General features: G+C 33.8%; 3 protein-coding genes and 1 pseudogene across 7 annotated transcripts; 1 reads left to right on the top strand and 3 right to left on the bottom strand.

The window, feature by feature from the left end:
* Positions 1-52,721: 52,721 nt before the first annotated feature.
* LOC128230759 (methylthioribulose-1-phosphate dehydratase-like) lies at positions 52,722-60,130 on the bottom strand (annotated as a pseudogene).
* A 3,256-nt stretch (positions 60,131-63,386) lies between these two features.
* On the bottom strand, positions 63,387-73,587 carry LOC128232211 (methylthioribulose-1-phosphate dehydratase-like). Its single transcript, XM_052945629.1, has 7 exons — positions 73,464-73,587; positions 71,280-71,374; positions 70,599-70,647; positions 68,278-68,395; positions 67,355-67,477; positions 66,406-66,586; positions 63,387-65,287 (listed from the first exon to the last, which is right to left on the bottom strand). Exons 1-7 carry the CDS (start codon positions 73,485-73,487, stop codon positions 65,179-65,181), a joined length of 699 nt encoding a protein of 232 aa, XP_052801589.1. The 5' UTR covers positions 73,488-73,587; the 3' UTR covers positions 63,387-65,178.
* Positions 73,586-88,161, top strand: LOC128232210 (pyruvate dehydrogenase protein X component, mitochondrial-like). Its single transcript, XM_052945628.1, has 11 exons — positions 73,586-73,732; positions 75,440-75,517; positions 75,909-76,009; positions 76,626-76,840; positions 77,377-77,469; positions 79,216-79,376; positions 80,218-80,291; positions 80,960-81,097; positions 82,562-82,720; positions 83,778-83,842; positions 85,883-88,161. Exons 1-11 carry the CDS (start codon positions 73,609-73,611, stop codon positions 86,151-86,153), a joined length of 1,479 nt encoding a protein of 492 aa, XP_052801588.1. The 5' UTR covers positions 73,586-73,608; the 3' UTR covers positions 86,154-88,161.
* A 12,879-nt stretch (positions 88,162-101,040) lies between these two features.
* LOC128232255 (uncharacterized) lies at positions 101,041-128,115 on the bottom strand. Of its 5 annotated transcripts, none has more exons than XM_052945709.1 (11): positions 128,098-128,115; positions 117,914-117,970; positions 112,594-112,671; positions 111,508-111,615; positions 111,168-111,275; positions 109,647-109,724; positions 108,940-109,098; positions 108,179-108,241; positions 106,343-106,456; positions 104,091-104,220; positions 101,041-102,991 (listed from the first exon to the last, which is right to left on the bottom strand). In XM_052945709.1, exons 3-11 carry the CDS (start codon positions 112,664-112,666, stop codon positions 102,082-102,084), a joined length of 1,743 nt encoding a protein of 580 aa, XP_052801669.1. In that variant the 5' UTR covers positions 112,667-112,671; positions 117,914-117,970; positions 128,098-128,115; the 3' UTR covers positions 101,041-102,081. The 5 variants fall into 5 exon arrangements, with proteins under 5 accessions (XP_052801669.1, XP_052801668.1, XP_052801667.1 ...); XM_052945708.1 differs by lacking the exon at positions 128,098-128,115 and adding an exon at positions 127,929-128,083; XM_052945707.1 differs by lacking the exon at positions 128,098-128,115 and adding an exon at positions 126,912-127,054.
* Positions 128,116-144,179: the final 16,064 nt, after the last annotated feature.

The raw sequence follows: 144,179 nt of genomic DNA, 5'->3' as shown, positions 1-144,179 counted from the left end.
CACCCTACGCTCGGGTCGGAATGAACCTATCTTACACTCTCGGCCATGGAAGATACTTATAGTCTTTTTGGATAATGTACTCTTGCATATGTTTGCTGTGGTAAAAGAGTAATAAAAACCACATCTAATTTTAAAGGGAAGCATCTCATAATAACATAGTGTTTGTTATGAAAGTATACGCAGTTTCAAACGTAGAACCTAAATACTTTTCAAATGTGGTATCGTTTTTTTATACGGAAAACATTTCCATTTTCAAATGACATTTTCTCAAAATAACACTTTTGTGGGATAATTATCTTTAGAATCAGGAAATAATTCGTTGGTCGTAAATAAAAAAGCCATTACACCTGATACGTAAGGTACTTTAAAATGGTCGTTCTAAAACTGGCGAAATTAATGCGAAATCGAAGGCCTACACCAGTCACATATTGTGGATGTCAAATTAAGTAGCTTGTCTTGATCTCATATACTATGTACCAAGTAATAAAACAAACACACATAATGAATGCATGAGGAGAAAATACATCAGTTTAACGTATCTAAATGGTCGTAAAAGCTCTTGTTTAAAATAGCGCATAAAGAGATTTTAAGGATAAATTAGTGGCATCCTATCTCGCGCTTTGGTAGAAAATTGTCTTGTATTAAAATAGTTTACGGACTTTCATAAACCTCATTTGTTGTATGTTCACAACCATGGTACTATTAGCAAGGTCAACGAGGCTATTAATCTATTGTCATCGTCCATTCTGGGTTTGCATGCAATATTATAACAATTCCATTTCGAATGCTAGGTTCAAAAGGGACATAACTCCATGTCAAAATAAATGGAAGTCTTGGGCTACAGACGCAACCTGTCTTGTAGTAATGTGGTAAAAAACAGACTTTCCCCTAGAGGAACTAAAGCATTTAATCTTTCATTTCCAGACGTAATTTGTTCTGTGGACCGGTGGCTTTATTGGAATTCATATTTCCCAACATCAATACAAATTTGTTGTTTCATTGACAAAATGATGGTAAAGTAAAATCCACTTCCGGAAAGGGTATGGAACTTGATTTTTAATGTTATTAGGTTGGCTAAGCAAATGTGAATATCTTTCCAGATGATTGTATATCAAAAGAATAAAGATCAGCAATAATCGTTCAAGATTCAAGAAAACATTTGATTTTACAAATGGCATCAGATGACACAGATTATAAGAGTACAATTATCACAGATTTTAAGAGTACAATGATCAAACAGAATTGCAACACGATTGTCTTGTAGTATGAAATGCTAGAATATGGTTTGTCGTTTTTATTACATTTATACATTGCAATGGTCCTTTAGACTGATAAACTGTCGTTCTATAATGCTGAAAGAAAATGTGAATGGTTATCAGATATCTATTCATATTAGCATGTTTCCATCTCTTCATTAAAAATGGCGTGTGAAATACGATCCCATCTTAGAAATTTTATGCTGGTGTCCTATATATTAATGTGATATAAATCAATATGAAATTAACTCAACAAAATAATTAAAGGTCATTTATTAAAATAATTGTTTTACCACATGTTATTGGAGTTAACCATGAATTTATTGCAGCTGATATATTTTTTTTAATTATAAAGTGTGTCTTAAAATGTGTGTTATTGATCTTCCATACAGTATTTGATAGAAGTCGAAAGCTCAACAAATTTATAGTTGACCGTTAAAATATCATTTTAGGAGTGTACATTAAAAAAAAATGATTTTTAAAGAGAAGGTCACGTTTAGATATGTGTTAAATAACACACAAGCCGCTACTTCAGGACATTGTTTGATTCCCCGATGGAATAAAATCTGAAAGAAAACCTTTACCAACGCCAAAACTGGCATCACAAACAGCCCTTCTGAATTATCTGATACCATTATGGTCTCAGTTGTTATCCACATATTTCAGATTAGTGTTGTGCCGATGATCGATTTAAATCGACAATTGATCGGAAAGGCCTACGTCGGCGACAATCGATAGTAAAATCTGAACAATCGATAATAGAAACTAGGGACGTAACACCTACCGACTAATTTACTTATTTTTGGTTTATGCTAGTTTATGTTGAAATGTTAAGGTGTTACTATGTTAAGTTATGCACTCATATTCTTATCAAGCAATAAGTCACTAAAGTACCTTATTACAAATTTTCTTTGTAACTGCTTAATGATTGGTTCTCAACTTCTCAAGTTTGTGGTTTAAAGGTGATTTTTTAAACATGTTACCGTTTACTACTAACAATGTAAGAATTAAGTTTTCTCAGTTTTCTGAAAGAAACTGTTCCTGTAAAACAGAAACTGTTCTTGTAAAACATATAAAATATTCAACTGTTTGTTGTACTTGTTACTGACTGATTATTAAAAAGAAATTTATTTGTGTTTATTTTACACATGTATACAATAATTATTAATGTAAGACAATAATTAGAGCCTGTGATCTCAAGTTCTGTAATAGTAACTTGTAAACACTGAAAGACTACACGCTTTCTAAAATAAAAAATGTAATTTATATAAAGAAATCTACAACAATATTGTAAGGGAACATTGGTGCTTAAAACTGGTGCATGTACTGTATTTGTTTGCCTTAAATATGATTAGCAAAGATAATTAAATGAAAAATAAATCGATTAATAATCGATCATTGATCGGTTTCATCAACCGATTATGGATAGTATTTTTTCTGTCTGAGTACCAACACTATTTCAGATAATACATGATATGAAAATAAATAAGTCCTAAATTCCCCCCAAAACCTAAGGATGTTTTTCTCAAATTCCATACATATCCTGTTTAATCTTCAACTTCTAGAATTAATAAAAAATCTCGAGCATTCTAAACATATCTTGACAAATACATGCGAAGATATCATAGGGGAACACATTTTACTTAATGAATTTTGGTCACATTGCCAAGCCAATTGAAACCATAGGTCATATATGGTATGTATGTAATTGTGTGTAATTGTGTGTAATTGTGCGACAATGCTCTGGATATCTTTGTAGGTTTGAGATAATGAAAGGTTGGACGTGTTTTTCCATGAAAGCTGAATGTTAATGCGTTGTAATCACGTACATAATGATGTGAATAATGTCAATTCATATATATATATATATATATATATATATATATATATATATATATATATATATATATATATATATATATCTTTAAATACCATTTTAACCTTTATAGATGTAGGCTTTACAATACGTTATAACATTTGACAGAATCCAGGCGGACTCACGAGTTTTTGAATGTCAGTTACAGGGTGTCGGCTTTTGGACCATTCTTTCTTCATTTTTGACATTTATGCCAAGCTGGTATTTTCACGCGCTGTATTTGTACCACTAAATTGCCATTTACACCTCTGACTAAAATTGTTATAAATGGTAATAGCCTACATAGATCATGCATAAATTATACTAGATTCTTTGTACATTAAAAGATTTGGACTTTACGATGGGTCGTTAATGAATGTTTATATTTTGAGAAGTTAAACCATTATCATGGAAATGCGTGTATTCTCTGTGGTTACCCTTGAAACATTCACATATAAGTAAATATGCGAAATCATTATAAGTAAACATAAACTTAAATATACTCTGCTGCGAGATAATTAAATAACACTCTGGCAGTCTCCATTTTCGTCTACAGCCGGCAAAATGTCTAATGCAACGTCTTAACTTTTACTGCTCAGTTTCATTTAATAATATTTAACAAATAGGAACTTTTATAGATAGCGAACCTTTATCTTGGCATACGGAATTGCAACATAAAGTTATCAAAACTTAATTTAAACGAATGATCGATTATTTATGAAAAAATAAGTTATCGGTGACTTGCAACAATGATTGATTTGTCTAATTGTGAACTTTTACTTCAGAAATACAAAAACAGTTAATATTATTCTGGATATTTTTTGGAAATATGAATTTGCCAGTGAAATAAGTGCATTACTTTTTTCCCTTTTTCATTTATTTAATGGAGGCTATGATATTTTAGTAATATTTCTAAAATCTATTTCAGGACCACATTCAAAGTGTCATATAGCTATATAACAAATAAACTAGATACAATACATTTGAGAATCATTATTGTCTCTATTACTTAATAGAACCCTTCCAGTTGTTTTCGCTTCGAATGGGAAAATACAACTCGAGGGCAGGCACGGAAACTCAGGATTTATGCATGTTCTTGCATACCATTGTATTAATTTTACATTAACACAATTTTGTACATTACACCAAAACGCACGTGCATCGTTATAATTGTGAATACCAGTCCTGGTCATATCACTTGAAAAACTTGTTCGGTAAGGAAGATACATCATAGTCTTCTGTACAAGCACTTAATATATAGAATGGTGATCCTTTGTTTTCTGTGCATTTCATTATTGCCAAAACCTTGCGAAAGTTTTATTTTAAAACTGACATTATCGAATTGAGCTAATAACTTGATTGAATGAAAAACTATGAAGCCTTCAGAAATTGTCATTATTGTGTGATTATCTTACATATACGCTTATGACAGTAATGCGTCAACATCCTAAAATATACCACAAACTTTTCTCTAAAACAACGTACCGGGTGTATATATGTTTTACTCATTTTGTTTGGAATAAATTATCCTTTCACATGTTAGCTAGATCGTGTTTCGTATGACTGTCTTTGTTCAATGCCAATATAATTTATTGAATTTTATATTACTAGCATGAAATGGAATTATTGTCCATCGAAATAGAATGCATTGTAATTTTATAGTTGAAAGTTGTTCAGAATTAGTATTTCAATTTGATAGAGCATTTTGTCAAACTCAGTATGAACACAGTTAGCTAACCATTTCGAATATCTACAAACTTCGTGCAAGTCTGAAGTGTCCGTGCGTTCAATATCAAGTATAGGCTGTTCTTGTGTTTGGTGCCAGAAAATTATGCCTCCATCGTATAAGAAATGAATCTCTTTATTTGCCATCTTAATACATATGTCAACAGGTTGACAGCTATCAGACGGAAATGCTAATATAAAATCTATATAGTCTTCTTAATGCTAATTTGTTGAAGGATTTCCAGGATAAATTCTCACATATTGTTTATAGCATGTACAAAGAGTACATAAGCTCTCGAGTGAATTACGAAACATGACGTATTGTGTCTAAACGTGAAAAATAATGCCATGTTTTAATCTCATTGGATTTCAGGCATGTCTTTTCCCCTAGAAACTGTTTTGGTGAAACTATCTTCTTGAGCTCAATGTCATGTTTTTACATTCAAACATGATAAAAATGTCATTAGATCATGCTTAATGTTACTTTCGCTTAGAACGTTTAGCAAAAGTGGACATTATTGACAGTCAACAAATAAGATCGACCCCAATTATAAACAGATATTTTGTTCAGCGAAATCGACTGTTTTCGAACAGAAGGTTAGCATTTGCTAGACTCCCCTCATGATTTCATTTGCTTGTTACTTTAAGAAGAAACATTAAATGCTTTGAATTTATAGATGTCCGTATATATTGTTCTTCTTCAAGAATGTAAAGGAGATTAACACTCTTTTATCTCATAGGGATGTAAAACGTGGTTACCGTGGGCGTTTTGTAAATATTTTAACAGGCGTAAGGGTGCTAAATTGTATTACATTCTTGGAGATATTTAAACAAAAACATGGAACCAGTTTGTAAATGTAAGAATAAATGTCTCTAACAATCTCATGATATACTCATTACCCCAAATAAGTCACGACCACACGACCAGACTACAACCTTAAATGCTTTGTGCCTTGCATCAACATTACACTTATTAGTATATTGAGTTTTGTTTATTATTGTTTTCACATATTGTATATATATTATAGTTATAATGTTGCAGTGATAGATTTGTGCTTATAAATGCTAAACAATGGAAAACATAGTCAGCTTTCACTGGTTTTTCCTACATATTAGTAAGTTGTTTGAAGGACGGAATATGTACAAACCAATGCTGGTTAAGGATGAACAAGTCGATAACACAAATATATTACAAATTGCTATGCAAGAAAATTATCAAGACGGATAAATTTGATATATGACATTAATCCATCATCATTTATCTGTATAAAAAAAGATTTTACCCAGCAGAATGCTACTTTTTAAAATTTAAATTAATTTAAAGATTTTTTGTTTACTTTAAATACGATTACTTGGAAACAATGTTTACCATGATTGCAATAAAATTTAGAATACATGATACATTCACTTTATCCAAATGCTTTTTGCAAGGTTTCACAAATGCTTCCATATTTACAATCACAAACCTGTAAGTATTAACTGAATTTTTACGTCAGGATACCTTTGACAGATGTTACTCATACAAATAAACAGTTTATATATCATATAACATAGCTTGTTCAAATAAGCACAGGACACGGTCATTAATATTTGGATCAAATTGACTTGTTATCCTCTACCAAGTTTGCTTAAATCAAGTCTTCTTTACCAGAAACGGTATTGAGTTGGTTTGCGTAACTCCAGAGTCATCTGGGCTATTTTGTTAGGTTTAAGGACGCTTCGCTATTTTAATAAGAGTATAAATTGTATTTTCGATTGGCCAGGAAACCTTAGATAATGTTGTTGATCTTCACAAGTGGAAGACATGCTAAATAACTCTAAATGATATGAACTGCATTTTTATTTTAGATGACGGGTCACATTTCAAAATAGCTATACCTGACTTGATGATTTGTCGACAAGTTGACAAGATTTCGGACTGTTTGTAGTTGTTCAGAAATGTGATTGCTTCTTACATTTTAGTTGTGTACAAACACAAATAGGAGTTTTATTATGTACGTCATATGCATAATGTAAGTTTATTAAAACCTTACATATCGGAGTTCATAAATTAGCAGAACATATGAAACTTTGCAGGCAATATAACAAACAATCGTTGTTTGTACCAGTATATTTTAAGTAGATCATCATGTGAATAACGTATATATAAAGCATACACATACTGCGGAACTAGATCTTGACAAACAAACCCAAACTTTACAAAGCTAACGTTTACATACTATATTAATAAACACTTTCAAAATGAAACAGACAATGAGGTTTGCAGTAAATATTTAAGCAATATATTGTTTATTTCGTTATTTTAATTCTGCGTATTGACTCTTTGGCAAAAACCAATGAACACACAAACACGTAATGAACCGTCTTTGGTTGCAAATAGACCAGCCGTCAATGAAGCTCATAATTCTAACGCTTCAAAACTAGTTGAACATATGAGAATGTGCATGAAATAGTATAGTTATCCTATTTAGTTCACTGGAAGCAATTTGTGTCGTAGTATTATAGCAGACATACATAAACCATTTTTTTGCAATAAGACAAGCTGTATCTTCAGGAGTTACCAAAGTCATAGGTTATATTTGATCGATTGGTCTGATTTTTGAGTTTACGTACCTACAAAAATGGTAAATTTTGAGTTATCTGCTCTTTGCTACTCCTCAAACCGTCTTTCATTTTCGTTAATGGTATGCCTTAAAGAAGAGTGAACTTCTCTTGTTAAGTACTTTTATTGATCTGATGTTTTCTTTCGCAATAATTAAGTAACCTTTAATGGGTTGAATATTTTGTTTGTATATATATATATATATATATAGTATGTATGCAATGTGTTATTTGTGGAGTTTTGTGCTGTTCTTCCATGTTTCTTGTTTGTGAGTTTTTGTTTTTGTGTTCTATGTCTTTGGAGTTTACCCAATGCCATTAAACCGGGTTTATGTTTAAACTATTTGCTACTGAGCTTGTTTCTGTAGTTTTTCACATAAGTATTTAACTATATTCGTTTGGGATCAATACTTCAGCAAATGTCAGATATGTTAAATGTAAAGAGTTGGATAAAAAATGTTTAAGTGAACCAACCCACACTGGGAAAATACCACCTTTAAATGTCATTTTCTCAAAATAACACAGATCAGGATCCGATGGCCTGATTAATATAGTCATATTATGTCTAAGTCGAATTAGTAACTTGCCCTGAGATATTATGTACCAAGTAATAAAAATGACACACATACCGTATGAATATAAAATCCATTAGTTTTACGTTGTTCAAACGTCGTAGAAGCTCTAATTATGAATGAGGTAGCATAGATTTGCAATTTTTGATAAACATCCCGCGTTTTTCTGAGTTTGTCATAAAAATATTTTAGTAAAAGAGTGTATTCTTTACCTCGAAAGTGTAAATACATAAACATTGACCTTTCAACAACGTCACCGATGCTTTTGAATGTGTTGACGTTTTCCATACTTACAGAACATATGGTCGCTATATTAGCATATATATTTCCAAACATCAATGCAGTTAATTTTATTGGTGTCTCATTGACAAAATATGAGGTAAGAACATCTTTAGATGACGTAAGTAGTGTGATACATGGAGGTATAAGGTTAGTTCAGCAAACTTGAATGTATTTTCAGATGCCTGTATATAAAACGAATAATGTTTATCAATAGTTGTTTTCGCTTTTCCCAAGAAAATGAGAGTTTGTGTAAAATCAAATTCAAAACTACTGATCTCTGTGTCTGCATTCCAGCGGAAATCAAAGGGATATGTTTATTATCAGTATCTTTGGCACTAACTGATATTGACAGGTTGCGTAACCTTTAACATCAATTAACTTCGGAAACATGTTCAATTTAAGACGCACTCAAACATATGAGGATGTTGGAGGTTGCAATGATCAGCTCTGTTCGACCACACGTTGTTGGACATATTATCACGATATTTAAGTTTGTGAATGTTTGCATTCTTATTGAAGCAAAAATGTTGGGATGTTGTCCTATATTGTCCACCGACATTTGTTATGTATACCATATTGAAGTTACTAATTACTTGGACGTTTTATTTTCCTTTTATAAAATCTATTAGCATTACTGTAGCAGTTTTAATCATGGAGAATAGTTTTGCTTGTTATTCCAATACTGTGGTCAATCAATATACCTTTAATATTTAGTTTAGTAAAGGTATTTCTTACATTGACTAATAATTAGTAATAGCTATTTGACTAAGTATTACCGTCATACAATGTGTTATGTATATACTCACATCGATATTTTATTTCTACCACTTTTTAGATTTATTTGCTTGAATACATATTATTCATCTTACTAAATCTACCCGTGCTACCTAATACGTGTTTTCCAATTGAAATACCTTCCCTTTCGTTTTGTTAACGTGTTTCAGCATACGGACACAATAGCTATTTAAGATAGATAATCTATTATCCTTACCTTAGTTCTAAAAAGCTCAAACTAGATATTCATTCGTTAAGATAAGCATTATGACTGGAGTGCTAATACTAAAATCTTAAGATTTTGATTGTTAACTACTGCAAAATACGCATATGGTTTGAAATTAAATCACTTATACAACTAATACATTTTACATTTCGTTAAGATAAGCATTATGACTGGAGTGCTAATACTAAAATCTTAAGATTTTGATTGTTAACTACTGCAAAATACGCATATGGTTTGAAATTAAATCACTTATACAACTAATATATTTTACATTTTGACCAAACTATGTATTACCTGTTCTTATACAATGTATGCAATATATGTTCATTTCTTAATCATGGTCCAATGAAGAAACTACTCACCTACGTTAAATAGCTTCGATAAACTTAGTTGTGCTATAAATTTTCTTAGATGAACAAATAATTACATGTTTAAAATATCTTTCTTGGTATAGCTACTGCATTAACAATTATACAGTCATTTTCAAAGAGACTCTTATGTGTCCAATAGTACTGTCATCATCAGTTAAATAATATTATTTTTGTTTTGACTTAAACCAATAAGTATTTCCTTAATGGTACAACGCATAATATATCTTATTTCCTCCTAAAACTATCAACATATGGTTACATTTACCAATCTTTTTTGCCCTCTTTTCAAGTTCTTTCTTTCTGTCTATGGTGGTTGGTATCTGGATAATTCACATCCTCGTGTCACTGTTTGGCCTAAACATAGAAGTAGCTGTACGACACTGATTATGTTATTGTATATTTTATTGGTTGGTTAATCTCATGAAAGCCCACATGAACGTGTACGCGCTTCAAAAATATAAGTACATCGGCCATTTCAAATGTTTTGTTTATTTGGTGTTTTTACTTGGCTTAGTAATCGATACAGGTGGCATTTATGCTTTGTGCCTTAATTTTAAGGTCACATCAAATTAAGGCTTGCTAGCACGTCAGCACCACGATATAAAACTGAATCATTGTTCGGCATTACGTCACGCAGCACGTGTAGCTGTCAAATCTAATTCTGAATTTACAAGTCACTGCTTAAGTGTATTGTTTTCCACTGTACTATTCACTTGGTTATCTATATTTCTTTTATTGTCTGGTGATGTTCACCCAAACCCAGGTCCTACTTCGAGTCAAGACTCATCTGTCAGTAGTTCTCATTTTGACTTTTCAAATAACTTGTCTAACTTCTTGTCTTGTCCTAATTACCTTTCGCTTGTTCATTATAATGTCCAGAGTTTACTACCAAAATTAGATATATTGACATCTGAACTTCGCTCTTTCGATATTCTTACTTTTTCCGAAACTTGGTTAGGGGATGCAACTTTAGATGGTCAAATTCTTATTCCTGGATTTTCTAATCCAATTCGTCGTGATCGCAGCGATAATGGTTATGGTGGAGTTGCTGCTTACGTTAAAGTAACTCTTCATAACCTACTTTATGGTGATGAAACTCTTTCAGAAGATCAAAATAAGATAGTGTTTGATGCAGTTCATCTGTTTATTCAATTGTCCAAACGATTTGACTAGTTATCGAACATTCGTATCGAATTCAGACTAAATTTGTAATGTCATTCATAGTTCTAAGCTAAGTAGATTGATTGACACTTGAAGTGTATTACCTAAACCAACCACCTAACCTTCCCTTCTTCAACTCTATATTTCTCCGTTTGAATTCAATTAACGATATTGCGTGATACTAGTAATTAAGTAACCGTGTTATCATATGTCCCAGATATAGTTCAACATTCTATTATTTTATATTCATCGTTATGATTTTCATTTTGTCATCTGTATAGAGTTTATATAATGTCCGTCACTTAAAAAAGCACTCTAAAAATTGTTTGGAGAAGAACATTATAAGATTTATTTATCTTTCGTTCTCGTCCGTTTCATAACATTTGTACTTGTGTTTGATTTACATTGTATTTGACATGTATTGATGAATAATATAAGTTCAAACTAAGTCAATTTGGCACTATAAATTATCATCAGATTCATGTCTTAAAAATATACGAGCTGGTCCCTTTGGGGTTACGTACGTGGCTATCCGACACTATGAAGTTTATAGACCTTTCGCATGGGTCTGGTGAACACTTGTTTAGTATAAAAATGGAAACTACAAGGACAATTTCATCAAACTTAATTTTACAAGGAAGAGACACATAACGCCTCAAAAGTATTGTTTGAACGCGGTAACTATTGCCCAAACTCACACTGGCACAAACATTAATCAAAAATACAAATTTAAAGATATACTATAAACGGCATCGGATCCAACATCAACTTAAAGGCAATGGAGTACGTACCATTACCTGGAATTTATAATTGCATCAAATAATAATTTCGGTAACAACCATAGTTGTTGCACTTGTACTTCCGGTGCTGTTTCGAATTTGTATGAATTGTCTTTTATGTGTGTACGTGTTTGTTTATGTGTTTCTTATATTTGCATATTTCTAAGCTCAATTATAAAAATATTTTGGCAGGTTTAGTTCATTGACCTCAAAACTTAACAAAGGCTATATGTTGATAGTTATGTTGCATGTGTTGTCTTAAAGCGCTGAGTCTGCTGTTAAAGTTAAAATACTGATAATGATAAGTGCCTTGACTAGGTTTTATTGAAGTCTTACTGATTACAAACAGTTACAATGGGAATGGTGTTCCATTGTTCACTTTGGGTTTTACTTTTGTCCATAAATACATTGAAAACTACAGGGACACGCCCAGTAGTCGAAAATTCATTAATAAACCTGTTTAGCGACACAAAACCAGGTCCCACACGACAATGAACAAGGGGCATACACGAATAAACACCACATATACCGATACAATCACGACAAACAGACCACACACGCATTGAAATTAGCTAAACCGATAAACGATTAGATTACCGCCTTGGAACGGTCGGTGAAACACGAATTCTCCAGGACATGAGTCTTCTTGGGGCTTAAACTAGTTTGTATGGTTATGACTTGACACGTAGGCAATTTTATCGTCTTTCTACTGACCTTTTCAAAAACGTTTAGTAAATTACTTGATGTATTTGCAACAATAATGCCTTTATAAATGCCCATCATTATTTGATTTTACCCTTGACATATTATTTGGTCAAAATACTATAATACCACAAGTCTTCGAAAAGCATTATACTTTGAAAAAAAACATGTGTTATTTTAATGATTCTAATGCTAGGAACTCAAAATGAAAAACATGGTTGTTGCATTAGGAGTTTTGCTGAATGTATACGTGATTTTCTCATTTTTCCTTTGGAAAAACGTTTTCCCTAAAAAAATGGATAATGTTTAGTGTCAAGATTTTTAACATTACATGCCCAATGTAATGTATTTATTGCATTTGGCATGTATTGGATGTTACGCTCTCAGAAAAAATAATGCATTACTACTTGCATTTCAAAATTGTTGGAGAATTTATAAAAAAAATCAGTATAAACACAACATTGTTAAGCCATTAATCAAAACTTACTACATTTTTGATGCAGCATGATGTTTTCTTCATGCACCAGTCAATTGTTACCACGCCCCCCCCCGCAGGTCCGAAGAATAGCCGGGACTTTGACTTTTGGTCCAGCCAACCCCGGGTAAAATCCCGGCCTGCGGGGCCAAATGCCCCCGCACCCCACAGATTCTATATGGGTGCTTTTCAAAATAATGAGGCAAAAGTGTGACGTAGGGGTTGAAAATTCAAACCCAGTTTTCATGATTGTCACCTATTTTAAATGAAAGTAAATACTTAAAATTAGAGGGAAATAACTTTGGGAAAGTATCAGGAAATACAAATAAAAAAATATTTTGACCCTAAATCAAAATATTGCGAACATTTCTAACAATATGGGTGATTTATAAAAGTGTCTTATGACAAGAACCTAGCATAAATCAGATGATTTTTTTGAATTTTAAAATCAGTAATTGGTACCTGTGTGTAGTCATGTGCATAATAACTCAGTTGTTAAAGAAAAATAAAAAAATCAACACATTTTGTCTAAATTTGAAACCAAAAATAAATTGTTACCTCACAAAGTTTTTGCTGTAATTAAAACAAGAATCAAATAAGAGGAAAATCTACATATACCTCACCTTATGCATCTTTATAGACCACATACCAAATTTCAAGAATGTATTGTAACTTACAATTGCCAAATTTTACATTTTAAAATTGAGCTATTTTTCGGTGCACAGGGGACACATATTGGGAGCCAATATAATATGCATTAATATTCTCTTTTATGTTAATAAAAATTATTTGTGATCAACTTAAGACATTTCTGTGTATATGATAGAGTGTATTCCTCAAAAAAAATTCAGTATGACATTTTTCACAACAATTTCCTCAAAACTCAACAGCATGTAATGATACAAATGGTAAATAATGGCTAAGAGAACAACTTACAGCAAACAGTCACATATATAACATTTATTACTTCATATTAAGTCCAAATATATGAAAATATCATCAATGGTAATATAAAGTACTAGAATTCATACATGTTTAGTACTTTGTTATGTAATGGAAAGGGTGCACAGAGGACAAATCATAATGCAAGTAATATTTTTAATTATGTAATTATTTTTATAACTTAACTTTCTTGGTAAACATTTTTACAATAAGAGGAACTGTACTTTCAGTAAAGCTTGAAACAATACTGTAAATGTTTGAAAGATTATATTAGAGTCTACAAAACTAAATTTCTAAACAATGGAATAAAATATGTCCACAGAGTGGAATAAAGATTTTGGTCTCAATGCACCTGTTACCATTAAACACTTTTGTGAACATATGATGTCTAAATTAAAAGATGTCTCTTTGCCTTTGGCATCCTACTCAATAGAATAGTATCTGTTTTATAAGGCATTATTCAAGAAATAAATTCAAGACACTTTTGGTTTCCACAAGGATTTAATTTCACCTGGCTTTGACATGGTTTTACTCTTGTCCATTTTTAGGCGCTCAAATTTCCAAAGACTTTTCTTGCAACTCCACATATTCTTAACAATGCTTGTGTTTACTAGCTGCCTTTTTATTTTTTTCCTGATTTAGTTGGTGTGCCTACTTTTTTTATGACTATGACTGACAGACATCACCAATTGTGTAATTTTCTACAACATGACTTATTTTAAGACCTTCACTTCGGTATGGCATTCTTTACCAGACGGTTAATTGTGGAGGCCCATGCCATGGAATCCCCCTGAGGTGGTTGTTTTGCATGTTGTGCCTTTTCTGAACTGATGCTGCTTAAACTGTGTGTGTTCTACCTTTTTATTTTAACCTTTCTTCTTTTATTCTGTCTGTCTTTTCTGGACTTTTATTGTTTCTTCATTTCGCTTCATTTTATTTCTTCTCTGCCTCTGCTTTCCTTTTCTTTTATTTGTAAATCATATAGGATCTATTTGTCCTCTTTCTTAGGGTTTGAGCAATACCTGAAAAATCCTGCTCTTTTTCTCTGAGTATCTTGATCTCTGTCATACATTTTCTGCAACTTTTGATCTTTCCTAAGTCATTCTCTGCGCTTCCTAGACTTCATTTTGTTAATGTTTTCAACAGTCTTTTCTTCATTTGTTTTCATATTTTCTATGTGATCTCTTTGGAAAAGGAAGCTTAACTACAAGCTTTTCCACTAGGGTACTTATTTCCTATACAGAATTATAATCTGTTATATGTGCTATCCATAGAAAAATGTCCCCTGTGCACTGAATTGAAGCATATAGTAACTTGCACATATAAAAGCAATTCATGAATAATTTCAATTTGATTCATTTTTTTCTAATTTTAATGATAAAATCAAAATAGATTATTTAAACAAAATATGTTATCTTATGCCTCAATATTGAAACAAACATTGTATTTGACATGTATTGATGAATAAAATATGTTTAAACTAATATTGAAACTGAATTTGAATGAATTATACCCCCACAAACAGGAGTGAGCTTGTCGGTCGGTCGCTCTGTCTGTCGGTCGGTCGGTCTGTCGGTTTTCATGGTTTCCGGACGATAACTCATGAAAGGCTAGACAGATTTGAAAAAAATTTGGTACACAGGTGTAACATCAGAAGATACAGGTCAAGTTCGATATTGGGGCTGGTGGGGTCAAGGTCACTGTTACAAAAAATAGAAAAATGGTTTCCGGACGATAACTCATGAAAGGCTTGACAGATTTGAACATTTTTTGGTACACAGGTGTAACATCATAAGATACAGGTCAAGTTCGATAGATCCTTCAAAAACTAAATGAGCAAATATTTACCTTAAAAGTAATTGACACCTGGAAAGATGAACAAACAAAACAAATCCAGCATGCTTCATTTGAACCAGAAACCAATGGAATACCAGCAGAACTTAAGTATGGCATATTTGCCACAGTAGTGCTTACTACAAATATTGACCTGTCAGGTGGACTTGTTAATTCGGCTACAGGAACAGTCCCGGGATTTATTCCCAGGTGGATAAGGATGCATTCAAGCCCAAATATGTACTTGTAAAATTTGATGATGATCGTGTTGGAAGAAAAGCTCGTGAATGCTCTAGATATCTTATTCCAGAAGAGATCAGCTAGAGCATCAGCTAGTTTTTCTTGTCAGCAGTGTAACTTCTAAATTACTCAACAGATTTAAATAAAACAATACATGCATGATAAAAGAAGATGCAGTGTGCAATAACCTTGGAGTTATGGCCTCTTTTTTAAATGAGAAAATCACATATACATTCAGCAAAACTCCTAATGCAACAACCATGTTTTTCATTTTGAGTTCCTAGCATTAGAATCATTATAATAACACATGGGTTTTTTCAAAGTCTAATGCTTTTCGAAGACTTGTGGTATTATAGTATTTTGACCAAATAATATATCAAGGGTAAAATCAAATAATGATGGGCATTTATACAGGCATTATTGTTGCAAATACATCAAGTAATTTGCTAAACGTTTTTGAAAAGAAGACTTATGTCCTGGAGAACTCGTGTTTCACCGACCGTTCCAAGGCGGTAATCTAATCGTTTATCGGTTTAGCTAATTTCAATGCGTGTGTGGTCTGTTTGTCGTGATTGTATCGGTAAATTTGTATTTTTGATTAATGTTTGGGCCAGTGTGAGTTTGGGCAATAGTCACCGCGTTCAAACAATACTTTTGAGGCGTTATGTGTCTCTTCCTTGTAAAATTCAGTTTGATGAAATTGTCCTTGTAGTTTCCATTTTTATACTAAACAAGTGTTCACCAGACCCATGCGAAAGGTCTATAAACTTCTCAGTGTCGGATAGCCACGTACGTAACCCCAAAGGGACCAGCTCGTATATTTTTAAGACATGAATCTGATGATAATTTATAGTGCCAAATTGACTTCAATATGGTATACATAACAAAGTCGGTGGACAATATAGGATAACATCCCAACATTTTTGCTTCAATAAGAATGCAAACATTCACAAACTTAAATATCGTGATAATATGTCCAACAACGTGTGGTCGAACAGAGCTGATCATTGCAACCTCCAACATCCTCATATGTTTGAGTGCGTCTTAAATTGAACATGTTTCCGAAGTTAATTGATGTTAAAGGTTACGCAATCTGTCAATATCAGTTAGTGCCAAAGATACTGATAATAAACATATCCCTTTGATTTCCGCTGGAATGCAGACACAGAGATCAGTAGTTTTGAATTTGATTTTACACAAACTCTCATTTTCTTGGGAAAATCGAAAACAACTATTGATAAACATTATTCGTTTTATATACAGGCATCTGAAAATACATTCAAGTTTGCTGAACTAACCTTATACCTCCATGTATCACACTACTTACGTTATCTAAAGATGTTCTTACCTCATATTTTGTCAATGAGACACCAATAAAATTAACTGCATTGATGTTTGGAAATATATATGCTAATATAGCGACCATATGTTCTGTAAGTATGGAAAACGTCAACACATTCAAAAGCATCGGTGACGTTGTTGAAAGGTCGATGTTTATGTATTTACACTTTCGAGGTAAAGAATACACTCTTTTACTAAAATATTTTTATGACAAACTCAGAAAAACGCGGGATGTTTATCAAATATTGCAAATCTATGCCACTTCATTCATAATTAGAGCTTCTACGACGTTTGAACAACGTAAAAATAATGGATTTTATATTCATACGGTATGTGTGTCATTTTTATTACTTGGTACATAATATCTCAGGGCAAGTTATTTAATTCGACTTAGACATAATATGACTATATTAATCAGGCCATCGAATCCTGATATCTGTTATTTTGAGAAAATGACATTTAAAGGTGGTATTTTCCCAGTGAATGTATGAAAAGAAAAATACAATCATTTCTAATTAATAGTCAGTGTGGGTTGGTTCACTTAAACATTTTTATCCAACTCTTTACATTTAACATATCTGACATTTGCTGAAGTATTGATCCCAAACGAATATAGTTAAATACTTAAGTGAAAAACTACAGAAACAAGCTCAGTAGCAAATAGTTTAAATATAAACCCGGTTTAATGGCATTGGGTAAACGCCAAAGACATAGAACACAAAAACAAAAACTCACAAACAAGAAACATGGAAGAACAGCACAAAACTCCACAAATAACACATTGCATACATACTATATATATATATATATACAAACAAAATATTCAACCCATTAAAGGTTACTTAATTATTGCAAAAGAAAACATCAGATCAATAAAAGTACTAAACAAGAGAAGTTCACTCTTCTTTAAGGCATACCATTAACGAAAATGAAAGACGGTTTGAGAAGTAGCAAAGAGCAGATAACTCAAAATTTACCATTTTTGTAGGTACGTAAACTCAAAAATCAGACCAATCGATCAAATATAACCTAAGACTTTGGTAACTCCTGAAGATACAGCTTGTCTTATTGCAAACAAAATGGTTTATGTATGTCTGCTATAATACTACGACACAAATTGCTTCCAGTGAACTAAATAACTATACTATTTCATGCACATTCTCATATGTTCAACTAGTTTTGAAGCGTTAGAATTATGAGCTTCATTGACGGCTGGTCTATTTGCAACCAAAGACGGTTCATTACGTGTTTGTGTGTTCATTGGTTTTTGCCAAAGAGTCAATACGCAGAATTAAAATAACGAAATAAACAATATATTGCTTAAATATTTACTGCAAACCTCATTGTCTGTTTCATTTTGAAAGTGTTTATTAATATAGTATGTAAACGTTACCTTTTAAAGTTTGGGTTTGTTTGTCAAGATCTAGTTCCGCAGTATGTATATGCTTTATATATACGTTATTCACATGATGATCTACTTAAAATATACTGGTACAAACAACGATTGTTTGTTATATTGCCTGCAAAGTTTCATATGTTCTGCTAATTTATGAACTCCGATATGTAAGGTTTTAATGAACTTACATTATGCATATGACGTACATAATAAAACTCCTATTTGTGTTTGTACACAACTAAAATGTAAGAAGCAATCACATTTCTGAACAACTACAAACAGTCCGAAATCTTGTCAACTTGTCGACAAATCATCAAGTCAGGTATAGCTATTTTGAATATGTGACCCGTCATCTAAAATAAAAATGCATTTCATATCATTTAGAGTTATTTAGCATGTCTTCCACTTGTGAAGATCAACAACATTATCTAAGGTTTCCTGGCCAATCGAAAATGCAATTTATACTCTTATTAAAATAGCGAAGCGTCCTTAAACCTAGCAAAATAGCCCAGATGACTCTGGAGTTACCCAAACCAACTCAATACCGTTTCTGGTAAAGAAGACTTGATTTAAGCAAACTTGGTAGAGGATAACAAGTCAATTTGATCCAAATATTAATGACCGTGTCCTGTGCTTATTTGAACAAGCTATGATATATGATATATAAACTGTTTTTTTGTATGAGTAACATCTGTCAAAGGTATCCTGATGTAAAAATTAAGTTAATACTTACAGGTTTGTGATTGTATATATGGAAGCATTTGTGAAACCTTGCAAAAAGCATTTGGATAAAGTGAATGTATCATGTATTTTAAATTTTATTGCAATCATGATAAACATTATTTCCAAGTAATCGTATTTAAAGTAAACAAAAAATCTTTAAATTAATTTAAATTTTAAAAAGTAGCATTCTGCTGGGTAGAATCTTTTTTTATACAGATAAATGATGATGGATTAATGTCATATATCAAATTTATCCGTCTTGATAATTTTCTTGCATAGCAATTTGTAATATAACCTAGCCTAGCAATGTTATCGACTTGTTCATCCTTAACCAGCATTGGTTTGTACATATTCCGTCCTTCAAACAACTAACTAATATGTAGGAAAAACAGTGAAAGCTGACTATGTTTTCCATTGTTTAGCATTTATAAGCACAAATCTATCCCTGCAACATTATAACTATAATATATATACAATATGTGAAAACAATAATAAACAAAACTCAATATACTAATAAGTGTAATGTTGATGCAAGGCACAAAGCATTTAAGGTTGTAGTCTGGTCCTGTGGTCGTGACTTATTTGGGGTAATGAGTATGTCATGAGATTGTTAGAGACATTTATTCTTACATTTACAAACTGGTTCCATGTTTTTGTATAAATATCTCCATGAATGTAATACAATTTAGCACCCTTACGCCTGTTAAAAATTTACAAAACGCCCATGGTGACCACGTTTTACATCCCTATGAGATAAAAGAGTGTTAATATCCACTCTCCTTTACACTCATGAAGAAGAACAATATATACGGACATCTATAAATTCAAAGCATTTAATGTTTTTTCTTAAAGTAACAAGCAAATGAAATCATGAGGGGAGTCTAGCAAATGCTAACCTTCTGTTCGAAAACAGTCGATTTCGCTGAACAAAATATCTGTTTATAATTGGGGTCGATCTTATTTGTTGACTGTCAATATTGTCCACTTTTGCTAAACGTTCTAAGCGAAAGTAACATTAAGCATGATCTAATGACATTTTTATCATGTTGGAATGTAAAAACATGACATTGAGCTCAAGAAGATAGTTTCACCAAAACAGTTTCTAGGGGAAAAGACATGCCTGAAATCCAATGAGATTAAAACATAGCATTATTTTTCACGTTTAGACACAATACGTCATGTTTCGTAATTCAATCGAGAGCTTATGTACTCTTTGTACATGCTATAAACAATATGTGAGAATTTATCCTGGAAATCCTTCAACAAATTAGCATTAAGAAGACTATATAGATTTTATATTAGCATTTCCGTCTGATAGCTGTCAACCTGTTGACATATGTATTAAGATGGCAAATAAAGAGATTCATTTCTTATACGATGGAGGCATAATTTTCTTGCACCAAACACAAGAACAGCCTATAATTGATATTGAACGCACGGACACTTCAGACTTGCACGAAGTTTGTAGATATTCGAAATGGTTAACTAACTGTGTTCATACTGAGTTTGACAAAATGCTCTATCAAATTGAAATACTAATTCTGAACAACTTTCAACTATAAAATTACAATGCATTCTATTTTGATGGACAATAATTCCAATTCATGCTAGTAATATAAAATTCAATAAATTGTATTGGCATTGAACAAAGACAGTCATACGAAACACGATCTAGCTAACATGCGAAAGGATAATTTATTCCAAACAAAATGAGTAGAACATATATACACCCGGTACGTTGTTTTGGAGAAAAGTTTGTGGTATATTTTAGGATGTTGACGCATTACTGTCATAAGCGTATATGTAAGATAATCACACAATAATGACAATTTCTGAAGGCTTCATAGTTTTTCATTCAATCAAGTTATTAGCTCAATTCGATAATGTTAGTTTTAAAATAAAACTTTCGTATGGTTTTGGCAATAATGAAATGCACAGCAATCAAAGGATCATCATTCTATATATTAAGTGCTTGTACAGAAGACTATGATGTATCTTCCTTACCGAACAAGTTTTTCAAGTAATATGACCAGGACTGGTATTCACGATTATAACGATGCACGTGCGTTTTGGTGTAATGTACAAAATTGTGTTAATGTAAAATTAATACAATGGTATGCAAGAACATGCATAAATCCTGAGTTTCCGTGCCTGCCCTCGAGTTGTATTTTCCCATTCGAAGCGAAAACAACTGGAAGGATTCTATTAAGTAATAGAGACAATAATGATTCTCAAATGTATTGTATCTAGTTTATTTGTTATATAGCTATATGACACTTTGAATGTGGTCCTGAAATAGATTTTAGAAATATTACTAAAATATCATAGCCTCCATTAAATAAATGAAAAAAGGAAAAAAGTAATGCACTTATTTCACTGGCAAATTCATATTTCCAAAAAATATCCAGAATAATATTAACTTTTTTGTATTTCTGAAGTAAAAGTTCACAATTAGACAAATCAATCATTGTTGCAAGTCACCGATAACTTATTTTTTTCATAAATAATCGATCATTCGTTTAAATTTAGTTTTGATAACTTTATGTAGTAATTCCGTATGTCAAGATAAAGGTTCGCTATCTATAAAAGTTCCTATTTGTTAAATATTATTAAATGAAACTGAGCAGTAAAAGTTAAGACGTTGCATTAGACATTTTGCCGGCTGTAGACGAAAATGGAGACTGCCAGAGTGTTATTTAATTATCTCGCAGCAGAGTATATTTAAGTTTATGTTTACTTATAATGATTTCGCATATGTACTTATATGTGCATGTTTCAAGGGTAACCACAGAGAATACACGCATTTCCATTATAATGGTTTAACTTCTCAAAATATAAACATTCATTAACGACCCATCGTAAAGTCCAAATCTTTTAATGTACAAAGAATCTAGTATAATTTGTGCATGATCTATGTAGTCTATTACCATTTATAACAATTTTAGTCAGAGGTGTAAATGGCAATTTAGTGTTACAAATACAGTGCGTGAAAATACCAGCTTGGCATAAATGTCAAAAATGAAGAAAGAATGGTCCAAAAGCCGACACCCTGTAACTGACATTCAAAAACTCGTGTGTCCGCCTGGATTCTGTCAAATGTTATAACGTATTGTAAAGCCTACAACTATAAAGGTTAAAATGGTTTTTAAAGATATGTTCAATTAACTAAAACAGTATATATATAATTGACATTATTCACATCATTATGTACGTGATTCCAACGCATTAACATTCAGCTTTCATGGAAAAACACGTCCAACCTTTCATTATCTCAAACCTACAAAGCTATCCAGAGCATTGTAGCACAATTACACACAATTACTCACAATTACACGCAATTACACACAATTACATACTTACCATATATGACCTATGTTTTCAATTGGCATGGCACGGTGACCAAAATTCATTTAAGTAAAATGTGTTCCCCTATGCTATATTCGCATGTATTTGCCAAGATATGTTTAGAATGCTCGAGATTTTTTATTAATTCTAGAAGTTGAAGAATAAACAGGATATGTATGGAATTTGAGAGAAACATCCTTAGGTTTTGGGGGGAATTTAGGACTTATTTATTTTCATATCATGTATTATCTGAAATAGTGTTGGTAAGATGAAACCGATCAATGATCGATTATTAATCGATTTATTTTTATTTAATTATCTTTGCTCATCATATTTAAGGCAAACAAATACAGTACATGCACCAGTTTTAAGCACCAATGTTCCCTTACAATATTGTTGTAGATTTCTTTATATAAATTACATTTTTTTTATTTTAGAAAGCGTGTGGTCTTTCAGTGTTTACAAGTTACTATTACAGAACTTGAGATCACAGGCTCTAATTTTTATCTTATATTTAGTATTGTATACATGTGTAAAATAAACACAAAGAAATTTCTTTTTAATAATCAGTCAGTAACAAGTACAACAAACAGTTGAATGTTCTATATGTTTTACAAGAACAGTTTCTTTCAGAAAACTGAGAAAACTTAATTCTTACATTGTTAGTAGTAAACGGTAACATTTTTTAAAAATCACTTTTAAACCACAAATATGAGAAGTTGAGAACCAATCATTTAGCAGTTACAAAGAACATTTGTAATAAGGTATTTTAGTGACTTATTGACTTGATAAGAATATGAGTGCATAACTTAACATAGTAACACCTTAACATTTCAATGTAAACTAGCTTAAACCAAAAATAAGTAAATTAGTCGGTAGCGGTTACGTCCCTAGTTTCTATTATCGATTGTTCAGATTTTACTATCGATTGTCGCCGACGTAGGCCTTTCCGATCAATTGTCGATTTAAATCGATCATCGGCACAACACTAATCTGAAATATGTGGATAATAACTGAGACCATAATGGTATCAGATAATTCAGAAGGGCTGTTTGTGATGCCAGTTTTGGCGTTGGTAAAGGTTTTCTTTCAGATTTTATTCCATCGGGGAATCAAACAATGTCCTGAAGTAGCGGCTTGTGTGTTATTTAACACATATCTAAACGTGACCTTCTCTTTAAAAATCATTTTTTAATGTACACTCCTAAAATGATATTTTAACGGTCAACTATAAATTTGTTGAGCTTTCGACTTCTATCAAATACTGTATGGAAGATCAATAACACACATTTTAAGAAACACTTTATAATTAAAAAAAAATATATCAGCTACAATAAATTCATGGTAAACTCCAATAACATGTGGTAAAACAACTATTTTAATAAAAGACCTTTAATTATTTTGTTGAGTTCATTTCATATTGATTTATATCACATTAATATATAGGACAGCAGCATAAAATTTCTAAGATGGGATCGTATTTCACACGCCATTTTTAATGAAGAGATGGAAACATGCTAATATGAATAGATATCTGCTTACCATTCACATTTTCTTTCAGCATTATAGAACGGCAGTTTATCAGTCTAAGGGACCATTGCAATATATAAATGTAATAAAAACGACAAACCATATTCTAGCATTTCATACGACAAGACAATCGTGTTGCAATTCTGTTTGATCATTGTACTCTTAAAATCTGTGATAATTGTACTCTTATAATCTGTGTCATCTGATGCCATTTGTAAAATCAAATGTTTTCTTGAATCTTGAACGAATATTGCTGATCTTTATTCTTTTGATATACAATCATCTGGAAAGATATTCACATTTGCTTAGCCAACCTAATAACATTAGATATCAAGTTCCATACCCTTTCCGGAAGTGGATTTTACTTTACCATCATTTTGTCAATGAAACAACATATTTGTATTGATGTTGGGAAATATGAATACCAATAAAGCCACCGGTCCACAGAACAAATTACTTCTGGAAATGAAAGATTAAACGCTTCAGTTCCTCTAGGGGGAAAGTCTGTTTTTTACCACATTACTACAAGACAGGTTGCTTCTGTAGCCCAAGACATCTACTTATTTTGACATGGAGTTATGTCCCTTTTGAACCTAGCATTCGAAATGGAATTGTTATTATATTGCATGCAAACCCAGAATGGACGATGACAATAGATTAATAGCCTCGTTGACCTTGCTAATAGTACCATGGTTGTGAACACACAACAAATGAGGTTTATGAAAGTCCGTAAACTATTTTAATACAAGACAATTTTCTACCAAAGCGCGAGATAGGATGCCACTAATTTATCCTTAAAATCTCTTTATGCGCTATTTTAAACAAGAGCTTTTATGACCATTTAGATACGTTAAACTGATGTATTTTCTCCTCATGCATTCATTATGTGTGTTTGTTTTCTTACTTGGTACATAGTATATGAGATCAAGACAAGCTACTTAATTTGACATCCACAATATGTGACTGGTGTAGGCCTTCGATTTCGCATTAATTTCGACAGTTTTAGAACGACCATTTTAAAGTACCTTACGTATCAGGTGTATTGGCTTTTTTATTTACGACCAACGAATTATTTCCTGATTCTAAAGATAATTATCCCACGAAAGTGTTATTTTGAGGAAATGTCATTTGAAAAAGGAAATGTTTTCCGTATAAAACAACGATACCACATTTGAAAAGTATTTAGGTTCTACGTTTGAAACTTCGCCTATACTTTCATAACAAACACTATGTTATTATGAGATGCTTCACTTTAACATTAGATATGGTTTTTATTACTCTTTTACCACATGCAAGAGTACATTATCCAAAAAGACTATAAGTATCTTCCATGGCCGAGAGTGTAAGATAGGTTCATTCCGACCCGAGCGTAGGGTGTTTTGCGGAAACGAGGTTTACCGAGTTTCCGCAAAACACCCGGCGCGAGGGTCGGGATGAACTATCTTACACGAGCGGCTATGGTAGATGCTTTTTCTCCCACCTCAGTTAAACAAAAATAAGTAAAATGTATTTTTTTTGCCGGAACTCATTTGTGCTTAGTGAAAATAATTGCGTACGGATATGCGATAATTCGTGGTTGTCATGGATATTCGCGCAGTGATTCAGAGTATGTAAATGGTCTGATCGGTCTTTAAATAGTTCTAAGTAGAGTGAAACATTATTTCTTGAAAGGTGCGTGAAAACTGTTTTCTGGTGACATTTGAAGCGAGAAATAATTAACTAGCGTTCTAAATATTGCCACAAGACAAGGTTTCCATGATGCGCTACAGACGACAGTCTTCAACAAGGGAGGTAATTACAATGTGGTGACCATTAAAAGAAGTTCCATACGGGCATTTTATCTTCGCCCGTGGGCAAGATAAGAATTTCTAGCATGGTTAAATTAATGGATCTACTTATCTGAGGCGGGAGAAATATAAGAACAAATGAATACCAAATCATTTTAAACACGCGTAGTTCACTCTATTGAACAGAACAGTTTGAGGAGAAGCAAATATCAGATAACTCATGTTTGTGAGCTAGTTCATTTAGGTATCAGAACCTTCGATCAAGTATAAACTATGACTTTGGTAACCCTTTAAGAAACTGCTTGTCTTCTTATAAACAATGTGGATTTTGTGTGCCTGATATAATGTTACCAGATAAATTGCTTCCCATTCACTAAATAGGATTTCTATTTTTTTCTGAAAAGTCTCATATATTCTGCTAGCTTTGAAGCGTAAAGTAGTATAAGCTTTATTGACGGCTGGTTTATTTACAACCAAAGACGGCTCAGAACGTGAATGTCTATTCATTGATGTTTGCCAATGAGCAGTGTTATAAGATAAAAATCTATTGCTCAAGGATTTCCTGCAAAACCTCATCCTCAGCTTCTTTTTAAAAGTCAATATTAAGAGCTGTGTCCTGAAGCTATGTAAAACCAAGGTTTGTTTGTCTAGATCTAGTTACGCGGTTACGTACTACAACGGATACCTTTATAGGTACCAACTACGAATGTTATAACATTGCATTCAAAGTCCCATACGTTCAGCCGATTTAGGAACGTCAACATTTACTGTTTAAATGAATTTACATTATATATATGACGTACATATTTACAATTAAAGATGATTAAGCGTATCCGTGTAAGTAAAATGCTGCTATCAGTAGCGATCAAGCTTTCGACAAATGTCCAGCAAACAAATGCAAGCGGACCGAGACGGTCCATCGACGGCAAATTGTTGAAAAATCATTACGTTTGGTATAGGTATTTTGAACTTCTTAACCCACTATTAAAAAAGAACATACATTTTATACCATTCAGATTTATTGAGCAAGTCTTGAACTTGTGCAGATTAGCAACATCCAATGTTGACCAACTATATGTGTAACGGTTTACCAGCGAATCGATAAAGATTCTACGCATATATAGATGTCGAAACGTAGCAATATATCTCAGTTGACTTTAGAAAACGGTCAGACCATTTCTAGTAACGGGGACTAAATTTAAATAAACGAACTTGGTAGAGGATCACAAGTCAATGTTTTGTTCCTGGTTCTGTTGGCACAATCAAGAAGACAGATCATAACTTGACCAAAGGGTCATTAATTGAACAAGCTCTGTAACGGAATTATCTATTTATATATAAATTGCATGCGCATTGGTATGAGTAATAGCTGTTCAGTGCATAATCATGACGACAAATTCCCATTAATTTGTACAGTTTTTTTTATTGTACTGAGGTAAGCTTTGGTGAATCCATTATTAAATAACATAGTGTTTTTGTTGTTGTTGTTTTTTCAAAAGTATTAAAGGACTTTGTAAAGGTAATCTTCTTCTGAAATGCAGCAGGCAGCTTTGTAGAGCCACGTGCAGAGATCTTTATTTTAAGAAATGGTGATGGATTAAAGTCTGGTCATGTAAGTTCAAATTGGCCCGTTTCGACAATTCTTCAGCATTGCAAATTGTTACAAAAGCTTGCTCGGCAAAATTGACCTGCACGTCCTTAATAAGAATTTATTGTACAATTTGAGTCTTTGAGCTTTAAGATTGTTATGATGATCTGAATAATATCAACTAATACCTTTCAACACAAGGCGGACTAGAATTGATATGGTAAGCTCGGACAGCAAAGTACGTTGCCCTAACGGGATCAGCTCGTATATTTTGTTAGAGACTGAAATCTTATAAGCTGATGGTAAATGGATAGTTCAACAGTCTTCAACACTCCGGGGATGTGTGGAAGAAGGAACCAAGCATTTTAAAGCGTGAATGTGCTATAGAAGAATTGAGATGGTAGACGGCGTATAAAACTATAAGCAGTTTTTCCAATAAAGTTGGCCAAAAAGTGAACATACTTAACTTGTATTTGGTGTACATAGATTCGTGATTCCTTTAAGATTACGTATTGATTAAAATAATAATGTAAGGAAACAATCATACAGGAAAAACATAATAAGATGACTACATTCCAAGATATGTTGCTAAAGTGACAATATATCATAATATATACATTGACTAACAAGGCAACACCAAGAATAAGACCTAAACAATTTAAGTCGAAAGAACAGGGCCACATATACTTTTTTAAAGTCGGACAGCCAAGTACGTGGCCCAAAAGAAATCAGTTCGTACATTCTGTCAGATACAAAGGTCTAATTGTCTGATGGTTAATCTAGAGTGATTCTGCATTCCGAGGTATCGTTATTCTTTGATTGGCAAAATACAAAGTTATCAAGCATGGTGATGTGTCAAGTAACATGTACCACTATGAAATTGACCATTGGAAGGTTTTTTATAACGTTTTCTTCAAACAAGCTTGTTTCAAAATGTCATTATTTTAGCGGGTTTGTAATACTAGAATGATACATACCAACGATCGATGACTGTTGGTCAATTAGTTTAGTGAAGATCACCATAAAGATAAGCGCTGCCACAGGAACGAGCCAAATGTCCCTGTATAAAATGCTCTTCAAACCATGCTGTATTCAAAATGTCGTTAAGCGGATGGTACGTATATGTTAATAAGAATGCTATACAGTACTCCGAAGAGTTGCTGTACTTGGCCTTATACGAAGAAACCAAGTATTTAGAATGTCCAGGTCTCTAAATGTTTATAAAATTAAATCTGTTGAATATGCTGGATTCTAGTTTATCTGGGGTTTTTTTTAATATAAATAGAAACACATTGAAAAGTACAGTTTTATGTAACGCTGATTCCAACTTTTAAAGACTAGGTAAACCACAGGGACATTTAATAAAGAAAGAAAAACAACGCATACACTGTTTTGAGGTACAAGGTCAAGGTCTCATAGACACTATTTAAAAAGCACACAGCGCCACACAACAACGCAGTCAAACTGTACAGGCATCATGTTGGTGTTATGTTTGAACGGTCAGCGATACAGAATTTAAACCGTTTTTGAGATTTAGTGTACCCGGGACAAGACGAACAAAAACAAAAACTGCCATTGTATAGATAACGCCATAGCCTGATCATGAGAGACATGGCTTTTATCGTCTTTACCTTTACTGCAATTGTACTATAAACCTATATACATACATGTCTACATGTTTCGTTTTACAAGTTGTACGAATATGTTTGCACAAAATAATCCAATAAAAATCTTTAAAATGTTCATTCGATCATTCGTCTTTACCTGTAGTACACATTATATTGTGAGCTTTTATTTTGTGTTCGTCTCAATGTTAGTATGTAAAGTACAGCCATAGCTTAATAAGTTTGCAATAAAGTGAAGAATAAACGTTCATTAAAGATGCACTCTTACCCCCATATAAGATGTACCACAATAAATACAGATGTTTTTATTTACCGAATAAGATGAATAAATATTGAAAACAATGGTTCTTATGAAGGAAACTGTGTTTAATTTGAAATAAAGGTGCAGAAAACACAGAATATCTACCTTATGAGATTATCACTGTCAATCTTTTCGCACTCTTCAGTCATTTAATATTTGTGCGTTTTCAGCTTTTAAATACACGGTTACAATCTTGTTATCAGTAATTTTTATTTTCCATAAATGCATTATTTAATAAGAAGTTAAACGTTATAACTCAAAAACTATTTTTGAAATACATGAGTACGTATTGTTTGAAATAAGAGAGTCACTTTAACTAAAGAACGACTTGTCAAAAAAACATGCAAAGTAATATTGCAGTAGACGTATAATGGTAACGACATTTTAACGTATTCTAGTTATGCGTGCCACGAGGCAATGTTGTTTCAATTCCATGTGATCTTTATAGTCTTACAAGTTGTGTCATCTAACTCGGGGAAAGTTTGTAGACGTTTGGACACACACTTATCTTCTTGGGAATATCAATAACTATTTAAAAAATAGTATTATTTTGATACCTAGTTATCTGAAAAGATATTCACATTTGCTTCAACGACCTCATAACACTAGATCTCAAGTACTTTACCTTTTCCGGAAATGTTCTAACATTACTGGTATTTTGTCGATGAAACATCAATCTAGGTATCTTTATTGATCTTTCGAAATATGACTGCTAATATAACGACCAGTTCGCGGAACAAATTACTTCTGGAATTGAAAGATTAAACGCTTTGGTTCCTCTAGGGGGAAAGTCTGTAATTTTGCTACATTACTACAAGCAAGTTGAGTCCCAGGAACAAAATAGAGGGTTCTGCGAAAGGCGGACATATCTTCTTCTATTTATACACGGAGTTACGTCATTCTTGTGCTGAATCATCGTAATAGGATTGTTATGATCCTCATATTCTGTGAGTATGGGCGACGTGAATATATTCAATAGTCATGATAACCTTGCACAAAGTCCCATGGTTGTGCATTTTCAACCATCGTGGTAATGAATATCCGTGAACTATTTAAGTACAAGACTATCGGATTTCTAAGAACATTATTACATTTCTGCAAAGTCTCGTTATGGTATGTTAGTTTGAATTATCAATATTCAGAACTTCTATGACTCTTAGCGGCGGATACGTGTTTGCCGTTGAATGGCTAAGACAACAAAGGGCAGTATGATTACAAAAAGGTCTGGTTGACCATCAAAGAAAAACATAGAGAATGAAGAAAGAGGGAAAGAAAGAAATACAAGCGTATTGATGTGAATTTCTCGTATAACCTTCTAGAAACATCATTAAGCAAACAAAATGTCACAGTATGTGTCAATGGCAACCACATACTTCTATTCCTGGAGTAAAAGTTCTTGCTAAAATGAAATAGTTGAGTTTTGAGTCCATTTCAACAAATTGAAGGAAACAAAGATAAGAGGGAGGAATATAGTTTCATTATATACCGTTGTTCAATTAGTCCGATATATATGGCGGAGCTGGTTGATGTAAACTATATTTTTAAGTCTAAAGTTAAAACTTAAATATTGTAAATACATAATTTAGTAAGAATATGTTGAAGGCGGCGATAATTGCAAACCAGAATTATTCAAATTAGTACGGAAAGTTGTACCAAAGGTTGATTAAGAATGATTCGCCTTATTCGAGTTCTTTTCTTTCCGCATTTGAACCGTAAACGTTTCCGGGCCAACGGATGATATTAATTATATTCATATTAAGATGTTGAAGCCCAATGTTAATACGGGATTGCTCAAAGAAATCTTGATCGCTAACCTAAAACATAGTAGCCTAGTCAATCTAACAGCTTCTTCAGGGTCTTTGACGATTTTTGTTCTTGCAACTCTACACGTCCATACCCTACTTGTTGTTTTCCTAGCCAAGAATGACAGATCCCAGCGCTATGTATATTAAGCGGAAAGATAACGGGCACTTGCTAGATAGTTAAAAATGGCGATGCTTTGTTGACATATCGATCTGAATTTGTGTTTCATAAAACACTTAAGTGTATTAAGAAAAAGGTATTGGCTAAAAATAATTTATGTGTATCTTTTGTGTTTTTATGTAACAATGCTGTGTTAAATATTGTGGAGTTACAGTTGAAAAATATATCTAACATTGGTATGACTCAGTCGACTTGTGACGTTTAGGGGACAATGTGAGTTTCCAAATGTTCAAAATGGTCCCTATACACGCATTATTGTGGTTAATAGTAGACTTGGTAGAGGGTAACTAGCAGCATGACACAATGGTCATTATTACAACAATTTCTGGTCCCTACCTATATCTATCTATCTATAGATATATATCCTGTACATTGATATGAGTAAAACCTGGCAAATGTACAACCAGGACGTCAAAATACAATTAATATGTACAAGGTTGTTAAATTGTTCTGAGGTAAGCATTTGTGAAAATTCGGGAAAATAACATATGTTTACAGTTTGGGGCCTTCCTAACAATGCACGTATCGTACGATCACTTTTTCTAATTGATACATCTGTGTAGTAATACAATCTTTTTTTGAAATAAAACATTGTATCATTTAAGGCGAAGTGTTTTTGTTTTAGCTATTAAATTTATATGAAAACTACAGAAACAAGCTCGGTAGCAAAAAGTTTAAACATAAACCCAGTTTAATGACACAGGAAGACATAGAACAAAAAATAATAAAATAAGAAAACAAGAAACATGGAACAACAGAACACAACTCCACTGGCAACACAGTGCATATATACTATATAAAAAGCCTTTCAATTTAAATTGTGACGCTCACTAAATAATGAAACGAAATTCTTAATATTACGATAATCTGTCGTACGACAAGATAATATGACCCCGTTAATATATAATATACTTTTTAATTTTATTGTTATCTTGTTAAAATAGTTTTACCAATTACAAATTTCGAACAGTGTTAAAGGAAAATGAATGCACTTCTTAAATGAAATCGTCCTCTGCAATTGCTTAAACCTCCTTTAGTGATATTTATTTTTAGAAATAATGAAGGATTAATGTCTGATCTCGCTAAATTTACCATTATTTGCAGATGCATTTTGCACAAAGATTGCAGAAGATGCAGAAGCTTATTTATTGACCCGTATTAGTTTAATTACCTTTTCTTTGTACAAAAATCAGTAATTACAACAATTAACCATTTATAGGGAAAGACAAACAAAGCCACCCCTATATTCCCTCTTAAATTGTTAAGCTTTATAAACAAGTCAGCATAAATCTTACAATGAAATGTTAAGACCGTACCTGTTATAACAACACACATACATGAAAAAAGGATAAACACATTTTCATTACATTCAAATATAGTTCAAGTGTGTAATTTTAAAGTGACGTAATGCTGACGCCATTCTTAACGGCTTCATTAAAAAGTTATTTATATTCACTGCTTCACCATATAGCCTATTACTAAAATCCGGAACGCCTTTTACCATACCATTAACTTTAAGACAAAGTTAATGTTTAAGTTTAATCTGTTGTATGTACACTGTGCATAAACGGCGCATAATAATACTCTGCTATTAAAGCCGTTTTTCAAACTTAAAAAAAATGCGAAAGAAATGTAAACAGTATTATGTAAACGTATATACACAAACGCGATATGACAAAATAGTTTAAATCGTCAAATGAAAAAAACCTAATGTATGGTGTATGACGACACGGGTGAAAGTAATAGCTTTCCATGTAACATTTATTTGGTTCTTTTCTCTCTTCTTTTGATATTCGGTTGGTACAGAAACATGGAAAATAAACAGTTTATCCTTTGTGCTTGTAAATGTTTAAATGCCTGTAATAATTTTACAAACTGTTCATCATTAGATTCTTTACTTATGCAACTTTCTTGTGTGAAATCAAGCCCAGATCACAACACAGCATTTAATTTTGACTTAAGGATTTTTGAACTAAACCCTAGATGTATTTTCACTCTTAGCGTATTTACTTAACAATATGTTCGAATGTATCTCAGAAAGTATTCAATATTAAGAAGACTATATAGATTTTATATTAGCATTTCCGTCTGATCGCTGTCGACATGTTAGCTTCATATAAAGAGGTACATTTCTATTCAATGAATGCATAATTTTCCGGCACTTAACACCAGGATGGTTGTTATGGAATAGGAAAAACCCTCAAGACTTTACGAAATCTGTAATTATACGACAATAGATATCTAAGACAATGTCTAAACATGAATGAGTTCATGCTGAAGTTAACAAAATTCTCTATGAAATTGAAATAGATATTCTGAACAATTTTCTATTTCAAATACGTCTTAATCATTATTGTCTTCTTGTTGAGGTTGGCAAAATCCTCTGTCAAATTGAGATGGAAATTCAGACACTTTTCTATTTTAAATTTAAATGCATACTTATTTTCTAGTACCAAACCACGCACTCTTTTGAAAACAATTACAATTCAATCAACTTCTAATTTTGATTGTGTTATGTTTAAAATCTAGACATTTAGCATAATCTATTTGGAGAGAGAAAAAAAATCAAATAAATGTGAAAATAAGCACAGAGAATATACTCTCGAAAAAAATCATCACGCTACAAGTATGGTTTTCGTTTGGATTTCCATTATCATAATTAAATTAAGCAGGATGTTTTTCAAAGTGTGATGATTTTTGAAGACATGTGGTGTTTTACGTACGTAACAAACATAAACCACATAACAATGGCAATTTAATAAGGTTTAATTTTTACAAAAACATTAAATCATTTGCGAAATATTATCCATCACATTTTGTAAGGTTTAGACTCAAAGTGAACAATGAATCACCATTTCCTTAATAACTCGTGATAGGCAGTAGTACTTTTATTTTTTTGCAAAATCTCTAGTCATAATCCGTCTTTAATTTTAATTGCAGATATTGCGTTTGTAGTTTTGGCCCTGGCAGGCTCAGTGGAACCTTGGGGACTGATTAAACCATGGAAACCACAGGGACAAGCTCATTAGTATTAAACACCAAACAATAGACTTTAAGGGAACACATACTACACAACTATCAACATATCGTCATTCGAAAATTTTGGGGTAAATTAAGCATAGCTAAAAGTGTTTATAACTTTATAAAGAAAAATGAGTTTTTGACATAAAACATCATTTTCTGACCGTAAATATTAAAACTGCCAGCTGATATTTTGTCAGCAATCTTATATCACTTGTTTCGCATTAATTGGCTAATGCCATAACACAGAAATATAAAAGTTGTCAAAATGGCCAATCTGTGAGAGTGCAGTTTTATACACTTACAATACTATGGAAACTAAAAGGACACACCAAGAAGTCAAGAACATACGTTTACTTTGTTTTGAGGCAAAAAGTTAAGGCACACATCCAGACTTCAGATGCATCTAAATAACTGTGTTAGTTATGTTGGGCTTGTGTTGGAACGGTCAACGATTTAAGGGCTTAAACCAGTTTGTGAGCGCTTAACCTCAGACAACAAACACTGAGTACATTATGTATGTATGGTATGTTAATTGTCACAGTGCCCTTGACGCATAGAGAAGAGGACCATACATGTACGTTGCTTAGCTGAAAGACGACATGCAATGATATAAGTACAACTGCCCGTCAGTTTTTGCACCTTAATTTCAAAACACAGGAAAAAAGAAACATTATTTAAATGTGTAGACATATATTACATTGTAGAGTGGTCAGTTTGTATATACTCGCAATTCCAAGTATGTTGTTCATAAAAGTTGACTTTTACATACTTTACTGCGTAACTGATAGTTAGTAATATGTCTGTGATCGATTAATGTCACTATCAACATATTCAAGTGTATAGTTTATTGTCACAACCGGTTCCTTAGCGCTTTGTTTGAACATTGAACAGCCAAACGTGATAAATGTCCGCGGACAATATCGGACAGCATCCCAACATTTTTGCTTCAATCAGAAAACAATCATTCACAAAAGTGAAATTCGTAATCAATAAATGTGTGGCTCATACAGAGCTATTCTGTTCAACGTCATACATTTTCTTCTAATTGAGTACGTACTGAATTGAACATGTTCCCGAACTCTATCGAATTTAAAGGTTACACAATCTGTTAATATCAGTAAGTGCCAAATATGATGATAATGAACATCTCCCTTTGATTCCAGTTGCATTCTTAGTCATACAGAAACTGAGTTCAATAGTTTTTAATTTGATCCTAGATATGTTTGTGCCTTAATTATTTTCGCCTTTGAATAGGATCTTCGGTAAATGTCAAGCTACTCGGCCCATACTTAATTTTTTGTTGTTGTAAACATCAGCCATACAGGCAATGAATTATGTAGTATAGTATTTGATAATATCCACGTTTTGGCATTGGTCATTGTTATATACTGGTTAAATTCATTCCAGCGAGCTGTACTTTTCCGCGTTCTTTTCATTGTTTTATTCATGACAATAAATGTTACTTCACAAACATTTTATTTTCTCAATTAGAATGCTTAAACAAATACTGTACTTTTTCAACGTGACAATCACTTTTGGTCTAGAGCCTGTTTTATTGTATTTTAATGATTTAGTTAAGATAAGTGAACAGCAGATCAAAATATACAAATAAATGTGGATATATGTCGATAATTCGAATGTAAATAATGACGTTTAATTGAAAAGTACATAACGGCGGCTGGTCAAAGAACATGCAATGTAATATTGCAATGTATACATGTAGTAATAACAGCATAACATACTCTAGTATTTCAAACCACAATACATTAATGTTGCAATTCCATAAATCATTGTACTTTTAAAAACTGTCATCGAAATCTGAACAATTGTAGACGTTTGGACAATTAATTATGTTTGAAGGAATGTCTAGGACACTTAGTGTTAAAGTATTCGGTTGATATCCAGTCATCTGAAAAGACATTCAAGTTAACTGCACCAACCCAATGACACTGGGTATCACATTTGTTACGTTTTCGGAATGTCCTTTCCTTGTATTTTGTCAGTGAAACACCACTCTTGGTAACTGCATTGATCTTGGAAAATAAGAAAACTAAAATAGCAGTCCACGGAATAAATTTCTTCTGAAAATGAAAGATTAAACATTGGGTATCTCATTTCTTACGTTTTCTGAAGATGCTCTTACCTGGTATTTTGACAATGAAACACCTATCTTGGTTACTTCATTGATCTTTTGTAAAATGAATACTGATATAGCAACCAACTACGGAACAAATTACTTCTGAAAATGAAAGATTAAACGCTACAGTTCCCGGGGGAGGGGTGTCTGTCATGTTTCTACCTTTTCACAAAGCAATTTGCATCCCTAAAACAAAATAGAGGGTTCAGTGAAATACGGACGTTACTACTTCTTTTTTTACATGGAGTAACGATCGTCGTGTGCTTAGCCCTTGAATATAAAGGGTTGATATGAGCATCATGTTCGTTAACTATGGGTGACGTCCATATATTTAATATCCTCGGTGACCTTGCAGCAAGTCCCAAGACTGTGTATTTACAACGAACAAGGTTAATGTAAATCCGTTAACTATTTTACTACCAGCCAAATTCTTCCAAAAAAACGTAATTGAATCGTGATAATACGTTTGCAAAGACTATTTATGGTGTGTAAATTTATGTAAGCATAAGTATAAAGAGCTTCTTTCACTTAGAGCTACGGAAAACGGATGTTTTATTATATTTAATTAATATGAGCGTCTGTTAAATAACTAAGTATATAGTACCGCAAGTAAAATACATTAGTTCTATTGTTATATAATATGATCGTATTTATATAACAGGCCTTTCAATCTCCATAACCTTTGCTTGTATGAGAAGGCTTTAACTAAGAGCCTCGATGATCAAACGGTCATGACCTATATTGGCTTGTAAATATATTGGTTCTCATTAATGAGATATTTTTGATAAGTGTGAGGTTTAATAAACACTCCTGTTTCGCTCACCGAACTGTTACCTACAATGTAAATTATGTATGTCGGCTATAATACTACAAGACAAATTGCCTCCCATTAACTAAATATGAATGAAGTTGCTATACTATTTCTTGCAACTTCTCAGATGTTCTGCTAGTTTTGAAGCTTAAGTATTATGAGCTTCATTGACGGGTGATCTTTTTACAACCAAAGATAGTTTTGTGTCTTTCATTGGCGATTGTCACTGAGCAATGTAGTTACATTAAATATTTTGAGTAAATATTTCCTGGAACACGTCGACCTTAATCTTATATAAACCTTACGCTACTTAAAACTATAATCTGTTTATCCAGCTTCGCAGCCAATTGATACTACTCGACAATAGGAAAATAGGATCTATGGATTCAGCATTATTATTTTTTCAATGAGTTTAGTAAATCGCCGATGATTTGTATAGGCAACAACAAAGGTAGTATTTATTACGCCTTAATTTTCTGCAAAGGACTATTTACCAATTAAAGAACGAAATAAATAAAGAAATACGAGTATATCGATTTGAATTTGTATAGTCTTTTGCAAGACATAGCTGAACAAAAGATAAGAAGAGTCTCGCAATATGTCGCTATGGCAACCGAAAATATCTATTATTGGAGTATAGGTTCTAGCCGCAATGAAATAGTTGAACTTAAAGGCCTTTTATGCCGGTTGAATGAAAAAAGAAATGAAATCTCAATAATAATAGTTCTTCTATTAGAAGTGATATGTTGAAATAATACATTTTAAATGTTTAAGATAGGACTAAAATATAATAAATATTTATACTTGGGTTTAGTGAGATTATATGAAAGGCACCAATTATTGCAAAGCAGAAACAGAATGAGACTAAATGGATTTTTTTAAGTGAAATGGTTTCGAAATATTTGTATTTATCTCTTCGAATTTTGATCATACATCGTTCGCATTATTTAATGCTTGGTACCAGATATTTATGACCGTGTCCTTAGATCACAAACAGAACGATAATAGTGTATATGTCCAATGGAACCTAACAATGAGACAAAACTATAGTGTCATTATTTTAACAAGCTATGTAGAGGAATATTCTCTATACTATAGCTATATAATCAGAACATTGATAGAGTATCACTCGCATAAAGGTGACTTTGAAATGCAGTTAAAATGTATCGGGTTGTTTTTGTAATTAAAATGGAATTAAAATGTACATGGTTGTTATTATTTTAAGGAAAGCATGTAAAACCTTTCAAAATAGCGTTTGTAAACAGTGTATATATTGCATGTACTTTTATTTATTTTCAATTTCTAACCAAATAATATTTTCCGAATAGTATTATTTAATGAAGGAAATCTAAAGATTCTTCTTTGAATGCAATATTTCTCTGAAATAAAGCAGGTAACTTGCAATTGCCTCATGGTCAGTTTTTGAAATAGATAATGGGTTTAAAAACCTTTGCAACGGTTAAAAAAGCTTGCCGAAAAATATATTGACAAGTGCTCGTTTTGACTAGTAAAAAGAAAACGAAGCCATGAAGGGACCCTAAAACAGGATACATTTACTCGAAAACATACATCTTCCAAGGGCAATCACCTGTTTGAAATTTGGCTCCATTTTATTTTTTTTCTTAAACAATTGTCAACTGTTGGTATACGATATAAGTGAAAGTCACTTATTTAATGATCTAATCTAAGCATTTCAATAAGGGAAACTGTTTGTAGCCATGTGCTCCACATTTCAAACACTGCATTTATTTCTTACATTTTGACTCAATAACTCATGTTTCGCAGAAGACGGGAAAGTTAATTTCACTCTTGGCTCATTAGCTAAACAATGGTTCGAATGTATCCTGGATATGCTTTGACATACTATTAGCATCAAAAAGAGCATTATCTACTTTATATTAGCATTTCCGTCTGCTTGCTGACAACATGTCGACTTCTTTATTAAGCTGCATATTAAGAGATATGTAATTCATATACGATGGAGTCATAATTTCCTGGCAATAAATACAAGGACGTCGTAGAATTAATATGCAATAAACGAGACACTGCACGGAATCTGTAGACATGCGAAAATGAATATCTCAGACAACGTTAAAAACAGTGTTTACTTCATAGTGATTTTGACAAAATTATATATCAATAGGAAAATGTAAGTTTTTAAATTACTATGCATTATTGTTTGTTTATGATCAAATCCTCCACTACATGCTATTTCTTTTTAATTCAATCAATTCCTTGACATTGGACCAGTAATGTTGACAACATTTATACCAAACCCGATCTAGTAGATTGAAAGTGAAAAGATGATTTATTCCAAATGAAAATGAGACAAAGCATATACTTGTATACTGTCGGAAAAAAACCCTAAAGCAACACATATCTTTTTGCTTTTGATTTCCTAGCATTATAAAATTTTAAAATAGGCCTGATGTTTTCCAAAGTCTATTGCTTTTGGGGGAAATCATATATCTATATATGTGCAGATTTTAGATGAAACGACATGGAGAATACGAGTAACCAATGCGTTATTAACAGAACAAATGTATACCTATTTAGTAAGGACCCTTTGTCGAATACACATTCATTCTAAAACATGTATGCATGTCTGCCATTGTTACATTTTCAGTCAGAGGCGTCAATGGCAATTTTGTCGCACTAAAACAGTGCTTTCAAATATCAGCTCAGTATAAATGTTAGATCAAATATGAATGTGGCTTAAAAACCCGAAGTCTTTTGGTGGTATCACACACGTCATAAGTCGTTCTGGACTTTATCAAAAATAGCATGTATTGTAAAGCCTATAACTGCAGTTTTTACCGGTATTCCAAGACTTAACTTTAAGGTAAGTGTGAATCGTCTTGCTAGCTTTTAATGTAGAGTACGTGATTAGTTTATACCAACCTGGAATGTACTGTAAATTTATAAACAGTGCCCTTTTATTTTTTTAGTGCAGATCAAAGATAATTGCTTAAGGAAATATAGGGTATCTTAAAGGTTATCTGCACGAGTTATAGATTAAAACAGACAGATATACAGTTATTTCGAGAGTCGATATGAAATGAAAATGAAGTTCTAGATGAGAATCATATTATGTTGTGTTGTACACTCTATACTATACTATGATATATCTAGTATCTAAGTATTATATTCTAGCGTTTTATGAATATTTCGAAACTTTCTCATTATCCATCTCCACCAAAACACTGTTGAATGAAGCTAGATATATCAAAGCATCACGGATATTTATATGTTGCCCACCAGGAAACTTGTTATTTACATATATTTACATTATTTTAATCGTCATGACGATGCTGGTAATGGACCTAACAATGTATATGCCTTTTTTGATAATAAACTTTGATTTGGAAATGGGTATTTCAAAGACTGTGCATTTACTGAAAACGGCGCATTAATTTCATTGATATATGTTTTATGTACGTGCCCCACTGCAATAACATTTAACATTCACGGATAAAGACTGCCAAACTATCATTATCTACAATCAATTAAATAAATCTAGAACAGAGCCATACCATAGGTGGTATATGTAGTACCAGATGGATATGATTACCAAATATAATTATATATACATGATATATGCAAAATCAAAATCTGATACTACCACCTATGATACAATTACCATACACACATGAGCTGACATTGTTGTTAAAGAAGAGTTTTGCTCCTACTGGTGAAACCCACTATACAATGGGTTAAAAGTTAAATAGAGGACATGGTATGCGGCCTACAAAATGAAGGAACACGGTATGTTAGGAAATTGATATCAACCTTATCTCTTAATACTAATTTAAAATACTAAAGCATATAAGCAATTCATCGAATACCTATATATAAACTTAAATTTAAATTTACCATTAAGTTAAATGATACAGGGGCGTGCCCAGGATTTGATATTCGAAGGGGCGTAACTAAGGGGCGTAACCTTTTAACTTAATTAAGCCTCTCCCTCAGAACCCAATTAATTTGGTTTAAAGTGTTGACAAGGGGTTTTAGAGTATTCATCCGAAGAAAATGTTAACGAGTTCTAGTCCGAAATGGTGCATTTTGAGCGAATTTCTTTACTCTTGCTGTCCTATTTTGAAAAAAAGAGTAAACTTTAAGGGGGGCGGGGGTCGCCGGGTGCGCCCTTCATACTGTATCCGCTTGTGTGATAAACTCCCACTCGGTGAACATATAATTCAAATGAACTCCAAAGACAAACTACTGTTTTTTTAAAGGCAAAAATCAACAACGTTCAAAAATACCTTTAATAAATAGTTTTTAAAAAACAAAATTTATTTATGTAATACTACTATGGTTCAGTTTTATATCGGCTGAATAATCGCATTGTACCCACTTTCAATTTATAAATAACAAAGAAGATTATTCTATCATCATGCTTCTTTATTTAATTTAGGACCAATTCATTTTATTTTATTGTTTATTTAAATATTTTTAATCATGTTAACCTAGCAGTAAATAATATTCATTATTTGCCTAATTTATAAAATTCCCAGTGGTCATACAAGCAGACAAAGGAACTTTTTCAAAAGAAAACTGAAAAAAACATATTTGGTTTAATATCTTAATTATACAGAAAACAAAATAAACCAATATAGTAGTAGATCCCTAGGAGGACTACTACTGATGCCAATTTTGGCACGGGCAAAGGTTTTGTTTCAGATCTTATTCCATCGGGGAATCAGACGATGTCCTTAATTAGTGAGTTGCGTGTTCCGCAACAATTTGCATTTACATTCATACTTTGGACTGATCTTTTGGTTAGCACATGTTGATTTATTCACTTTATTGTCATTCAAAGGTTTACATGAGAGTCGATCAAATTAACGAATTATCATGTGCATTCTTAATCATTATCCGTATGATATTTTCATATAATAATGGAGAAAGCATTGTATCAATTGTGTTACTGTACAGTTAAGGTAGCATTTACACGTCTACCTGTGTGACGGCAAGGCCATAATGACATGCACACAGATTTTTACGGAACAACATACTTACTGATGCCAGTAACCGCAACACACAAGGTCATAATACAAACATTTCACAATTAAAACAGTACACACAACTCAACAAAACGGTAAAAACAACTTCCAAAACAGTACACACGACACACAAAGGCAAGCAAATACAACCAAACTACGGAAAAGACAAAGGCAACAATGTGTTTTATCACTATCGGGGAAGCAGCTTTGTTATTATGTTGTTCATATAAAGCATACGTTAACAGTTGATCTAGAATTATAAATTCCCTCTATGACCTTGGCATTAAGACAGGAAAGTCAGTATCACCATTGACATTTTCATGTGAAACAAACAGGAATGCATGGAATGCATATTGAACATCAAATAGAAATACAGATATTGACATATTCCACCAGGTGCATTTCAAAAACTTATTCATAACAATTCTGATCATGAAACAGAATACAACTAAAATAACTTGAAAAAAGCAAGTTTACTTTATTTATAAGTAGATTTGATAAAAATAGAAACGTTTGGAGAAACAAATATAACTGCCTTGGAAAACAGTTCATATCCGTTAAAGAAGCATCGAGATGGTTCTCATGGTCATCTCTTCCCATGGGTGTGTTCATGGTCCCGACGGCTTCGAGGTAACAAAATTCCGCTGGATTTGATAAATGTCCGTAAATAAATAAGAATCGAAACTTGTGATTCGCACAATATATAAAATGGCTTTGGCAAAATGAGCATCTGTTATATGGTATCCATATACAGAAATAGATGGTTTGAATGTAAGACATGTTCACCAAATCGGTTTTAATCGAAAGAAACGATATGACCACCATTTTTATTTTATGCAAACAGATATCCTGCATTGCTAATATTAATCAATATACACTTTCCAAAGTCGGATAGCCATGTCCATGGCTCCGATGGACCAGATCGTAAATTGTGTAAGAGACTGAAGTCTTATGTCGGGCTGATGGTTGATCCATAGTGCCAACATTCTTCAACACTCCGGGAAGGGGCTGTACTTCGACTGACCACGGACGAAGGAACCAAGGCTTTTATGGCGTAAATTTTAAATTTGGATATTTATCTAATTTTTATTTTTATTAATTTCGGGGAGGGGTATATCTTAAGCACGAGGTGTTAAAGTTGATATCCAGTCATCTGCAAAGACATTCACGTTTGCTTCACCAACCCAAGAACAATTCGTATCATGCAACTAAGGTGTTTCGAAGATGCTCTTATCTAGTATTTTTGTCAATGAAACATCAATCTAGGTAACTGCATTGATATTGGTAAATATGTTGGTAGAATATAGCGACCAGAACGCGGAGCATATTAATTCCAGAAAAATATCAAACGTTGGGTATCAGCTGGTATTTTGTCAATGAAACACCAGTCTTGGTAAATGCATTGATCTTTGGAACTGTTAATACTTACAAGGCGAACAGTCCGCGGAACAAATTACTTCTGAAAATGAAAAATAAAACGCTTTAGTGCCTCGAAGAGGAGTCTGTATTGTATCTACATTACTACAGGGCCAGTTGTGTCCCAAGAATACAATCGCACGTTCAGTGAAAGGCGGACGTTTCCACTTCTTTTTTTATATGGAGTTACGGCAGTCTCGCTCTTAGACCTGGATGCAGGGTAGTTATAATGCAGACAGTCATATTTTGTTAGTATGGCCTACTTCAATATATTTCATAGCATCTGTGACCTTTCAGAAAGACCCATGATGTTTTTAACAACGAAAATGACTGTTTTGTTCTGTTTCATTATTAGAGAGTATGTTAAATTACTAAGGTTTATAGTGTTGCAGGGCAAAACAATTAGTTCCTTTGTTATAAAATATGATTGTTTTGATATAACAGGCCGTTAAATATCCATAACTTTCGCTTGTATAAGAAGGCCTTAATTAAGGGCCTCGATGAACTAACGATCATGACCTATATTGGCTTGTAGATATATTGACTCTGACTGCGCAGATAAGTTTGAGGTTAAATAAACATTCCTGTTTTGCTGACCGAACCGTTACAAACAATGTTAATTATGTATGTCTGCTAAAATACTACTAGACGAATTGCTTCCCATTAACTAAATAGGAGTGCTGTACTATTTCCTGCAACGTCTCATATGTTCTGCTTATTTAGAAGCAAAAGTATTATGAGCTTCATTGACGGCTGATCTATACTGCTAAAGACAGTTTGTAAGTGAGTGTCTTTTACTGGTGATTGTCAATGCGCGAGGTTATAGCATACAATATATTACGTAAACATTTCTGGAACACCTCATCCTTTATCCAATATTAATCCAACGCTTCTTAAAGCCATGATTTGTTTGTCTAGTTTCATAGTCAATTGTCACAACTCGACCAACCCATGCATGCATGAAAGACAACGTAAAATGCATTTAATATTCTTTAGACATACATTTGTGCAGACCAACATAATCATCAGCAATAAAATTGTTCGTTTTGTTTCCATAAGAAAACAATCTATAAAAGCATCATTATAAATTGTTCAATGAATTTAGAAAATCACCGATGATTTGTATAGAAATTAAAGCTCAGAATTTTATTACACATTTATGTTCCGAAAATGACTATTTAAGGAATGAATTGCGGGATTGATGTCATTATCGGGGTATGAACGCAATTGGGCTGGTCAAAGTGTTGAGTCCGAAGCACCAAAAATACCAATATCGACTTTATATTAGCATTTCCGTCTGCTTGCTGACAAGTTGTCGAATTGTTAATTAAGCTATATATAAAGAGGTATGTAATTCTTATACGATGGAGTCATAATTTCCTGGCACTAAACACAAGGACGGCCTAGAATTTAAATGGATAGCACGAAACACTCCAGACGAAATCTGCAGACAAGCGGAAATGGATAACGCTAAGACAACGCTAAAAACAGTATTTAGTTCATGCATGGTAATTTTGTCAAAGCTTTCTATAAAATTGAATAAAAGTTTTAAAATTGCAATGCATTATTGTTTGTTTATGAGCAAATCAACCACTGCATGCTAGAAATGTTAAATTCAATCAAGTCCTTGACATTGGACTAGTAATGTTGACAACCTTTATACCAAAACTGATCTAATAGTTTGAAAATGAAAAGATGATTTATTTCAAATAAAAATGAGACAGACTCATACTTGTATACTCCCAGCAAAAACCCAAAGCAACAAGTATGATTTTGCTATTGATTTCCAAGCACTATCTAAGATAAAGTTAGGCATGAAGTTTTTCAAAGCATGATGCTTTTGAAAAAAAGTCACATGTACTATATATGTGCAGATTTCAGATGTAACGAAATGGTGAATACGAGAAAGCAATGTGTTATAAACTTAAGAAATGTATACCTATTTATTAAGGACAAATCGTCTTATGTAACATACTGTATGCATGTCTAGCATTGTGACAATTTTTAGTCAAAATCGTCAATGGCAATTTGGTCGCAAAAATACAGTATGTTTGAATATCAGCTTAGTATTAATGTCAGATATGAATAATGCTAAAAAACTCGAAGACTTTCGGTGATATCACACACATCATGGTTCATTCTGGATTATACAGCCAGACAAGGGAAATATCTTAAAACAAAATCTGTACATGTATATTATAATTTGCAAGATAAAACAAATGAACGTATACATTTGGTTCAATATCTGAATTATACAGAAAACAACATAAACCAAAATAGTAGATCCGGTTTCTAGTGTTTCGAAAAGTATGAATGTAAATGCAAAGGTTTCGCTTCAGATCTTATTCCATCGGGGAATCAAACAATGTCCTATGGTAGCGGCTTGCGAGTTCCGTAATACTTTGACTTTTCATTCATACTTTGTGTCAACGACTACTAAGTTTTTGGTTAGCAGTTGTTAATTTGTTCACATAAAAATATATGTTTTTCATTGGTTTACAAGAGAGTCTAAATAATTTTGAAATATCAATTAAATTCTAAACCGTTATCCTTTTGTATTCACCTCATAAAACATAGTTTAATAGTTTATGCTTATAACGATCAAGAAATCATTTTATATATTGCGTTACTGCAACAATATAGGTATCATTCCTATGTCTAGTTTTGAGGCGACAGAGCCACTATGCCTCGAAAAAACAAGACTATTAGGGAGCAGCACTCGTACTGATACTAGTAATCACCACAAACATGATCTTAATTCAAAGATGACACAAAAATAGCAAATACAGTACAAACAACTCAACAAAACAGTGCAAACAACTAATAACACTGTACAGACAACTAACAGAATTACGCAAATACAACAAACCTACATAAAACACTAATACAAGAATGTGTAATATAACTATCAGGGTTGCAGCCTTTGTCAAGTAAACGATAGAGAAAACCTAGAATAATAAATGCTGCCCCCAATGATGTTGGCAATACGACAGGAAAGCAGAACGTATTATTAATGAAATTAGAAAAATACACGATAACGATACATAGTTAAATGCGCCATTTAGTTAAATGTGACGCCGTCATTTCGCCATTGACATGTTTATGTGAAGAAATCAAGAAATCAGCAATGCATCAAGAACGCATAATAGAAATAAAGATAATGAAACACTCCACACTAGATTTCAAAAACCCATTAACAACTATCCTGATCATGGAACAGAAAAAAAGTATTTAATACTTCATAGCCTGCAAGTTGGTGCTTGCGTCAATGGGGCGAATATGTTTAACATTACACGTATGGATACATGTGTGTGCACATGTAAGGTTAAAACCACCATGCAGTAAGTTCTAACTTAGTTTTCACTTGGCGGTTATCATAACAACTACCGATGGCAATAAATTGATAGCTGTGCAACGTGTGTTGTCTTTTTGGGCGTTATGTGTTTATTTTTGTTGTTTGTTTATCCTTGATCATTGTGCCTTAACAGGATCTTGGTGAAATTATTTACACTTCACAATTATTCACCATTACAATGACAAATGTCCATAACGCTTGCAAATTGGATAGCAAATTCCATGGCCCCGCAGGGATTATTTTAGAGACAGGAGTCTGGCGATAAAAATATAATGCATTTTTTTCTTCAAACAATTTTAATTAAAAAAAAACATTTTCAATTTATTGATATACAAAGTTTTAACATAACCAAAGGATTTACTGGGGTATAAATAAATTTTGCATCGCTTTAAGTGCAGTATTTTACAAAACCCTGTGAGGTTCTATATTTCGATTGACCACAGGCAATGCAACCTTGCGAAAGAACTGACGCAAGGTTACCGAAATTGGAGGGTACAAAATGGTGAGGGTATAAAATTAATGTAAATCGACATAAAAGAGAGTCCAGTAATAAAAACAAGTGAACATGAGATACAACTGATATAACTGTGAGTGAGCAATAATTAAAGAACATTAAAATGAAAATCTCGGGGGGGGGGGAAGCAAGTTAACTAACTGTTATTAACAAAAAGAATTAATAGAAATAGAATCGTTTGATGAAAATATATAACTGCCTGGGACAACAGTTATATCCGTTAAAAGGAAGCATAGAGATGAGTCACTTGGTCGATATACGTTATCTCGAAATATTTATCATGGTCCCGCCGACTTCGAGGTAACGAATTCCGTTGTAGTTGATAAATGACTATATTTGAATGAGTCTTAAAACTTGTAGATTGCGGAATAATTTTGACCAATGACATTGGCAAAATGAGCATTTTGTATCTTGTGTACACATAGATGGTTTGAATAAAACACGTATTCATTTCATTTTTACGTATTAATTAACACTTCAATGTTAACAAAAGGTGCCAAAATGCAATGCAGAGTACACAAATAAGTACTTTATAGAAATAAAGCTACATTCATAATACACGATCAGATATGCATTGGTTGTCCAGGTAGCAGAAAGCAGAGCACCAAATCGATAATCGATATAAATGATATGATCACCTTTTTTTGCAGACAGATATCTACCAGTGCCAATATAAAGGACTATACAATTTACAAAGTCTGATAGTCAGGTCCAACGCCCCAAAAGGAACAGCTCGTAAATTTTGTAAAGAGGATGAAGTCTAACAGGCTGATGGTAAATTCATAGTGCCAACATTCTTCAACACTCCGAGGAGGGGCTGTACTTGATTGACCACGGACGAAGGAACCAACCAAACATTTATAGCTAAAATAATAAAGACTGAAGTAGGTTAATAAGATTGTAAAATGTTATTCCAATGACAAAGGTCAACAGGCTAATACACATAATTTGTATTTGGTGTCAACATATATATTGTTTCAAAATAGTACAGATTCCTTTAATAATTACACATGCATAAACGTAGCGGCAGGAAGGAAGTGCAAACTGAATGCATTTTTGGAAATACTGCTTTAATGACAATACATGATTGTATATGCACTTACAAAGCTACGAAAAGCATAACTATTGTAGTTGAAAGGTAAGGGCCACCAAGCGTTGTTGTTTTTATACAAACGTATACGCGTCAGTGCCAACTTAAGGTCTTCCAATCTACTAAGACGGACATCCAGTTTCAGGACTATAAGGGGGTCAGTATAGATAAGAGTCTTACAGGCTGGTGGTCAATAAAAATTATGAAGTACACCATTCTTTAAGCAAGCAATTCAAAGTCACCCATAATAAATTTATTATATATTATAGTTTATAGCACAAATGGTTGCGTTGGGTAGAGGGTTTATAAAATTATAAAATTACAATTTGAAGAGTATTTCTGCAATAATGAAAAAGACACGTGAAAGAGCGAAAAACAAAAGCTTTGCATCGGATGTCCACATGAATACCGATTCCTTTAGCAGTGTGTTTTACTTATCAAATGAGCAAACGACAATGCATGGTAGAATGCAGGCTATATGAATGCATATATATATGAAGAACAGAACAAACAATGCAAACACATATCCGCTAATGCCAAGATATGGTTAATACAATTTTCAAAGTTGGACAGTAAAATATGTGACCCTAAAGGGTTCAGCTCGCATATTATGGCTATGTTGTTGTTGGATTAATATAAGTATTTAGTAAGCTCCCTTTAGATTAAGTTGTAAGTGGATTGAAAATTGCGGAGAATCTATATACATATTTAATGTAAACACTTAAGGTTATAACGAACTGCTAATATTCGGATATAACCAACAATAATCTTCTTCTTCCGAAAATATGTTTGGAGCATCATCGCATATGAGACCGTACAATGGCGTCATGCGGTGGGCAGCGTGCAAATAAAAATATCCGAAAACTGATAAATTCCATGACTTCTTATCAGCTGTATTATGAGGACAAAGAAGGGGGTTGACGATAGAGGGAATCGCACAACCGAGTAAAAACATCGTCAGGGACCGCTTCCCAATTATTTGGTTAGTCTTAGTATGATATGCTGCGTTTGCTTGTAATAAAACAGCAACAGCTCTTTTAAAAATAATAAAAAAACATAAATACCATGAATATCCTTTGACAGCACGTCGGTTTATTTGTCAAATTGCTAGCAATTGTGCCTATTGTCACGCCAACTGGCAAGTGATACCGACCTCATAAAAATTGTGGTTATCATTGGTATTGCAATGTCATACTCACTTCATCCTCCACCCGAATATTCTGTCACGGCATGATTATCAATGACCTCATTTTCCTCTCCATGTGGCGCACGAATTCAACATCATGAACGTCAATAAACATATGTCACTGGTTAATAGGCTTTTAAATCAATTATCCGTAGTTTTACTGCCTTGTTGTGTCGTATATCATTTTTAACATTTCCATGGTATCACATGTACACGTTTACTTCCCTTAGTTATAATGACGCCCTTTCCAACATTTTCACATGGTTACCCTCCTTACTAACATTGACGCAATTTGAAATCATCACATTGTTTTAGGCGTTCGATTTTTTTATCTCCATTCGCAACAACTTAACACGCCACCTTCTTAAATACCAATGACACTATTTTTAATACTTTACAACGCTAACTTGCCGTAATTACAATGATGTCTTTTCCACAATTTTCACACGATTACCTTAAGTCACAATGAGAACATAGTTGCCATATTTTGATATGATGAGAAAGCATCAATTTCAAAGAATCTACCTATTATATCTATGATTTTTGAGAAGAAGTTACCGAAAAGTGAAACAATGGGTCAACTTATTTGCCCGTACAAATGCTTCCAAATTATCAAATAATTTGGATAGTTTTTGATTCCATATAAATGTTTAATAATTTACTCTATACAACAACACACACTTAAATCTTCAATGCAAGTTTGAACGTGGTTAGGAGGTCGTTCTGGAAGGGAGTTAGCTAAATTGAAAAGGCCTATCTAATAACATAAGACATGATTGACCATAGGTTGTTGATACCCATTTTATAAAAGTCGGCATATACGCTCACCTCGAAAAACTGGTTTCTTCTGTGTTTTCCGAAATTATAATAAAAAAACACTTTCATTGAAATAACTTTATTTAATGCGACCAAGGGATAAAAGTTATTTAATGAATTATTAAATGATAAAAACATCATGCTTTGTATTCTGTTCTGAGCATGATCATTAAAATTAAAACAATAAATGCAGTAGACTGAGAATTTAACCAGCATCAATACAAATATGTTTATATAAGTGATTCTAACAAACAACACAAATATGAATATCAACTTGTATCAATAATGATATCACATTGAATGCTATAGTTTCTCTTAAATATATAAAATTGTTTAAAGTTTCTCTCAAAACTACACGCACACTATACATCATCAATAAATATGTCATGCAATTGTAAGTTGTCATATTCATAAAGTCTAAAAACTATGCTTTGTAACAATATCCCTCATAAAAAAAAAAAATAATAACAGCTATACTTTTGTAAGCAGTTAACAGCTTGTGCTTTTTATAATAATCACCATAAAAAGTACTCTGAAGTTCAACAAGCTACTGCTTTTGTATCAATATCTATCGGAAAAGTTTTCCTGCGTTAAACAACCTAAGCTTTTGTATCAATAACCAACAGAAATAAGTTTTCTCAAGTTTAACAAGCTATGCTTTTTTATGAATAACCAACACAACAAAGTTCTCTAAAGTCTAACAAGCTATGCTTTTGTATCAATATCTATCAGAAAAAGTTTTCATGAGTTTAACAAGCTATGCTTTTGTATCAATATCTATCAGAAAAAGTTTTCCTGAGTTAAACAACCTAATCAGTATATATCAGGAAATATTTTCCTGAGTTTAACAACATAAGCTTTGGTATGAATAACAAACAGAAAGCAGTTCTTTCAAGTTTAACAAGCTATGCCTTTGTTTTGTATGAATAACCAGCAGAAACAATTTCCCTCAAGTCTAACAGGCAATGCTATAAAAAAAAAGGTTTTTTAAGACAAACAAGTAATGTTTTTGTATCAATACCCTTAATTAAAACTTTGATTTCGAGTCTAACAGCTATGCTTTTGTATTCAGTTAACCAGCTTTGCTTTTGTTTCAATACTCACCAAAGAAGTACTCTCAAGTTTAACAAGCTATGCTTTTATATCAATATCTATCAGAATAAAAGTTATCTGCAGTTAACAAGCTATGCTTAAGTATCAATACCCAATAAAAAACAGTTATCTTGAGTAAAAAAATAGAAAAGTTTTGTTTAATTTAACCAGCTATGCTTAAGTATCAATACCCAATAGAAAAAAGTTCAAACAATTATGTTTTTGTATGAATACCCATCAGAAAAAGGTTCTCTCAAACAATTTTCTGTGTCAATACCCAACTTTTTTTATCTCAAGTTGAAAAAGTTATGCTTTTGTGTCAATACCCAACATATTTCTTTTATCTCAAGTTTAACGAGCAAATACCCAACAGAAACATATGCTGTAGAGTTAACAAACTATGGGTTTTTTATCAATACTCAACAGAAAATGCTTATCTTTAGTTTAACAAAATAGATTTGTGTATCATTATTCGACAGAAAAAAAACATCATATATTTCGAAGCAGCTAAGCTTTTGTTTCAATACCCATCAAAAAAACGTTCTCAACTTTACCAACCTAACAAAAAAACAATCCTGCTTTTGAGCTTTGGCGCAACTTGTGATTGTTTGAAGAGCTCCAACAGTAGAAAAAAGATAATGACTTAACATTGGAACACAGTATGTGTTTTTTATGCCCCAAAGTGGGTACCGTTAATAAATATAGATATACAATAACAGAAATATACTCAGATAGTAATAGCGTTTTTTTAAAATAAAAAGGTCCAACTTCAACTTTTTTTATGTTTATGAAGATTTTTGGTGGGGCCATCTAAAAGTGGTATCCAGGAACTTGACATTCCTATGCTATGAAAAGACAACGTTACTCTTTGAAAAATAGACTAGCTAAATCTTTTATAACTTCCTTTGGAGGAACAGGAATCTCAGTCGGGTCAAAGCTACAATTCTTCATATCCATGGCAATCTCAAATAGTTAGTCATAACACTAACACCTGAAAACAAGAGAATGTAAATGAATTCATACTTATGAATATTATACGAGTCGAAGAGTATCGCTGGAAGCGATGGATGCTCCCCAAGATCCCATTTTCGTGGGAAAGGCAAAAATTGTACTACAAGTTGCTGGTAGAAGGTAAAAGGCTCTAGTATTATTATACACAAGGTGAAAAATCAAAACAACCAAAGATATCGGCAGGTTTGATAATTAAATTTAAAGTAAGTTTCAAGCAATCAAATAAAAAGCAGTAATTGAAATTCACAAATATCAGAAAAAGAGGACGTTTGCATGATAGCATGAATATAGATCTTCAAACAATTTATAATGCCATTGCGATCTGTATATGTCACAAATCTCATTTTACATTTATATTATGGTATTATCATTTAATACAATTTGCTTGAACTAGTTTAAACATTGATTTAAAATCAATCATTAGGTAGTATTGTATCGACACGATACGGTAACACTTGACCAATTTTCACTGCTCTGACCATTTTTACGTCATCATAATTTGTACATGTTTTGGGTGTGTAATTCTCTAGTTAGTTGGGAACAGGTTTTTGACCAAGACAGACGTGTAACATTCTCTGGGTGGACGGACGGAACTGCCACGTCTGCAGTTATGCAGCCGAAAAGCTGTTGGGAAATGAATGTGCATTAATACTAAGTATTATTAACACCTGATACCAGGGTAAGTGCCATTACATTATAATTGTTTTATAGACATTCTTGCATTACAATTTAGGTTTGTAAATACATGTAAATATTGTCTCTTGTACATGTACTTTGCAATTGTCAGGTTTTTATATTGCAAGTAAGCGTTGTAAGCATTATTTGCTCATATAATTATCTAGAGAGCTATTTTCATTCGTGTTAAACTATAATTGTTTAGATTCTCACAGTTTTGCCTCGACGGGGAATGAACCGACATTTTATTGTTTTGCTTTGCATGATTGTTGAGAGTAAAAGTGTATAATCATGCTTGTTAAATATAATTCAGGTAAGCAATGATATAGTAAATAGTATGACTTATGTCGTAATTTTGAATGTCAGGTTATACGTAAACAGCAGAACATCGTTTGCTATGGTTGCCACGTTACGGTTACATTGACGTTTTGGGGCTCATGACGTCATAGGACGTTTTCAACGTAGTTGGGCTTCCGGACGCTAACAGGGCGGGATGTCAGTGGACCTCGTGTTTGTACCGGTAACGCAGGCTGGTGCTGAGGACGGATACGCCTAGGTGGGCGTTGATATATCCTATCGTGGACGTCGAGAGTCGGGACGTGTATTGGATTGGCCTCTGAGTGACGTCAGTGTTGACGTATAAGTGACGCCTGTATTTCCTGTGGTCGGCGTCTGTGTGACGTCGATGCGTCTATGTGGTGTCTGTGTGACGCCGTTGTCGACATCCGGGTGACGTCTGTGTGACGTTTACGTTAGCGGGAGATTGAGATAGTGGAGTGGTAGACTGGTAACAGCGTAACAGTGTGGCAGTAGTGACATTCAACCATAGTACATAAGATGATCTCTATTTATTGTAATTTATGTAAATAATATATTTGTTAAAACTTGTATTGTCATTTGTCAATTTCTTCATAACAATTGGGACTGCCCCTCTCTATGCCATTCCTGACCTTTGACAGTATATTTTCCAAGTTTCATTTAAATCTCTTTAGAACATTCCAAGATATGGCCCGAGTGAGCATTCATTATGGAAAAATATCAGGTTAATAGGAGATAAGTAAATAAATATGCAGGGTAGGATTATTATTCTTGAATACTGCACTTCCTCTTAATGCCATTATTCTATCTATAATTTAAGTTTCATTCCAATCTCTTTGGAACTTTCACTTAAATCCCTTAGATACTTTCAGAAAATCCAATCATCGAAAAATATCCGGTAAAGGGGAGATAATTAATAAATGAACGTGATAAAAGAATGGTATTTTTTGCACTGCACTTCCTCTTATTGCTATTTATCTGTAGACCGAGTTTGTTTTTTTTTCAATCCGTTTAGTATTTTCCAAGATATGGCCCGGACAAGCTCCTATTATGAAAAAAGGGTTAAGGAGAGATAACTTAATAAATATGCAAGATAGATGTATGGTTGTTGTGCATTATAGCCATTTATCTATATACCAAGTTTTATTTTAATCCCATCTGGCATCAGTAGTTTTTCTCCTTACAAGGGTTTGAAAGATAGATGAAAAGACAGAAGGACAAACGGACGAACACAGCGGCGACTAAATGCACCTCTATTCTGGAAACGTAATAACAACAGCAATGCAATAAGATTGCCATTTAATAATTACATTTTTAGCTTAAACCAAGCTTGAGCCTAAGCGTAGCTAAGCTGTTTATGATAGTGAATTTTGAGTCCATTTTTGTGATTTATTTTTACTTTTGTTGGATTGTGAATGAGTGAATGAGGGGGGCGGGGGGGGTGCAATTTTCGGCCCCATTTTTGTCGGTAAAAAACGCTGAAGCCTTACATGGTCTTAGCTTTCTCCCAAGTGGGTCCCCAAACATAGACGCCGTGTCGTCGCGCTAAGATTGCACAAGATTCTGGGTAATCCTCCATGGCGATGGCCATACGCTTCTTCAGATCTCATTTCTGCAGAGTATTCTCAATAATCGGTACAACAAGCTCTTCGTCGAACTGGTAATGCTCAGCTGAAGAAAGTAAGGAAGCGTTTTGTTATAACTGACACCACTCTAATCCACCCTGATATAAATATTCATTTATTGTATCCAATGGGGAGATTTAATAGTCACGTGATAAACCTCAGGCTGAATAAACAAATGAATGTAGACTTGGTTTCAATATTTTCTTATGTGAAACAAAAGTAGTAATCAGCGAGGGCAGTCAAAATCTGATTTAGCTCCATGTCAATTGTGTTAAACGGCACAATCTATCTGAGTTTAAAAGAGAATCTTCATAATTGACATATATCAACAAAAGTCCTAAATTGGTAAAAAGCTTAGTTAACCAGATATAATGAAAGTTTCCCCCTTTAATTTGGAGCATATTTGGTACAGTATTTGTTTGGCATCAAAAATACTGAAACAATAAATTTAACTTTAATATTCCAATCATAGAAAAAGAAAGGAATCTCATTATATCATACCGAGCATATAATTACCCTTTAGAATCTATCTCCCTCGCAGTGATTTTAGGGAAAATGGTTTTTATCCGCAATTATACATTTTTTATGAAAGTATCATTAGTAACACTGTTTTCATCGTAAACTAGACACCAGATGGTACAAGTGCAAGAAAAAATGTCAAAAACATACATAAAAATAAAATGCATTGAATCTTACTTAATATGTATCACATCGATTATCCCTCATGTATCTTTCGCAGTTTTTGCGTATTTTTCCAATTTGAAATTTACAAGGTTGTCTTGCATGTAAATCCCAATTAATAGCGTCGGTATATGTATCTGCACGAATAGCGGGACTTTAACATGCTAAATATGCATACTAGTAACTGGGAAAGCATTTTGCTCTATTTTTTAAAGGTAATTTATGGTGAGACCGCGACAAAATATTCTTTTTATCATGTAAAATGATTTGTTATCTGACTCATACTAGTTTTTATTGACAATTCTAGGCTTGTTCTGTGGAAATAATGCATTTGCCGATTTTAGGACCATCTGCTGTCTAGCCCCTTACAATAATAAAATAATAAATTTCAAATGTAAGAATATTTTTACTTTTTTAAAGACATCATATGATTTTGATCAGTATAATGTGATTTGGCAGTGATTTCTGTACAGCAAAGGGAAGCAACTGCTTCGTGGAGTTTTCCTTTTATGCACATAACCCTCCATGGCAATTACAGTGTGCGTATACCACGTGATAAATTGCATCATAAATGCTATGTCGGAAGGCAATATTTTGATTTGAAAAATAACTTTAATTAAAGATAACTTCACTATTTCTTCACCATTTTAAATGAAACATTAGCGCAGTCTACGCCGCTTACGGAGCCTCCTTTCGGTCTTTTACCAGAGTTTGATTGAGAAACCTTTTCACAATACGGCCGTCGGACGGAGCACTGTCAAAACATTATTTTGGAAACAGGTTTGCCGCAGTGTTTGATGAAACTAATGATCTTATCAAATTTCGGTAAAAAAAAACAAATACGGGGCTCTTTAAGCGGCATAGACTGCACTTTGTTTTATTTAAAATTGAAGAAAAGTTAACATTGATTTAGGTCTTCATTTCAAGCAAACTGTTGTCTTCTGATGTAGCATATAAGACGTAATTTATCCCGTGGTATATACACACACTGAATTATACGCTCACATTTGTTTCTCTTTTTGATTCCTTTGATCATTTCCTGATGAGTGATACGGAATTCCGTGCCAGGGAAGAGAAGCGTAGTCATCACTGCTTGCTTGGAGTGAGTGTGTATTACTGCCCCTGCATCTAGAACAGTGATCGAAATTATATTGGGAACGCGGATAGCGACATATGATAAGATACGGGGTTAGTAAGTGGCCCGATGTGGGAGCAAAGCTAGAACCCTCGTATGATCTCCTGCGCCCTGTTTATCCCATATAGGGTCAACTACTAACCACATGTATATATCAGGTTGACAACCTGAAGATACGGGGTAAGTAAGTGACCCGATATAGGAGCAAATCCAGAATCCTCATATGGTTTGTTGCGCCTTGTTTTTTCCCATATAGGGTCACCTACTAACCCCTAATGTATATCAGGTTGACAACCTGTTTACATTGATCAAGACAATTATAGTATCTGGAAAATGTTGCATTTATTCATCGGAAACGGACAACAGACGTCCTTTTGGTACGATTTAAAATTAGTGACCAAATATTGAAAAACATGGGGTCACCGGGGTTACCACGTGGCCAGTCCTGAACCAATATGGCGTTACGTCATGTCGGAGGTGTAATTTATCATACCCCCAATAACAAAAATCCTGCGAGAAAAAACAAGAGTTGAGGTTACCCATGGAATGTCCCGTTGTGAGCCCGGAAGCCCAGCAATAGCATAATGTTCGCTAGGCTTACTTGAAATCTGAGTTTTGTTCCAATTTCTGAAGCCCAGTATTAGGGTTGGAGTCCAGCTTGTAAATTCAAAAACCTAATTTTGATGAATGCTAGGACAGATGTTATTACTATAGTTATGGTAAGGGACACAATCTTTTTCAGCTACCAGAAAATTTAAGCCTTTCAGTTATGAGAACTGATTGAGACTCAATCATTTTTTTTTAATTTAAAGCAGTATCACAGTTCAAGTATGGTGTAGCATGTATTGTAAGCCTAGAAAATGCATGGCCAAGTTTGCGAAAACACTGTTAACATATCACTTTTTTAAAACACCATGCAACTATTTTGTGATTGTTTTCAATTCAACCAGACAATGGGAATAAACAAATTCATAACAAATGACATTACAGCAAGTATACATTTTTTTTAAATATATAATTAGTGTTTTAGATCTGGTCTTGTTAAGGTCTAAATGTTTGTTTTTCAATGAAATACATTGATTTTTATTCTATCACAGAAATGGTGTCTAACTTATACTGGAAAGATATTATACATTTTGATGAATAAAGGACACTTTTGCTAGGGAATATGTACAAATGTAGGCTTTGTAGCCTTTAAAGGGCAGTAAATTGCACCGGGAAAATTCAGTAGTCCTTCTCTCTTTTGAGATAAGATAGTTATTATGTATAATGTTATTGGAGTTGACTCTCAAAATAGTTTAATTTTGTTGGTACAGACTCTCAAAATAGTTTAATGTTATTGGCGCAGACTCTGAAAATAGTTAAATGTTATCGGTGCAGACTCTCAAAATAGTTTAATGTTATTGGCGCAGACACTTAAAATAGTTATGTTATTGGTACAGACTCTCAAAATAGTTTAATGTTATTGGCACAGACACTAAAAATAGTTATGTTATTGGTACAGACTCTCAAAATAGTTTAATGTTATTGGCACAGACACTAAAAATAGTTATGTTATTGGTACAGACTCTCAAAATAGTTTAATGTTATTGGCACAGACACTAAAAATAGTTATGTTATTGGTACAGACTCTCAAAATAGTTTAATGTTATTGGCACAGACACTAAAAATAGTTATGTTATTGGTACAGACTCTTAAATAGTTAAATTTTATCGGTACAGACTCTTAAAATAGTTTAATGTTATTGGGGCAGACTCTTAAAATAGTTATGTTATTGGTACAGACTCTTGAAATAGTTTAATGTTATTGGGGCAGACTCTTGAAATAGTTTAATGTTATTGGGGCAGACTCTTGAAATAGTAATGTTATTAACGCAGATTCACAAAATAGTTTAGTGTAATATGTTGTGCAGGATTCGGTAGAAAAGGAGGACAATTCAAATCAAGGGGGAAAGAAGCACAAGTTTACACGTATTTGGTACTCATGAAATAACCTACCCATGTCTAATTGAAATTCCTCCTCCAGTACCCGTCACCCAGCCATGCTGGTAAAACAGCCGACCTAGGTCCGGAATCAGATGCCGAGGTAGGTCCTGAAATAACATTGGCATTATAACAATAACATAAAGATTTAACACCATTATCATCTAACACTATATTCTATAACAGTGTTACTTGAAGTACCCGCAGTCTTCATCAGGTTCGGAAACAAGTGTCAAGAGTGGTCTTAAAATCTACCAAAAATTAATGTACCTGCATTCTTTAAGTTTAAAGTGTTATTTCCACCAAGGCAAATAATATGCATGTGCTATCATCAAACAGTGAAACCTGCATATATTGGCAATATAAAATGAAACAGTGAACATAATTATGAAGCACATATATATGACATTTAAACATCACCAATGGTTTGTGTGTATGTGCGTGTGTAAGTAAAATAACATATCTAAATTACTATAATTATCAACAGTCACAAGTATTATTAATGTAAACGGAGACTTTAAATGAGTTATGGGGTATGAGTTTTTCAAAATAATGACAATTTAGATCTAAATCTTACAATTCATAATCTCAACCGAATATGAGTTTCAACTAGTGCTCCATACATAAGATGATCTATGTCAAGTTATTAATTATATGTTTTGAATATGTTGTCATTTCAACTCATCATGTTAATTATATAATATGTTTAAACAAAACTAGTCAATTGAGAACCTGAAATCACTAAAATGCGAATTTATTTGTTTCAGAGAAAAATTGCAATGCCTAATTACAAGCCCCTAAAAAGCCTTTACCTCAGATTTACATCCATTTTCAAGTTAGGTAAGTTATCCATCGCCAAGGTCAGTCTGCAGTAATTTGCATAACATCTGGGACCAATACTTAGATTACAGATAACTCTTCGGGAATGTACACTAACAGCAAAATTATACTGACACTGCAGAAAACTAACATTTAGATGGGAAACTAGGTAATGCACTAGTTAAACATTGACATGCGTTCTTCGTACAGTGTATTGTGCAAATGAGAAGGTTTATACTATTATAAATGTATAATTTGAAAAATATTTCTGCAATAAAGAAAAGAAGCATGAACGAACGATAAACAAAAGCTTTGCATGGGGTGTCCACATGAACTCCGATTCCCTTAGCAGTGTGTTTTACTCATCGAATGAAAAAACTAAAATACATAGAATGCAGGTTGTATGAATACATGTGAATAGTGTTGGTTCTTTTCTTCAAGCTTAGATATACAAGCTAGACTAAGCTATTTATGGTATGCGGTTAACAGTTCTGTTCTTGTTTATTAGTATATCATATATTGCTACATTCTGTAAAATACTAAAACACAAGAACAGAACTATTAACCATATATTAACATAAATAGCTTAGCCTAGTTTACCTCGAAGAAAAGAAGCAACAGTAAAATCACATATCCGCTAATGCCAAGATATGGTTCATACAATATAACAATAGTGGACAGGGAGGTATGTGGCCCCAAAGGGGTCAGCTCGTGTTTTATATGTTTTGTTTTTGTTTGGTTAATATCATTATTTAGTAAGCTCCCTGTAGGTTAAGTTGTAAGTGGATTAAAAATTGCGGAGTATCTTTATGCATTTAAAATATAAACATGTACATTTAATTATAAAGAACTGCGAATATTCGGATATAACGAACAATATTCTTCTTCCGAAAATATGTTTGGCCCACTCTGGAGCATCATCGTATATGAGACCTTACAATGGCGTCATGCAGCGTGCAGCGTGCAAATATTATATCTGAAAACTGATAAAATCCATGACTTCATACCTACGGTATTATGACGACAAACAAGGGGTTGACGTTAGAGGGATTCGCACAACTGAGTAAAAAAACATCGTCAGGGACCGCTTTCAATTTATTTGGTTTATCTTAGAATGGTATTCTGCGTTTGGTTGAAATAAAACAGCAATAGCTCTGATAAAGATAATAAAACAAGAGGCCCAAAAGGGCCTATGCTCTACTGGCATGGCGTTTGTGGTCATATCAAACCAGAGCATGTATGTATGGGTAAAAGGCAACATACATATAGTTTATGTTTTGTGTTTGGGTTACCTGAAAACGTAGCACGTTCAACATCTGAGCCCAGAAAGTATTGTAAGCAGATTAGTTGCATGAACTATTTTAATATGTGCCAAGTAAAAGACATCTGACTAAAAAAAATGCTTTCAAAACTGTACTCATAGTAAAATTTTCTGTAGTTTTAAAAGTTAAAAAAAGTTGGTCAAAAGGTCAAAGTCAAGGGCATCCTAGGACAACATTGATCAATTTGAACAAACATTCACAATCAATTGTGCTGAGATGGATGCAAGAACACACAAAAAGATTTTCAAACCTTTCCAGATTTATGTTTACCAAACCTGTGAACCCTGGGTGTGGACAGTAATGACACCAGGTGCATAACTTAAACATTCACAATCAATTTTGTTAAGATGAATGCGCAAACTACAGACTACAAACAACAGCAAATTGTCTCTCAAAATCCTAGACTTGCAAATTGTCTCCCTTAACTCTAGACTTGAATTAACATATACATGTAAACTTGGCTAAAAATAGAATTCGCTCATGCAGACCTGGCTAAAAATAAACAGCATTTCTTTAAAACTTTCATGGCCGATAATCTAGGCATTCATGGGCGAATCTTGCTGGTTTTCGAAAGGAACCAAGCTCTAATGGATATCTAGATACTGTACAAGTTTCATCGAGATATAATCAAAACTGAAGACTGTATCGTGTTCACAACCAATTGTTTACACAATAGCATTTTTTATACTATCAAGGGCCATAATCTAGGCATGCATGGGCGGATCTGGCTGTTTTTCGAAAGGAACCGAGCTCTAATGGATATCTAGATACTGTACAAGTTTCATCGAGATACAATCAAAACTGAAGACTGTATCGTGTTCACAAGCAATTGTTTACAGACGCACGACCGCACGGATGCACATACTACGTACACATTACCATCGCATAAGCTCTTCTGGCCTTTGGCCAGTAGAGCTAAAAACATACATACCATGACGATAAGTTGATAGCCGTGACGTCGCTTAATTGGTCGCTTGGTCGCTGACATCGCGACCAAACTTCGTCATTCCGACGTCGAACATACGACGTGTGCCTTACTTGGTAGTGATTGCGCTTGTTAACATGCCAACCGGCAAGTGACATTGACATCATATGTTGTTTCCATTGGTACTGCAAAGGCATTCTCGCTTCAATCACCACCCACATATTCTGTCACGGCATGATTATGAACGACCTCATTTTCCTCTTCATGTGGCGCACGAATTCAACATCATGAAAGTCAACAATCATAATATTATGTAATTGGCTAGGCTGTTAAATAAGTTCTCCGTCGTTACTGGCAAGGCAATAGTATCAAACGCTTAATTCCCTTAGTGAAAATGACGCCCTTTCCAACATTTTCACACACATAATAACTCTCTTTAGTAACTATGACGCCATTTGCGATATTTCCACATGGTTTCCGGCCTTCGAAAAGATATCTCAATTCGCAATAGTTTCAGACGCCACCTACCTATATACCAATTACGCAATTTGCACTATTTTCACACGCTAACTTGCCCTCAATTCCACCAGTTTCGCACCATTACCTTAAGCAACAATGAGCACACGATTGCCATATTTTGACATGATGAGAAAGCATACATTTCAAAGAATCCACCTATATATGAATTTCAAAAATTTACCGAAAGGTAAAAAAATGGTTCAACTCATTTGCACGTTCAAATATTTTTTTTATTCAATACAAATGTTTAATAATTTACTCTATAGAACAATACGGACTATTAAATCTTAAATGCAAGTTTGAACGAGGTTTTGAGGTCGTTTTGGAAGGGAGTTAGCTAAATTGAAAAGGCCGATCTAAAAACATATGACATGACTGCCCATACTTGTTGATACTAATAATAGTCGGCAAATACAGTAACCTGGAAAAACTGGTCTCTTCTGTGTTTTCCGAAATTATAATAAAAATAACACTTTCATTGAAATAAATTATTAAAAGTGGCCAAGGGACAAAAGTCATTTGATGATTTATTAAATAATAAAAGATTATGCTTGTATTCTTAACATGATCAATACAAAAATAAAAAGTAGACCCAGAATAAACCAACAAGGGTACAAATACGTTAATAAAAGTGATTCTAACAAACAACACAAGTATGAATATTGCCTCCTATCAACAGCCACATTGAATGTTATAGTTGTTCTAACATTTATCAAATTGTTTCTTTCAAAACTACATGTACACTATACATTATAAATAAATATGTCATGCAATTGTAAGTTGTCATATTCATGGAGTTAAAAAAGCTATGGTTTTGTAACAATACCCATCATTTAAAAAAATGTTTAAAGTTTAACAGCTTTACTTTTGTATGTAGTTAACCAGCTATGCTTTTGTATGCAGTTAACCAGCTATGCTTTTGTATGCAGTTAACCAGCTATGCTTTTGTATCAATACCCAACAGAAAAAGAAATATAAAATCTTACAAACCATGCTTCTGTATAAAAATATATCAGAAAAAGATTTCCTGAGTTTAACAAGCTACATGTATGCTTTTGTATTAATAACCAACAGAAAAAAGTTCTGTTAAGTCTAACAAGCTATGCTTTTGTATCAATACCAACCAGAAAAAAGTTCTGTTAAGTCTAACAAGCTATGCTTTTGTATCAATACCAACCAGAAAAAAGTTCTGTTAAGTCTAACAAGCTATGTTTTTGTATGAATAACCAACAGAAAAAAGTTCTCTAAAGTCTAACAAGCAATGCTTTTGTATCAATACTTAACAGAAAAAAGGTCTCGAAAGTCTGACAAGCAATGTCTTTGTATAAATACTTAACAGAAAAAAGTTCTCTAAAGTCTGACAAGCAATGTTTTTGTACAAATACTTAACAGAAAAAAGTTCTATAAATTCTAACAAGAAATGCTTTTGTATCAATCCTAAACAAAAAAGTTAATCAGAAAAAAGCTTATACTCTTAACAACGAAATGCATATACAAATGCATGAACATCATAAAGAAAACATTATAAACATGTACATTTGCAGGTCAAAATAGGTTGAAATTAAGCTGTATATGATATAGTTCATGAGTCACACAACATTACCGTTAAAATCATTAAACATCTAAGAAATCAAATTGTTTTACTTAATCTAGACATTGATCAATATACCCAGGTTTTTTTTTTCATTTCTAAGGGTGGAAAAATAGAAACTTAAAATAATTTTGAGAGCCTTATTGAAAAACCTGACAGCAAAACAAAGTGCTTATGGGACATGTTTAATCTAGCTTTGGCCTTTTGACACAACTTGTGATTGCAGAATCAACAGCAGAAAAAAATATATTGACTTAACATTGGAACACAGTATATTGAACAAGTATTGTGTGCACCTCATTGTATAAACGTAATGGACAAATATAGAAAATGATGATGAGGTTTAACGTCATAAAAATAAACTTATTTACTATCAACGTAGCTTATGTCTGTCTGTGGTTTATAAAAAAAGATGTACCACAATTGAATAAACTGAACATGTATAATCATATTTGTTGCATCAAATACCTTACGTCTAATTTCTTGCGCTAAAATGGAAACCGTAAATAATCAGTAATTTACTCAGATAGTAATAGCATTTTTTTTTCAAAACCAAAAGGTCAAACTTCAGCCATTTTTATGGTTATAAAGAATTATGGTGGGGCCATCTGAAAGAGGCATCTAGGAACTTGGCGATGCAAATGACGCTCCAAGGCTACAACATGAGAACATTTTTCTTTGAAAAATAGACTAGCTAAATATTTTAATATTTAGACTACAACTGGGTGTATGCTCCTTTTGGAGGAACAGGAATCTCAGTCGGATCAAGCCCACACTTCTTCATTTCCACGGCAATCTCAAATAGGTAGTCATAACATTCACACCTGAAAACAAGAGAATGTATAAGAATATGAATATACAAGAGTATCGCTGGAAGCGATGGATGATCCCCAAACACCCATTTTCTATGATTAGGTAGAAATTGAGTGCAATGTGCTGGTAGATGGTAAAAGTTTGTAGCATTATTATGCACAAGTTAAAGAAATCAAAACATACACAGGTATGGGCAGGTTTGAGATTTAAGTTCTAAAGTAAATTTCAAGCAATGAAATTAAAAAGCATCAATTGGAATTCACAAATAGCAGTTGAGATTGCTTGCATAATAGAGTGAATATGGACCTTCAAACATTGCCATCTATCTACATACCAAGTTTCATTTGAATCTCTTTAAAACATTCTTAGATATGGCCTGAGTGAGCACTCATTTAATATGGAGAAAAACATATAGTAAAGGGGAGATACGTAAATAAATATGCATGGTAGGATTATTATTCTCGGACATTGCACTTCCTCTTAATGCCATCAATCGATAATTCAAGCTTCATTTCAATCCATAAAGAACTTTAAATCCCTGTGAGTACTTTCAGACAATTTCCAATTATTGAAGAAAAATAACACTAAGGTAAGGGGAAGATAACTTAATAAATAAGCATGAAAGAATAATGGTTCTTGTGCATTGCGCTTCCTTTCATTGTCAGCTATCTGCACACCAAGTTTTATTCAATCCCTTAAGTATTTTCCAAGTTATGGCTCAGACAAGGACCAATTATGAAAAAAAATGGTAAAGGGGAAATGGCTTAATAAATATGCATGATAGGATTATGGTTCTTGTGCACTCCACTTCCTATCATTGCCATCTATCTATGTACCAAGTTTTTTTCGTGACAAGGGTGTAACAGTGGGATGAAAAGACGGACTGACAAAGCAGTGACTATATACTCCTCCCTATTGGGAGCGTAATAAAAACAGCAATGCAATATGATTGCAATTGATAACAAATTTTCTGAGCTTAAACCAAGCTTGCACCTAAGCTTAGCTGAGCTTTTTATGATCATGAATTTTGAGACCAATGTTTGTGAAAAAAGAATACTTTTTAGGAATTGTGAAAGGGTTCATATTTTGGCCCATTTTCAGTCAGAAAAATCGTCAGCTGACCCCTTACATTGTCTTAGCTTTCTCCCAAGTTGGTCCCCATACATAGACACCATGTCGCCGCACTAGGACCGCACAGGCTTCTGGGTAATCCTCCATGGCGATGGCCATACGCTTCTTCAAATCTCGTTCATGCGGAGTATTCTCAATAATCGGTACTACAAGCTCTTCGTCATACTGGTAGTACTCAGCTGAAGAAAATAAGGAAGCATTTTTGTGATAACTGACATCACTAAAATCCACCCAGATATAGATTATCATAACTGTTCCAATGGGGAAATTCACTGAACACGTGATAACCGGCAGACTAAATAAACAAATGAATGCAGACTTGGTGTATATATTAATATATTCTTATGTGAAACATAGTTGGTAATCAGAGTCTGAGAAGGCAGTAATAATCTGATTCGGCCTTATGTCAATTATGTCAATTGTGTTGAAAGGCACAATCTGTCCGATTCTAAAAGAGAATCACAATTTACATATATATTAACAAAAGCCCTAAATTATTAATAAAAGCTTAGCTAACCCGATATATAATGGAACTTCCCCTTTTAATTTGAAGCCTTTTAATTATAGTTTTTGTTTGGTACTTAAAAATTCTGAAACATTTAATGAAACTTGAGAAATATTCCAATCACAGACAAAGAAAGGAAACTCATATAACCTATAACCCTCCTTTTAAAAGAATAAATCTCTTAGGCAATGATTTTATGGAAAATGATTTTTATCCGAATGTATTAAATAAATTATGAAAATAATATTAAATAACGTTGTTTTCTTAGCTGAAAATAAAAAAATACTCAGATGAAAGAAAAATTGAACCTTTTGAATGACATCAATTGATTTTGATCATTATAATATGATTTACTTAATGGCAGTGATTATGATACAGCAAAGGGAAATAACTGATGTGTGGAGTTTTCACATAACCCTCCCCATGACAATTATGAGCTCACGTTTGTTTCCCTTCTTGATTCCTTTGATCATTTCCTGATGAGTGATACGGAATTCTGTGCCAGGGAACAGAAGCGTGGCCATCACTGCGTGCTTGGAGTGGGTGTGGATTACTGCCCCTGCATCTGGAACAATCGTTGAAATGATATTAGGAATAAGAAGAGCTTCATATGATATGTTATGGGGTCAGTAAATGACTCAAACCTGCATATCACAAATCGGGTCACATACTTGCCCCGTAATATATAAATCAACAACCTGTTTACGTTGATCAAGACACCAACACTATCTGGGATATGTTTAATTTATTAATCTGAAATGGAAAATAGACACCATTTTGGAACAATATAAAGATAAGTGAAACAGACATTGGCAACTGATAACTCAGACAAGGTTTTCACGTTAAAGGTCATTTTGACCTTGACCCAATACCTCAAATCATTTTTCAGCTTCCCGTCTTGCCCAACCTCCAAGTCAAGTTAGAGAACAATAAGTCAAGGCATTGTAGAGTTATCACTCGGACAAGCTTTTTGTATTCAATATCATAGTGACCTTGACCTTCGAGCTGATGACATTTTAATCAATAGGGATCATCTACTGGTCACATCCAACCTCAAAATGAAGTTCGATAACCATGTTGAGTTATCACTTGGATTAGCTTTTTGCATTTAAGTTCACAGTCTACTGACAGACAGGCCGACATACTGACAGACCAACCAACTATGCAAAGCAATATGACCCCTCTTCTCCGAAAGAGGGCATAATAAATGATATAGCATGCAGCAAGTAACCAGTAAATGGACCAAGAAGATTCATTGTGTGATGAAATAGTCCATTTCACCTTTGAGATAAGAATTGGAGGACAGTCACTATAAAGACATAACTGTCATTTTTCCTGTTCAAGCAAATATTTCTAGTATTGTACCTGCCATGGTGTAAGCATTCATGAAGAGAGGAGTACACTGGCTTTTCTTGAGTTTCTTGGCGGGTGGAGGGCCATCAAGGTCAATGTCATCTATGGTTTGTACAAACAGATCCTCTGGCTAAAACAAGCATTACAAAATAAAAAATAAGGTTTTTAAACAATAAATTGTGTTGATAATGCTATAGATATGCTACTTATACAATTATACATGTACCAGTGTTTTTACCACCATTTTGTGAGGAGGTCAGGGCCCTTTAAGAATTGTGAAAATAGTGACAAATGCATAAAATTGTGCATTTACAAAGGTATATTTTAAACAAGGAAACAAAGCAAAGGCACTTAAAGATACAGAAGTTGAAGAATTTAAGAGATTAGAAATTTAAACATAACTGTACTAGTAAAAAGTTGAGAAAAATGTTGAGTCCAATTTTTGTGAAAAAAGCATACATTTTGGGATCGTGAATTGGGTCAAAAATTCCTGTTAACAAAAACAATGTGTACATTCAATACAATGATATTTCGTGTTTATTTTATAATCATAAAATTGTTGTACAATGAATGAGACTTCTAAGTGCAAGAAGTGCTCTGAAATCAACTTGATATCTTTATGTTAAAATATAACAAGAGATGTTTGTCAAACATAATGCCCCCCCTGAGCGCCATGTTGTCAGGATTATATGGACAACTGAATGAAATATGCATGGACCAAAATGACAACTGATTTGTCACTGACATTGAATGCCATTGAGGCAGTTTTAAGATTATGACCATTCAGTGTGAGGATAGAGTGTGTTATGACCATGACCTTTGACTCTATAACCTAAAAATCCATAGGAGTCATCAGCTGGTCACCAAAAACCTAAATGTGAAGTTTGACGGCCATGGGTGCAGGCATTGTCGAGTTATCACATTCAAGGTCACTGTGAACTTGACCTTTGACCCAATGACTCCTTAAATCAATAAAGGTCATCTAATGGTCATGCCCAACTTCCATGTCAAGTTTGATGATCATAGGTTCAGGCATTGTTGAGATATCATTGAGAGAAGATTTGTTAACTTTTTTGCATTAAAGGTTACTGTGACATTGACCTTGGCCCGATGACCCCCAAAGTCAAGAGGGGTCATCTACTGGTCAGGCCAAACCTTCATGTCAAGTTTGATGACCATAGGTCCAGGAATTGTTGAGTTTGCTTTCAAGGTCACTGTGACCATGACCTTTGACCACTACAATCAATAGGGGTTATCTACTGGTCAGGCCCAACCTTCAAGTCAAGTTTGAGTGCCATGGGTGCAGGCATTGTTGAGTTATCACTCAGACAACATTTTATCATTGAAGGTCACTGTGACCTTGACCCTTGGCCCTATGACCCCTAAAATCAATAGGGGCCATCTTCTGGTCAGTCCCAACCTCCAAGTCAAGTTTGAGGGCCATGAGTGCAGGCATTGTCAAGTTATCACTCGGACAAACTTTAACCATTCAAGGTCACTGTGACCTTGACCTTCAGCCTGATGATCCCCAAAAACAATAGGGGTCATCCACTGGTCAGGCCCAACCTCCAAGTCAAGTTTGAGGGCCATGAGTGCAGGGATTGTCAAGTTATCACTTGGACAACTTTTTACCATTCAAGTTCACTGTGACCTTGAACTTTGGCCCTATGACCCCCAAAAACAAAAGGGGTCATCTTCTGGTCAGGCCCAACCTCCAAGTCATGTTTGAGGGCCATGGGTGCAGGCATTGTCAAGTTATCACTCGGACAACCTTTTACCATTCAAGTTCACTGTGACCTTGACCTTTGGCCCGATGACCCCCCAAAACAATAAGGGTCATATACTGGTCAGGCCCAACCTCCAAGTCAAGTTTGAGGGTCATGGGTTCAGGCATTGTCGAGTTATCATACGGACAACCTTTAACCATTCAAGGTCACTGTAACCTCCTTTGGCCTGATGACCCCCAAAAACAATAGGGGATTTCTACTGGTCAGGCCCAACATCCAAGTCAAGTATGAGGGCCATGGGTGCAGGCATTGTCGAGTTATCACTTGGGCAACCTTTTACCATTCAAGGTCACTGTGACCTTGACCTTTGGCCCTATGACCCCTAAAACAATAGGGGTCATCTAGTGGTCAGGCCCAACTTTCATGACAAGTTTGATGACCATACGTCCAGGAATTGTTGACTAATCACTTGGACAAGCTTTGGTCTACTGACGGACCGACCGACACCTGCAAAGCAATATACCCCTTTTCTTCGAAGGGGGGCATAAAAATATCTTATCATTTTGACTGAAAGATACAGAATCTTAAAAAGGAAGGAAAACTTACATGAATTCTTTCCTTTTGGACACCAGATGGGGCTATGTAGATCTTGTCTCTAAAAACATAAATTACCATAAACCATTTAAATGAAAATGCTACTACAAGAACAAGTAAAATTGTATACGACATCATCGCTTATCTAACTATAAGAATTTGACTTCTGTTTCTATGAACTCAAATCACAAGAGTTAATTATGTTATAAATGAAACCGTGTGTTTTGCTGTTAATAGCAATCGCTTTTAAATCATATCGTGACTTTCACTTCATTTCATTATGCTGTGTACAATGCATGAGGTCATAAAGTGAGTATTGGAGATGTTGGTATGTTATAAAGCAGTCAGCTAAAACTTTCATTAAGGCACTATTTGGTACGCAGACTCTCAATAGTTTAAAGTAATTAACGCAGATTCTCAAAATAGTTTAATGTTCTTGGTGCAGACTTAAAATAGTTTAATGTTCTTGGTGCAGACTCAAAATAGTTTAATGTTATTGGTGTAGACCCTCAAAATAGTTCAATAATAATGGTGCAGATTCCCAAAAGAGTTTAATGCTTATGGCACAAATAGTTAAATGTTATTTGTTGTGCAGTAGAGAGGAAAAAGGGGCACCCTTGTGCATAAGCTGAATGATTATCACAATAAAATCAATTTATAATTGTTCATAAAGTTTGCACATAAACCGCATACCCATGTCTTATTGAGATTCCTCCTCCAGTACCCGTCACCCAGCCATGCTGGTAAAATAGCCGACATAGATCAGGAATCAGGTGCCGAGGGTGGTCCTGAAATAACATAATATTACAACAAAATATAGATAGCAAGCACAAACAGCATTATTATTTAAAACTATATTCTATAACCGTGTTAAACAAAGTACCAGTAACCCAGCCATTCTGGTAGAACAGCCTACATAGGTCTGAAATCAAGTGTCAAGGGTGGTCCTAAATCCACCAGAAATTTTATGTTCATGCATTCTTTAAGTGTCAAGTGTTATTTTCATCAAGGCAAATAATATGCATGTGACATCATCAAACAGTTACACCTGCATATGTTGGAAACATCAAATGAAACAGTACACAAACATTGCTCAAATTTTAGCAAAATATTTTTACGAAACAATTAATGACTACCGGTATTTATGAAATTTTATGGAAAAACATAAAATCATTTATAAACTTGAACAATAACCTATTAGTTGTGTGTCACCTTTTTAACCGTTAGGGTATTTTCTTAGCATTGTTTATTACCTTTAACCAATCATTTGACTAGATTTTATCACGTGACACGCCTAAGCCAATGACATTGTTTCTTGGCCATTCTCAGATATTTTTCGGCGTGGGTGATTGCCTCGCCAAACTTATTAAATTTTTGATTACCTCCTCCTCCCCTCCTCCTCCTATGCGGTTTGATTATAGAATATTCTTATTTCATTTTATTTACATTTTTTCCTTTTCATGATTTCTATGTTTAACTTTTATTTCCTTTATGTAAAACCTACATTTGTATATATATTGGTTCTTAACACTTATGGGGCGGTTTTATCCACCCAGATATGATCTTTTGGAAAAACTACATGTATATATATACAAATAGTTTAGAACACTTTTATGGCATTTTGAATAAATGCCCTTTTTTCATTCAATCAACGTGTTTGTTTTTCCCTTCGTCCATACTAGTTCGCCTTAGACTGGTTTTTCGTTCTACCTAACCATGGTCAATATATAAAAGTAATTTAGATCAAAATCCTACAATTAATAATCCAAACTGAATATGAGTTTAAACTGGTTCATAGTTAAACTGGTCCATAGAGAAGATGATCTGTGTCAAGTTTTGAATTATTTGTTTTGAATATTTTGTCATTTTAACTCACTACGTTTTTTACATAGTAATGCTATATGTTTAAATAAACAAAACTGGTCCATTGAGATCCTGAAATCACTAAACTGCATATTTCCTTTTTTCAGAGAAAATAATTTAAATTTGCAATGCCAAATAACAAGCCCCAACAGCCTATACCTCAGATTGTATATCCATTTTCAATTTTAAGTAAGTCTGCAGGAGTTTTGATTTAATACAAATAACCCAATATGAATTTACACTAACAGCAAAAGTACACTCACAATGCAGACAGTTAACCTTTAGATAGTACACTTGTATGTAAACCAGGTCATGCCCTAGTTAAACATTGACATGCATTCTTCAAGATTTCATTCATAAAATTGAGATAAAATGTGCGTGATAGTGTGTTAAAATCTAGATCACGCACATGTCCAATGTTTACAAACTTTAAACTGATGACTGGATCATTGAAAGATCATGTTGTCTACACTCATAGCAACTATGACAGTACTGATAACAAGCTACAAGCTTACTACTATCAGTGTTTGCTGAAACAGATTACTTGAAAGACATAGCTTTGGACACAATGACATGATAATCAATCAAGTACTGTTAGATATTATCTTGATTTAGCGTTCCACTTATGAATCAATGACTTAGACAGATTAACTTGAGGCCTTTTTATCCTGTAAAATATTTTGCATCTCAAGAAATTGAAACATGACAGTACTGACTGAGAGGTTCCTTTCCTTTTTTCAGTGGAAGTTCTCTTCCCATTTCAAGCTCCCACCCCCTGCAATTGCCTCCGCAAGGACCCCCCACCTCCCCCCCCCCAAAAAAAAAATAAACAAACCCCAACACCCCCAACCTGTACATGTATGAAAGGATTAAACCGGTTTATTCAATCAACAACGTGGATTTTTTTAGAACGGTTCACAGCTGATATTTGTTTTGTTGCCATATTTAGTTTTCCTTTTTTTCAACAAAAAGTTATCCAGAATAGTGTATTGACTTCACCAACTATGTACAAACCTCGGGAAAAGGGTCTTTCTCCATAAATATTGCCGGCAGTACACCCGATTTTTTGATCGATTATAATGGAATGGTTTATCTATGTTTACTTTCGCCTTTTGCTTTGTTAATCTTTCGTTTGTGACCAGTCCATGTACCCGTCAAAATGGCGTCTGCAGTGTTAAATCTTAGTCGGGTCATTAGAAAAACAGCGTTTTCACCCAGATACACTGCAAACATTGCTTACTTGTTAAAGAAAAATGAATTTCATAACAGTTCATCAAAATATGGTTAGTTTTTTTGAAGAACATTTCATTTGATAAGCAGTAATATGGTGTAAGGATTGAGACCTTGACATTAAACTGAACTTAATTAAAAACCGGATAATCAGTTTCGGATAACACATTTTCTTGTTGGCCTTGAATACAATTAGTGCTCACAGATGTGGATAATTTCAACTGATTTGAATCTGCTTGAAGTAATTGATGAACTGTTTTTTGCTCATGGAGAAATAATCCAGTAGAAACTGTAGTCACTCAACTATTAGTCTAAAATAATAGACGTGTTATACGGGATTCTTCCAATCCCTAACGTCTAAACGGGAATGTGCCAAAAACGGGGGTATTGAAATTGTTTATAGTGAAGTATTTTATGGTTGAAATGGATCATAAAGAGTTAAATTCATATTTTGCCATGTAAGTGAAATGTTATTTTGCACTAAACAAGCATTTAATGCATTAAAACAAGTTGTTTACCTTTCTAATAAAACGAAAGTTGACTGACACAGATAACAATTATGCGAAGGGGAACAACTCGATACAATCGTAATAACTCGGCCTCCTCCGACAAAGCTTCGAGATAGACCTTGTTATACTATCGTAACAACTCAGCCATGGCCAAAATGTTCCGAGCGATTTAAAACTGTGCCCTGAAGCCTTGCAGGTGCCCTTCATGTATAATATCGTTACGTTTTGACAGAATGAAATGAAGAAAAGCCGTCAAACTCATAATTATAAGTTGGATATTTTTTGTGTGCGACTACGGAACTAATATAAAATAACATTATCTGGTAATATTTCTTGTTTTTATGATATTTTATAGACGCTATATGCTTTAACCCGGAATCCTGATCGGAACAACTACCCACTTTTGATACTAAACAATTTGTACGTGAAGGATTTGCCATATCAAAAATCTAAAAAAAATCTGTCAACGTACAATTATTTGGACTACTGAACTATTTATAGTTTTTTTTTATACTTTTTAAAAGGTTTATTGGTCAATTTAAGCATAACCTGTGTTTTAAACTTTCTTCAGAAATATCCAACTATATTTCGAAATTGTCTTTTTTTCATTGTCAGACTACTCAATGTTTTTATCAAAGATGGATTTTGCATTTTTTATTTGATTTTAAATTGTCTACAATAACACTGCATGACATCACAATGTTATCATTTTACAGGATGTAACATATTATTGAATTAGCCATTCAGAATGATTTTTTTTTATCTTGTTTTTATTCAATGAAGTTTCCTGGCGATTATTAAAGTCTACTGGCACATTGAAGTACAAACATGTATACATTTGTTGAAGGACACACACACTTTTGTTTTACTTACATGATGAGCTTAATCCGAAACTCAGAAATGTATCGATTAAGAACAAGGCAAAGTGCTTCCTTCCCTTTGCATTATAAAACACAACGCTCGTCTAGGTTGATCATTGCATAGGAGTTGGTGTTTCTATATAGGTGGTATTCTTTGATTTCAGGTCAAAATGGTTGTCAGTTGAAAAAATATTAAATGTATTGTGGTAATGGTGCGCCCTATTAACAAATTAAATCATTACCAATGTGAACATTAAGCTAAGTGAACATATGTTGATTTCATATCCTAATTATCTGTTGACTGGTATTAAAATACAACCCTGACATTCAAATTTTAATAAAAATAAAATATTGAAAAAAAATGTCTAAAAGTAATACATTTAAATTTCAGCATCTTCTGAAATATGTATGCCGTCCTTGTCACCGACAATGTCAGAGGGAACTATTGTGAAATGGTACAAGAAAGAAGGTAGTTGTTTCAATTAATTAATCATACGTTATGGTTATTAAATTCATGTTGGCATTGCAAAATTATATTGTCAGCTCTGAGATCAAGCTAGAAGACAACAGAGCTTTATAGTCTCCATGAAGCTTTGCCCTAGTCTATTTTGGGGCTGACGAAAAAGAGAAACTTAAGGGATAGAATATCATCAAAAAAATTATTTTAATTTGAACTTCAAATTTGTTTAAATAGTTATCATTGTTTACAATTTAAGTTTAGCTTGGTCCTTGCTATTTAAAGTGTGAAATGTTTTATTTCAATATATTCTTTTTAATGTAGATGTTATGAAATTATGTGAAACTGTGAGTGAGTGCATAACTGTTTTTTGACACTTTATGTCAACATTTCCATGTTGTAGGCGATGTGATCAACGCAGGTGATGTCTTATGTGATGTACAGACTGACAAAGCTGTTGTCTCCTTTGATACTGAAGATGACGGAATACTTGCCAAAATTCTGGTTAGATTCATGTTATAAATACAAATTCTTATAAGTCATAGGAAATCCCCAACTTTGACAAGTTACTCCTGGAAATTTTTATTGCCTATTTAAAGATTGTATTGACAGAAATTGAATATTCCAATTTTGGGGGAGCAAATTTTTAATCGAGGCAGGCAAAGAAAAAAACCTGAATACAACTTAATGTGTCTTCTTTTGTTAATACCTTAAGCAGCTGAGTTTTAGCTTGTCTATTTTCCAAAACAAGGGGGAAGTATTATTAAAAGGTCATCATAACCTTCATTGCTCGGTGTTGTCACCACTGTCATCACTGTTGTGGTTGGTATCAAACAAACCTTTCAGTGGTCAAATTCTGATGATGCCAAGTGATAGTGTAAGAATTTAGGCTTGTTCATCCAAAAGTCTAATGTCAATGACTGGCATTTCAATTTGTTGTTTGTTATTTTTTAATATATTCCAATGACCCAATGTATACATGAAATGTGAATGTGTAGCAAGGCCCTGGCTTGAATAAATATAGAGTTATGCCCAATGATTGATTAGACTTAAAGGACATTCATTGGTATACATTTGCTGATCACTCCTTTGTAATTTAGTGTTTTACTTAATCAAACAGAAGCCAGAAAACACCACAGACATCAAGGTTGGCACATTAATCGCCATCATGGTTGAGGAGGGTGATGACTGGCAGAATGTGGAGGTTCCCGCTGAAACAGAGGCTGCCCCATCCTCTCCTGCTCCACCCACTCAAGACAAGCCAACTCCTGACACACCCATCCAACCTCTAGCAGGGGCAACAAAGATAGGACATGAAGAATTACATGGGGCTGGGTGAGCCTTATTTTGTTAGGTTTATTAGATGTCTAGAACTCTGTGGTCATGTTAACAAATTGTATTTATCTTGAAGATTTCTTGTTTTCAGAGAAAAGAAAATGGTGTTTACTGCTAGTCAAAACACAAGAAATACATGTTCATTGAAGCTGACTATTTTCTTGATGGAAATATGTGTAAAATTGCATTGTAAATCTATGTACAATTGAATAATAAATATTTATTTCTGATCATTCATGGTTATTTACATGTATGCCAGGATGGTTTCTTTCACCCCAAACTTGGTTTGTAATTAGAACAATATGTAAATACCAGCATGTTATAGGATGATTTTCATTTTTATTATTTATTTACTTGCAAAAGATTGTGATAAGGACCTCATTTGGAAAGTTGTTCATTACTAGTTGTTTAATGTTACAAATTTATTGTTTTTGAAAAGTATAAAGACATATTTAAGCTTGAACTCATGTCTATTATCAAAGCTAATCTGATTAAACAAGTATTTATAATAAAGATAGTTATATTATTTTTTTCAGTATTGGCCCTTCGGTAAGAAAGTTACTGGAAGAGTATGGAGTTCATGTAAAAGACGTTCAGGGTGCAGGCCCACAAGGCAGAATCACAAAGGGGTAACACAGACTTATTGAGTTTCTAAGTTAAAGTGATACTAAATCAAGAAGCATTTGATCCTTTTTAAGCTCAACTATTCAAAGAATAAGGAGCGCTATTCTACTCATCCTAGCGTCTGCATTAGTGGTTAAGGTTTTGAATGTAAGCACCTTCAAGTCATTATCTCAGCAAATACATCATGTTATGCATTGAAACTTTAGATATGTTTTCCCAACTATCTAACCTACTAAACTAATGAAGTTAGATAACAATTATTTGAAAGCAATGCAAATTTTGGGCCTTTATTATCCAACTTAGAAATTCAACGGCTTTTTATGTAAGCACACATACCAGAAAGTTAATATATCAGCAACTGCTTGATATATTGCATTGAAACTAAACAATGGTACTCAACCATCCAAACTCCTAAAATGACCAATTTGGATAACTGACTCTGGTTAAGAATGGCAATGTCATGGGCTGACTTGACTTAAGAATTTGAAACAAATGCTTGCGCAACATTCTTCTTGTTTTAATGATTCTATACGTTTTCTCAGATTAAGGCAAATTTATCAGACATGTAGTTTTTAATTTATTGCTGTTAATGCTATATTTAATGTGGTCAAAATAACCACAAGCTTACAAGACCTGCGCTGGTTAAAATGTTTTCAAGGCGTGTTCAAATTATGGATTTTATGAAGCAGGGCTTGTTAACAACTGTGGTGTTTAGTACTAATGTAAGAAGCTAGGCGTTTTCATCAAAAGTCTAAACTTGCTGACTATTTTTAGTATATTATCGCCTGAAAACAATCCCTGGTAAATCATCAAAGAACATGCAATATACAGTGTATATGTATTTGGTTAGCACATTGAAGAGGATTGATTCTATTCTTCTTCATGGATATGGTTCATCCTATGCGTATAATTGAGTTGTATAGATAGCATGGTTATGTTTCTGTAGATCCTTGAATGTGACTTTTTGATATATTTTTTTTATTTTTGAAATTTCAGTAATGAAATTTGGACCATGTGTACAGTTTTGAAAAACAATTATCAATGTTGCCCTTTGATGACCTATACTGCATACTGTGACGTTGATCTACTTTCTTATTTTTGAAGCTACATCAGTATCATTTGGACCATGTGTACAGTTTTGAAAAGAAATATCAATGTTGAGCTTGGACGACCTTGACTTTGACCTTTTGACCTACTTTCTTATTTTTTGAAATGTAATGTGGATCATGTTTACAGTTTTAAAAACAAATATCAATGTTGTTGACCTCAACCACTACAAAATTTGCCAATACAAGATCATAGTTTTATCCCTAGTTGCATTACCATAAACAAATAAACTCTTTTGTTTTAATAAAAAAAGGTTTAAAACTTTCACTTAGGTGAGAGACTATCATGGCCATCCAGTCTTGCAAAAACTTGAACCCTCTTGAGTACTCTATGCAAGACAAACTTACTCTCTATGAAATAGAAGGAGTTATGCCCATCTTGGGTAGAGACCTATTTTTTTGTTATGTTGTTAAGGGCAATATACCTTTCGGCAGCAAGTCCTTTGAATCTTGTCAAAATATTCTTGAGTTAGCATTGTACCACTTGTACACAACTTCTTTGGTTTCTTCTTGCACAAATGTGTTAAATATAATCAGAGCAGGTAACCTCAAATGACAGGTCCCTCCCTTGGGCAATTTTCCCTCGGCCCTACCCCCCTCTAACATTGTACCACTTAATACAACATGTATGGTTTCTGCTTGCAGAGATGTCTTAAAGGTAATTAAAGCAAAAAATCTCCAGAGACAGGCACCTCCCTCTGGTGATGCTTCCCAGTCCCCACCCCCCTCTGGAGCACCTGCCCAACCCACCATGGCTGACACATCTGCAGCAGGGGGATATGTGCCCACACTTGTACCAGAATTTGGTTTGTAGCTCTATGACTTTAGTTTGCATGATTGCAATATGAGAAACAAAATTAAATTCAACTTTATACATGTAACTGTTGTACAACTTTACAATATGTCACTATTAAACTTTTTAATTAAAGTATGCTATGCATAGTCAATGATGTGAATGCCAGGTGACTTTTATTTTAGTATCATTTGTAAGGGGTTTTATTTTTATGTATAAACAAAGATAGAACAAAATTATACTTGAATAAAATACTATTTGTACAAACTTATTTTGGCCTAGAAATGAAAAATACTTTTGAGTTAAAAAGACAACAGATATTTAAGCTGCGAAATCTTAAAGCTGCACTCTCACAGATATACCGTTTTTCCAACTCTTATTTTTTGTCTTGGAATTGGAATATTTTTGCGTAAATGTCTTCAAACAAGTGATGAAAGACTATTGAGAAAAGTTCAGATCGCAGATTTCATATTTCCATTCCAGATATAATGTGTTATGGCTTAAACCGTTACTAACGGTTTAAGAAAACTGCATAAAACATACATTTTGGAGAGGATATATAAAAATCTGTGATCTGATCTTTTTTCATCAGTCTTTCACTGGTTTTCAGATATTTATGCAATAAACTGGTCATTCCAAGACAAAAAATAAAAAAGTTATCAAAATGTTCAATCTGTGAGAGTGCAGCTTTAAAGATGCACATTTACTCACAAATAAGAATTACCACAATTAATACAATTGTTTTAACTTACCGAAAAAGCTTGAATACATATCAAAACATTGGCTCTTATGAAGGATACAGTGTTTAATTTGAAAGAATTAAAAAACTAAAATGCTTTCTCCGTTGATTTCAGATGGAGAAGAGTATATTGACATCCCCAACACTGGAATGAGATCAACCATAGCAAAACGTCTCACACTGTCAAAGGTAGTACATGTGTACTAGCAAAAATAATCACTCCAAAAAAAACTTAAAAAAATATCTCTTGTTCAGGTTACCGGACCCTACCTCCGAAAGAGGCACCGACCTGACTGTTTTCATAGTCTGTTGGTTACAAAGATAATAATTGAATAATAGATATATATATATATATATATATATGAAATCAATATTTTGTGTGTCTGCTTTAATAGCTTTATACTGAGGAATACTTTAATGCCATTCCCCAATGATGACAATTATATTATTACGTAAAGCTTTATGCAAAAATATAAAAAAATCTACCTACTTACCTATTTTTGGACAGGATGTTTTCCACACAATTTAATTTTTTTGGCCTTAATCAAATGTGACTATTAAATATTATCGTTATATTTAACAACAAAATGATTACATAGACAAATCATAATGAATAAAGCTAAGAAAGTATAGTTAAATGCATCGTTATGTACATGTATAAAGCTTTTAATTGAAACATCAGAAATACTTTGTAAAATGAATATTTATTGTATCAATAAAAAAAAAATATTGAACTAGACATCTTTATAAGATTAATTATTTGCAGTTGATTTCTATGAAGGAACTGCATCAATTGTGATTTAAACTTTTATGTCACGAAAATTCAGAACTTTACTCGTTTTGTCATTCTGTTTCAGACCACAATCCCTCACTCATACGCGACAATGGATTGCAATGTTGGGCCAGTTACTTCCCTTAGAAAACAACTCATAAAAGACAGCATTAAAGTCTCTGTCAATGACTTTATCATAAAATCAGCTGCATTGGCTCTGCAGGTAAGTATGATATAAATATTGTTGCTATTGAGTGGAACAGTACATCTTGTCAACTGAAGGCAAAAGCCTCGGGCGACAGTGTTTGCCGAGGGTTGCAAGTTGCTTTGATTCACTCAAGAGGGGTGGGGGAGTGTTCTTAAAACACTAAATTCACAGAGCAAAACATAGTTGTCTGATACAAAAATATAAAAAAAGGGCCTACATAACACAGCCAAAAAAGTAGACAATAAACATCATACTATGAGGTCAGCAGGTTGTAGTCCTAGTGGTCTAAAGATTACAGTTAAAATTATGACCCGCTGATGTTTACTATATGTTGCATAGTAGAGGTTAAAATTAACACAAGCCCTGCACTGGTAAAATGTCTTCTGGGCTTGCTTAAATTCTGAATTTTATATGGCAGGGCTTGTTCAAAAATTTGATGCAATAGTATAAAAATTTGGGCTAATGTTCATCCAAAAGTCTCATTTAGTTGACTGTTTATAGAAAATTGAAGGACGGAGGTATAACAATGTTTACTGTGTCTGGTTGGTTTCACATTTTATGATGCATTAATTCAAAGGTGATTAGTGATATTTTATTTCTATACTTATATTGTCTATACATTAATTAATAATGTTAAGTGAGTACAGAGATTGTTAATCATTTACAAGTAGTTGTTATACTTCTGATTTTTATTTTTTTACCATGCAATCAAGAGTTTGAGCTTACCTAGGACACTTTTTTATGACATAATAAGGCCTAAAAAAAAATACATTTGGTTCGGGTTACCCGACCCTACCTACGGAATAGGCGTCGACCCTAACGTTTTTATAGTCAGTTTGAAAAAAAAAATGAAAAACTAAAAAAAAAAAAAAAAAAAATTCTTTTTTTTTTTGCTTTTCAATATGTAGTTTAAAACCTTAATTGCTTATATAGAAGATAACTTTAACACCATTCTCCAATGATGAAAATGACATTCTTATATAAAGCCTAATAAAAAAAAATAATAAAAAAAAATAAAAAGCCTACCTACCCTACCTATTTTTGAAAAGGATGTAACCCTAACCAAACAATTTTTTTTTTAGGCCTGGTAACTGGTTGTTACTAAGGAGATGGACTCATGTCTGATTCTACAAGTTTTATAAGCTGTTAACTTTTGACTCAATATAGTAAATATTAAATGCTGTAACTAAAATTATCATGTAATAATTATACTGCCAATGCTCAAAGTGAAGTCCGTCCCTTTTTTGTCCAGTCCATAATGATATATTTCTCACTCATGGTCAGATTTTAAAACATTTGGCAAAAGTGACCACCATAGCATGTGAATGTGTTGCCCAAAAGAACTGTGTCCCTACCTTCAAGGTCTAGGTCAAAGCGACCTTATTAGCTTAGTATGTTTTGGTATACAAGACTGATTGAAAATATTTTGTGTCCAGTCCATATCAATCTTATTCATGGACGGAATGTAATTTTTTTCAGAGGGTACCACAGGTGAATTCTGTGTGGCAGAATGATGAACCAGCCTCCATGTTGAATGTGGACATATGTGTAGCAGTAGCCACAGACAATGGCTTAATTACGCCCATAGTTCAAAATACACCACAGCTCGCTGTAGACGAAATCTCTTCAACAGTTAAGGTAGGGAGAGTAGTGACTTGTTATCAACCTAACCATTTTGGACATTTTATGTATTCGGAGCATTTTATAAGTATTGGCAACAAAGTTGGGTTACTGTTATCGCAAGTATCTTGGCAGAAAGGTCTTTTTACGTCTCTGAGGCATCTACACTTGAGCATTGAGATCCAGTCTTAAAATCCCTATGTAAGAGCTTCACTCAGTATATTGTTGATTATAAGGCACTTTCAACGACACTGTGCGTCTCAAAATGACTTGATGTGAGGATTCAACCAGAAGTCACAAAGTGATAGGTCTTGCTTTTGTCCACAACTTTGAGTTTATTGCAACAACTTGAAACCGCTCACCCTGGTATATGGGCACTTCATATTATCGTGGTCAATATCAGTGGAGAGAATTTGATCCCTATAAAATATGCCTTTAACACTACTGGGATCAGGTACTGGGACTCGGGCTTCAATCCCCTTACTGTAAAAATAAAAGCCTAAATGATCCAGATGGCACTCCTGCTGCATCTAGCAATAACTGGATGCTTATTAATTTGACCCACCACCATTGCTGGCTGGCTAAAAAGAATATAACCATGTTTCATAACCAGTGACAATCTCTCTTAACGGCTGTGGGTCCTTGTGTTAGAAGTTGAAAAGCAACGCTAATGCCTTTTCAACATGTGCCAGCTTCTGTTTTGAGGTTAACAAATGCAGTATACACTGTGTGCAAACCTTTGCTTTTTTTTCTTTAAAATCAAACACACTTGACAGATTTATCCCTGATATGTCCCCAATCTCTTCCACTGTAAGTCAGGCATCTTGCTCTATTATGGATTTGACGATTTTTGGATAAATATTTTCCAATTTATGAACATTTTCGATAGCTTTAACCAAACCAAAAATAAAACAGGCTTTAAACACTTGTTTGCTGTAAAACTATTCCTATGATTATAACTATAGTTATATACGATACCTGTTAAAAATGCACACAAATATTTTTTTCATACGAGCATTATTAAGATTTAAACGACTGTATGATATCTATTTGTCATTTAAATGTATGATTACAGGATCTGGCTGAGCGAGCCCGGGCAAATAAACTTCAACTTCATGAGTTTCAAGGAGGAACTTTCACGTAAGTGCAGGGTCTGCGTATTCATAAAACATCTTTAGTCATTTGTTTACTTTTATAATAGTTACTTTCCCAATTTAAACATCAGTGCTCCAGCTAGGCCTACATAGCAGAAAGGGCACCCTGCTGCCCTTTTCCAGCAACCTGCTGTAGTTTTACTACACCGTGCTGTGCCCTTTTGTTTGACAGAGTAAATTTCAGAATAATGTATAGAAATAATACATATATATAATTTTGACACTAAAGTAGAGATAACAGGTTAGGTATTCATAAAAAACTATTAGTATTGAAAGTAATTACAGCTCGTACACAATAAGAATTGAACCTTGGCCTCTATTAATTAATGCCCAATTAAGGCTCATTCAAGGCGCATCAAAAGTGCCCTTTCTGACCAAGCACCCTGCCCTTTTCAAATCCTGGCTGGAGCACTGAAACCTCACTGGTCATAATTATGATATGAGTTCTGGTTTCTGTTTTAATTGCCCAAATGTTCATTCACACAAACAATTATAAATGACATATATGTTTACCATTTAATATTAACCGTTATACCAAATAATATCAATGTGATCAAATATATGAGTTCTTAATATATAAAGTTCTTAGGATAGGATGAGGTGTTCTATGGATACTGGCCAATGTTTTATTGTGTTAAATAGAGACTGATATGAAAACATTTGACAATGAGCAGAAGTTCTATTAAAAAATAAATTAAATTGAATACTACCTTTTTCTTTCTCTTAGATTCTTTCTCTGTATATTTAATATATATGCAGTCATATTTAACAATGTATAGATTGTTCAGAACTCTGTTAAAGTTAACAACATTGTTAACATCATCGTTGTTAACTTTCAAATCGTTACAGCACTGGAAGTTTAATGGATACCCGTGTGATCTGTAGTATTTCTAGCAAGATTTGAGGCAGCTGTTTTAGCTTTACTTGTCTTATGCAAAGATATGAGCATATCATAAAATAGTTCGCCTTCATTAGTTGGCAATGTTGTTAACTTTAAAGGGACTAGACACCAGATGATACAATTGATACAAAAGAAGAAAAGAAAAGAATCAAAAACTAACATTGAATTGATATTGTTGTGTACAACGCATTGAATCTTATTCCATCGCTTATGACGCACAATTCAATATTTTCTATGGTTGTCTACCAATTTAAAAATTGCATTGGTATATGTATCTGTACTAAGCACCTGACTTTCACATGCTAAATATACACACTATAGTCTGGGAAACCCTTATGCGTTAATTTTGAATGGGTTAACTCAACTGAGACAGCTACAAAATATTATTTTAATCATGTAAAATGATTTATTAATTATTCGGCCTCATACTAGTTCATATTGATAATTCGAGGCTTGTCTTGTGGAAATAATGTATTCGCCGATATTGTGACCATCTGGTGTCTAGCCCCTTTAACAAAGCACTGAGCAATCGGCCCAATGACACTGGTTATCATTTGGTATTGGCAACAACAAGAGGTTCTGTGAGCATTTTATCTCGAGTTAGTTATTCAGTAGTCTTATTGGCGTATATTGACTGTTAGAAATGTGCTAATTTGTTTGCACAAAAGTGTGTACAGATTTATGATTTAAAGCGGTTTGTTTGTTTACCATAGTGTATTGTATGGTATATGACAAGAAACATAAGCTCATTGAGCTATTTTCCAACATCAATAACAAACTAACATAACATAAAAATGAATATGTGACTTGGAAATAAAAGCATGAAAAATAATTTACTTTTTTTATTGTATGATAAATGTTAAGGCTTGGTTCAACAGTATTTATTTTTAAACAATGCAGATGTTTTTACAAAGAAACATATCATATGTCTAATTGTCTAGGATATAGGAGTAAGCCATACACATGTATGAAACCTCTTTCCTTTTTCAAGAATTTGGTATCAATACATTGCTAGGTTTGGTTAAGACTTGTAAATTTGATGAAAGCAAAAACCATAACTAAAACTTATGTATCTTTAAAAGCATGTACCAAAATAATTGAAAAATAGCATTTTCTGATTTTCAGAATATCTAACCTAGGAATGTTCGGTATTGGAGAATTCTCTGCAGTGATTAACCCTCCTCAGACAGCGATCCTGGCTGTTGGCTCGTCTCGTCTAGCGATTGGCCAGAATGGCAAACCAGAATCTCGCATGGCAGTTACTCTATCGTATGATGCACGAGTTATTGACGATTCAGAGGCATCATTGTTCTTGGAAGTTTTTAGAGACATTATTGAAAATCCGAGTTTACTTGTGAGTGGACGGCCAGCTTCAAAGAGACAGGACATATTATGAAGAATGGTTTTAGAAATAGGATGTTGAATTTGAGTGGTAATCCAGCATCAAAGAGACTGGAGATATTATGAAGAAAGGATTTAGAAATAGGATGATAAATTTGAGTGGTTGGCCAGCATCAAAGAGACAGGACATATGAAGAAAGGATTTAGAAATAGGAATTTAAATTTTTATTAAGAAGTTCATTCGCATGGATGTAAAATAATGAAGTTATTCTGTTTCTTTGGATGCTTGAATTGAAAGTTTTTTTCTATCTATTGACATTGATGTGGAGATGAATTATACATGTAGTGCATTTCTTTTTGATGATTAATCTCAATGTTTTTACACATCATTCAAATTAAAACATTAGATTAAAACTTTGTCAAATAAGGAAGTGAATCTATCTTTTTACATTATATTTAATTTATGAATGTAAAGTGTTTCTATCTTTTTGTTGGGGATGAATTATTCTGCAATTTCCTTTGATAATATATTTCAAATTGTTTTAAATAATGAACATCAGTTTTAAAACTTAAGGATGCTAAATTATCAGAATTAAGTCAGAGGTGCTGCTGCATTTGGAAAACAAAGGAAAACACAGTTTTAAAAATTAAACTTTCGGAAGAAAAAGCCAGAATTATTACACTGGTGCTTGGATTAAAAAAGCTTTTGCAAGCCCTGCGATAGTAAATACAGTAATTGAGCAAGCCAGTACAGGCTTTGCTATTTCGACCACTGAACATGTACAACGGCATACAAGTGCAAATACAAAACTGACTCTTTTGATAGCTGGAGAGGATATTAACTGTATGTCTGCTTGTTAATTTAAGGCATTGCTTCACATTATTTATTTTAATATAAAATGCTATATTTGTTCTTTTTTTAACATCTCGGAGTAAAAAGCTATTGGAATGAAGTGAATTTCGGGATACAATTCGGAAGTGGTAGGTCATGCTTAAAGATGAATTAAGGGACAGTTTCTAAAAGGTTTTCAGACCGTTAAATTGTTCTTATGCTGTATATAAGTAACATGGTTTAAGCTAACCTAGAATTTATCCTATTTAAGGATACACCATTTAGTGTGCAGATTTACCCATTTCAACATGCCATAATAACTATATTGAATTAAGATAAATCCATAAGTTTGGTATCATACATATTAAAGTGACACTCAGTATTTAAAATCAATGTAATACGCATGTAAAACAAAAATGAATTTAGAGTGATAAACCTTGAACTACTTGCTTAATTTTGCATTTACGGAAAATACTTATTACTGATAACAAGGTGGTTACCATGTATTTAAAAGCTGAAAACACACAAATATTGTATGACAGATTGGTCCTAAAAGATTTACAGTAATCATCTATCAAGGTCTCATAAGGTAAAAATACCGTGTTTTCTGCACCTTTCTTCAAAACATGATATCCTCCATAAGAACCATTGTTTTTGATATTTATTCATCCTTTGGGAAAAATTAAAACAATTGTGTTAATTGTGGTACATCTTATTTAGGAGTAAGAGTGCATCTTTAAAGGGAGCAGAATGGCCTTTGGAGACAGCTAAATACCCCAGTATTTTTCTATTTGTTCATTCTGTGTTATCCTGAATAGAATTAGTGCTTTGCTCTTGATGTTGTCTGCAATTAAGAATGAAAACCTGCGTGTATACTTGAGCTATTCCATCACTCATTTCAGCTAAGAAAAAATCAGCAATAATAATGGTTTTGGTTAGTCAATCTAATATTGATATAATTTTAATAATGAAAAGAGAATGTTCAAAATACAGCACAAGCAGTATTTGAAATTATTTTGAGTTTTGTTTGATATTCAATTTCTTAAATTGAACATGAAATAACATATTTCATGGCAAGAACTGAATATTACTCTTAAAATCTTCTCAAATGGTGATTATTATATGTGGTTACCAGGCATTCTAGTGAGTGATGGAATATTTTGAGTTATTGTTTTGACATTTTGTTATTGATTGTATCTTGTTTAAATTACATAAGTGCTAATAAAAAAAAATAAAAAAAATATGTTGTTGGTTATCTACAGTGTTAATGTAAAACGTACATAATTTAGCAGTTATGGGGAGACATATTGTTTTTGCCCTGTCTGTCAGTCTGTCCTTCCGTCAGTCCGTATGTCACATTTCGTTTCTGCTATAGAATGTTTGGACCAAGTAACTTCATAATTGGTATGCAGGTTGGTCATGACCAGTAGATGACCGATACATATTTTGAAATCAGTTAGTCAAAGGTCAACGTCGCGGTGACCTTCAGGTGAAAATGATATGTTGACGGTACCATGAAGCTAAAAAATGGTTTCTGCTCAATTACTAAAGCACTTCTTATGCCAGTTGGTCATAACTAGTACCTGACCTCTATTGATTTTGATATATGTAGGTCAAAGGTCAAGGTCGTGGTGACCATGAGGTGAAAAAATGGTTTCCGCTCAAAAAATGAAGATCCTTTGGGTCCAGGAACTTCATACTTTATGTGCGATTTCGTCATGACTTACAGATGACCCCTGTCGATTTTGAGATCAGTACGTTAAAGGTCAAGGTCGCAGTGACATGCAGCTGAAAAACGATATGTTGCTGGTTACCTTTAGCTGAAAATGGTTTCTTGTCAAGAATTAAAGCACGTTTGCGCCCACGAACTGCATACATTTTACGCCAGTTGGTCATAACTAGTAGATGACAATATTGATTTTGAGATCAGTAAGTCAAAGGTCAATGTCGCGGTGACCTTGAGGTGAAAAAAAGGTTTTGACATAGCTTGCAGTCTTTAACGGCCAAACAGAATCATTTATTACATTATCGCCAAAATGTCATGCGACAAATTGATACTGTATCGGTAATCGATATTTCAAGCATTTTTTTATCAGTTGCAAGTGGTATACCTTTTCTCTAACTTTGAGACCTCTATGGAGTCTCTTTTATATTGCACTGTACACTCGTGTTACCAGGATTCCGAGGCATCTCCGGACCAGTGACACGTACCAGTAACACATACACAAAAAAGCACAATCATTGCATCCACAAGACATGTTTAATGTATACATACTCATAATATTTTGAGAGCAATCAGCACAATATGCAAAACAAAAGTTTTGTTTCCTTATAAAAATCGCCTAACAGTGATTTAGTTTGACAAAATTGGTATGGTTATCAAAAACATAGTTATCGCCCTTTAAGCACTCCGTCTTTGGAGATAATACACGTTTTGGTGAAATCACCAAAATATAAACATCTTTAAATTTAGTGTTATTTCATCGTGTCATGCATACATTCTATTGGAATTTGTTGAAAGACAATATGGATGTGGTCCTAACCAATCCTTTACTGGATATTCTTGTGAGTACTGTAGTTTTATCGTTACAAAAATAATCGTTGACTGGACATTCACTGATATCTGAACATTGTTTACATTTTTTTCAGAAATTGAAATTGTAAACTCTTACTCTTACCTAAGATAACCTTAAGGTGAATTTATCATTTAAAGCGCCAAAATCATATTCAATATGGGTTCCATTTGGATAGTTAGATTATTGACACTTTTTGAACTTTGAAGTTTTTTTCCAACATATTTGATACCCAATAATTTGTTCTAAACAGTGAACCTAAGCTAATTTTAGTTAAAACATACACAAGTAGCAGAAAATAAATAACAAGTCTTTGTTTTCTATGGTTCTAAAATAGGTGTACAAGTTGGATAAACATTTTAGTTAGACAGTACTAGTTCTTAAACATTTTTGGAAATGACCTCATAATTTTTGTTTAATATTTCTAATCATTCATTGTAATCTCCAAGCTTTTTGTTGAAATTAAATTATGCTGTTCAGCAGAATACATGGTTCCTTTATAACTTGACGTTCCATGACGTATCACGCCCCTTTTGTGTTGCATATACAGCAATTTAAGACAAACATTCTAAACAAAGAATACTTCACAAAATCCGATTGATTTTCAAAACCCCCTTGATATATAATTCTCTGAAAACAAAGCAAAAAATATGTTTCTCAGAGATCTACTCATGTCACAGAGCTATCTCCCTCCTGGTAGGGGTATGACGTCAACGGTCACACAATGTACGTTATTTACCTATATAAAAACTGTTAAGCCAAATCTCACGAATTGACCATGGTTTGAGGTAATGTTTTAGAGATAATATTTTATTTGAAGTATATTTTTATCTGTACACATCAAACCGATCAGCCAAATGTGTAATACGACGTCAATCATTTGCACGACGTACGTATGAAGAATGCAAAGTTATTTCAGTGAAAATGCATTTCAAGCAACATAATAAAACTATTCAATTGTCGGATGGAACAAAGGCGCTGCTTCGTGGTTTTCTGAAAGTCATGTGATCTGACGTTGAAACCTGGCATAAATGTTTACACACTTTTAGTATGAACATGGCGGTTTACCGGCAGACGGAGTTTGTTTACACAGTCCTTAAATAACCTTTTTGTAAAGAAACGAACAGTTTTAGGCTACGTTGATTCAACGTTCAATATTCTAACTGGCGTTGGCGAACATTTACGTCGTTAATGTATGGTGCCCCGTCATTCTTGACATTCTGTCATGATGTTATTACAGATGTGACATCATTACACATTGACCTTTTTTTACATTAGTTCGATTAACGTGTACTTAAAATTGGAATTTGTGTTAACATTACACCTTTGTGCTAAACAGGAATAGAACATTAAGTCATTTACAATAAATCATCACATTGATAGCTTAGAATGCCCTTTCATGCTATATAGTGCTAGAAAAAATCAGACTTGTAAATCTACATAGATTTCAAAGCACAGATATATATATGATTTTGCGTAATTGCTTCTTTGTTTGTTATCTAAGATGCTCTCCCGTTAGTCTTTTTTTTGTGATATTCTTTGTATTCCTACCGTTGTTCACACCATTTTAAGTCACATTGCACGAACCGTGTTTCGTATATTGTTGGTATTAGTGAGACATATGTGTTTCACATATCTTAACATGTGCTTTTAAGGCGCGGGTACTACTCGTAATAAAATATATGTCGACGAAGCACACATAAGCTACTCCACACATATAACTACAGCTACGACAGAAGTTTTTGCAACTTTTATTTCGCTATATATCAAATGAATTGGCAAAAGTGGACTAGACTGGTCACGGTTGGAAATTGGAACGAGCGTAGCTGACTGTGACAACTTATTAGATTTGATATACACGGAGGTTGCATAAAATGCATCGTTGGACAACCCCCGATATACTACTGCACTTTGCTTTGTTGTGTAATGTTTGCGATTTCGCATGGAAAATCTTGCAATCATGAATGAATAATGAGGCAGTTTCATTGGTTCCGCAAGGAAACCTCTCCGGAAATCTGACTCTCGTGTATGCGCAGACACTCATACTAATACCCGAGTCGTAGATAAAGTATTCAGGGAAAAAATCGGTTCGCCTGATCACTACAAATTTAATTCAGACACGCAGACCACTTGGTATGGTAAATTCATATTTTGGATATTTGCGAACGTGTTTCCGAATTTATTATATTTATATTTTTATTGATAACTCAAAACGGTAGTTTTTTGTGTATTTCAAAAGTCTTTTTTTTTAATATTAGTCACTTTATTAATAAGCAAAAGACATTATTTTAACTCCAACATATTGTTAATTTCAATATTTTGGGAAATGATTGGAATGACAAACAATTTCACACAAAAAATGACTGTATTAGTCAGTGATGGTTCAAAAACATTTTTTGATTATAACTTTATACTTAAAACAGACTTGTTAATGTCCCCCCACCTTCCCCCCATTCATGACCATTACAGCCACTGAAGTCAACACAATTTTAAGACTTCTAATATTATTCACTATAAAAGTTGACTATAAGTCAGTTACGCTGCAAATACATTTTATGATTAAAATTGTATACTTAAAACAGCTCATAATGTACATGATCATTCACCCCCCCACACACACACACCCAACCAAAACACCCCTTTCACCCATTGGAGTCAACAATCAAGACTTTTAATCATTTGCGTATCAAATAGCGAATGTCCTAACAAACTCATACGTCCAGTTCTCGCAGTTTTGTGTTGGTGATATAATCGGTATCATGCCTTACACAACGTGCATAATACAAACGTAACATATCTTTTCACGTTGTACACCGCGTGGCAAAAAAGCCTCTTTAAGCCAACCATTACTACTTTTGCAAACAAAGCACTATTTGTGTGCAAACAAAGCATGATCGAAATACCATACCGACCCGATGGTCAATTTATACGGCCCCAACAGAGACTTCGAAAAGTCAGTTGTCAATGCACTTTATTTTATTGATGAGCCGATATATTACGGGTGCACAGTGCATGCATTTTATTTGCAAACCGTTTTATAATGGTTGCACCTTAACTACTTTATTATTGGCGCAGCGATAAATTAGAGGCGCAAGGTTAATGAATTGGTTCCCCGATATCTATAGGACACATCGCACGTTTATTAGGAAAACTTTGTAAACATGTTTTGGTTCACCAATATATTTAAAACATCGTACATGTATTGGTTCACCGACATATCGGATACACGGTACCATGTTTTGGTTCACCTATATATTAAAAACATCGTACATGTATTGGTTCACCGACATATCGGATACACGGTACCATGTTTTGGTTCACCTATATATTGAAACATCGTACATGTATTGGTTCACCGACATATCGGATACACGGTACCATGTTTTGGTTTACCTATATATTGAAACATCGTACATGTATTGGTTCACCGACATATCGGATACACGGTACCATGTTTCGGTTCACCTATATATTGAAACATCGTACATGTATTGGTTCACCGACATATCGGATTCACCGTACCATGTTTTGGTTCAACGATAAATTGACATATGGAGCACCTATATATTTTACACTGTGATACACTTTGCATGTGTTGGTGCACCGATATATTGTAAACACGTTACATGTAAAGGTGCATCGATTTATAGGACAGACCGTACATGAATTGGTTCACCGATATATAGGATACACAGACAAACACTATACATGTATTGGTTCGCCGATGGTTTGGACACTCGATGCATGTATTGGCGCACCGATGGTTTGGACACTCAGTACATGTATTGGTTCACCGATGTATTGGACACTCAGTACATGTATTGGTTCACCGTTGTATTGGACACTCAGTACATGTATTGGTTCACCGATGTATTGGACACTCAGTACATGTATTGGTTCACCGTTGTATTGGACACTCAGTACATGTATTGGTTCACCGATGTATTAGACACTCAGTACATGTATTGGTTCACCGATGTATTAGACACTCAGTACATGTATTGGTTTACCGATGTATTAGACACTCAGTACATGTATTGGTTCACCGATGTATTGGACACTCAGTACATGTATTGGTTCACCGATGTATTGGACACTCAGTACATGTATTGGTTCACCGATGTATTAGACACTCAGTACATGTATTGGTTACCGATGTATTGGACACTCAGTACATGTATTGGTTCACCGATGTATTGGACACTCAGTACATGTATTGGTTCACCGATGTATTGGACACTCAGTACATGTATTGGTTCACCGATGTATTGGACACTCAGTACATGTATTGGTTCACCGATGTATTGGACACTCAGTACATGTATTGGTTCACCGATGTATTGGACACTCAGTACATGTATTGGTTCACCGATGTATTGGACACTCAGTACATGTATTGGTTCACCGATGTATTGGACACTCAGTACATGTATTGGCGCACCGATGTATTGGACACTCAGTACATGTATTGGATCACCGATGTACTGGACACTCAGTACATGTATTGGCGCACCGATGGTTTGGACACTCAGTACATGTATTGGCTCACCGATGTATTGGACACTCAGTACATGTATTGGTTCACCGATGTATTGGACACTCAGTACATGTATTGGCGCACCGATGGTTTGGACACTCAGTACATGTATTGGTTCACCGATGTACTGGACACTCAGTACATGTATTGGTTCACCGATGTATTTGACACTCAGTACATGTATTGGCGCACCGATGGTTTGGACACTCAGTACATGTATTGGATCACCGATGTATTGGACACTCAGTACATGTATTGGATCACCGATGTATTGGACACTCAGTACATGTATTGGTTCACCGATGTATTGGACACTCAGTACATGTATTGGTTCACCGATGTATTGGACACTCAGTACATGTATTGGTTCACCGATGTATTGGACACTCAGTACATGTATTGGTTCACCGATGGTTTGGACACTCAGTACATGTATTGGATCACCGATGGTTTGGACACTCAGTACATGTATTGGATCACCGATGTATTGGACACTCAGTACATGTATTGGCGCACCGATGGTTTGGACACTCAGTACATGTATTGGATCACCGATGGTTTGGACACTCAGTACATGTATTGCATCACCGATGTATTGGACACTCAGTACATGTATTGGTTCACCGATGTATTGGACACTCAGTACATGTATTGGATCACCGATGTACTGGACACTCAGTACATGTATTGGCGCACCGATGGTTTGGACACTCAGTACATGTATTGGCGCACCGATGGTTTGGACACTCAGTACATGTATTGGCGCACCGATGTATTGGACACTCAGTACATGTATTGGATCACCGATGTACTGGACACTCAGTACATGTATTGGATCACCGATGGTTTGGACACTCAGTACATGTATTGGCGCACCGATGGTTTGGACACTCAGTACATGTATTGGATCACCGATGTACTGGACACTCAGTACATGTATTGGTTCACCGATGGTTTGGACACTCAGTACATGTATTGGCTCACCGATGTACTGGACGCTCAGTACATGTATTGGCTCACCGATGTACTGGACACTCAGTACATGTATTGGTTCACCGATGGTTTGGACACTCAGTACATGTATTGGCGCACCGATGGTTTGGACACTCAGTACATGTATTGGCGCACCGATGGTTTGGACACTCAGTACATGTATTTGATCACCGATGGTTTGGACACTCAGTACATGTATTGGATCACCGTTGTACTGGACACTCAGTACATGTATTGGTTCACCGATGGTTTGGACACTCAGTACATGTATTGGCGCACCGATGGTTTGGACACTCAGTACATGTATTGGATCACCGATGTACTGGACACTCAGTACATGTATTGGCGCACCGATGGTTTGGACACTCAGTACATGTATTGGCGCACCGATGGTTTGGACACTCAGTACATGTATTGGTTCACCGATGTATTGGACACTCAGTACATGTATTGGTTCACCGATGTATTCGACACTCAGTACATGTATTGGCGCACCGATGGTTTGGACACTCCGTACATGTATTGGTTCACCGATGTATTAGACACTCAGTACATGTATTGGTTACCGTTGTATTGGACACTCAGTACATGTATTGGTTCACCGATGTATTAGCCACTCAGTACATGTATTCTTCGATATATAGGACACATAGCACTCTTTGAAACCAGCTGTATATTAAAACAGCTTTGGTATAGAGCCACTAGAACTTGTTTATATCTAATACCTTGCGTCTATGATTGTCGGCTGTCAACAGAAATCTTTCTCAAGAATCGCTTTTGCACTTCGTATTTGTAATTGTATGGATTGTTTTTATTTTGCTGATGATATGCCCATTCGAGATAAATCACCCGAACAAGTTCAATACAACCCTTTTAATCCCCCGCCACGGAGTGGGGAGGGGATTATAGGAATGCACTTCGTCCGTCTGTCCGTCCGTCTGTCTGTCCGTCCGTAACATTTCGTGTCCGGGCTATAACTTATTTATGCATTGATGGATTGCCAAATTACTTGGTACAACTGTTTTCCTCATTGAGACGATGTGCAGTGACCTTGTCCCGGGTTCATACCTCAAAGGTCAAGGTCACACGATACATTTAAAGGTCAGAGTACACATGCTCGAGTCCGCGCTATAACTTACTTATGCATTGATGGATTACCATATTACTTGGTACAAATGTTGTCCTCATTGAGACGATGTGCAGGGACCATGTCCCGGGTCCATACATTAAAGGTCAAGGTCACACGAGACATTTAAAGGTCAGAGTACACATGCTCGTGTCCGCGCTATAACTTACTTATGCATTGATGGATTACCATATTACTTTGAACAAATGTTGTCCTCATTGAGACGATATGCACTGACCTTGACCCGGGTCCATACCTCAAAGGTCAAGGTCACACGAGACATTTAAAGGTCAGAGTACACATGCTCTTGTCCGCGCTATAATTTACTTATATAGATAAGACTTGGAAAAATAATGGCCAGATTATGAAAGTAGTTGATATTCTGAACTATTTATGCAATGCCAATAATATTTTTTTATCTTTAGTTGAAGTTTTACATTAAACCAAGAGCATATGAATGGTAAAGCCGCTAAGGCTATCAATAACTTTTTATATGAATGTAAGGAATATGACCTGTTCGATGCCTTCGTTGGTTCATGATTAAATGATGCATGTGAAATGAATGGCTTTACCTAGACCAAAGAAGTATACATTTAATATTTTGTAAACGATTGTTACAAGTTAAAATATGAAAGAGAATATCAACAGGATGATGGTCACGATACACACGTAACAATATACATCGCAATGAACGTTAGTGTTTATGTTGTAATACTATGGACATACAGGATGAATATCACTGCATATGTATTTGTACATATGCAAACCTATATCAAACGTTATGTCTATGCTTATCCATCATTATTTACGTTTCATAAATCACTGACTTCAATTGATTTTATCAATGCCTTAGTTAACAAGAAACCTTATTTCAATTTTACTGTTTTATAAATATAAAAAATATCTATAGACTATAGCTATAGAATGTGCGGTTTTTACATATTATAATTATATAACATGTTTATACGATGTAGTAATAAACTGTGATCTACGTATATGTGTCATGCCTTCTACAACGTGTGTAAAAAATAACTTTGAAGAGGAATGGGTACACGCACGTTGTACACCGCATGCCACAGAACGCATTTCATATTAACCTCCAAACATTACGAAACTGTTAACGTGCTCCTATTGTAAACACATGCAAATATTGCATTGTCGATGGTGCCGGGGGCGTAGAGATATTTCGAATATTGTTTGGACAATCCCCATCATTGGCTGTAGGGTAGGGACATTGTGGGTAAACAAGTAAACTGTATTACAAGATTGGGACAAATAAAACACTTATTTTCATTTTATCCGAGAAAGAAAATGTTTAGATGTTAATCACGTTATATATCGTGTAAGTACATTTACTATTATTGGCCAGTCAAACGTTTTGATGCAGCAACCATACTGGGCAAGGCTTAGCTGTTACAGGCTCACTATACTGACCACTTAACGTCTACGTGCACATTATATATGTCTGTATGTATGTATTTCTTTAGACCTTGCGGTCAAGAAGACCAGTGAAAGTGCAAGCACTTATTTCCGGGGTCCTTTGATTTTGCTGAAATGACAGCACGCGGAAGGGACAGTGATGCGATACCCTACACATGTAGCTCTTTTTCGAAGAGACCCCTTGGTTCTCTTTCATGCTCGGTGTAAAGCACTGATACCAGTGTTTGTATACCACATGATAAATTACGTCATACATGCTACGTCGGAAGGCAACAATTTGCATAAAATAAAGACTTAAATCAAAGATAACTTTTCTATTACTACACCATTTTAAATAAAACAAAGTCTCTGCCGCTTAAAGAGCCCCGCCATTGTTTCATTACCGAAGTTTGATTTGGTGAATTGTTTCCACAAACACTTCAACAAACCTGTTTTCATAATAATGTTTTGACAGTGCTCCGTCAGACGGCTGTATTTGGAAAAGGTTTGTCGAAGTGTTTGAAGAAACAAAACTCCCAATCAAACTCTGGTAAAAGACCGAATTCGGGGCTCCGTTAGAGGCGTAGACTGCGCTATGTTTCATCTAAAATGGTGAAGAAATAGTAAAGTTATCTTTGTTTAAAGTCTTTATTTGAAGCAAAATATTGCCTTCCGACTTATGAGGCAACTTATCACGTGGTATACACACACTGGATACACGGGGTACAACTTTCCTAGTTTAAACCAGTACTGAGTACACCACTGTTCCAAGCACTACCCTTTAAATGCCGAGCAAGGGAGCTACTTGTACAAACTTTTAACGTCTCTAGATGATGTCGCAGGTGGATATTTGAACAATTTGGTAGAGAACCTGGATATCTGTGTGTGTCACGCTGTTTCGTTTGTAATAAATCTCCTCACAGATAGACTAAGAGCCTCGACTTTGTCTGTCATCCCATCCGATGATGATCAGACCCGATAAATAGAGAACTACTTGACAATGCTATTACTAAATACCTTACCTCTGAGAGTTTTGGTTTTGAACAAGAAGCTCTTTGGTATATACATGTCAACTACACTAAAATGCAGAAAACGAAATGCCTACCTTTGATTATTTTCTTAGTAAATCATAGCAGTTTCCCAAAACGGTGTTATTGAACGTTATAAATACATTTCATAAGTATCATAGATTTTAAAAATTACATCCACATGGGGATTTATAGGCCAAGACTACCCCCAACCCCCTCCCGCTTTTGAAATGTTCGGTCGAGTAAACCCTTTTCATGTCACAATTGTCAGAAAAAAATACACCGGAATGCAACGTTCCGGACATAGAATAGCCAGCAATGTCTTGCAGTGGTCCCCAAACCCGAGGAAACACATTTAAACCATATTATTTTCGGTTCATGGGGAGGGGGCGCCCGTCCGAAGTTGTGCTACAAGTCACGTCTCCTCTAATACGATATCCTTGATCAGCCCTTGGCAACGACAGTTTTCAATATTCAATTGATCAATTTCATTTTTGATTGGTGATGCTAACATACTTCAGAGCAAAGCGGTATTTACGCAGAAGCTTTTCGCTATCCTGTATTAGAATAGTAAGAAGAGTCCAAGGGAAATAATCCAATCTCTATTCGTAAATATAAACAAATATTTTGGCCAACTTTGCGAGGGTGGCATTACTAATTGCAAACAAAATCAATCGAAAGTTTCATATCAATTGGTTAAACTAAGATGTGTAAGTAAAGCTATTATTTTTTTTTTCAACCGCGTGTAACACGTGCCAAAAGTTATTCTTGTACATTCCTTCGAAATAGCGAATGTCATTAGAAATTCACACGCCTTGTTCTGGCAGTTTGGTCACTTTGATATAACCGTAGCATGCACTATACAACGTGCGTGGAACATAATTTAGATTGTTGTTTTTAAACATTGGCTCACGCACGTTGTACAATGCATGATACACAACGCAATGCAATCACTAAAATCATTTTGTGAGAACCTTAAGTCTTATTCGGTATCTTATTCTTATTAGACACAAATATTTCATCGTTTACGCTGGCATAGAAGCATACCAAATAGTGACTGGAAAGTCTTGAACACTAATGGATATGTGATATTGTGAAAGCTTTTTAAAAATATGGAGATAATAATTGTTGATATGTTTATTACAATTAAATAATATTCATTTAGATTTTATGGAGAAATAATATGTGTGAACGGAAATATTTATAAGATGTTAAACCGAGTAAGTACCTTAAATCACTGAGGGGAGTCAAAGATTTAGATAATCTTATGAGACTGGACTGCCATAGAAGTTGCTGTGGAGCATGGTCTTGAAGTTACGGACGCAGCGTACATCTATGGGTGCATAGTCAGTTGGCTAAACTACGGGCGCACCGTACCATACATTAATGGGTGCATCGATAAAAACATGCGCCATTTTATTTTATAAATTGTTGCACCTATAAATCATTGTCGCGACGTACTAATATGTATGGGTGTTTGGGAACATTATTAGCACGTCATAATAAAAAGGGGCATAATATAGTTGCTTTTTTATTTTATTTTTGATTTTAATGCATTATAATGTTTAATTCATTTTAATTTTTATGATCAAAAAGGAATTTTATTATCAAAATGAAAAAAGGATTGAGTTGTGTACAGTTTAAAATCGTTGCCTTTATAAATGGGGTTTTCAATTAATAGCTACGTGGCCACAAAAAAAGATGCAAAAATATCGCTTATAATTTTTAATAAATAAATTTTGGATCTTTACGCAAGTAAAACGTTAGTCTTTCAATTATCACTTAAACAGCAACAAGCTATATTGTATATAGTATTTTTCCAATTATGAGTTGTTTTACATTTAATACGCGATTTTCGCCCCTTTTCTATTTTTAGTCACATAAAACGATGGCGTTACATATCCACAGTACGTCAAACTATATTATAACTATGATATGTAAGGGGCATTATTTCAACAAAATTGATAGATAATGATAAAAAACTATGAAATATTTGGCAATTCGAAGATAGACAAGAAGACTTAAAAATAATATTTATAAGCAAATAGAAACAACTTCCGTCTACCATCAACAGTGAGACCAAGATGCATATTTGAACTGGTTTTGTAGGTCACCACTTACATTTTCGGTTATAAACAAGAAACTTACTTATGCATTGGAAACTATGTTAACTAGACATCTGAATGATATGTCTCCAATTAACAATGGCCAGGACGGACGGCTCATTTACCACCATCGTTCATTTCTTTGATGATACAAAGCAAATGGCTGTGTGGTTTAGCGGGAGAAACATTTAAGAGAACATTCTGACAATAAACTATAACCGAAATACGATTGTCGGAAAACAAACAACGAACATTGGAAAGGACTGACCTTTCGCAAAAGGAAATCATAAATACATATATGTATATATAGAAGAAAACAACAACACATATTGGTTTCAAAATCATATTCAGACAAAACACTTTATGAAAGTGAAAATGTACAAATGAAATGAATAAAGCCTTGAGCAACAACCAAACATATGGAATAAAAAAGCTTCAATAGAGGTGAAAAAGTTACAGCACTTTGTATGCGACAGTAAATCCTTCAAAGAATCAACGGTATTGTAATGTGAAAACGATGTATATATATATTGATAAAAACATTCTGCATAATGCAAAGAATAGAGGGTTTGTGTGGCAAAAAGAGGTTGCAAAACACTACTTGTATTTATACGTGTACGTGTAGTTACCCGTACATAAAGGAGTTGTAGCTGGCCGTAAATGTCGTTGCTGACCGACTATCGTATGTAAACGGGCCGCTGTATTCGGTGGATGTGCGTTCATAGTATAACATTCCGTTATAGACGGAAGACGTTCACCTTACACGATCCAATTCATCCATGTACGACGTAGATCACCCAATTAAAGTATGCCCTTGACACTGACTTCACGCGGTTAATTTATATAAAATCAAATATGTATGGATGACGCTGTACTCAAACAGTAGATCACATGTACAATTAGTCTTTTACGATCTCTTTACAACAATCATTAATTATTCATATACGCGTGGTTATGTGTGCATATACGCGACGCTTTGTGTGCACGTATATCTTCAAGTTTTATGTATTATTCTTTAACGAAGGATTTCTTTATACGTCGTATATGTGACAACCCAATTTAGTCTCCTTTATTGTGATATTGTTCAGGTAATTGTTGTTGTTAACTTCATATCAATCACATTGAACGACTCGTGTTTATCATTGTAGTGTTTTTTTATGCAAAGTCGTATTGCAGAGCCATGTTCATAATTATCTTTGTGACATTCTTAGTTCACACAATTTTAATACGTAAATTGGCTAGACCGATAAAACTTTTAAGGTACAATAATTCTCAGATGACATAGCAAACACAAAGAATTCAACGCGTACAAGTGAACATACCAGTAGAGTTTTGCATTACGTATTAATAAACTTGAAGGCACAACTGGACTACTGATTGAAAACGTTCGAATTTGGAACGTATGTAGCAGACGGTGACGCTTTATTAGAATTAGAATGAGATCGCATTGAAAGATCCTCTGGTTCTGTTTGTTCTATGAACCTGGGACTGATAGACCGAGGCTGACCAGGCCTTACTGGCTTTGGAGCACACAGGCAACTTGTAGCCGAATCAAGAGACGGGGCACGCCCCAATCCGAATCTTGTTCTAGTAAGCATGTTGTTATATGAGAAAGGTTGGCGCATATGTTCATGATGTGTCTCTGTTCTGTATGGATATGTAGAGGCACCATGATATAGTGGGGATTGTCTTTGTTGAATCTGCGAGATTTTGTCTGTGTACGCTTCAAAAGCATTGTTTGTAAACAACAACTGAGGTCCGTTTTGATGGAAAGGTGAAATCGAGATTATATCCTTTTGGTAAGGAGAAGACCGGCCCGTATGACCCGCCATTAACAATCTATTTCTGTTGTGTTCTATGCTTGGTGACAAAGTTTTAAAACTTTCATGTCTAACAGACTCTGCATTTCTGCGTTCAGGTAACAACGTTGATGTCTGAGACTTTGGTTCATTTTCTGTCACATCTTCAAACCTACTTCCATTTCCTCGATTTGTTCCATTTGAGCATTCCGGAGATCCACCATTTTCTCGCGTTACTGTCTCTACGGTGTCCGCAGTTTCAGCCTCAATGTCACTTTCATCACGTACTTCTTCTGGCCAGGACAGAGATGAATGTTCACTGACATCCGAACTATCAGCTCGGTCAGTTTTGATAGAAGCAGGGGCTGATGATTGTGCGGGTACTTCTCCCCTGTCCGTCCCGCTGAACTCCATCTGTAGTCTATATTGTGGTTTGGCTCCTCGTTGACCCTTTTGAATCTTTGAAGGAGACTGTAAAAACCTGCAATATAAAATCAATATTAGAAGAATATTTATCGACTAATTAAACTTATGAAGTAAATTCATAAAATCAGGGTCTTTAAAGAGTATGTTAAATATATTTTAACAATATGCTTCCATGAAAGGGAGATAACGCTACCAATAATAAATGAAAATATGAACATTGCACACAGATATTAAAGGTTTTGTGATTTCTTTTTTTAACAAAACAATTTCTAGCAAATACTCTAGTTAGTATCAATGTATGGGAACTAATTCAGTCATACACTCTCTATAAAACCAAAAGTGAAAAAGAAAAAAGTGAAAGCCTTTAGTATATTAAAATGCGCACGACGTAAAGCAACCAAGTTCATTCAGTTAGTATGTATATCAAATATATGTATTCAAAAAGACAAAGGAATTGCCATGTATTTTAAGTATATCTTCTTGATGGTATTAAAAGCATTGAAAACATACTCATTAAGCAATGCTTTCAATCATCCTGACCTTTGACTCAAAATTTAAGTATCGCTGACTAACTTTCTGGGCTGCTATTTAAAGAAATATATTAAGAATTATATCGACTGTGATATAAAAGGAATTACCTCCCTTTATATACAATCGCTTTATTTCTAGTATTGAACCACTGTCGTAGCTTGTCAGTTGAGTGTGGAAAATGACACTATTCGGCATTGTTCTATCAAGATTATAACTTTCAGACTTGTGTTTCGCCTTAATTTCTTATAACCTTTTGTTCACAAGATTCACATGGTTGTACTTAATCGCCCCTTAGTTCAATACGTCGCGTTCCTTTCATATAATTTTGAATATTTCGCGCTTTTATCAATATCAGTAAGAAAAAAGGAGAGTGACAGTTTCTAATAATTCCACACAAATATTACTGTGCAGAACTCAATGGTGACTCTTTCAATTGTTTATATTATCATATTTATTTTGTTAAACATGGCTGTTTTAATTTAGCGTAGATAGTAAATGATATAACCTTGAATTAAGCCAATCTAGTGGAAAACCAACACTCATTGTTTCAGTTGTTTCAGTCTTCATTAGGTTAAGATTTACACACGTATTATGTACAAACTTAATGATAAATACAATTCTACCTGTACGTAAGCCTCTTCCCCGGCACCTTTTTGATGATATTCATTCTGTAGTAATATCGGAGCGCTCTTGATAATTTCTCGTAGGTCATGTTTGTTCTGTTCTTTTGTTGTCCCCATAGATCGGCTAAGCCTGAAAAGAAAGGTAAAATAAGATTATCTAAGTCTTTAAATAGTCGTATTTCCAACGATACAGTTCACGTTTTATGTGGTTGTGTAACGAACTATGCAGATACTGATAAATCAAAAGACAACGCTTCTTGTGGAATGAAAAGTCATAAGCTTGATTCCCTTCGCAAAGTAGACAAAAACGTTGTCTTATTATAAACATATTTATGTTGTTTTTTGGTGGGGAGGGGCATTAAGATGTCTCTAGACACGGATGGTACTCGACAGGCCGCACGTTGACAGGCCATGTGAGAGACCGCCACCCGGAAAATATGTTATTGGCCGAAATATGAGGATGTCACCCCATCCCCGAAGACTCGGAATACCGCTCTTATGATCGGAATCCGGAATTCTTGTCTTTGCTTCATTTAAACATTGTTCAAAATTAAATAATATATTGAGTTATATTCGCTATTCCAATGGTATACGATATTACTTTAGTATTGGGTATACGTGACTATAGGCGGTTTGTGGATTTTGTGTTCGATGTCGAATGGACAGATAACCTGGAACATGCTTTTTTGGTGAGCTAAACAAGATACTTTTAAGTGTTGTTCGTAGGCTTCGCATTTGTTATTACCTATTTTTATATGTAAAGAACGATGGCAGAATATCTTGTTGCAAATTTTGAGGTGAATTGTCTTTCAAAACTATCAAAACCAATCATCAGCAGATCATTTTATACGTTTGCGAATCAGCCTACCAAAGTTAGAAAATCGGAAACGAACGCGTGTGAAATTGAACGCGGTTTTATCTAAGTCATCGTGGAGCAATTGCAAGCAAATGAGGGCCCTGTAAAAAGGTAAATTAAGCGAAATTACAGACACCACTTCTAAAGAAAACCTTCCTTATGCAGTGTTAAAAATGTCCGATATATTATAAGCGTTTGTATTTAGAACCTATGAAACAAAAGGCGGCAATAATAACAATACATTGTCCTGTGTCCTATACGCATTGCTACGTGAAGACCCATTGTTTTAAACATGTACATCAACAGGATGTATTGTTTCTCCCTGTGCTTATTTAGGGATCGCTCAATGTAAAATAAGCTTGGAAGGACCAACATCACAAATTTCATTTCATACGCGTTTGGTAATTTTTAGAGCTGAACTCATTTTCCGAATGAATATGCATTAAGTGCTACAAGAATATGAATAGTTTTAATTGTCAAAGTATTTGGCACTTCCGAAACAATAATGCATTTGGGGCTTTGTGTTGATTGCCTCTGTTTTAAGGTGTACGTACAATAATGTAAAAATTGATGCTTGTTGGTGCCACATTATTGGGGTTTTAAACGGATTAGTTTGTTGATGAAGAATATATAAGTATTATACCAATATAAATATTACAAACACGCTGTGTTGGCCTAGAAACTATTGCAAAATCGGTCAATTGTAAATTGTGATTTTCAGATGAAATAAAGAGTAAAAATACAAAGAGCCATGATTTTATCTGTAACCTATTTACGGTCATTTATTATTCATTTCCAGAAAGCAAAACACTTGAAAGTTATATTACACTGATAACATTGAGTCGCAATGGTTTGATGAAATGACAAACGTATTTGTACATGTGATAATTTAAGAAAAATATTCGCATGTTTGAATCCAGGAAGTTATTTGAACGCATTTGTTCTCCGTAACTTTCTTTTTTGATACAATACTGGGTTGACTTGATAGTCTGATGCATTTTGACTGAACAAATAGTTAAATTGTCTTTTGATTCAAATTAATATTGGACAAAGTCTACATTCTTAAAATTTGCTTAGCTCTCTAGCCTTCGTATACATGCAGCTAAGGATAATGTTTTAATCATGCAGAAGATTGTATCTCAAATATAGATGGATTTTTTAACAATGTGAACTCTTTGGCTTCTGTATTGTGGAAAAGCTTTATATGGACGGACCTTGCAGGCCATCGAAGTATCAACTACAGATGAAAAAAAATCCTTCGGCAAATTGGCTGACCAGAACCTGTCACCAAGCCAGGTTTCTTCCAGGTACTCCGGTTTCAGACATCGTCACGTTACATTGTGTAAACGAGAATGATGTTTGTTGTAATATTATTAAGTTGAAGACTAACGAGTACCTGTCGGATTGTTAATGCGGAAGACATAATCTGGGTGACTCTCCCAGCTTACGTAACTGCTGTATTTGTTGTTGGACAGGAGCTGGTAGATAAACTCCCACAGCAGGCGACAATCTGCAACACAAACCCACACACATACACACACAAATATACATTCACATTTTTTAATGTAAGGAGACAAATGGCATCCTGCTCTTGTTGTTCATTTTCCTTACATAATGTCAGATACACCTTTTGAATGTAGACAGAAATTTTACACGTATAAAGTCAATATTTAATATGGATCTGCAATTTTAATTTCAATATAATGATAATGACACAAAGAAAGTTATTTCAAAGTATATATAAACTGAAACCGAGAAGAATAGATTAATAAAAATAGTCGTCTCAATGATGAAACGGGCCAATAAGCCATGTTTAATGCTGAAATTGTGGAACTCAATGATAGCCCAACATTGTTGCTTTATTATACGTGCTAGCCAATAAAGTTGTGTTTGGAACAGATTTATTTCACGTAACTGAATTTAATGAGTTTACTGACTTATGTTATCTATAAATTAGGGATGGCAACGAGTAGTAAAATTAATACTCGAGTACTCGGACGATCGTTCGATCGAGTACTCGGGTACTCGATTACTCGGAAAAATTGAATATGTGTTCGCAAAGACAAGATTGTGCATACATGTATCGTTAATGACGTATATTGTGCGTTGGTCGTATTATTGGTCATTTTCACCTTTAAAGTAAACTTTCTTTACGTATTTTTACTATTTTAACAAAAAATGATATAAAAAGAAAACAAATGTTGTCTCAGGCTTTTAATTTGTCTTATTCGTTTCATTTTATACAAGTATGCACTGCAGAAATGAACAACAATCAGAATTACAATGAACGAAAATTAATAGCATACATAAAAATAGTGAACGAAATTCAATACGAAGTTCAGTTGTTGAGTTGTTTGCTCTACAATTTTTTTTTTTAAATGATAGTTTTTCGTACTGTGTAATTGTTGTTTACCTCATTAATATTCATAATTCTTGATTTAAAATATCAACCAATCAATTGTGATATTCATTGCAAAAATAGTTAAAATACGCCCATTAAGAAATCAATTCTCGTAAACAGTCGATATTCTTTCGCTCGTTAGCATCCATTGTTTGGTGGAAGGTCTCTAATTGGTATACAATAGAATTGTGTAGGTGAAAGTACCGCTATCAAAACTTCGCTAATTGACATCAGTGCTTATTTGAAATAAGGGTCCTTTGTTGACAGTTTGCAACTATCACAACTACTGTCAACTAATTGATTGAGGTCAATTGTGTACACAGCGGTGATCAGATGGACCGTAAATTGTCCTCTTGGCAACTAACCAGATCTGATATTTTGTCTGTAAATCGTGTATTTGGTGATTTTTATATATGTTTTTGATTTTTTTCCGAGTACTCGAGTAGTGATTTGGTACTCGAGTACTCGGACGTTCGATCGAGTACTCGAGTACTCGGGTACTCGTTGCCATCCCTACTATAAATATTAACACTGAATGACAATTAATTGATTATAACCCTTTACAAATTAGTATTTGAAACAGTCCTTAATGGCGACAATTAGCATAACAATATATGTCAAGTTTTTTTTTAACTTTCCCTTTTTCCCTTTTTTAATTCGTTTATAATATATCTTATGAATCTGATTTTTGGATTCAAATTTGTCTCCATTTAGCAAGAATACTTGTTGATAACTATCAAACAATCATTGCATGACAAAATTTGTAATGGATACCAAAGCAAACATTAAGTATTCCTACGTGACACCGTATGATGTTAAAAATAGCATTACCTGAGGATTGCTCTAGTCGCACAAGTGGATCAAGTTGATAGCCACGCTGGTATATCACAGAATCTGCAAAACAACAACATGCGTGTGGATGGATATTTGCCATGGAACGTTATTTTGGAAGCTCTAAGCAAAGCCGTGCTTTCTTTCAAAATGCATATCAGCTTAGAGCAGTCTCGTGTACTTAATTAGACCTTCATTTTCAATGTGTAGTGTTAACTAGCGGATTAAGAAAATACTGTCCATTTATTTTTGTATGAAAATGTCCATGTATTTTTTTACAAATATGAATCTTTTCAGACTAAAATAGCAAAAATGTTCTTAATGCAGGACTCAAACAACCAATTTTTTAACCACATATTTTAAGGTTCTGGTGAAGAGGGCTCATGTCCAAAATTGCACAGCCAGGTTTTTCTCCCACTAAAGCCACATCTTTTAACCGCCCCTGCTGTTACCAATTGTTACCAACGAATAAGGTCAGACTTCATTAATTGTCATTATGAACACATCAACAATAATTCTATAAATACAAATAAACCTTCAAGAGTGAGAGTAGAAAAGAAGTCAAAGTGACAGCCCCACCCAAGATGTCTTACACAACGAATTTCATTATATATGTTATCTAAAAAAACAGACCCGATAGAAGCTTAAACCAACTTCTTACTCTAACTTTCTCTTCACACGTCATCTAAAGTAAGTAAACACTTATGAAATAGTATGCCCCTATAAAAGTGAAAAAAAACACATTCAAACACCACCTTTACCATTAAAAGACCCTGTCAATGGTGTAGGTGCGTGTAAGAGAGGGTGAGGATGTGGTCGAATTGGAACAAAATTCTTAGTGGAGCAGCCAGCTGTGAGTGAAGATTGCTGGAGTGAGGCGGAAGACTGAGGGAGGATCAAGACATTGGCTCCCACCGAGTCTGAAAACAGAATGGTCCATATTTTGCGTATTAATTCTAGATAGGTGGTTCTACCTATATAATTTTTCTATGCTATTTGAAACAATCCTCAAAATGTAACGTTTTAATGTATTAAAAAAACTGAAGAAAAACACCTCTTTACGTTGAATATCAATAACGAGAAAAATCCATTACCAATTGGTACTTTTTCTATTATTTTTTTGACATCGAATGTAAAACAAGTTATTACAACATTGTATTCATCCCTCAAGATGGCTCGATGTTAGGCGGAGGTAAGTTCTTATTATGTCGGGGGAAAAACGGAGTCTCTGAAGGAAAACCTACTTGTCTAGTAACCTCGAACTAAACTTGTATTCACCGAGGCACAAAACAAATTATTGTCAAAGCGAATCAAATTTCCTTTTCCAAACCGATTCTTTCATTTTTTCAATCTTAAAATACATTTCTACCATTTACACCATAAAATATCCTTACTGTAAAGAAGGATATTAGTTTACAGACACATAAGTTGAATCTCATACGGATACAAAAGTCTTACGTGAGCTTACCGCAAACCTGAGAAGATGAAGAATCTTGGATTCCCTTTGTGGTTGATACTGAGGATGGGTTAATCAGACTTCCTTTATCTGTTTCATATAATACTTAAATAGACACGAAACCAAACCACCCTTACATAAAAATGCTTATAAATTTTAAACCAAATGGAGGTTTTTAAGTTCCTATGATAACCACGGACAAACACACTTGAACTACGATGATTTGTTAAAGTGTCACTCTTCACTCAAAATCGATACATACACATGTATACCATACATCAATTTTGAATGATAAACCTTAAACTACTTACTAAATAATGCATTTATGGAATATTTATTATTGATAACAATAGATAGACTTTAGTCTCATAAGGTAGAAATTCCGTGTTTTATGCTCATTTCTTCCAAATTAAACCTAATATCCTTCTTAAGAACCATTGTTTTCGACATTTATTCATCTTTTTTGGAATATTAAAACATTATTATTAATTGGGGTAAATCTTATTTGGGAGTAAGAGTGCATTTTTAAACAAAGTAGATACGTATCGTGATTGTAATCTGATTTGAACGTCATATAAATAGAGCATAATAGGTAAGTGCCGTGGATTCTGCTCACCAGATATATCCCTACACCTTGTCAGATTAACTTTTTCCATCCAAGGCATTAACCTGTTATTCTATTCATCCTGTCACATATTTCTTTCATGTCAAATATGATATTTCAAAACAGATCAAATGTTTACAAAGTAGGATTGAGGGGGGGGGGGGGGGGTATAAAATTAGTTAAAACACACTGAATATGTTAACTGAAATAGTTTGATAAGTTTGATGCAAAGTTGGATCATTAATTAAGTATTTAACGTACGATGTAGTAAAGCAGAGTATAATGTATATTCTATGTATAGTTACAAGTATTTTGAAATATCATGTCGCTATGTTCTGCTTCATGGCTGTGCATGAATCAACAATATCCTTTTGACATTTTTAACCAAACATACCTTTTGTAGATAACATAAGCGTTGTTAAATAACAAAGACTAATAGCTTACGCACACCTGCCTAAAGTGTTAATAAATAATACATCCTTTTTCTAGCTAACGCATTTTTATATCAGTTTTCCTGGAATAAATCTCAATATACGCTGATATTTTACTTATAACGGCGTTTTCGAAATGATCTCATCGATCTATTACCTTAAAATTGAAGAAAAGAATGCGGATGTTTGTGTAAGGTATGATTGATTTAGTTTAAATATACTGTTCAATATATAAGAAACACATGTTACATATCCTCTTTTTGTTTCCAAGGAACTTCACAGATCTGATCATGTGACAAACTGATAGATAAAAATCGCTTGACCAGTAATGTTAATATTTATCAAAAATGAGTACCTCCAAATGAGTTCAAATTGCTGATTTTTTTTACATCCATTGCTAGATAAATGTACATCTCTCAAACCAGACATGGATTTGATTTATTTTGTGTTCAATATTATATAACATGGTATATGTTAAAGCATATTAATCTCATAAACCTGTGTGGTGTTTGGACGTCAACTTCATAAGGCTGTTGTACAACACATCTCCATTCTTCGGTACACGTTCGACAAAATCTGCCTTCGTTAATAGACACAAAGCCTTCCCTGGTAAGGAAAATTATTTAAAAATATAGAAATATGAAATGATGTTATATTTGTCAAAAAAAAATATTGGAAATTTTTAACGTTACTTTAGTCTGTTGGACCACAAAATTTAGCATATTTATTTCATTAGCTATGGTGCTTGTAACTGAACGTACACGGCAAACTTTACACTAAATTGGATAATACGATGAAACAGCGCACTATGAACAATTTAGATAGAAATAATACGTACCATTGAGATCAAAGTGTTCCGGAGGGACAGGTTCTATTGAGTACTCTTCAGTGCACCAACGTAACCAAACTGCGACCTCGCTTTTTGACCAGATTTGCGGATGCTTCGCTGAAGATATTTCTCGTCGGAATATATATTGTTGCATAATATATACAATTTTTTTATATATAACTCTGTTCAGTCGATATTTCAATACTCACTGTACCGGTAATTTTAACCCACAATAAACATTGTAAAATACTGTATGTACTAATTAGAGCAGTTTCGAACCCCTACAATTTGGCATGAATTGATCTTGTCTCCCTGTTTAAGGCTGTCTTGTTCTAAATCAGTATGGCTTTTTTAAAAACATTTAGGCATCAGAAGGACACGTATCAAGTTCTCTGCAATCATGCAATATTTTCAAATAAATGAGAAATGAATCGTATATATACTTTCAATCATGACAAGCCACAATTTAGGCAAGTGTACCCAAAGTTCCATAAATCAATTAAGTATTGACGTTGGTACATGGAATATTCAGGACAGATGCCAATGAAGGCCACTTTTTCAAGGGGTTTCATAGAATCATATAAACAAAACCATATTGGATTGTGAATGCAGTTGCATTATATATTATTATGACCACTCCTTGTATATCTGTTTATCAAATCACAGGCTAGGATGTATGATGAAGGGCCACATTTCTGGACTGTTTATCACGCCATGGGCAATACAATAAAAAAAAAAAATTCACCACGTATTTTCCAAATACATGCAAAGCTATATCTCCTCTAGCATAATGAAAAGGAAAGAATGAATCTGTACCTTTTACATGAAATTTCCAAACGTATTCTAAACAATAAAAAACTCGATATCAATGCAATCCAAACGCATATGCCCCTTTCAGTGCAAAGCCAATTCAAATCTTTCAATCACAACAGTCTTACCGGTTATTCCAAACAGAAGCAGATATCCGTCAAAACACACATATACCGTTGGCTAATAACGCCATTACATGCTTATTTTATATTATTTATTTCAAGATGTATTTGTTTCTTTCTTACAATATAAGTATTTACAAGCCGTTTTAAATATTTAACCTACCAAGGCTTGCCGGATGGACTGTCACGCTTGTGTTGGGTGCGGCGGGCGATGTCCAGGGTGTTGAAACTGCCATTGTGACTGAAATACACGAGTAAAGATGAAATCTCAGAACCGCGAAATGTGATAATAAAAATAGGAAATGCAAATCGATGCTTCTGCGCAATCTTCATCAAATTAACAGGTTAGCTTCCTTATATTGAAAGTGTTGGATGTTTATATCTACTTCCTGCGCATAAAGCCATTCAGGGTTGAATCGAACATACACAGCCATCGCTTGTTTTTATGTTCAAAAATCTTTGCGTTTCTAAGATACGCGCTGCTAGGAATAAATTATCATCTGTACAAAGTTACGTCTTGACTCTGATATTAGCTTTAGCATACGTTTGTTTTTCCTGTGGGTTACATTCAAGAAAGTTAAAACAACACATTCAGTTGTAGTGTGCAACATATGTCTCTGAATTATTAACAAAAACAAAATTGTTTTAAATGTTTGAAGCATATTTTTAATTGCAGAAAACTTTTCTTTGTCCGTTTGAAATGTCAATTTCGTCCTCTACATTAGCTAGGCATCCGGAATCAACGCCTGCCAGATCGGAGTTATTAACAAGAACATAAATGTTTTAAATATTTTGTTTAATAAAAAATAAATGGCGTTGTAAATTTTAGAAGAAGAAAGAAGAAGAAGACGAAGACGAAAAAGAAGAATATGGCCTAAACTACAAGGAAAACCAAGGCAACAACAAAAGTCATAAATGATTAACCGGTTGGTTTGGTCAAAACGGTTTCAGGGCTAAGGAAAGATACACATGTTAACAATACAACAAAAACAGATAGCACACACTTAAAATATTCATTAATAAATCGAAATGTCGGACTTTCGGCCTTGTAAATGCGAGTGATACAGGAGTTCACTGGGGTGTTGAGATAGTTGATGAGTATTTATTTTGACTGATTTTTTATGAGAATGGAGTGTGATTTTTTAATAGTCTTATTGAAACAGTGCCTATTTCAAAAATAATTTTGCGGGATTTCATACGCTTCATGTTGAATAATGAAGAAACATAGTCCGAATTTAACGTTCAAAAACTTTTTCGCAACTTGTTTTTGTAACTAACATCCAGTTATTGATATACTTATATGATAGTATTCCGTTGCGTTAGTAATTCTGACGCTGTGTTTTAAGATTTGGATAACTTTATCGAAATGTTAGGCAAAATTTATTCATTTTTAAAACTATATTTTACAAGATTATTTCAATAATGGCATAAATGTGTATTTACAGTGAAATATGTCTCCATTGTTACACGGATGTTAAACAAAACGAAACAGTGTTAGCACGGCCAATTATATTTCTAAAGTGTAAGCGCTTATTTCTCCGTGAAATCAACGGCCGGGTAAAAGCGGTGGTGCCGGTGAGTTTTGTAAAATACTGTACAAAATATATAATAAGAAATTGTTCAAAATTAAATATAATTGAAATATGAAAAAGAGGTTTTGATTGTAATTGCGCGAAAAAATCTGAAGACTTAAATAATGTAAAAAACCGAAAAAAGAAGTACATGTTTTAAAAAATGCGACACTTATGCCTTTCAACGGACTTTTTTTATTGTTTACGTAATACAATACTAAACGTTAAATAATTGGCATACATATTTTTAAACGACTTTTATTTTAAAAAAAAAATAAAAGAAATAATGCATTTTCAGAACAAATTTTCTTTTCAATTTCATTGGATTAAAAGCAGAAATGGATTAATTTTATACATAAAAATAAATTTAAAAAGATACCCTAAATTGATTAGTTTTGCGATAAGAACGCAGCAACAATTTACAACGAACTTATCTCCTCTTTCATTTGTAAATGTTTAATTGGCCATTTCTATTTCTAACCAGACACATATGTACAAGTTACCTTCACATACAAAATCCAAATTTCAAATTTTAAAACTTTATATAGAACTAATCAGCGTTTTTCGATTTCTCTTAGATATCACAGATTTCTGCATGTTTAACCTTTCTACTGATAATCAGAATACGTAATAGTTATGTAATACATTGTTTAATGCTCCTAAATTTATATCGAACCTGGCATTGGACCGTGATGTTGATCACGGCTGACAATTGACCATACATATTCCTTTACTGCCAATGGCAAACCTACAGCCTTGTTTGTTTGACTGCACGTGCAAACTTCACAGTTTTTGACAAACACCATCTCTTCAAGGGGAGTTAGTACGTTTCTGCTGGAAATGTTATGTAATTTTGTCGGCTGAGCTGATCTTCCTTGAACTTTTGTCAAAACAATAGAAATTAAAGACCCACCAAGTATGTGAGATGTTAAGAAAAGGAGATTATTCTATTCAACCTATACATAGGGTTTGTGAATTGTACCAGTTTTAGCCCCATATCAGATTAAAAACGGGGCAAGAAACATGGCCTTATGTAGGGTGTAAAACATACACATATGTTTAAATCGTTATGTTGAAATTTGTTTCATATATTTTTTAATTTTGATTTTATTTATAGATTTTTTTTAAAAAAACTGATCAATATTCTCCATAACAGTTAGGTTAACGTAGCCTACTAAAACAAAAAAGACGTGGCTTCGAATCCCGATATTGCCGAAAACTCTTATGTAATCTTGCCTTAATATTTACAAATATCATTTATTCTCATAAATATATTGCGAAGTAAATCGAATTAAAAAGAAGTGATCGCTTCAGGACTTCAAATCGTAGATAGTGTGCCTTTAATTTCGCAATGGCAAGTCTACAGTGCAACGGGGAAATAACTGAATGTTTATATAACTTTTTTTTTCTTGTTGATAGCTATCAAATTAATGGGAGTGGGTAACTTTTTACTTGTGTGTGTTCATGTTCGTAACGACTTACTTGTGCAAGTACGTGTGAGTAACGTTTTACTAATGCGTGTTTACGTGTGGGTAACGTTTTACTTATGCGTTTTTACGTGTGGGTAACGTTTTACTTATGCGTGTTGACGTGTGGGTAACGTTTTACGTATGCGTGTTTACGTGTGAGTAACGTTTTACTTATGCATGATTGCGTGTGGGTAACCTTTTACTTATGCGTGTTGACGTGTGAGTAACGTTTTACTTAGGCGTATAAACGTGTGGGTAACGTTTTACTTAGGCGTGTTAAAGTATGGGGGATCTTTTACTTATGCGTGTTTACGTATGGCTAACGTATTACTAATGATTGTTTACGTATGGGTAACGTTTTACTTATGCGTGTCTACGTATGTGTCACGTTTTACTTATACGTGTCTTCGTATGGGTAACGTTTTACTTATGCGTGTCTACTAGTGGGTAACGTTTTACTTATGCGTGTTTACGTATCGGTGACGTTTTTCTTCTGCTTTTACGGGTGGGCAGCAATTAAAATGGTATTATAGTTGAATTCAATTATAAGCAATAATGAATTCGGATAATGTTTCATGGTCTGAATATATGATATAGTCAACCATTTATCTAAATCGGTATTTGGCACTGAGCTTCCTGGTCACGAATACCATTCAGAAAAAAACAGTAAAAATCACTATTTACTCAAACTATACAGTTTCTTCTTATACAAATACATTAAAGGCACAAGACTTTAAATGACGCTTGTATGAATAGCGTACATAATTTCTATTTTCCACAAAAACGCCTTCGGTTGTAAGGCAGCTGTTTAATATGATACTTTAAGTATGAGATTCATCTGTGTTATACGTCATATGCCTTTAAATACGAGGGTCTTCTAAAAAGCTTTCTTACAACTGCTATGCAATACCTAAAATCCATTTAACTTACTTTCAAAATTACATTCAAACTAATTGGTTACGTCCTTACGTTCATAAACATGAAAATATATCATTGAGTAACAGCTTGTTTATGTTTATTGAACGCAGTTTTAATTGCACCCGAAGCAAGCTATATAAAAGTTACACTGTCCGTCCAACAATGCGCTGTCTGTCTGTGCACTGTAACGAAAACAGGTTTAACGGTTAATTTATTCGCCCGTTTGTCCGTGTGTCCGTCTGTTACATACTTGTTTCATCAATAGCTGTTTAATTATTAATGATAATCAATCAATCAAACTTGATATAATTGTAGAGTCCCATGGGAAGGTGCGTCACTTATAAGACATGTGCTCTTAGCTCAAAGGTCAAAGTCACACTAGGAGGGTTGTCAGGTCACAGTTATATATAAGAACCACAGTGAAAAGATCAATGGTTTTTGCTTAGCGTAGTCAAATATGGTCGCAGACTACAGAACAAGAGCTACCAAATTCTGCGAACGAATAATCATTGTTTTCTGCTCTATCTTAACTTATTATATATATTATATAAAATAAACAGAGACATATTGAGGAAAAAACCGGTTTAGGATTGTTGGGATAAGAGTGAGGTTTGTGCACGTTAACTGGTTTAAACCCACAGTAAATTTACATTTTACTGACCGTTCCAAGGCTGTACCTAACAATTCTTGATAAACATACCTATTTTTTATATAGTATATATATAGTATGTATACACTGTGCTGTTTGTGGAGTTTTGTGCTGTTCTTCCATGTTTCTTATTTGTGACTTTTTATTTTTGTGTTCAATGTCCTTGGCGTTTACCCAGTGCCATTAAACCGGGTTTATATTTAAACTTTTTGCTACTAAGCTTGTTCTGTAGTTTTTTACATTTACCCAGTGCCATTAAACCGGGTTTATGTTTAAACTTTTTGCTACTAAGCTTGTTCTTTAGTTTTTTACATAAGTATTGAAATGAATTATTAAATAAATATGTAGTTTATCGGGCTTTATTTTATTTGTGTTAAGTTTTGCACTAACTTCAATAAAATTCCATTTACCTATTTGTTGAAACTGGGTGAATCATACAGGGACATAAATACAATACTTAAAATAATACAAAAACAACTACAATTTATTATGTCAAGCTACGTTGAATGAGGTTTGGTAACGAAATATTAAAAAAGGTTTTAACACTGTCAATTTTTATGTTCAGACAATAATAGACGCACATGTATTTATCTCGCATGTTCGTATAAAGCAATCTTAAACATAAATCTCCATTGTTTTCGTTATACTCTGATTTTTTATTTGTATTTTGCTTAGATTTTATTTTTAAAAAAGCCTCGTTCTTATATGTTTTTCGTTTTCTCATGTACTGATGCTGTCATTTTATTATGAATTGAGTTCTATGAAATTAAACTTATAAACGTGTATCAGCGTCAATTGTTATTCAGTGATATGCTTATTGAATAGGGGCATGCATTAAAAACATCTATCCTTTATCAGTGTCTCCCGAGAACTCACCTTTATCATCTTAGAGTTTCCATGGCCCAACTGTGAAAGAAACTGCGTATCGTCAATCTAAAAAAGAAATAAATATTGAACACCTTGAAAAACAACAATAATATTTATGTAAGACTTGGGAGAGTTAAACAGCTTGGAATATGTTTCTGATATTATGCAAGAACTTGGTAATATTTACGCAATTCTTGAGGAGCGTTAAGTGTGAACAACCACAGCATTTGTCATTGCCAAACACAACCAATATCACACAACTGCAAACTGGTCTGATTTCTGTAACGTGTGGTTCATATGGTGGCCATATTTGCCATTCGTAAAACACGACAATCCTGAGGCTTAAGATCGTGAATTTCAAGGCGTAAACTCAGTTTTGCGTAAACACCGACTAATAGAGACTGATTTGAATCTAATGGGTCTGATGCCATTCAATTGTATATACTGTATGCGATCCTAACGCTTTTTGGCAAAATATTACACTATCTGTCACAATTTAAAATGATGATTAACAATTGAGTACTAATTTAAACCTAATGTTGGTGATATTGTATAATTGCAACAAAATAATGATCATCTATTTAGTTCTAATTTTAACCTTAAGTTTCGTGATTTTGTACCATTGCAACAAAATAATGATTAACAATTGAGTTCTAATTTTAACCTTAATGTTGGTGGTATTGTATCATTGCAACAAAATAATGATCATCAATTTAGTTCTTATTTTAACCTAAAGTTTCGTGATATTGTATCATTGCAACAAAATAATAATCATCTATTTAGTTCTTATTTTAACCTTAAGTTTCGTGATATTGTATCATTGCAACAAAATGATGATTAACAATTAAATTCTAATTTTAACCTTAAGTTTCGTGATATTGTATCATTGCAACAAAATAATGATTAATAATTAAGTTCTAATTTTAACTTCAAGGTTGGTGAGATTATACCATTGCAACAAGCATTTTGTTCACCTTCCACTCGAAATTAAATTATTTAATGCCTGGCCCACAAACAAAATGATACATTTACAATATCGGATATTTTAAAACAGCAACTAAGACCACTCGCCTGTGTAGAGAACAGACAGTATAGGGTTATTGAAAAGTATTCAATTGTATCATTCGTTTTCATTGGAAAAGGAGTGTTCTCCCTTGCCATATTTATATGCATATAAACGAGATTTTGTTAATCAATTTTCCCACTGTATGTATGAATTGTAGCGCAAGAAGGTATCGTGGTTACCGACGATGTATTAAAACATGCTAATATTGATTCTAAGACCTCTTTAACATGTTATTGGTTTTATAAGTATTTCGTACTTATCAATATTTTAATAAAAATGTATTGAATAATTTACATACGGAAAGATATATCAATAAGACTTAAGCGCAACAACTTTAGTTAGTGCGCTTATGTATGACATTTGGACAAAATGTTTCGATATGAAAGTGACTTCAATAAAAAAAAACCATCTTACTTTAAAATAAAAAAATAGTTTCAACAAATATATTTTAATTTTATTCTATGTAACATTTATATTAAACTATTAATAAAATTACGTTTTTGATGTAATACGTGTGTGCTGTTTACCCGTACCCGGATATCTTAACGAATCGAGATGAATTTATTATAAAAATGACACTTACAGTCCTTGAGGGGGTTTCTGTGTGCGTAAAAGGTCGCCTCATTCATATTGCTGACTTTGTAAAAGGAGTGGCACAGATGCAAGAATTGTGAGGGTGATCGTGTTGCATAATGGTCATAATCGATAAATCCAAGGCCTCTTTAATTGAAAGATCAACATAAGCAACAATTCAGCATTTTACAAATACAGTTTCTGTACATGTTAGATTTATTGATCTTTTTCTTCATGATAATACATGACGATAACTCATGATTCATATGTAAAGTGGACAACTACATGTGTTGGTATTTTTTTAACATTTGTATCCCAAATCTACCCCTGAAATTTAAAAATGGTGTCAAAAGCTTTATAGTATTTGCAATATATATGATCAAATAATGGTTATTATTGTTTATGTGATAAATGGAAATAATGGGATGAAATTAGAATTTATATAAAAGAAGTTGCTAAAATGTGCAACTGACACCCACAAAAGTGGATGGAGTAATTTGCCATGAAAAAGAGCCAACATTTTGAAGGATCAACATAACTAAGCAACAATTCAGCATTTTACAAACACATTTTCTGTACAGGTAAATTTATTGTTCATTTTTCTCTTAATCGTAATTAGTAGCATGTCACTGTTTGTTTTGTGCATAAGTGTTTGTTTTCTTATTTTTAACATAATTTGACATCAAGATCAATTAATACTCATTCAATTTTAATTAAGAAAAGACAGTTTTTGAAGTGTGTTCTCGGCATTCTGTAAACGCAATATGAACTCCCCGTTTTTCTGCATGTACATCGTTTCGTTGAACAACCTTTGCAGCTCCAAGTCAGAATGAGACCATTAATGACATTGGCTACCAAAAATTCATCGAACTCTTCGTAGCTGTCTAATTTGGTATCAACATCAGCATCTTGAAGATTTGTATGTATGTAGCATATTGTGATCGCAATATATGCTATTACATTGCTGAGCTCGTTCGTGTGCGTGTATATATAATTATCACACTGCTTTAATGATACATTGTCTGAGCTTATCCATTGTTAGGCATATGGCAGAGGACTTCAACACTTTGACTAGATACTGCTCTGCTCTGTTACTTTTAACCTCATGCTGGTCTGAATTATTAAGTGATTCTGACAGGTATCTTTCAGACGTACTTGTTTGGGCAAAAAGTTTTGTTCCGACTTTACTTCTGGTGTCACAGCCTGTAAATACATGTGCGTCCGGAAGTACGGCACAAAGTTCCGAATATTTTTCTGCAATAACTTCGTCGTATGCTCGTTTGATTGTAGGGTTCCTGCATGATGTATCAATCTATCTTTAGCTTGTTCAGTACAAAGATATAACTGGGCAGAGTCACATTGTTTTCATTCCTTGACAGACTGGCATTTCGATGTCATGCACGCTCTCGCTACAGCAGTGAGGACAACTTCAATCCCTGGACACATATATGGTTTATTTTCCAGCATACATTTTCACAACCAACTTAGGAACTTGGCTTTATTGACAATTGATTCCTTAAAAGTGTCCATGTTAACAGATAGTTGGATATCTTCTTCCACTCGATGTGTAATTTAGTTCTCTCGGGGGGTTTTACCGAACCTTTTATTTACGAGTCAAACACAAAATCACTTCTAACTACATTACGACAAACTTTCAGCACCATATTCTGTTTTATGCAATAATAGCTCATATTTAACAGTGTTTTGAAATGAATGTATATAGGCTATCATGTCAGTAACATTTGCTTCTCTTGTTAATGTTTCAGAATCACTGAACTCACGATTGAGCATTAATTCGTAGTAATACGGTTTTAATCCACTGAGCTCGCGATGTATATTACAGTCGGGCTTCATCTCATGGTATATTGTTTCCCATTGTGCTACAAACTCCCTTTTCCTTGAACTTCCATTTATTCCTAGGCTGCTTTTCTTCGATTTGTTTATTGTCTATTCAATACATTGGTCAGCACCAACAGCTTTAATCTTCACTGGAGTTCTCTTGATAACAAATTGTCCTTGGTAGAAACGTTCATGGACTTTCTGTGATGTCAGTGGAAGTTTTATCATGTCTTTTGCAACTGCTGTCTTCAGCTCCAACATAGTTTGCAACTGTTCTTTATACACCTTTCTCTTTGCTCAAACCACTGTAGTCTTTCATATATTCAGCTCAAAGGGAGCTTTCCTTTTAAGAATCTAACATAGTGACTTCCATTTAGGACAAACTTTACAACGTTTGGGCAAAACATTGAGCTTTCAATCCAAATTTCTTAAGTTCTTCAGGAACTTTCCGATACAGCTTGGATATAGTTTGGCCATGTGATATGAGCCTAAATATAGTATGAGATTGTTAAAGTCTGACGGATTTGCCAGACAGATCTTTGTCCAGTCGTTCAAGAATGCCTCGGAAAATCTTAGGCGACGTGTATACAGTTTTGTTTTTAGTGACAAGGCTCAGTATCACTGGAAAAAATCTACAATCTTCTAACTAACGTTTTCGATTGTCACAGCCTAGTTGTATGCACTCCAAAAATACATAAGCTGCTCCTTATTTTCAATGCTTACATTCGTATTTGCAATATGCGATAAAATCATTCTTCCTAGGGTCAAAGATGTATCTTGCTTCTTTATGTCATCTTTTTTGTCTTGTTCAGTTTCATACATATCAGCACTCACAATGTAATCAGTGAGCAAATCAGGTTTCTTTGCTGGCTACGTGTACTCAAATACTCAAATCCCTGAAATACTCTGCTCCCGTGTTGTATATGTCTTTAAGATAGGTTTGGCTTTTGGTGAATGGTATCTGGTTTGTCTTAAAATAGGACAGAGACAGTAGCATGACTCGCTTATATTAATGACAGTGTCAATTTTTCATTATCCAAATTATCGGAAGCTGCAATTTCTTTGAAAATTCAAATTGACTTGGAAGTGGAACCTGACTCTGACTTGTTTTAACAAGCAAATTTATTTCTAGGGAAAAGAACTCTATTCAGGAGCAATACTGAAGCTCTTAATGAGAAAGCTTTAAGCGCTTAATTTCAATACTTCAATACAAATATTGATAACAATTATCTCATTGTGTGTAAATTTGCAGTTTATTCTGGAGTTTTAATGCTTTTGTATACTATTAATTATGATCACGTGTGCCTACTGAATATACACGGATTACTTCTTTATTTAGTTAATCAATCACATATTAATTCAAAATACATATGTTGAATAGAAATGAGAATATTAAACATTCAAAAACAAAATAACTTTTTTTAAAAGATTTTATTGTCATATGTATTTACTTAAACTGAATATATACAGCGGATCTGATCAAGAACCATTCACACATCCAGGCGCGTAGCTGACTGTACGCAACAACACAGTGGCGTAATGAATTTTTTACAGGTCGAAGTGTTTGCCATACTACCCCCCCCCCCCAAATTTGAAATAAAACCCGCATGGGGGCAGGGGGTGAAGGGGTTAATATGCTCTCCGTCATCGTTCTGCGTAATCCCAAATTGGCCCTATATACGCGCCTGACATCAACCCCGCCCCTTTTACATGTTTAAATATTTAAATTAAACTCATATTTAATTTTGAATTGATACATTTGTAGCATTTGTAGCATGCGTTTTCAATGAAAACATTAACATTAAGATTTTAACAACAACATACAGAATTATATCTAATTCAGCAAGAAAACAACTTTTTTGCCTTAAATTACACATTTGAGCAAAACATTTATTTAAAGTACTACCTAATTACATAAAAAAAAATGTAAATTATATATTAAAAAAGTATTTTTGCACTTTAAATGAGAAGATTAGTTATCGGCATGTATTATCATGAAGAAAAATGATTAATTAACCGAACCCGTACATAAATATGTTTGTTAAATGCTGAATTGTTGCAAATGTTGATACTTCTAAAATTGGCGGCCATCATAGCCGCCATCTTGGATATCGGTTATTGCCATGATGCCATACGATCACCCGCATTTTCTTACACCTAATCCATTCCTCCAGCACATTCGGCAATAATAATGAGGGGGCTTGTCATGCACACAGAAACCTCAGGGATTGGACTGACTGTACATTTGAATGTTCCAATAATTCAAAATCATATTTAATTCTCAATCACCACATATATCACAAAATGCATTTAGTGTTTGGTTTAACCAGTATAAACTTTATAATATGATACGTCCATCAGACATATTATCACAAAGTTATCATAATAGTAAGCATTTGTAACTTTTAAGATGCAAGAAAAAATGCTACAAGAGATTTAAGTACACATTTACAGAATTGAGAAGTGAGCATAAATGCTTGAAGTGTCACTTCTGTAAATCATTATGTTGTGTGAAATACCAGAATTGATAAGTTGACATATTTCATTCATTATTCATTATAATACACTAAAAAAAACAAATATGGATCATTTTAACAATGGATTGTGTAATCGAGAGGCAAAAAAGAAATTAATATGTTTATGCAATTCTTTATATACATAACTTTTGAAAAAAAAGTTAGACATTGTGAAGTGCGGAAAATAGAACTTGAGTGAAGGAACATAACAGAAAGTAAGGTTTAAGGGAATGGGAAGTTGCATCTCAATTTAGTGTTTACGTTATGTCTCCGCCATTGGGATTGCTGGAAGGATTTTGAGTTAATCGTTTGACGAAAACCACCACCAAAGTTCCATCATTTTTCTTAATTTAATCGGCTATTGGTTTATACTAATTTATTTAAGCTCGATTGTGACGAAAGCTAGCTTATAGAATCACTTTCGATTCCGTTTCCTGGGCAGAAACCAGTACTGTGTCCTTTTTGGGGAGGCTATGAGAAAGTACCCCTGGTGGGGATCGAACCAACAACCTGTTGGGTGAGAGGCGGACACCTATACCACTAGACCACTCTCACCCTCTATATTTTAATGGGCTATTCATTGGATGATATAGAGGGGGTATTCGCGCCAAACACTAAGATTGTAATAACTAATTCTTGTTTCACTTAACAATTATATCGGCAGTCAGGCTGCTGATATAACAGCGTATCAATATAGTTTAGAAGTGTCCTCTGATATAACATCAATTATTGCAAATAATATTCATTCATTTTCATCAACTTAAGTGTTTCAAAACAAAAAAAAATAATATACTAGGTACATTCTGAAAGAAAGCTCCTTCAAAAGGTACAGCCACAGTCAAGGTTTGTTCATGGTCGTCATACTATGACGAACCATTCGGGTCAAAAATCGCCTTCAACTTATTATAATGTATAATAAAATGGAGAATGTCTATTTATAGGTGCATCATTCTATCTAATTTTGAGGCACAACTTTGTCTAATTTAGAGGTGCACCTCTATATAAAGAGGCACAATTATTGATATAAAGGTGTTCTTCTATATCATATAAATGGTTCACCTCTATATCAAAAGGTAAACATCAATCTCATAAATAGAGGTGCACCTCTATTTCTATTGGTGCACCTCTATAAAAATACCTACACCTCTGAAGATGCAACTCTAAATTATATAAAAGAGGATCTCTGCATTAAAACCTGCACCTCTGAAGATGCAACTCTAAATTTTATAAAGGTGAATCTCTATATTAAGACCTACACCTCTGAAGATGCAACTCTAAATTTTATAAAAGTGAATATCTATATTAAGACCTGCACCTCTGAAGATGCAACTATAATTTTTATAAAGATTAATCTCTATATTAAGACCTGAACCTCTGAAGATGCAACTATAAATTTTATAAAGGTGCACCTCTATATTAAGACCTACACCTCAGAAGATGCACCTCTAAATTATATAAAGTTGAATCTTTATATTAAGACCTGCACCTTTAAGTATAGAAGTGCACCTCTTAATTGGATAGCGATGCATTTCTATATACAGAGGTTGTTAATGTTCGTCATACTATGACGTACCATTAGAGTCAAAAATCGCCTTCAACTAATTATAATGTATAATAAAATGGATAACGTCTACATTTAGATGTGCATCAGTCTATCTTATTCAGAGGTGCACCATTGTCTAATTTAGAGGTGCACCTCTATATAAAGAGGTGCAATTATTGGCATCTACTTCTATGTCATATACATAATACACTTCTATATCAAATAGGTGCACCTAAATCTCATGAATTAAGGTGCACCTCTATGTTTAAAGGTTCACCTCTATATTAGACCTGCACCTCTGAAGATGCACCTCTTAATGATATAAAGTTGAATCTCTATATTAAGACCTGCACCTCTGAAGGTGCACCTCTTAATGATATAAAGTTGAATCTCTATATTAAGACCTGCACCTCTGAAGGTGCACCTCTTAATGATATAAAGTTGAATCTCTATATTAAGACCTGCACCTCTGAAGATGCACCTCTTAATGATATAAAGTTGAATCTCTATATTAAGACCTGCACCTCTGAAGGTGCACCTCTTAATGATATAAAGTTGAATCTCTACATTAAGACCTGCACCTCTGAAGGTGCACCTCTTAATGATATAAAGTTGAATCTCTATATTAAGACCTGCACCTCTGAAGGTGCACCTCTTAATGATATAAAGTTGAATCTCTATATTAAGACCTGCACCTCTGAAGATGCACCTCTTAACGATATAAAGGTGCACCTCTATATTAGACCTGCACCTCTGAAGATGCACCTCTTAATGATATAAAGTTGAATCTCTATATTAAGACCTGCACCTTTAAGAATAGAAGTTCACCTCTAAATTAGATAGCGATGCATCTCTATATTAAGACCTGCACCTCTGAAGATGCCCCTCTTAATGATATAAAGTTGAATCTCTATATTAAGACCTGCACCTCTGAAGATGCCCCTCTTAATGATATAAAGTTGAATCTCTATATTAAGACCTGCACCTCTGAAGATGCCCCTCTTAATGATATAAAGTTGAATCTCTATATTAAGACCTGCACCTCTGAAGATGCCCCTCTTAATGATATAAAGTTGAATCTCTATATTAAGACCTGCACCTCTGAAGGTGCACCTCTTAATGATATAAAGTTGAATCTCTATATTAAGACCTGCACCTTTAAGAATAGAAGTTCACCACTAAATTAAATAGAGATGCATATCTATATTTAGAGGTGTACCTTTGTTTCGACTCTACTGTCATCTTATGACCTAAATTGTACGCCATAATTGATAGCATTGTAAGTTGAACACTGCCAAAATGAAAAATAAAATGAAGAGGTCTAAGCGATTTAATATAGTGGTCCATTTAAATTGATCAACCCCTATTCCATAGCTTACAAAACCGTTTAAATTGGTCTTGAAAGCTGTACATAATTGCGCATTATAACAACGCATACAAATCGTTCCAATGACACGTAATGTCACTTACGTAATGTAAAATAAGTCCATTTCCATTGTACTTGCTTAATAATAAAATAAATAAATTTGTCCCCCTATTTTCCAATCGTTATTGCGAGTCTAAAACTGTGTTGTCCCACTAGTTTGCATGAAGGTCCATGTAAAACTTCCTAGTAATATGTAAATGATTTTCCGCATGCACAGCGAGGAAGAAACATTTATATCAATCATAATGCGGAACTAGTGATTCAGTTTAAACCCTGCTCTGCCAAAGAACCAGGACATGCCTACCAATGCTGTTTTTTTCTTATTGAATTTACTGTTCATTATTTAGACCTATGATCCTGTAATGTGTGTTTGTTTCCTTGGTTGCTGATTTGTCTAATTGTGTGTTTGTTCGTTCGTTCGTTCGTCCGTTGGTCTGTTCGTTCGTTCGTAAATTAATTAATTCATTCGCTCATTTAACTATTTATTCTTGTTTTATTTACAATGTTGTATAATATCTTATTTTACTACTTTTATTGTCTAAATATTTTAACCATTTTTGTTTTATTTCTATCGTTCGTTTGTTAAATGTTTAAATTTTTGCTTGGACTTTTAAAGTAAATAATAATTGAACCATATTGACTGCAGGAAGATCAGGCAATAATAGACTTGTTGTGATGAAAACAATCAGGAAACAGTATTTATATCTCCAATCCTGTTTAATTAGTGTATGTAGTACACATATTATTTTAGTACAGACATACAGCACGTGTATAATTGACTAAAAAATCATTTGACATAAAATGTTTAAGTTACATATATTTCATGAAAATATTTATATTTCATTTTGTTTAATTTCAATAAAAAAATCAACATGAGTTTTTATGATTACTATTTATCTAAATATCAATTAATAAAACACGCTACTGAAACATGTTTATCCTTAATTAAACCATTTTGCTGTATTAACAAAGCTTTATCTTAAATTATATAATACCACTCAGCGCAGTTTATACATGCAAGCGAAAAAACAAAAGCAAAACTTTAAACAAAAATCGCTTACATCGATGACGAAGATAATGACACTGCTCCGAGTTAATAATATGCATTTATCACATATCTGCATAAATTACATCCAAATAAAACGCGTTCATATCAATTTTTAAACTTTCATGTTGTATGAATATTTCGTCTGATGCATATAACATTCGCTATGACTTATTGTCCCTGACCTTTATTTGACAAATCACCTAATTATAAGCCCAGCTAGTAGAACAGATATAAACGGGCGTAGGTATTGCGGAAATTGTGACAAAGTAAAATCAATCAGACGCATTTTATTCATGTTCAAGGTAAGTTTTAGAATAAATATTGCAATGATATAAAGCAAACGCATACAAAATACGATGTTTTGTTAAACTCAAACAAGAATTCGTTTTATCTTCTGCAGAATTAAATGCACTGCACCCGGAAAGAGGTCAGATCGTGTCGACCAATCAGATTTCACAGCAGGAATACTTCCTTGTCACTTTATCTGGCTGACAGTCATGGTTTAGCGCGCGCTGGTTAACAAACTAGAAGGCAGTAATACTTAAAACGCGGATCGCTACTTCTCTTCGTACTTTAAACGAGTTCATATGTATAGAGTGTTTTTTCATCTGATAACCAATTTCGTCAATGTTATTTCGTCAATGTTAAGTGGTGTTTAAAGAAAAATTAATGTCAATAAACGATTATAAACAAACAATTTAAACCTAAGGCATACAATTTAAAGCTGCTCAGCTACGTCAGTACAAGTGATATCTATGTTTAAAAGGCAACTGTTTTATCAAAGCTGCACTCTCACATATTGAACGCTTTGACAACTATTTATTTTCTTTTTTTGTCTTGGAACGAGCCAATTTTTGCGAAAATGCATGGAAGCCAGTTATATAAGACTGCTGACAAAAAGTTAGGTCGCAGATTTTATATATTTTTAGTTAAAAAATTGATGTTTTATTTTTTTTAATAATTTTCGAACGGAAATATGAAAAACAACGATCTGATCTTTTGTCAGAAATCTTTTATCATTGCTTTGCAGATAAAAGGCAAAAAATTGCTCTTTATATACACATGTACTATGTTCAGTTTCATAACTATTAATATACAAAACATAAATTATGTTTTTCAAACATAATACTAATTAAAGTGACAAGTCCAGTCCTAGATCTAGATGTTCAGAAGTATGATCATTTAAAGTAAGAATTGTGCATGATGTCAAATTTATACAACATCAGCTTATTCCTAACAAGAATCAAAGATGAATACAATTTAATTTGATACATGACATGAATTTCGCCCCCAAAACCTTTTTTTCTGTGTAGGTTACCTGCGTTTTTTAATGCCATTCTTTGTCATTCTAATTCTGCCCTACACTCCAAGCTGATGTTCACACTTCCCCAATTTCCATATAGAAATTGAGACTGGGGTTGGAGGGATATGTTGTTTGTTGTAACAAAATATGTTCATTGGTGGTAATTGTAATTGGCGAAAATTGCTATTTTGTGTTGTGTTTCTAATTTAGAGAAAGTTGTACTTAAATTTCATAACATAACACAATTATAGAGATTTTTAGTGCATATAAAATAAATACAAATATATCATTCTTTGCTAATATGAGGCGGATGCAGTCCGGTAAGCAAATTGTTCTAGGAGCGTAAACCAATGCGAATCAATACGGAAATACCCGATGTACATTTTCATTTGACATCGTGACTGAAAAGAGTTTAATATTTGATATAAGAAATATCATTGAAACAAAATATTTATTATAAAAGAGTTACAATTTATGTTCATCCTCAGTTCACGTAACCAATCCATATGATAATCAAAATAACCGCTCATCCAATCAGATATCGGGTTTTGACACACTATCAGCATCCCGCATCGGCGCCATCTTTGTATTGATATGTGCTTTTATTTTTTTAAAAAGGTAATTACCTGAATATACTAGAATTGGCACAGTACAATGTTGGCAGTTTAACTACAACCTCTTTGGTGGAATCGTCCCACTTCAGTGATCTTGTGTCTGCCAGCATATTGTTGAAGATGGAGGGCACCGGCTGTGGTGACCCTCGAACCTGCTTTCGGACACCACACAGGGTGTCCACAGCAGAGAATCATCTGAATGAGAATTGAATTAAGTATTTTCTGTGATATTGGGGCTAGTATTGGGTTTTATTCTACATTTTTTGCAGGCGCCGTTTGATAGAAGTTGCAGCATTTCATGTACGATAGAGACATTACAGGGTCCATATTGCAAAAGCATCTGAAGTTAAAATTTTACCTTTTTCTTCAAAATCAACAGTTTCCTTAACTGTTTTATTTCGCTGATTGAAAGTGTTATGCTTAGTGTACATTCTAAAATCAAAATATGGAAACTTAAGTTTATAAAAAATGAAAACACCACCTTAACGAATTAGGTTTTTTTGTACTAGAAATATAACTATTTCAAATTTTGTACTTTAGTTAAAAAATGTCTTAAGATAATTCTGTAATACGGGCCCAGTACCCCAACACTCTAACGTTGATACAAAAAAAGTTAATGAAGGTTTTCTGCCATAAACGAGTGTCTAGAAAATATCACGAGGATTGTACATATATCATTTTGTTTGCAAACCCACAGCCAAAAGTTCGTCTTCAATTGCATATAAATAAAACATGCAACCTTATCTTAATACCTTGATGTTTACGACCGCAGATCGGGAAGCAGAGAAAAATACAACGTTCTTCCTCTTCCCTTGTCGGAAAAGGCCATTTTGAAATGATAACATTTAAGAAAAAAGTTAGATTTCGAATGCGCCAACATCTTATAGGCAATAGAAAAAAACAATGTGCTTTTGTGTATGTTTGGAATTAATATAAGCTGTATATGTTTCTAAATAATGTTCTGTTATTTTGTCTTTGAATTTTCACCACGAACAAAGGACGGTACGAAAATAAGCCACGTGGCGGGGTGTAAACGAAGTAATAATCTGTGGTATTTTCATGACGTATAATAGAAATGGCAGAAATCTGCCACCATAGTTTATTACTAATACTTAAGAATAAGATATTAATATAGAACACTGCTTCAAGTTGAGAATTGTGAGTAGATATAAGAGAATTTATACAGGTTAAAAAGCAGAAAAGAAGCACACCAAGCCACCAACAATACTACTAAACTACTTTATTCCTGGCATGTTTGGTCTCCACTAGTCACTGAAATTTGCTTTATCTGTGTCTATAGCTTCATGTTGTTGTTCTTATGAAAAACCATGTCACAATTCTTTCACTTATTTTATAGAAAAAAGTGATTGCATACATTTGATCAAAATAGTTACAAGCTGGTTAAGCCAGTGCAAGTTTCAGTTTCTATTAAAAGGACTACAAAAACATATGCGATCAAAATCATACATATAAAACGACAGAATTTAGTACAAAAGTGCAGAAGTTGGTTAAAGTTTGGCATACAACAGCTTTGCAGACCGTATCTCAGTACCCATTGTTTTATAACATCATCTCTTATTCTTGAGGTAGATTAAAAGAAAACTTTACATGTCCTTTCACTACCAAAAGCTACATTGTTTAAGACTTCAATGCGCACACACTTCTAGCTTCTTTATATCGGAAGTTTACGTGTGTCGAGTTAGATTATGAATTAGGAAGTAAATCTGAACATCAAGGTCATACGTACTATATTTAAGTATGCACGACTTTATTGGTAATATCTGTATAGGTAATGTATTGTATATATGCTATAGGTACGTAAGTACCTGAATGCATTGTTGCAAAACATGGTTTATGGAGCCCGTAAAGTGACACGTTGGTATAACACTTATTTAACTATATTTATTTGGCAGTAACCACATGTTTTTGTTCGTGATTACAATTCTTGAAACAAAACTTAATACAACCAAAGAAACATTTCGTAAACCCGGATATAAATGTATAATTTATATATGTATAGATGTGTGTGTTTTCAATGTTTTGTGATTAAACCTGTTTTTTTTTTTTAAAAAGCTGTCAGTTATTTCACGGAAAATCTCTTCCGTCTATAAAAGAGAATATATTTTGTAAAGAAATCAGTCAATACTATTAAAAGACAATGTTTGCTTAAACTTGTTTTATTTTACAAGGATTATGAAGGAAGTTATATCAATTTATGCTAAGTCATTCTCGTAGGCATGACGTTGCGCGAGGATGTATCCATGTTTTGTTTGGGATACCTGACAGTGTGTGTATACCACGTGATAAATTGCGTCATAAATGCTACGTCGGTGGGCAATATTTTGCTTCTAATGAAGACTTTAAACATAGCAACTTCACTATTTCTTCACCATTTTAAATGAAACATAGCGCAGTCTATGGCGCTTTCGGAGCCCCACCTTCGGTTTTTCAGCAGAGTTTGATTGAGACTTTAGTTTCTTAAAACACTTCGCCAAACATTTTCACAATACTGCCGTCTGACGGAGCACAGTCAAAACACTATTTTGGAAACAGGTTTGTTGAAGTGTTTGATGAAACTAATCATCTTATCAAATTCCGGTAATACAAGGAAGGCGGGGCTCTTTAAGCGGCAGAGACTGCCCGTTGTTTTATTTAAAATGGTGTAGTAACAGAAAAGTAATCTTTGATTTAAGTCTTCATTTCAAGCAAAATGTTGCCTTCCGACGTAGCATATATGACGTAATTTATCACGTGGTATACACACACTGCCCGAGTGAACGGTGAAAACCCAATTGTCTGACTTGGTGACCACCAACCTAATTCACATACAGTGCCGTAGCCAGAGGCTCATTTAAACCGAGGCAGTACAGAGGTGTCAAGGAGCATGCTCCCTCCTATTTTGTTTCTAGGACTTCTTTTAGTTTGCCATTGACGATACGTCGGCCTTGTAAAACTACCGAAAACTTCGTATTGTTGGCACTTTATATACATTTTTAATGAGCAAGCGTAAAGGAAAGAGTTTCATATATTTATTATTGGTATCAGGACCAAGGGACGAGCTCGGCGGAAAAAGGGGGGTTTAGTGATAAAGTAAGCAAACACGGATTCAAGATACGCTATAAATGTAACATTTAATTTTGTTTTCTGAATAAAAAAAATACTTCGAAATCCCGAATCACAATCGTAGAGTATATGTGCATTATATTGGAATGTTTTAATGAACATATATAAAAGCCAAACGATTCAGCCAAGCGACTAACCTGGTAACAGGTAATCTTAAAATTAACTTACAGATTGCATCAATGGTTTGGGAATCGTTTTCGTCACACTTTGAAATCCTTCTTTTAATGACGAAGGAGTGTTTCCATCTTATAGCATTGGTTTCAAATTTGCTTATTATAGAAAGTTCGTATGAAAATGATTAATTGATTTTGTATTTAAAGCCTAAAGGAAGATGGTCATGTTTTCCAAGTAACAAATATGTCCCCTCTTTAACGTCTTCCAATTGTTCAGGTGAAGTAAAGTGCTGTTTTACGTGGTTTTAAAATGGATAGAAGTGATTAAGCTTATAATGATCATAAAATTGTAAATTGATGGAACCTGTGTGCATGATGAGACTACTACTTAATTTAGACAACGATTTCTATAATGCATGACATATTAAGCATAAAGATTAAGGTCAGTAATCCGAGCCTGAATGCCAGTTACTTGGCCACTCATTGTCGATGCACCATCAAACACTATTCATCGACAAGAGTTACGACTATGTCCCATTGTAATTGGCTGCAGCGTGTAACTGCGCAATATTTGATTTGGAAAGTTTTCATCATACATGTATATGCTTATCCAGTTCATGAAGAAATCATTATTTCCGTTCCCGCGGTTTTGGACTTTTAACCATCTCACTCTGAGAGAAATTTCCCCTGCTGAAAGTTTAATAATAAATTATGTCCATGTGGACATGTCTGTGTTTGTTTATTTTATAACACGCGTTACCTGTGAGTTAAACAAGCGTGCTCTACACCTCTACACTTAGCAACCGGAGCTTTTCATTCCATTAAATTTCATTAAATGTTTATATATTTGATACATATAGCCGAGATTTAAGCATGTATAAAATGGAACATGCAATAATTCGTTTGCATATATTGTTTAGGCTGTTAAAACTATAAATTATTTTGGAGTGCCATTCTGTACATTCTGTCCAATGCGCGAGCAAAAAGGCATTGCTGTAGAGTTTGATACATTGTACAGAGTCCCGGCAGTACTAAATGACAGCAAAGAAGGTGTCTCGGTTTGGCTCAGTGTCTGTTGCTACGGCATTTTTCATAATTAAATGTAACACATTGTAGTCGTTTCAAGAATTCCGATGTCGATCTTTTTAGTTTTCATTGTATAAGTTATTTTTTATTTTTTTATTGTTTTGCTTCCAATTTTTAACCGAGGCAGCTGCCTCGGTGTACCTCAGTGTGGCTACGGCGCTGACATAAGCTCAAGACCAATAATCAAACCGAGGACACCGAAGATAGAAGCGAGTGCGCTAACCGAACAACCTTGAATGTAAATCACCGAATATCAAACAAATGTATATATGGCTTCTATACATGAGTTACATTTGTACCATAATGTGTGTAGTAGTTGGAATTTCCTTTAAGGTCCAAACTAAACTAATTATTTCAATCAAATGAGGGTGTTCAACTCTGTATAATGCAAGTCGAAGAAAACAAAAATGACCGCAGATTCAAAAATGGATATAACATCACCGCAGTACATGCCTAAAACATAAACATAATCTTAACATGCTCTCCTGTGAGCCATCCTTAGCTATGTTTAGCCTGAAAACTAAGATGGTATAAATGACATGTTTAGAATATATGAGAGGATATGATGAAACAAGAAATGGCACATTCAAGGGAGTTTGGTTATTAAGAGCCTTCTGCATTTGGTTCCGTTGTCAATGAATAATCCCCATCAATCTAATACTGCTACTTTCATGTTTGTTTGTTTGTTGGTGTTGGGTTCTTGTACTAAGCATCTACCTTCTGAAAGGCATAATGGATTACACAGCAATGAACATTGACATTTAATTGACATTGGATTTAAGTTGACAGTTGACACACTGGCTGATGAACTGACTGCCAATTCAGCAATATTATCGTTAAGTAGTTCATCATTATAACGTTTAATCACCAAGTTTAATCAAAGCATTAACCTGTTTAGATTTTGAAATATTCTCAATAATAGCTATGTTGTCAAAAGGTAACTGCTTGAGGTTCGAATCGAAATCATCTGACCATAGTGTTGGTCATCATTTTCTCGTTATATTAAATTGCACTGATACTGACGTATGTCTTAGACTGCATTCGACTTACATACGACATTTGTGTTATTCCTTCTTAAAATATAGGCTGCATCGATAGAGGAGGCACAAAGACCGTTGTTTATTTTGGATACCAGGCCCAAATATCACGAAAATACCTAAGTAAAATCTTGGACTCAATCACAAATAATATAACCACTTGGTTACAAAAGTTAACTTTTTAAAAGCTCATCCTGTCATAGAATATGTAGATTAAAAACGTTTGTCAAAATTCTAAAGAATTACTATTCTACAGCAATTCTTTTTTAAGCAATTACTCAAGTAAAGTGTATGCTCTAAAAAGAGTTTTTTTTTTTTTAATATTGACCAAATGTCGTTGTTTTTTATAAATAGAATATACGAGCTAGTACGCTTTCAAAATAGTAATATGTGTACATAAACAAATGAATCCTGTTATGCAATTATGCTGTAACATGAGTTGAGATTGAGATTTGACTATTCTTTTATATTGGGCCAGTTTGGAGTTGAGACAAAGACTATAAATTCGAGATTTCCCAAAAATTATATATGGTAATAATTAGCATAGTTACTATATTTGGTGATATTTTTGTTCAAATTAAATATTTAAAACCGCAACTTGACAGCCCATTCCCTATTTGTTCACATACCAGACGTCTGAATAAATACACTGCTGCACACGCATAATATCCGAACTGGTCATGATGGCATGCCGTCAACCTAAATTACTCGCGGTAAGATGGTATGAATTTTTAAAACAGCAATATATTCATCAGTATACTATAAGTATTATTATGCCATTATGCTAATATACTCGTTTTTGCATCTAATTGAATATAGATGGTAATAAGACCTAAAAACGTTGAGTCTAATAATTTTTACTGGCATGTACTGTATATTAATTTTGGGAGGCAAAATAACCGGAATGATGTGAATTTTATTTAAATTAAAACATATCTTCTCTGATTCAGAGTGTAACCTTATAGGGGTTATTTCACGTTTTTCATTTACTCTTTATTTCCACCAGTATGTGATAAAAATGTTAAACATTTGAAATAGTTATAATATACAACATATACAACAATAACACAACAAATTCTGAACCGCATTATGTGCATAAATAAATACATGGACTATTTCATGATCATGGTATATTTCATTAACATGTTTATGGTAAAATACAAAACAATGATAAGATTTAACTAAAATTGAATTTACTTTGGTTTTAATTTAGTATTGGAAAAGAAGGGTTTTAGATTGTATTCCATATAATAACATATGGTGTGACTGGCGTTATTGAAAGCTGTAAAGTACATATATGTGGTTGCTGCTGTGATTGGGTCAATGTTAGCCTATGGCCAATCGACCATATCGATGCCAGGCCACTGCCTCGTTTATCCCCAGCAAACACTATGAACTAAATCTGCTTCCATCAAAAAGTCCAATTTTGAAAACAAGTATATTTAGATAGGCATGGCACGTAATTACAAAACTTGTTGAAATGATATGTAAGGCAAGTACGGTATAATAAGTTATAATCACTTAAAAGTCGCGCAAAAAAGTCTTAAATTGTCTTGAATCTGGTCAGACATCAAAATAAATAATTTGATGTGAAATATAAACAGAATGATTGTAACTATGATAAAATGTCAACAGAAGTTAAATGAAGTGTTCTTTTGTTAACTAGCATTTTAAAAAAAATGACATAAAATTCTCTTTTTTGCCAAAAAGCATTTTTAACGATGCTGAAATTGACTGTCATCAAGTTGGATTTACAGATTTCTGTTAAAATGAATACCTACCAGTTGCTGTGTGTTGTTTGTTTATGAAAGTAAGTAAAATAGCTCAATTTAAGCAAAGTTTGAGAAAAATGGTCGACAATACGGAATACGTGATTATGTCCCTTTAAAGCTGCACTCTCACAGATTGAAAATTTTGACAACTTTTTTTTGTCGTGGAACGAGCCAATTTTTGCGAAAATCCATGGAAACCAGTAATATATGACTGATGACAAAAGTTAGATCACAGATTTTTATATTTAGTTTCAAAACTGTTTTATGAACTTTTCTTAAACCGATAGTAATAATTTTCGAACGGAAATATGCAAATCTGCGATTTGATCTTTTGTAAGCAATCTTTTATCATTGGTTGCAGATATTTACACAAAAATTTGCTCTTTCCAAGATAAAAAAATATATAAACAGTTGTAAAAATGGTATATCTGTGAGAGTGCAGCTTTAAGCATGGAGAATTAATACTGGCACAGGGAAGCCGCATTGTTGAGCGTTATGTGCATCAATCAACAACAGTAAGACAATGTAAAGCTGTTAAACGAGACGGCGATGACGCGCATTTATTTTTTCTTCCGCCCATAAATATTCGCCTGTCCTCATAACGTGGTGCAGTAGTGTCATTAGTGAATTTCATTTACCTAGTGACCTGTTCACTCTTAAACACTGCGCTGAGTGAATAAATGTACAATACTGCGGAGTGTTTTTTTCGTTTTCGTTTTCGTTTTACGCGTTAATTCTCCTATCAGAACGATTACTAGCTGGCAGAGCTCTTACTGTGCAATATGTAAGGTGCGGATTAATTACGATATTTAGATATTAGCAATCTACTTATTGCATGCTTAACATTACAATATTATATGGTACAAATCAGTAACAACGGCCAACCTCGTGATTGAAATCATACAAGCGTTCGTTCTGTATTAGTATAACTCGGGTAATGACATCGTCGGATACCCCCGATTCACACTACGCACTAATACCCTGGGCAATTTGGCTAATAAAATCTCGTAATTATGAATTATTAATGAGGCAGTTTTATTGGTTCCGCAAAGTACCAGATGCTTTACGGTTGAAATAATATTTTGGAGATTGCCGGAGTTGAACCTGGTCCGCTTTCTCAGTATTATAATAATATGTGGCAGTAGTCATGACCACACGGCCACGGAAGCTACTGATACTGTACAGTTATTGAACAATATTTGAGTGTAACATGCGAATTCGTTGGAAGAAGAGTCGTCTCTCCTGCCTCATGCATATTCATTAAAACGAGATTGCGTCAGTCAATTGTCCCACGGTGTTTATGAAGTGAAACGGAAGAAAGTACCGTGGTTGCCGACGATGAAGTAATGAGTGCAGTAGCTTTTATTTATACGCTGTTTCACGTCGATATCCGTACAAGTTCATACACTCTGAACACCTGTGTTAAATAAAATAAGCAAAATTTGAATAAGTCAATCAAAATGCACCAATCAATGATGTCAAAAATTCCCATTGTACTTAATTTCTTGTTTAAAAAATAACTTGTAAGCTGTCTACAGATTCGGACTTCCAAGTGTACATGTATTAACTCATCATATTATTTCATAACGGTTAAGTTTAAAGTTAGCTTATGATAATAGTTAGCGTTAATTATCATTAATGGATCTTGCTACAAAGGGAGATCATTCTGAGCGACTGTTGGATAGAAAAAAGAGTTACTCCCTCTGATATAAGTAAATAGTTATGATTATAATGCATTTAGTTTGTATTTTTAGCAAATCCCGGAAGAAGGATACATCCTTATCGCAAAACACACATTCAAAGTATGAAAATGAGATCACTGTTTAAATTCGACTGTTCAATGACACCAAGTCATTCTATTAAAATGACTTAAAGTTAGTTAAATAACATATCAGGCTAAAATACGTATGCACCGCCAGTACTTTAAAGTGACTCTTATTCAAAATCAATACATACACATTTTTAACAAACATCAATTTTGGCTGATAAACCTAAAATTACTTTCTAAATAATGTATTCATGGAAAATATTAATTACTGATAACAAGATTGCAACCGTGTTTTTAATTGCAGACAGCGCAACAATATTAAATGATTGGAGAATGTTAAAAGATTTACTGTGGTCTACTATAGTCTCATAAGGTAGAAATACCGTGTTTTATGCTCATTTCTTTCAAATTAAACTCTGTATCCTTCATAAGAACCACTGTTTTCGATATTTATCTTTTTGGGAATATCAAAACAATATTATAAATAGTGGTAAATCTTATTTGGGAGTAAGAGAGTATCTTTTAAAAATGTTATCTATTTCTATGTAGCTAATAGTAACGCTCACCGTGTATATTTATATTTTGAGATAATTTTCCAAAACGAAAGAATTTTTACCTCAAATTGTACGCATAGTGAATATATCTATTAATGTATTATAGCGTAAGGTTACAATAGATCCTGTTAAATACCTGACTCAACCATTTCCATTACTTAAATTCATGCTTCAAAATCCAAATTGTACTTCATTACGTGTTTGAAAATAACTTGTAAACGGCCTTTAGAGCGTTATTTTCAGAAAATGTCTTTACTTATGTTATTTCTAAATCGCAAAGTTCACAATGATATTATGATAATGATATAGTAGATCATGATATTAATGATCATTATTGATTTTTCTTTCAGATTGAGCTCTCAGATCTGGCACATTGTAGACAAAGGGAGATTATTCTGAGCGACTGTTGTATAAAAAGAGTTACTCCCTCTGATAATAACATAAATTTGCAATTTTAAGTCTAGTATTTTATTAACTCCGGGAAGAAGAATTCTTCCAAAGAATAAAACACACATACGCTGTTTAAATTTAACAGTTTAATAACGGCAGTGGAAGTTGCATAGTTGTCAACCATCCTTTTTTTCATGCGACATTCAATTAAAAGGGCAGAAAGTATTTTAAATAACATATTTAAAAATTATACAAATTTAACTGAAAAGGTACTTAGTTACTGAGACTGGTCATGGAGCCAGTTATATAAAACCGGTTAAGTTTTCGGTTTGGTCAAAGTTATCTAAAATATTTATTGATTGGTCAATATTTATCCAATAATAACAACCAACCAATCAGACCATTCTATTGTGTAATTACTAGTGTAATCTAGTAACCAATAATCTTCCTGTTGTCCATCGAGCTTTGGTAAGATCATAGTAAGATTGCTGATTGAACAGTCACTATTTATTCCATGTTCTCATTTTTCCTTTGTTCTGATACAAACAGATTGCTCTGACCCGCTTTTTCTGATACCAACCGCTTGCTTTGACCCACTTGTTTTAAAACAAACCGCTTGCTCTGACCCGCTTGTTCTATAGCCAACCGCTTGCTCTGACCCGCTTGTTCTGATGCAAAACCGCTTGCTCTGACCCACTTGTTCTGATACAAAACCGCTTGCTCTGACCCGCTTGTTCTTATACAAAACCGCTTGCTCTGACCCGCCTGTTTTGATAAAAACCGCTTGTTCGAGTACAAAACAGAAAGCTTGGACCAGCTTGTTCTAATACCAACCGCTTGCTCTGACCCGCTTGCTTTGATACAAACCGCTTGTTCTAGTACAAAACAGATAGCTCTGACCCGCTTGTTCTAATATCAACCGCTTGCTCTGACCCACTTGTTCTAATACTAACCGCTTGCTCTGAACCGCTTGTTTTGATAAAAACCGCTTTTTTCTGACCCGCTTGTTCTAATACCAACCGCTTGCTCTGAATCGCTTGTTTTGATAAAAACCGCTTGTTCTGACCCGCTCGTTCTAATATAACCGCTTTCAAAAACCCGCTTGTTCTAATACCAACCGCTTGCTCTGACCCGCTTGTTCTGATACAAAACCGCTTGCTCTGACCCGTTGTTCTGATACAAAACCGCTTGTTCTGACCCGCTTGTTCTGATATTAACCGCCTACTCTGACCCGCTTGTTCTGATACAAAACCGCTAGGTCTGATACAAAACCGCTTGCTCTGACCCACTTGTTCTGATATTAACCGCTTGCTCTGACCCGCTTGTTCTGATATTAACCGCTTGTTCTGATACAAATCCGCCTGCTCTGATCCGCTTGTTCTGATAATAAAGCGCTTTCCCTGACCCGCTTGTTCTGTTATTAACCTCTTGTTCTGATATTAACCGCTTTTTCTGATACAAAACCGCTTGCTCTGACCCACTTGTTCTGACATAAATCGCTTGTTCTGAAACAAACCGTTGTTCAGATCCCGACCGCTTTTTATGTACAGTGGACACATTTAACAATTTTAACGGGGAGAACCTAATGAGCAATACTAAATTAACTCCAAATTAATACTTTTAATTATAATAGTTCTTCAACATTTAAATGTTCTATACAATGCCTTTTCAACGCTATTCCACTCCCCTCTTGGAACACTCAGTTTATATACGATTTCACATACGCCTTTTGACATCCCATCTGCGACGGTAGATGTCCCTGCTTCTGAATTTGTTTGTGCAAAGTGACAATCGTGCTACTTAAATAAGTCAAAGCTTATGGCCACTTAGGGGTGGTTACTGGGTACAATGCACACGGAGATTGACAGCGTTTGATAATAAGTATCCAAGGTTCCAATACATAATGTCAACTCAATTTAATTCATCTTTATTACCATATGATGTTACGTATTGCATTGACGTTGTAAAATTGCAACAGAAACACTACATGCTAACCTTATGGACATGTTATTTGAACTGTACCAAACTATAAACATTTTTTTTTTGCTAAATTAGTTTATTACATACAAATATAACCACATAAGACACTGTGTTACACAGTAATGGACCAATACATTCTGTTTAATGGGAGGATATAGGCTCTGTACTATTGTATTTCTAAAATAAATGGATGTTTGCAAAATATCAAATAATAAAAATCAGGTTATTTATTCCTAGTTGCATTTTTCTAGGTGAGCTGGTTAATTAAACAGACCTAACCGAAGTCTTAAAAAACGGGGTATTTCGTATATTGTATATCTTAGTCCATTGTAAATGTCCAATACTACACACATGATTCTGGCGGGACCACACAGCAGGCATCTGGTCGCTCTCGGTCGACTCTTCAATGAACAATCTTCTCCTGTATATAATAAACGTTTTTAACAGATGGGTGCACGTTGTGCTAGTCTGCTCTAACGTGATTAAGGTTCTAGTAATGCTCGTTATCATGAAAATGGTTTTTTTGTTGTGTTTTTTTTAAACCTGTACTCTCCGCGCTGGTATCGAATGATGAACGACTAGTAAAGGTACCACAGATGTTCCGGTATATGTCGTTTGATTTTTATCACCAGGATCAATTATATCCTACAAAATATAATGTATTACTTTGACATATTGTCTGGCGGTTATACAAAACAAACCCTGGCAAGATATTATCAACCAAAACATACACCAGAAGGTTACTTACCTACATTAAAGACACTTTCTGGAGACTTTAAAACCAAGACCGTCCCGTGTGAGCATCGCCCGAGTACGAGTATGAGCACACTCGTTTAAACACGCATGTTTATTTGAAAAATAAACGAATACAAACATAAATGTTTGAACAAGGATTGTTAAAACCTCCAAGGTGCGATAACATTGTTCGCAGATCTGTCACAGTTTGTACTTTTAAAGGTTATGAACTGTACTTTACATTTTGTTTTTAGTTTGCATGACGAAATGTTAAAAACATGGATATTAATATTTTCTTTAACTTTATTTGATATTCACCATTGAGACCACTGGAAATATTTAAACATACATTCATGTATTGCAAATAAGCATGCGTTTAACTTATACCTTAATGTTTCGCCCATATCACTTTGAATGATTAGCAAAGTACTAAAAAGCCGTGCAAGATTTTAACATCAGGGAGTACCCTTGAAAATAATATCTCAGTATTTGCCTGATATATTTTAGTATAAGTGTGAGATTGAGCGCCCACAAACTCGTTCAGCGTCCCAAAGGTGGTTACCCAAATATGAACCAATGGCTAAGTGTTGATAGTTATGACATTCGTGCTGTCTTGAAGCGTTGTGTATGTTTGGTCATAAAGCAGAGTTTTTGTTAAATTAGGCTTAATGGCTTTGGGCTTTAAGTCCTCGTTAATACATGCTTATAGTACTAACGAAATTTGCTTCCTTATGATGTACATATAAAGTTAAACCTGTATTTAGAGGCCACCTTTTGGGAAAAGTCAAAAAAACTGTTTAAGTCAGGTTGCCACTTACTTCAGGTGGGTAATTTCCGCTACTGTACACGTTAAGTGCATGGGATCTATCCATGTGTCATTGGATAACAGCGTTGTGATTGTTCGCATCGAAATCTTCTCGCAATTATTTCTTGTACACGCCAAAGTTTCCCTAAATAATAGGAATACATGTACCTACATTTAGTTTTGTTCAAGATGGTGTAGTGGTTAACGTCACCGCCACATTCTAATGGGAATTCAAAATGAACACCTGTACCGGATTCTGAATAGTTCCAAAGAAGTGTGAGCACCTCTAGTATAAATGACAAACACATTTGCCGGGGCAGGACATACTGTTCTTTATTGCATGATGTTTGATAAGCAAACTTTTAATCATTCAACAAGATGCTGTTTACATACATTTCTAACATGTTTCATCTTTTCCAAAATGCATTAATTCCGCAAAAATACATTGGTCCAGCGTAAAAAATAGAGATAAAATTTCGTTCCAAATTTAAAGAGTAAAAATACTCTAAAAACTTTAGCCACCGCACATTAGTAAACATTTTTACAACAAAATCCATGATTAACGTAATTTAGCTAGTTATACTTTATTATAACACTGCACTCAATAATAATAGTAATTGAAAACAAATCAATTTACTTTAATTGCCAAAGTGTTAAACGTCAAAATTGCTGTCGCGAGCGTATAAACTGACCAAAAACGCTTTTCCCGTTAAATCCTTGACCAATAAACAACTGGTCATCTGACCTTTACTGGTCAGCTTATTTAGTCATATTCTATTAAGTTTCATTTTTCTTTTCTTCTGTTTAAATGTAGACACTTATGTTTCATAAATGGACGAACAGGCAGCCATTACAGAATAAATACTGTGTTCCGGAGTCAGTTAGTTATATTCAGGTAAGGTCAAATCTAGAGGTAAGGTCAAATCTAGAGCGAGGCTGCAAGGTATCAAAAAAGCAGATACCCCTCTCGGCGAGCATTGACGA

This window comes from Mya arenaria, chromosome 4 (genome assembly GCF_026914265.1).
Source record: "Mya arenaria isolate MELC-2E11 chromosome 4, ASM2691426v1".
Taxonomy (NCBI): domain Eukaryota; kingdom Metazoa; phylum Mollusca; class Bivalvia; order Myida; family Myidae; genus Mya; species Mya arenaria.
The sequence above is the reverse complement of the archived record's forward strand: the minus strand, read 5'-3'. Positions and strand labels throughout refer to the sequence as shown.

Excerpts from the sequence above, each read along its gene's own strand:
- LOC128232255 (XM_052945709.1), bottom strand. The coding sequence starts at position 112,666 with ATGGCAGTTTCAACACCCTGGACATCGCCCGCCGCACCCAACACAAGC. Across the intron at positions 111,616-112,593 it reads AGTCCATCCGGCAAGCCTTG|CGAAGCATCCGCAAATCTGG; the intron begins GTAGGTTAAATA and ends AAATATCTTCAG. Across the intron at positions 102,992-104,090 it reads GGGAAGAGGCTTACGTACAG|GTTTTTACAGTCTCCTTCAA; the intron begins GTAGAATTGTAT and ends TTTATATTGCAG.
- LOC128232211 (XM_052945629.1), bottom strand. The coding sequence starts at position 73,487 with ATGGAGAAAGACCCTTTTCCCGAG. Across the intron at positions 71,375-73,463 it reads AGAAAGACCCTTTTCCCGAG|GACCACCCTCGGCACCTGAT; the intron begins GTTTGTACATAG and ends ATGTTATTTCAG. Across the intron at positions 68,396-70,598 it reads TCCAAAAGGAAAGAATTCAT|CCAGAGGATCTGTTTGTACA; the intron begins GTAAGTTTTCCT and ends TGCTTGTTTTAG.
- LOC128232210 (XM_052945628.1), top strand. The coding sequence starts at position 73,609 with ATGGCGTCTGCAGTGTTAAATCTTAGTCGGGTCATTAGAAAAACAGCG. Across the intron at positions 73,733-75,439 it reads TAACAGTTCATCAAAATATG|CATCTTCTGAAATATGTATG; the intron begins GTTAGTTTTTTT and ends TTTAAATTTCAG. Across the intron at positions 81,098-82,561 it reads CAGCTGCATTGGCTCTGCAG|AGGGTACCACAGGTGAATTC; the intron begins GTAAGTATGATA and ends AATTTTTTTCAG.